Source organism: Dendrobates tinctorius, unplaced genomic scaffold, assembly GCF_039654945.1.
Source record: "Dendrobates tinctorius isolate UK_male_01 unplaced genomic scaffold, ASM3965494v1 ptg000258l, whole genome shotgun sequence".
Lineage (NCBI taxonomy): Eukaryota > Metazoa > Chordata > Amphibia > Anura > Dendrobatidae > Dendrobates > Dendrobates tinctorius.
Genome location: NW_027361925.1, coordinates 6,107,418 through 6,251,596, shown reverse-complemented (window position 1 = coordinate 6,251,596; position 144,179 = coordinate 6,107,418). Strand labels below are relative to the sequence as shown.

General features: G+C 44.0%; 1 protein-coding gene across 5 annotated transcripts; it reads left to right on the top strand.

Moving 5' to 3' along the window:
* Window positions 1–61,827: 61,827 nt before the first annotated feature.
* STX3 (syntaxin 3) lies at window positions 61,828–138,670 on the top strand. 5 transcript variants are annotated; one of them, XM_073558815.1, is made up of 12 exons: window positions 61,828–62,184; window positions 113,482–113,559; window positions 113,713–113,812; window positions 115,883–115,957; window positions 116,144–116,211; window positions 118,012–118,120; window positions 119,556–119,629; window positions 131,792–131,929; window positions 132,243–132,353; window positions 132,732–132,842; window positions 133,582–133,707; window positions 135,894–136,032. In XM_073558815.1, the coding sequence occupies exons 1-11, from the start codon at window positions 62,155–62,157 to the stop codon at window positions 133,666–133,668; spliced, it is 981 nt and encodes a 326-aa protein (XP_073414916.1). In that variant the 5' UTR covers window positions 61,828–62,154; the 3' UTR covers window positions 133,669–133,707; window positions 135,894–136,032. The 5 variants fall into 5 exon arrangements, with proteins under 5 accessions (XP_073414916.1, XP_073414914.1, XP_073414912.1 ...); XM_073558813.1 differs by lacking the exon at window positions 132,732–132,842 and having other exon boundaries at window positions 135,899–136,035; XM_073558812.1 differs by lacking the exon at window positions 132,732–132,842 and having other exon boundaries at window positions 61,829–62,184.
* Window positions 138,671–144,179: the final 5,509 nt, after the last annotated feature.

Sequence of the window (144,179 nt, the reverse complement as noted above, 5' to 3'; positions counted from 1 at the left end):
TGCGCCCTAGACAAAACTCTATCATATTGCATAGGTTCAGACATGTGTTCAACAGGTGGCAACACCTCTGGTGCGGTTTTGCGTTCACGCAAACGCCGATCAACCTGAATGGCTAATGACATAGAATCATCAAGACCAGAGGGAACAGGAAATCCCACCATAGTATCTTTTACGGTTTCTGACAAACCCTTCTGAAAGAGAGCTGCCAAGGTACCATCATTCCAGGTAGTAAGGACCGCCCACTTTCAGAATTTTTGACAGTACAACTCTGCAGAATCCCGACCCTGGCTCAATGCCAACAGGGCCTTTTCAGCCTGATCAATAGCATTAGGTTCATCATACAACAACCCCAAGGCCTGAAAAAATGCATTCACATCAGTCAGAATAGGATCATCAGGTTTCAAAGAAAACGCCCAATCCTGGGGATCGCCGCGCAGCAAAGAGATGACAATTTTAACCTGCTGTGCGGAGCTCCCCGATGAGTTAGGCTTCAAGGCAAAAAATAATTTACAATTATTCTTAAAATTCAAAAATTTAGACCGATCCCCAAAAAACACATCAGGAGTAGGGATCTTTGGTTCAGCAGCATGTGAATGAGCAAGATAGGCGGAAATTCCCCGCACTTCAGCAGTGAGCTGCTCCACATGATCAGACAATTGCTTAATCTCCATTGAGAAAAAATTCCTCCTACGGCCTCAGAGAAATAGAGGAAAAAATATGCACAAAAAAAATTCTGACACCTTTTTTTTTTTTTTTACAATTTTTTCCTGCTATTGAGTACCCTAGAATCTGCGGTATGGCTGGTGATTCTGTTATGAATGAGTCATCGAAGGAGGAAAAAACAAAAATACAAGCTAAGTCCAGAAAACCGGAGAGGTTGGTAGCTATCGGGCTGCAGACCCTTGATCCTATCCACAACAACTAACAGTAGCCGTGGGGGGTTCCTACGATGTCCTAGACACCTCGATCACAGCCGGAGAACTAAATAGGCCTAAAGAAAGAAAGGGGAAATCTAACTGCCCCAGAGCAGACCCCAAAGCAATAGGCAGCCCCCAACATATAATGACGGTGAAGCAAGATGAAAACACTAACACAGATAGAAAGATAGATTGAGCAAAAGATGGGGCCCAAGCTAACTATAAAGGACAGGATAGAAAAGCTGCTGTCTGCAATCCGTAAAAAACCCTACCAAAAAAAGTCCCAACCGTCTGATAGGAAAAACAGGCCCTGAAGTCGCTAGGACTTCAAAAAGACTATATCAGCACTCAGGTAAATTCTGAAGACAGAGCAAAGAGACAAACTGATCAGAGACAAAAATGGAAATCAGCACACCCCCAACCGGGGATGGCAGAACTCCAAAAAACAAGGTAAACAAAACAAAACTAATAAGTTCAAAAGCAGAGCAAAAACTTATCTTTGGGAAGCAGGAATCAGACTGGTCTCCAAGAATCCAGCAGAGAAATCACCAGCGACTCAGAAGGGCGTCGGCTGCCTTATATCCAGTCAGAATTTCCTGTTACCCAGTCATCATCTACCAGATCAGGTGTTTGGTAATCAGCCTCACTACCTTCCTTCACCAGAAGAGGGAGTTCATCAGACATCGACGGTGAAGGGGAAAATGAACTCACAACAGCTAAGTGTTCATTTGCTATTCTGTTTGCATATCTCAGTTTTGTGTGGGTCAGCCAGCTCTGGCTGGGGCTGTGCTGAATCACCATTCATATGTTACTGCTTGTGCCAGTTTGTTTTTGTCCCTTATTAGATTGGCCTCTTTATGCTCTGCTTTCAGAATATACTAGAGTGCTGATACAGTGGGCAAAGTCCGACTTCAGTGTTTCAGGCGTCTAGGATCATCGTAGGTACGCTCCATGGCTACTGCTAGTTGTGTGGATAGGATCAGGGGTCTGCAATCCACTTAGTTACCAACCTCTCTGGTTTTCTGTGGCTTAGCTTGGGCTTGCTCTCCTCCTCTGTGACCCATTCATAACACATCTGTCTGGGATGATTTAGTGAACCCTGCTTTGAACAGGGCGTTGGACCAGACGACCCAGGAGGTCCCTTGCAACTCTACCATTTTATGATTCTATGAAACACAGCTGGACTCCAATGAAGGAGTAGAACCATCTCAAGGAGGATCACAAGGAAATGGATAGCATGTGACTTAAATATGAGTGTCTGAGCAAAGAATCTGAATTCTTATGACCATGTGATATTTCAGTTTCTCTTTTTTAATAAATTTGCAAAAATTTCTACATTTCTGTTTTTCTCAGTCAAGATGTGGTGCAGAGTGTACATTAATGAGAAAAAATGAACTTTTTTGAATTCATCAAATGGCTGCAATGAAACAGAGTGAAAAATTTAAAGGGGTCTTAATACGTTCTGTACCCACTGTAATGTCACTGTTGATCACTGAATTACCTGTACACTGATACTGTATACAGAGCTCCTTTGTATAATGTCACCGGTAATCACTGTATTACCTGTACCAGGACACTGCATATCCTGCACTGCATCTCCTGTGTGTAATGGCACTTATGGTGATACTAGTATTGTGTCTTTTATTAATGATCAGTATTGTAGCATATAGTCACTATGTGGTGGTAATATGTTGTCCGCCATGGTGTGGCGGTATTTGTTCCTTGTATGTGCTGTTATTTGGTCACTATATGGTGGTAATATGTGGTCTGATCATGGTGTGGTGGTGTTTGTCCCTTGTATGTGATATTATTTGGTTACTGTAGTGAAACCTCCACCAGGGGGAGCTGGTGAGGGAAGAGAGGTTATACACTAAGAGCAGCAACCCTGAGCAACAGCACAGGTGCCACAGGTAACGAGAGAGAATAGTCAGACGAACCGAGTCAGAAACTAACAGGAGCAGACGTACCAGAAGGAGCAGCAATACACGTAGTCAAAATACCAAAGCCGAGAGTCAGAAAGCCAAAACACGAGCACGGGGTCCAAAACGTGAGACGAAATACGTGGTCGGGGTACAAGCCAGGGAGTCAGATGCCAGAGAGGGAACATAACAGCAGAGACGAATACCAAGAGACGGGGTCAGAAACCAGTCCGGGTCATAGACGTGAATATCAGTCAAAGGCAGGAGGATCACCAGGGTACCAGGGTCAGCGGCTCTAAACTGCAAGCTTGAGCTATCACTAACACTGGTCAGCAGGCTGTGAGGGATTGAAATAGCCCAAATAGCTCCAGAACGAGGCTGAGGAGATTAACCCCCGCATGACCAGTCCGGAGTGAAGACAGCAGAAGATAAACTCCGGACTGGACCATGACAGTACCCCCCTCTCAATGGGGGGCCACTGGACCCCCAGGCTTCCCTGGATGACGAGCGTGAAAGGCCCGGACCAACCGATCCGCATGGACCGAACGCGCCGGCACCCATGACCGATCCTCAGGACCGTATCCTTTCCAATGGACCAAGTACTGAAGTGAACGACGGAGCATACGAGAATCCACCACCTGTTCCACCTCGTACTCGGTCTGCCCATCTACCATAACAGGCGGCGGGTGCGAGGGAGACTCGTCAGAGGAAGGCACCGATGGCTTCAGAAGCGCTTTATGGAACACATTAGGAATCCGTAATGACGGAGGCAACCGCAGGCGAAAGACCACAGGATTAATCACCTCTAAAATCTCATACGGACCAATAAACTTGGGACCCAACTTAGCAGAGGGAATTCTCAGCCTTATGTTTTTGGTGGATAACCATACCTTATCCCCCACCTGATAAGTCGGCCCCACTGAGCGTCGTTTATCTGCAAAAAACTTATATTTGCCCTGAGCCTCCCCAATGTTTCTCTGAACTTCCCTCCAAACCTCTTCCAACCGCAAAAAGGCTGAATCAGCCCCTGGACATTCCGAATCTAGTCTGGAGAATTCACCAAAATGAGGGTGAAACCCATAGTTGCAGAAGAAAGGAGAAGTACCAGTAGACTGATTGACACGATTATTGAAGGCGAATTCCGCCATCGGTATCATAGAGCACCAATCATCCTGTCTGGATGTGACAAGACACCGCAGGATCTGCTCTAAAGACTGATTGGTCCTTTCAGTCTGACCATTGGTCTCGGGATGGTAGGCCGATGAAAAGGTCAGACTGATGCCCAGCCTTTTACAAAAAGCTCTCCAGAATTTTGACACGAATTGCACCCCTCTATCAGACACCACACTGACAGGCACACCATGCAACCGAATCACATGCTCAATGAATAGCTTAGATAGAGTCTCAGCATTAGGAAGGCCCGTTAAGGGTACAAAATGTGCTTGTTTACTGAACCTATCCACAACTACCCAATCCACAATGGCCTGTACCTTCCTAGGGTCCATACGAAACCCCTCAGCAGACAGGATGACCCCTAGAAAGGACACTTCTTGAGTAAAAAATGAACACTTCTCCAATTTGGCAAAGAGTGAGTTCTCCCTGAGCCTCTGGAGAACCGCATGAAGATGACCCATATGACTTTGTCTATCAGAAGAATATATAAGTATATTGTCAAGATAAACAACTACAAAACGTCCAATAAAATCAGAAAAAACATGGTTGATGAAATTCTGGAATACCGCTGGTGCGGTAGTCAAACCGAAGGGCATAACCAAATTTTCAAACAGACCCTCAGAGGTGAGAAACGCAGTTTTCCATTCATCCCCCTCCCGCATACGGATGAGATTGTATGCTCCCCTGAGGTCCAACTTAGAGAACCACCTGGCCCCCGACAATTGATTGTACAAATCAGGTATCAGTGGGAGAGGGTAGGCATTTCTTATGGTTATTTTATTCAGTTCTCGAAAATCGAGGCATGGGCGTAAACCACCATCCTTTTTTTTTTTTACAAAAAAGATCCCCGCTGCCACGGGAGAGACAGATGGCCGTATATGCCCTTTACGGAGGCTCTCAGAGATATACTCCTTCATAGCAGCCCGCTCAGGGCCAGAGAGATTGTACAGCCGGGCTTTGGGCAATTTGGCACCGGGAACAAGATCCACGGCACAATCGAATGGGCGGTGTGGTGGTAGAACCTCAGCCTCCTTTTCGGAGAACACATCCTTAAAACCCTTTAGGTACTTCGGAATACCCTCCAGGTTGACGGATGACATAGACACAGTAGCAAGACAATTTTCAGAACACCCAGGTCCCCATTTAACAATATCCCGGGACCCCCAGTCAATAACTGGGTTATGCCGTTGCAACCAGGGAAACCCTAACACCAGGCCAGCAGGGAGGTTATCCAAAACAAAGCATGACATGCGCTCCTGGTGTAGGGCCCCCACCCTGAGGGTAAATTTTTTAGAACTGAAATGGAGACCATCCTTAGTGAGAGGTGTAGAATCAATAGCCACAATTTTTAAGTGAGTCTCCAACCTAACTGTCCCTAATCTACAGCGAGCCACCAGCTTAGAGTCAATCAGGTTCAGAGATGACCCACAGTCTACAAAAGCCGAAGTATGGAAAAAGCCGTTGTCAACACCAAGTTCCACCTTTAGCAGTACTCTTGAAAAGGAAGAAAAAGGTACCTGAGAGTCTGGGTGACCTCCACGATTATCACCCAGACTCAGCCGCTTGTTAGTCGGAGGACAGGAGGGGCAGTCTTTTTTCCAATGTCCGGGATGTCCGCAGTAAAAACACAATTTTCCATCGCCTCGCCGTCTCCTCTCTTTCTCCTGGGGGTTGGTGGCTCCCACCTCCATAGGTTCAGATGGAAGCAAAACATCAGGGTTAGCAGGGAAAAACGGAACCCCTCGCTGAGTAACACCTCTCTCCCGCAGTCTCCGATCCATACGGATAGCCTGAGTCATAGCCTCCTCCAATGAACTGGGAGGTGGAAGGAGAGCCAGAGCGTCCTTCAAGCAATCCGACAGTCCCTTCCTGAACAGACATCTCAGTGCAGAGTCGTCCCAGGACACCTCAGTGGACCATCGACGGAATTCGGAGCTGTACCATTCGGCTGAGTGCTTCCCTTGCCCCAGACCCAAAATAGTGTCCTCTGCCACCCTAACACGGTCCAGTTCGTCATAGATAAGTCCTAGGGCCTCAAAGAACCTATCTACCGACATCCGTTCAGGGGCAGTAGGGGGCAATGAAAAAGCCCAGGATTGGGGACCCTCCCTAAGTAATGAGATAACAATCCCCACCCGCTGAGTCTCATCCCCAGACGATCAGGGTCTAAGAGAAAACCATAATTTACAACTCTCCTTGAATATGTGAAATTTATCTTTTTCGCCAGAAAATGTGTCAGGAAGTTTAACTGAGGGTTCAGGAGAGTGCAAAATAACATCTACAGAGTCACCTGGTGGACAAACAATATGAGAGGTGTTTCCCTGCATGGTCTTAATAGTCTCAGTCAGTTCTTTCTGTAAGTGGGTCTGAGACATGACAAGGGTCTGATGATTCACAGAAAAGTCCTGCGCCATCTGTGTCAAACTGGACACTTGATCTGCCAAGTTATGCAGCAGATCCATGGCCAGAGAAAAAAAAATGCAAAATCCCGTTTAAATGTGTGGTTAGTGATAATGTAGTGAAACCTCCACCAGGGGGAGCTGGTGAGGGAAGAGAGGTTATACACTAAGAGCAGCAACCCTGAGCAACAGCACAGGTGCCACAGGTAACGAGAGAGAATAGTCAGATGAACCGAGTCAGAAACTAACAGGAGCAGACGTACCAGAAGGAGCAGCAATACACGTAGTCAAAATACCAAAGCCGAGAGTCAGAAAGCCAGAACACGAGCACGGGGTCCAAAACGTGAGACGAAATACGTGGTCGGGGTACAAGCCAGGGAGTCAGATGCCAGAGAGGGAACGTAACAGCAGAGAAGAATACCAAGAGACGGGGTCAGAAACCAGTCCGGGTCATACACGTGAATATCAGTCAAAGGCAGGAGGATCACCAGGGTACCAGGGTCAGCGGCTCTAAACTGCAAGCTTGAGCTATCACTAACACTGGTCAGCAGGCTGTGAGGGATTGAAATAGCCCAGCTAGCTCCAGAATGAGGCTGAGGAGATTAACCCCCGCATGACCAGTCCGGAGTGAAGACAGCAGAAGATAAACTCCGGACTGGACCATGACAGTTACTATATGTTGGTAATATGTGGTCTGGTCATGATGTGATGGTATTTGTTCCTTGTATGTGGTATTATCCGGTCACTGTGGTGGTAATATGCGCTCTGGTCATGGTGAGGTGGTATTTGTCCCTTGTATGTGATATTATTAGTCATTTTAAAAATTGAAAAATATATATAAATATACCTAAATTTTATTGCGTGTTTTAGAGTAGAGTAGGGCCTGGTCAAAAGATTCTACCTTGCTGTGGTGACGGCTTAAAAACTTTTGGCCAAAACAAAAGCTGTTGGCTATGTATGTGATCTGGTCATTGGAACTGTTAATGTGTGATTGGTGAGGATATGGTACAGATGTGGAGTTTTTCTATGAGAGGGCGGTGGGACTGTGGAAGATTTGAGGGGTGGAAGCGGGGCTGGGGTGGAGTCTGGGCAGAGTCTCAAGGGGGCCCCACAAATTTTGCCAGTATAGGGCCCCAAAATTCCTAGTGGCAGCCCTGCATGTAACACAAAATGGTACCAATGAAAACTACTTTTTTTTGCAAAAAATAGGCCCTAATACAGCTTCACTGATGGAAAACAGCGAAACCTAAAAGGGTTGTCTCACGAACAAAGTACATTTTAAGTAATAGATCTTAGCATAATAATAAGTTCCAAAATTGGATGTGTTTAAAAAAATATTTCTGTGCTGAGATAAACTTATAAATGTATCCCTGATATGTACTGTGTAATGGCTGTGTCTGACCGTACAGGGACATGGTTTGATCATACCACATCTCCTGAGCAGGGGAGGAAGGAAGAGTGTACAGACATTACAGTTCGCGATCACAGCTGATTCTTTCTGTGAGGTAAAACATTTCCCTGCCTATTTTTAAGCCAATGTTTTACCTCAAAGAAAGAAACAGTTGCAATCCCATGCTGTCCTGTCTGTATACTCTCTTCTGTCCTCCTCTGCCCAGGAGCTGTGGTATGATCAGATCATGTTCCTGCATGGTCAGATACAGCAATTACACAGTACACAGCAGGGGCACATTTATAAGATTATCTCAGCGCAGGGACATTTTTTTGAAACACATCCAATTGTGGAACTTATTTATTATTCAAAGATTGATTGATTAAAATTAGCTTTGGTCATAGGAAAACCCCTTGAAGGGCTCACACTGATCAGTGTAATTAAAATCGGTCCGATCTGGAAAGTCGGACAAGTGTCATGTGAGTACATACAGTAATTCTCTATGTCATTTACTAATAAAACAATCTTAGATACTGATATACACATACAGATAAAGAGATAGATAGCTAGATAGATAGATACATAGATAGATGTAATTGGGATATACAGTATATTCAGAGCAGTGCAGCTGTAAGAAATAAATGGTGTGGTGTAGAAGTGGTGGAGCTGATGGTATGCACCCTAACACTCTAAGGGGATAAATGTGTTTTTTATTCATGCATGTTACCAAGGGTAACAAAAACTGGGGCTGCAGTTTAGCCTAGGCAGGGTTAACTGTAGTGACCTGCTCTGATTGTTGAGGGGGAACTGAGACTTAGTGCCAAGTTCATGAAGTGACAGTTTAGTACAGGATAGTAGTGTGAAGTGACAGCAGCAGTATCATGCATTGGGCTGCTAGGGACAACGTGGGACTAATATTCAGGGCAGTGGATTGCCAAAGATACCCTTCCATGTGATTCCATCTGCCAGCCTGAGGAACCTCGAGATGGACATCGGAGCCCTTGGGTGCATTCAGCCTGTGATGCTACAGGGAAAGATGGACTCAGACTCTATGAGGTGGGATGTGTTGCAATCCAGGTGCACTTCTAGTGGTGGGTGAAGATAGAAAGAGGGATACTCTACCCATATCGAGAACCAAGGCTGAAGTTTTGTCTGGTACTTGTGGGAAAGGTGACAACCTGTTGGCCCTTTTCCTATATGCCTGTTTGTGATGACTGACAACTGTCAAGTAAAAGTTTGATTGTTTTTACAAAACCTGTGTCCCCTGGATTGATTGCTGCCAAGGTTCCAGAAGAGGAAAACCTGGCGCCAATGTAGGCCTGCAGGCCAGAAGCAAGTGTGATGCATCCCACTCACACCAGCAAACCGGTATGGGAACACATGTTGTCTGTAGAGTGCCAGAGCAATTCAGCAATTCACCAATGACTACCTCACTTGGGCACTTTACAGTGGAGTCCCCCTAATTTTTATTAACTAGCCGAGGGAAATCCAATGGCTGGGGGCTGATGTTTATAGGCTGGGAAGGGGGAAGTAGACATGGAGCTTCCCAAGCTACTAATATCAGCTCACAGCTGTCTACTTAGCCTTTACTGGTTATTAACAAGGGGCGACCCCCCAAAAAAAAATTGTGAGGTCTCCCTATAATTAATAACCAGTCAAATGCTAGACAGACAGCTGCAAGCTGATATTACTAGCATAGGAAGGAGCCATGGATATTGGCTCCCTCCCAGACCTAGAATGTCAGCCCTGAGCCACCCCAGAAATGATGCATCCATTAGATGCGCAAATTCTGGCACTTAGCCTCCACTCTTCCCACTTGCCTTGGAGCTGTGGCAAGTGGGGTAATAGTATTGGTGTTGATGTCAGCTTTGTATTGTCAGCTGACATCAAGCCCAGGGATTAGTAATGGAGAGGCATCAAATCTGTAAGCGAACCCCATTACTAACCCCATAGCCAAAAATGTAATAAAGACACAGACCGAGTAAAGTCCTTTACTTGAAAGAAACACACAAAGTCCTTTATTTTAAATACTGTAAATACTCCCCGACCCTCTTTTTTTCCCATTTATTACTGTATAAATAAAAAATAATAAAACGCCATGTTCCTCATCTGTCCGCAGTTAATAGCTATATCCGGTGGTTTGTTGAGCTGTGGCATGATTCGACTGCTCAGCAAGCCAGCCAGAACACATTGAGACATGAGCGTGACTATGCTCCTGCAGTGTCTAGTGCTGATGTGAGAAAGGTTGTTGTTAGCCGATGAACCCCAGTCACCTTACTGACATCACCACTTGGATCATGAGAAAATTCTCATGAAAATGTCATAATAAAAAAGTGAAAAAAATAAAATGTTTTGTCATAAAGGCCAAATCTAGCTGTGGTGCTGAGTTTATGCGAGTTACATATTAGTAACACTTTGTCCTGTAGGTATTTTTGGGAGTTCTTCATAAGTAGTTCCACAACTACCAAAGAATTACACTATTTGCATTATGCTTGGTGCTTATTAGCGATGATCAGACCCATAGAAGTTCTGGTTCTGGTACCCGACCCAAACTTAAATCCAAAGTTCGGTTCACTTACCCAAACTTGAACCAGAACCCAAACTCCATTGAAAGCAATGGGGACTCGAACTTTTGGCTGCAAAATTCTCTGTCTCCCTATCTCTTTCCCTCTCTTTTTCTCCCTCTCTGCTACGGACTTCACCTGAAACTTCAAACATTGCAACGGACTTCCGGTAGTTCTTGTTCAGCGGTTACCACTGGACACTAACTGCCCAGTATGAACTTTTAAAATCAAATTCGCTCATCTCTAGTGCTTATAGTATATTGCGCTATATAAAGGCCACATTCACATGTTCAGTATTTGGTCAGATTTTTACCTCAGTATCTGTAAGCCAAAACCAGGAATGGGTGATAAATACAGAAGTGATGACGTGTTTCTATTATTCTTTTTCTCTGATTGTTCCACTCCTGGTTTTGGCTTCTACATACTGAGGTAAAATACTGACTAAATCCTGAACATGTGAACATAGCCTCAAAGTTTGTGCACATAGTCCCTATTGGAAATCACCGCAGCTGCCAAATTTTCCCAGGCAGTTGTTTGCCGAAGTGGTTTTCCTGACAGCCTTGCCATTGTTCTTGCACCATCTTACGTTCTGTACTCTCAGGATAGAGCATGGATGGCTTCCCAAAGAATGGGAAATCCCATTAGCGCTAGCAGGGGATGGACATGGGGGCACAAGTCCTTCCTTCCCTCATTTAATTTGTTGTTCTTGAAATAAATTTGGTTAAACATATATATCTAATTAGGGGATTTTGGGGTAAGTTTGATGGTAAGATGGTGTAGGGTTCAGCTTCCCATTGGTCATCCAATTTAGAGTCCTTTTCCTCTTTACGACTTGTTCTCCTGGTGACAAAGGGACTGCAGGTGCATGTTGATTGTAGTTCTTTTCTTGTTTTTGTCTCACCTGAGCTAGACTCTTTTCTACACACTCTTGTACTCTTCAGTATTGCAGCTGCCGCTCTGTATCCCAGTCAGCATCTGGTGACGTCACCTCAGGTGTAAGGACTCCCATATCCAAATCAATAGGCAACTTGCCAGGCCTCGCTCTCATTAGGTAGGCTGGAGTGCAGTTGGTGGGATTCACAGGAATGTGATTGTAGAGGTCTACCAGATCTGGCAACTTCTCTGGCCACAGATTCCTATCTTCCAAAGGCAAGGTCTTCAGTAGATCGATGACCACCTCATTCATCTTTTCACACATGCCATTGGTCTATGGATGGTATGGTGTTGTTCTGATCTTCTTGCAACCGTACAAGTTACAGAATTCCTGGAACACTTCTGCCTCAAAGACTGGACCTTGATCTGTGAGCACTCGCTCGGCATATCCGTGTGGTCGACAAAAGTGCTGTTGGAATGCTCTGGCTGCTGTCCTGGCTGTTTGATCCTTGACAGGCACTACTACCAGGAATCTCGAGTAGTGGTCAACGATGGTAAGAGCATAAATGTAGCCTGAACGGCTTGGAACCAGCTTCACATGGTCCAGGGCTACCAACTCAAGTGGCTGTTTGGTTATTATTGGCTGCTAAGGAGCTCGTTGACTGTTACGGTCCTTTCTGTGCAGGTTGCATTGTCCACACTCCCGGCACCAATTTTCAATGGCCTTCCTCATACCAGCCCAATAGAATCTCTCCCGGATCAAGGCCTCCAACTTCTTCCATTTGAAGTGTCCAGCTCCATTGTGGTATGCTTCCAAGACCATTGATGCCTCCATCTTTGGGACTACCACTTGACAGACCAACTCGTGAGTGCGGGCATTGATACTCCTCCGGCACAGCTTTCCCCCCATAGAGGAACAGCCTGCCTCTTTCCTATAACAACTGCTGGGTTTCTTCAGGAGCATCTGGACCTGGGCGTGAGTCAGCTTGTGACAGTAGCTCCTTGACCAGGCGGACTGTGGGGTCGCTATCCTGCGTTTCTGCCCAGTCATGATGGGGCAATGGATTTAGAGTGGCCTGTTGTGAGTTCATTTTCCCCTTCACCATCGATGTCTGATGAACTCCCTCTTCTGGTGAAGGAAGGTAGTGAGGCTGATTACCAAACACCTGATCTGGTAGATCATGACTGGGTAACAGGAAATTATGACTGGATATAAGGCAGCTGACGCCCTTCTGAGTCGCTGGTGATTTCTCTGCTGGATTCTTGGAGAGCAGTTTGATTCCTGCTTCCCAAAGTTAAGTTTTGCTCTGCTATTGAACTTATTAGTTTTGTTTTGTTTTCCTTGTTTTTTTGGAGTTCAGCCATCCCCAGTCGGGGGTGTGCTGAGTTCCATTTTTGTCTCTGATCAGTTTGTCTCTTTGCTCTGTCTTTCAGAATTTACCTGAGTGCTGATATAGTCTTTTTGAAGTCCTAGCGACTTCAGGGCCTGTTTTTCCTATCAGACGGTTGGGACTTTTTTTGGTAGGGTTTTTTATGGATTGCAGACAGCAGCTTTTCTATCCTGTCCTTTTTAGTTAGCTTGGGCCCCATCGTTTGCTCAACCTATCTTTCTATCTGTGTTAGTGTTTTCATCTTGCTTCACCATCATTATTTGTTGGGGGCTGCCTATTGCTTTGGGGTCTGCTCAGGGGCAGTTTAGATTTCCCCTTTCTTTCTTTAGGCCTATTTAGTTCTCCGGCTGTGATCGAGGGGTCTAGGACATTGTAGGAACCCCCCACGACTACTGTTAGTTGTTGTGGATAGGATAAGGGGTCTGCAATCCGATAGCTACCAACCTCTCCAGTTTTCTGGACTTAGCTTGTATTTTTGTTTTTTCCTCCTTCGGTGACTCATTCATAACAGTGGCCTCTTTTATGTTAAACCATCTGTTTCTCACTCCTTGGGCACGTTGGGCCGCAATTGGCCGGTGGAAGGCATGTAACTCTATTTCTTCGTAATTCAAAGACCTCAGCCAGGTGGCTGTTTGGTTATTATTGACTGCAAAGGAGCTCGTTGGCTGTTACGGTCCTTCCTGCGTAGGTTGTATTGTCCACACTCCCGGCACCAAGTTTCAATGGCCTTCCTCATACCAGCCCAATAGAATCTCTCCCAGAGCAAGGCCTCCAACTTCTTCCATCTGAAGTGCCTCCCTCTTTGGGACTACCACTTGCCAGACCAACTCGTGAGTGCGGGCATTGATACTCCTCCGGCACAGCTTTCCCCCCATAGAGGAACAGCCTGCCTCTTTCCTTTCACAACTGCTGTGTTTCTTCAGGAGCATCTGGACCTGGGCGTGAGTCAGCTTGTGACAGTAGCTCCTTGACCAGGCAGACTGTGGGGTTGCTATCCTGCGTTTCTGCCCAGTCATGATGAGGCAATGGATTTAGGGTGGCCTCTTTTACGATAAACCGTCTGTTTCTCACTCCTTGGGCACGTTGGGCTGCAATTGGCCAGTGGAAGGCAGGTAACTCTATTTCTTCGAGTGCCTCAGGGTCTTCTCCTGCATCTGGCAGATTAGGCATTCTGGACAGCGCATCAGCATTGGCATTCTTGTGCCTCGCTCGGTACTTGATGGTGAATTCATAGTTAGACAGCTGGGCCATCCATCGCTGCTCCAATGCACCTAGTTTGGCAGTTTCCAAGTGAGTCAACGGGTTGTTGTCCGTGAAGATGGTGAACTTGGCTGAAGCTACGTAATGCTTGAATCGTTCAGTCACAGCCCAGATTATGGCGATGAACTCCAGTTTGAAGGAACTGTAGTTGTCAGGGTTCCTTTCAGTGGGACGAAGCTTCCTGCTGGCATAGGAGATCACTCTTTCTCGGCCATTCTGTACCTGTGACAGTACTGCTCCCAGTCCCACGTTGCTGTCATCAGTATACAAAACAAATGGTTGGTCCTAATCTGGGTAGGCCATAACTTCATCTCCTGTGAGAGCCATCTTCAGTTGAGTGAAGGACCTCTCCAGTTCCTCATTCCATTCAAATGTAGGACTCTTCTTTCTGGCTTTCTTGGGCTGGCCCACCAGAAGATTTTGCATAGGTGTGGCTATCTCAGTGAAGCCTTTGATGAACCTTCGGTAGTAGCCTACTAACCCGAGGAATTGACATACCTCAGGGAGGTTGTTGGGCTTCTGCCAGTCCCGGATGACAGTGACTTTGTCAGGATCCGATGCCACACCTTCTGCACTCACTACATGACCAAGGTACTGTACCTTGGGCTTCAGGAGGTGGCATTTGGAAGGCTTCCCTTTCAGGTCAAAGTTGGACAAGGCTTCAAACACCTCAGCCAGGTGCTTCAGATGGTCTTCATAAGTCTTGGAGAAAACAATGACATCATCAAGATACAACAGGACTGTCTCGAAGTTCCTGTATCCAAGACATCATTCCATTAGCCGTTGAAATGTCCCTGGGGCGGTGCAGAGCCCGAACGGCATGTAGTTGAACTCGCAGAGACCCATTGGTGTAGTAAATGATGTTTTTTCCTTGTCTGCCTCTGCCACGGGAACTTGCCAATACCCACTAGTGAGATCTAAGGTGGAAAAATAGTTAGCAGTTTTAAGCGCGGCTAATGACTCCTCAATTCTGGGTAACGGGTAGGCATCCTTATGTGTAATGCTGTTAATTTTTCGGTAATCAACACACATTCTCATGGTACCATCTTTCTTTTTCACAAAGACTATTGGAGCCCAGGGGCTACAACAGTCTCTGATCACCCCAGCCTCCTTCATTTCCCACAACATACTTTTGGCTCATTGATATTGTGTTGGGGGTATAGGTCGATACCTTTCTTTAATGGGTGGATGATCTCCAGTGGGGATATGGTGTTGAACCCATTTTGCCTTCCCAAAGTCTAGGGGGTGTTTACTGAATACCCACTCATACTCCTGAGTCACTCGGTAAACCCCACTCTTTTGGTATGAAGGGGTGGAGTCAGTTCCCACCTGCGTTGCCGACACCACTCCTCCAGCTGCTTTACAGAGCCATTGTCCCCTGCCTGGTCAGACGAGACCAAGGACTCTGCTGCCTGTATTGCGTTGTTACTGACATTAAGCAGCTTAGCAACTGTGGCATACCGAGGTATTGTGGCCTCCTCTTACCCACAATTCAAGAGGCGTAGAGGTACTCTCCCTTTGCGGACATCAACTACCCCTCTGGCTGTCAGGACAGTGGGCCGGCTATCAGAGTACACTGGCTCTACCATTGCTTCCTAATCTTTTCCTCTGAGGCCTATGGCTGTCCGACACCAAATTAACATTTCACATCTGGGGGGTATCGCAATGGGGAAAGAATCACTCACTCTGACGCTGCCAATTTCTCCGCCAGACAGTTCTACCTGCTGTCTTTGCATCAGGGCCTTGATCTCCTTCTGCAGGACTCATTGTTCACTGGAACCAGCAGTCTCGGCAACCTGTTGCAACAAAACAATAACCTCGGCAAGACAATTTTCAATCACATTAGTACTTAAGGTCATCATTGGGTTACATTCTCGTCGATCAATTTCTACAACTATCAGACCTTGAGATTTTAACTCTACTCACCCCACTTTAATGGTAATCTCTTTACATCCTACTTGCGGCAAAGACTGACCATTGCTGGCAACTACTGTCAGTTCATCACTTGGGCCACAAGTAAGTTCCGAGTCAGCCCAACACCGCTTGTAAAGGATATATGGCATAGTTGTCACCTGAGAGCCAGTGTCCAGCAAAGTGTTCATGGGGATGCCATCAATCACCACTGGGATGACCGATTGCCCTCCAACATACTTGGCTCGCCAGTTCTTTGGGCCTTGTGGTCCTACTCCTGGGGGTTGGCCCTCTGCCCCAGGTTGGCAGAATCTTGCGATGTGGCCTGCCTTGCAGCAGCGACGACAGATGGGACGTCCCTTCTGGTCATAGTGATCGTTGTCTCTCCCTCGGAGTGGTGGGATCCTCTTCTTCCGTAGCCACGGGACATCCTCTGGACTGAAGGCCAGCTGGATCTTCTCCTTTGAGGGCACCTGCATGGACTGCACAGTTTTGGCAAGTGCAGCCATACTTTTGGCCAGCTCTTGGACCTGAAGGCGCAGTTCTGTAGATGGATCATGATCCAGAGTCTGTGCATCAGCCCCCACAGGACTGGGAGGGAAAGATGCTACTTCTTGGTGGTATGTGATCGCTGGGCGCCTAGGAGGCGCTGGACGGCTGACATTTGGTTCATGCAGCACCCAGATAGCCCTGTCTTTGAAGTCTGCAAAGTCTAGGACAGGGTTTTGTAGGGCTATGATGCGCAGCTGTGCTCTGTGGGTACTGGATAGGAGTTCCTCAATAAATTGCTCCTTTAACAGTCTGTCTCCATCTTTCACACTGTCTGGGTCAATCTGCTTTACGGCTCGCAGCGCCTCCTGCAGGTTAAGAGCATAGTCCCGTATACTGTCCTGCACTCTTTGCTTACACCCAAAGAATCTCATTTTTATTTCAGCTGCAGTGTGTGTGTCAAAGGTGCTTCTTAGCTTAGCCAGAATCTTTTTAACAGGCTCTTTATCAGTGTCCTGCCAGGCTTTTACTTCCCTTTGCGCTGCAGCAGTTAGCTGCCCAGTAAGGATGTTCACTTTCTGGCTTTCAGACAGAGGATACACCTCAAACAAACTGCACAGTCTCTCTTTAAATTCACTCAGGGTATGTGACTCCCCTGAGTACTGCAGTAACCAGGCTGCTCCCGGTATATAGGGCATGGACAGCGGCATTATGGGGACTGCTGTGATGGGCGCTTATTCCTGTGCGCTCTGGAAGTGGAGCTGGCCGCTGGATTCTGCGGTGCCATTGGGGCCGCAGCTGCCCTTGCCCCTGCATCTTTCGGTGCTGTGGGGGGTGCGGTGGCATTCACCGCTGCATTTTCTCTTGCCTCTGACATTCTCCTCCCCACTAGTTAACGTTGGCCAGACCCTGGGTTGCGCTGGCTTACCGGTTTCTGCTCCGCAGGCTGGATGATCGGGGGATGCCGGGACTACAGACCTCTGCTTCTCACTTCCCGCGTGCTGGTCTCTTCCCACGCAACACTTCACTTTTTGCGCTCTCCGGCTGACTCCACCCACGACGGCGCGCCCCTTTGGCTTCCCACGCGCGCCAAGTGGCGGGGTAATGGCGGCAATGGCGCAAAAGGCCTATGGCACACACAAAGTCTCTGGCACACAGGACCCGGGGACACCGGGCTTCTTAAATCCTGTTTGTGACGCCACAATGGATCGCCCGCCAGGGCAGTGGGGTACTCGGTACGGGCCGGTATCTCGGAGGGAAGTGTCACAGTAGCGGATACCCGGTCCATGGCCCTGGGCGTCCATGTAAAAGGGGTTGAGAGTGGCTGATTAAAGTTTATAAGTGGATGATAAGTGACGCCAGCTGTGGTGCTTGGCAATGAAGGGGTTAAGCCGACGCTGCAGGCAGATCCTCTGGGACAGATGGTATAAGGCAGCAAGATGTAATAGCTCCCCCCAGGTAGAGCTGTAGTCCCAGGGCAGTGAGAATAGGTGTTGAGGAAGAGGGTGCAGTGTTAGGCACAGAGATGTAGCAGTGCTGAAGGGGTTGCAGGAAGAAGGCAATGACACAACAGGGTGCAGTTTCCTTTACCTTTACTTTGCTTTGCAAGTGCAGTCCAGGATCCAGATTACAGATGGAACAGGAGTTGGCCAGCCTGGAATCTCTCTATACAGATGGGTTGAGTAGTCTCCTTTCTAGCACTTATCTGAGGTACATGCAGTACGGGGTTACACTGAAGTTCCTCTTGCTTGCTCTCTTTTAGAACCCCCTCGCATGGGAGACAGCTGTAGCCTCCTTCTTCTGGCTCACACGTTGCTGTTGTGCCTCCGAGTCTTATGTGGGCACAGAGCATTTACAGCTTCCTATCCCTCCGGTTTCTGCTGCAGGAACATCAGTGTCCATACAACCTCGGATACCGGAATCCAGAACCATGCTAGAAGTGAGCCTGAACTCTGCTCAATCCTCCGACTCTTCTCTTGTCCACACACTTCGCCCTCCTCACACAACTAAACGTCCCCTTCCTGGCCCCCAGAGATCAGCTCCTCCCCCAGTTTTGGTTCAGAGCTCCCTCTGCTGGCCTGGAGTGGGAACCATGCTGTGTGCTGTATTTACCTGACAGAGAGACCCTTTATTGCTTCCAAGCATGACATCACACTCCCTAGGAGGAAGGTAATGCCACTGTGGCGACCATACTCCTGGGGGCGCCACACAGGCACACTCTGCCTAGCTCTGACATCACACTTCCTAGGAGGAAGGTAATGCCACTGTGGCGACCATACTCCTGGGGGCGCCACACACGCGCACTCTGCCTAGCTCTGTCTTCGGTCTTGTCCTCTCTATGATACTGGAGGACTTGACCAGGAAATTCTTGTACTCGTGTGCTATATCAGGCTACCTCTTCCTATGGGAGGTGCCTGATTATTGTTGTGCTTCCTGGCTTGGACTTGTTAGTCCTTGCCTGGCTGTGCGCTGTATTCAGGTCCTCTGCCTTGTGCGCTGTTCCTATACTCTGCCTAGCCGTACTTCCCAGTACATGCTCCGTGCATACACTCTGCTCTGTGTTCTGTTTAACTCTGCACTTCGGCATGCTCTCCGCGCACACTCTTTCTGACTCTGTACTGTGGTGTGCACCTTTGCATGCACCCTGCGTTTCTCTCACCCGGGCATGCTTGCCTGTACACGCCAAAAGTGCTCACGTGTACTCGCCTTGCATTATTCCTTTGTACACTCCTAGTATTTTCCTGTACTCCCTGTGCTCCCGTACACTCATCGTGTTTACTCTGGTGTCCCTGTGCCCACGCTTTGCACACTCTGGCACTCTGCACACCCCCGGTTCCTAGACACACTCACTCGTGTCTCCTGTGAGCCAGCCACCTGTTGCCAGCAGTCGTGGTACCATACCCCCTGGGGCTTGCCCCTGACACTCCCTGTATAGGGGGTGGTCCTCACTAGGCCAGCTCACCCTGGGAAGGTTGGTGCCACAATCCAGAGGGTCCACTAAAGAAGTCGTCACAATTGGTGATTGGTCAGTTGAAAAAGGGCGGGAAAGTGAACTATATAAACAGCTGTTTCAGTCAGCTGCCTCATTCCAGCTGTGGAGAAACTGACAGCTGGACCTTACCATGGAGGATTTGCTTCTACAGCTGCTTAAGAAAGCTCAGGAGATCAGCAGGGAATGCTGGCTTAGACAGTGTTTGGCAGCTGAATCTGCTCAGCAGATTGAGGGGGATGGAGAAGTTATGCCTCTGGACTTGCGGTTACCGGCAGCCATTCGAGCTGGATGGAGCTGGATGATAAACCACCACTGCATGTCATTGTGAGTCGACGTCCATAAGAAATGGAAGCCATTGATCATCTGGAGCTAGAGCCCGGCCAGCAGGACAGGGCATAGCTACATCTTAACCATCATCTTTCAGTTCAATCAATTTGTAGTGGCACTCCCAGTGAAGGATTTGACAGCCCAGACTACACAGCGGAGGAGCAGGGAGAGGTAAACATTGCAAACGCTGGGGCCCTGGCCAAGCAAGGAGGGCATACTCGTGGGCGTCAGAGTCACTTGATTGCACTATGAGGGACCCTGTGCCAGTGCCCGCACCCAAGAGTTGGCCTACCCACCTGTCCAGGGACACAGCACTCGCACGGTTTCGTGCGCTAGGTGGTGACCCTGGCCATGGGGGGGAAGCCCAGTTAGGGCGGATTACAAAGTAGCATATGTTGATGTGGGACATTCAGTTGCTGCAAAAAGCGAAATAGGTCAAGTTTGCGGAATAGGAGGAGGACCAAAGCAAGCCATTTTTCTCTCAACCTATGTGTCATCAAGGGAAGGTGGGACAAAATCCTTGGAAACCCATGCATGGTTCATTTTAATGAAGGTTAGATCATCCACATTTTGGATTGACAGACGGGTCCTTTTTTCTGTCAGGATTGATCCAGCTGCATTGAAGACTCTTTCCGATAGCACACTTGCAGCTGGGCAAGCGAGCTCCTGTAAGGCATATTGTGCCAATTCAGGCCAGGTGTCCAGTTTAGCGGCCCAATACTCAAAGGAGAATGACCTGTGTGGGAGAACATCGATATGGGAGGAAAAGTAGTTTGTAACCATAGTTGACTACTGCTGTCTCCTGTCACTTTCCATCGATGCAGTATTACCAGTTGTGTGAGCGGTACTTGAAAAATCAGTCCACAACATTGTCATGAAACCCCTGTCTCCAACGCCACTTCTGCTGTGTGCACCACGAACACCTCTGCCAAGCTGCCCCCGGCCCGTACGGCTCGTGTGAGAACCATCACCGCTCCTGTGTGCTGGGAATGCCTCAACCAACCGGTTTACCAGAGTTGCTTGTTTATTAGCCAATATTAGGTCAAGGTTCTCCTGTGGCATGATGTTTTGTAATTTGCCTTTATAGCATGGATCCAGGATGCTGGCCAACAAGTAGTCGTCATCGTTCATCATTTTGGCAATGCGGGGGTCCCTTTTTAGGATTTGCAAGGCATAATCTGACATGTGGGCCAATGTTCCCAGTGTCAATGATGCACTGCGAGTGATGGTTGGAGGAGCACTTTCTTGCAAATCCACATCCCTCCAGTCACGCACAAACCCTGTACCAGACCTTGCCACGCCAACATTTTCACTTGCCCCACGAGATGCATCCTCCTCCCCTAAGTAATCATCCCCATCATCATCTTCCTCCTCCTCTTCTTCCTCCACCTCGTCCAGGAGAGGTCCCTGAGCAGACAATGGCTGAATGTCATCAAGGATTCCCTCCTCCTCTTCCTCCTCGTCAACATTGGCTGCAGACGCCTGCTCCTTAAGGTGCGTCAAAGTTTGCATGAGCAGACGCATAAGTGGGATGCTCATGCTTAGGATGGCGTCGTCTACGCTTACCAGCCGTGTGCATTCCTCAAAACACTGAAGGACTTTACAGAGGTCTTTCAGCTTCGACCACTGCACACCTGTCAACTCCATGTCTGCTCTCAAAGTGCCTGGCCGTGTATCCTCCCACAAATGCATTATGGCCTGCCTCTGTTCGCACAGCCGCTCAACCGTGTGCAGGGTGAAGTTCCACCTTGTTGCAATGTTGATAATGAGGCGGTGGTTGGGAAGATGGAGCAATCGCTGCAGCTTCTGCATACGAATGGAGTGTACAGGCGACCGGCAGATGTGCGCGCACAGTCTTCGCACCTTCTGGAGCAGGGTTGTTAACTCCGGGTAATTGTTGAGGAAGCACTGCACCACCAGGTTCAAGGTGTGAGCCAAGCAAGGTATGTGGCTGAGTTTTGAAAGGGCTATGGCTGCCACAAAATTACGGCCGTTATCACTAACTACCTTGCCTGCCTCAAGATGTATACTGCCCAGCCATGACTCAGTTTGTCGCTGAAAGTACTCGGCCAGCACCTCCGCGGTGTGTCTGTCGCCCAAACACATCATCTGCAACACAGCCTGCTGACGCTTTCCACTAGCTGCTCGATAGGGGGACACCTCGTGTGCAACAGTGGCAGCTGCAGATGGAGTGCTCGTACGACTGCGCTTTGTGGATGACCTTTAGCTTCTGGAGGAGGAGGAGGAGGAGGATCGAACGCCTACAGCCACCTGTTTCCTATGCCGTGGGCTAGGCAGCACTGTCCCACCACCGCTGTCCCCTGTGGACCCTGCATCCACCACATTAACCTAGTGCGCAGTGATGGACACGTAACGGCCCTGGCCATGCCGACTGGACCATGTAACTGTTGTGAGGTGCACCTTTCCACTCACTAAGGCTAGTTTCACACTTGCTTTTTTTTGCAGCGCGTTTTTCCCGCAAAAAAATGCATTGAAAAAACGCATACAAAAGCATACAACTGCTGCGTTTTTTTCAAGCATTTTTATGAGCATGCATGAAAAAACGCAGCGTTTTTATGCGTTTGTATGCGTTTTTAGTGCGTTTTTACCGCGTTTGCGTTTTTTTCCAACATTAGGTGGCCCCTCACACTAACCCAAACCATGACTTTACTAACCCTAACCCTGACCCTAACCCTAACCCTAACCCTGACCCTAACCCTAACCCTAACCCTGACCCTAACCCTTAACCAAATCATACTTAACCCTAACCCAAACCCTAAACCCTAACTAACCCTAACCCTAACCCTGACCCTAACCCTAACCCTGACCCTAACCCTAACCCTAACCCTAACCCTAACCCTGACCCTAACCCTTAACCAAACCATACTTAACCCTAATCCTGACCCTAACCCTGACCCTAACCCTTAACAAAACCATACTTAACCCTAACCCTGACCCTAACCCTGACCCTAACCCTAACCCTGACCCTAACCCTAACCCTAACCCTGACCCTAACCCTTAACCAAACCATACTTAACCCTAATCCTGACCCTAACCCTGACCCTAACCCTTAACAAAACCATACTTAACCCTAACCCTGACCCTAACCCTAACCCTGACCCTAACCCTAACCCTAACCCTGACCCTAACCCTTAACCAAACCATACTTAACCCTAATCCTGACCCTAACCCTGACCCTAACCCTTAACAAAACCATACTTAACCCTAACCCTGACCCTAACCCTAACCCTGACCCTAACCCTAACCCTAACCCTGAACCTAACCCTAACCCTAACCCTGACCCTAACCCTTAACCAAACCATACTTAACCCTAATCCTGACCCTAACCCTGACCCTAACCCTTAACCAAACCATACTTAACCCTAACCCTGACCCAAACCCCAACCCTAACCCTGACCCTGACCCTAACCCTAACCCTAAACCCCCTTAACTAACCCTAACTCTAACCCAAACCCCTAAATTCCATGGTTAAAAAAAAAAACGCATATGCAAAAAAACGCATACATGAGCATGCCAGTGCGCACATATGCGCATCCATAGGCTATAATGGCCATTTTTAGCGCAAAACGTGCGCATATGTGCGCATGCGCTTTTTTGCAGGGCCAAAAAATGCAACATGCTGCGTCTGGAAAATACAAACGCACACCCCAAAAAAACGCAGCGCATGAAAATCGCATACATGCGCTTACAAGTGCGCAGGTATGCGCACCCATGTTAAATATAGGGGAAAAAACGCATGCGCACATATGCGTTTTTTTCCAGCGCTAAAAAACGCAAATGTGAAACCAGCCTAACTGGTTGAGTGCATGGACAATGTGGTCTTTCACATGATGGTGGAGGGCTGGGATGGCTTTGCGAGAGAAGAAGTGGCGACTGGGTAGGTCATAGTGTGGTACTGCATAGGCCATGAGTTCGCGGAGAGCTGCGCTTTCCACCAACCGATAAGGCATCATCTCTAACGAGATTAGTTTGGCAATGTGGGCGTTCAAACCCAGTGTACGCGGATGAGAGACTTAGTACTTTCTTGACCTACTCATAGTCTCTGGGAGGGTGAGCTGGACTTGAGAGCTGCATATGGTGGAACTAGCGGTGGACAGGGCGGACTGAGAGAGGGTTGATGATGGTGATGGAGTTGGTGTTCTTTCTGAAGGCCTAGATTCAGTCTTTCGTTGATATAACAGTGGGATTCCCTGACTGCTTTGGCCTTGCAAAGACACCTCAACATTTGCTGCTGTGCTAACCGGTGGGCTTACAGTGGGGGAAACAATGTAGCATTGCTGACTACCTTCTTTGTGATCAGTTGCACATGTGGTACTAGAGGTTTGGTGTTGTGTCCACGCTTGCAAGTGCATGCTGGTTAAATGTCTAAGCATGCAACTGGTATTCAAATTTTTCAGATTTTTCCCTCGGCTAAAGGTCTTTGCGCACTTATTACAGATAACCTTGGCCTGATCATGAGGATTTTGTTCAAAAAAGTGCCACACTGCACTCTTCCTACTTTGGAAGACATTTTGCGGCCTAGCACGCTGTGCTATTTTGACCGTCTGGACAAGCTGTCCAGCAACTCTTTTGATTTTTGGAACCTGTCTTTGGAGTGCTCCGGGCCTGCCAGATAACAGCTGTTGCGATGTCGATGTCTGCTGTGGATGCTCCTCCTCCTCATCTGAGCTATTGGAAGCAGCACCCTCTTCCCCCAATGGATGCCAATCTGGGTCAACAACTGGATCATCCATCACCTCCTCTTCAATGTCATGTGCACCTTCCTCTGTGTCACCGTGTATGGTGGTATAGTATGCGGGAAGGGGCACCCGAGTCTCATCAGGGTCAGAATCTGGCTCATTACACTGCGAGGACAATGTAGTGCTCTGAGTGAATGTACCAGCAGAATCATCTATCAGTGGCTGTGCATCAGTGCACTCCATGTCAGATTCATCTTGGCCTGGGTAATTCACCATTTCACTTGATAACCCAGGCATGGTATGTGAAAACAGCTCCATGGAGTAATCAGTTGTATGGCCTGCGTCATCCTTCAATCCTGGTTGGGGTGAAGGACACAAGGAAAGGTGTGGTTCATGAACATAAGCCTCCAATGATGACTCAGTGCTTTTATTTTTTACAACTTCAGAAGAGGAGGCGATAGAGCTGGAGGCTGAGTCAGCAATGTAAGCCAAAACTTTTTCCTGAAGCTCTTGCTTTAAAAGCGGTTTGCCAACTCCTAGAAAACTAAGCCTTCGAGGCCTTGTGGAGCCAGACGATGACGCAGGCTCAACACCTCCTGCATTCGGTCCTATTTTGCTTTTGCCACTACCATCAGATCCACCACCAACACCATCATTACCAGCTGGCAACCCCCGCCGAATTCCACAGCCTCTTTCACCAGCCTTCCTCATTTTTGGTAAAAATGTACACAAAATCCCACAAACTATATAGTAATGTAAAACAAGGTACAAGTTGTATATAGGACAGGGGAGATGTAGAATTTCTGAACACACTTGTGGACACTGTTGGATTGTGTGAGGCCCAGTGAATATCACACTGCTATGTCACAGTCTCAATGTCGCAGGTGTGAAAAATGTCATTATAGGACAGGGGAGATGTAGAATTTCTGAACACACTTGTGGACACTGTTGGATTGTGTGTGGCCCAGTGAATATCACACCACTATGTCACAGGCAGAAATTGGCTAGTGTATGACAAACTACAAGGTGTATATAGAATTGGGCAGAATAGGAATCTCCCTAGAGAGTAGGTCTGTAAGAACGGAACAAGTCCTCGACTTATCCTTATAGAGTCACACACAGATAGCTTCACTGTGGCCGTGATAACAGCCGTTACACGGTACTGAGAGAGGAGTGTGCACGTATACCGCTGTCCGGTGTCAGTAAAATTGTCAAGCTCCGTGTTTTTTAAGTATACGGACTGACACACGCTGTCTCTCTATAGTTTTGAATGTGATCAAACAGCAAATATACTTAACTGTTTGAAAACCAGACAAAACTAGAAGGTGGAGGTCTGTAAGAACGGAACATGTCCTCGACTTATCCTTACAGAGTCACACACAGATAGCTTCACTGTGGCCGTGATAACAGCCATTACACAGTACTGTGTGAGGAGCGTACACCGCTGTATGGTGTGAAAAAATGCACTCTTAGTACCTCACCAGGACAAAAAAAAAAATTTGGATTGTTTTTAAAAAAAACAGTTTGCAGAGCAGTGGGAAAACAGCAATGCAGCTATCAGGAAGCCTTATAAGGCAGCCTAACAACCAGCACAGCTGATCCAGCAAAATATAGCCTCCACTTGCACTACACACACAGTGACTGGTGTGTTTTACAGGCAAAATCGCTAGAGCAGAACCAGTTTTTGGTGTCTTCTTCCCTGCCTAACACTCTCCCTACAGAATCGGCAGCAGCAGCTCTCCGTATTCTAAGATCAGCATGAGTAACATGGCGGTCGGCGTGCACGCCCTTTTATACCCCCTGTGACGCCCCCCAAAGCAAGCCAATCACTTGCATGCCCTTCTCAAAGATGGTGGTGACCCCTGCCTATGTCATCACGTTGCCCACAGTGTCCGTGGATCCTGATTGGCTGAAAAAGGGCGGAAAGCAAACTTTTGAAACGCGACTTTAGCGCTAAAGTCGCCGAGCTCGTGGCCGACCTCACCCTAGGGTCGGGTTTCGTTTCATGAAACCCGACTTTACCAAAAGTCGTTGACTTTTGAAATTTTTTGACCTCTTTCGCTCAACTCTAATCACGAGCATCACTCAAAATCTGAGGTGACATGAGCACAATCTGCTCAGGAAATAGAACTCTTGGGCATTTCCTTTGATAATTTCCTGACCTTAAGTGACATACATTTGGCCAAGTAGTGACAGGAGTCCAGGAAGCGGCTTCATAACAGGAAACTGGAAGCTGAATAGTGCTATATTATTATGTAGCTATTACTGGATTTTATAATATAATCACAGTAGAAGTAGAAAAGACTAAAGGGTAATTCCAGTCAAGGCTGCTTTTCGCTCATAATTTAATTGTATATATATTATTAATACTGATTCTATAATTATATTTTTTCTATATTTGGATTGTACAGGTATTTCGAGAATAAATTAGAATTTCTGCATTGGAAAATTTAAAAGTTGGTGAAAATTTACAGCCCATCCAACCACTGGCCTCTAAGACAAATACTCACTTCTATAATACAACCACCCACTCTCATATACTAGATTATAACTACGAGAAATGTTATACATTTATAAATATAACTGTTTTAATAATGTCATCTATTTATAAGAATAAAGCCAAAATAATACTGCCTTCTATGAACAAAAATATAACTATTTGCATACAACCAAGAAAAGTAAAAACTGAATGGGACTAACAGAAAAGTGTGAACAGGTGCCAGATGCTATGATTACATAATATACAAACGAAACAATACAGCCGTCTCTAAGCGCTAAGATGTGCAAACAATGGATATATCAAATTTGAAGAATGTAATTATATTAATACTGCATCATATGTACAAGAATATTCCTACACTCCTTGCCCTCTATGGACAAGAATATAACCACTATAACACAATCTCCAAAAGACAAGAATATAAATACTATAATACTGCTTTAATGGATAAGAGTATAACTGCAATCATACTCCGACCAACATATCAAGAATACTCCTTCCTAATTTCAACACATGAAAAAGAACTCTGTTTCTATACTTCATGGTATGTGATTATTATCTGTATAACATTTCAGGAACTAATCCCTAGATTGTGCCAAACTAAAACAAGGACCTGAAATAAACGGAACATGTACAGTATGTACTTGTGGTGTTGCAGAAGGTGGTCCTGCGCTCCAGAAGGGCACAACTTTCCAAGGGGCTGGCGCTGAAACCAATTCCATGTCCTGTAAAGGATATGTATGTTGTTCTAACAATATCCATTATCCAGTACAAACCACACAAGGCAACCAGGGTTCAATATAATACCGTTCCCTGTATTCGAGAATAAAGCTACTATAATTTGCTCTATTGTAGATAACCTGCCCAAGACAGTGACTGTAAAAGAAAATGCATTTACTTAAATAAGGGAGGCATATCTAAAGAAGAATATAATGCTGTCTGCAGAACCTGCAGGGCACAAATCAGATTATCTAAAGCTGACAATGAATTGAGGCTTGCAAGAGATGTCAAAAGCAATAATAAAGGATTTTGGGGATATGTCAAAAGTAAAAGAAAAGGCAAAGATGCTATAGGATTTTTACAGGATGAAAATGATGAAATGGTAGGACAGGATGTTGAGAAGGCCGAACTTTTAAATTCCTATTTTGCATCTGTTTTCTCTCAGAAAGGAAGTGTAACATCAACTGTTCTTCACTGTCCTATTACGGGAACAGAAAGATAGTGAGGAAACACTTAGCTAACCTAAATGAAGTCTCCAGGTCCAGATGAATTACACCCCAGAGTATTGAAGGAGATAGCAGAAGAAATTTTGAACCCCTCTCCATAATCTTTGAAAATTCTTGGAGAACAGGAGAAGTCCCAGAAGACTGGAGAAGAGCAAATGTTGTTCCTATCTTCAAAAAGGGGAAGAAGGTGGACCCAGGCAACTATAGGCCGGTGAGCCTGACTTCTATACCAGGAAAGATCTTTGAACAAATTATTAAACAACATGTATGTCAATACCTGGATAAGAATGAAGTGATTAAACAGAGTCAGCATGGGTTTGTAACTAATAAGTCATGTCAGACTAACTTAATTTCCTTCTATGATGGAATCACTGATTGGGTGGATCAAGAAAATGCTGTAGATATAGTATATCTTGACTTCAGCAAAGCATTTGAAAAAGTATCTCATACAATCCTTATTGAAAAAATGACTAAGTATGGAATGGACAAGGCAACTGTTAGGTGGATTCATAACTGGCTTAGTGATCGGACCCAAATAGTGGTTGTAAATGGCTGCACATCCAGTTGGAAGAATGTCTCAAGTGGGGTACCACAGTGCTCTGTCCTGGGCCCTGTATTGTTCAACATCTTTATCAATGATTTAGATGAAGGAATTGAGGGTAAACTGATTAAATTTGCTGTTGACACAAAAGCTAGGAGCAGGCTCGGACTGGCCCACCGAGGTACCGTTGGAGCCCCGCCCCCGAATGTCACTGTCACTCACTGGTCGCTCGTACCCAGGGGCAGGGCCGGCGTCAGCACCCGGGCAAGTCACTGGGATACCTGCCGGCCGCCGCCACGCCCCCCATGTACTGACCCCATCCTGCGCCCTCCGCGAGGGACCCACGCAGTGACGCAGCCCCTTACAGCCAGCAATGATCATCGCTTCCTTGGGCTGTAATCTTGTGTGCGGTGCCAGCACAGGACCTGTGATGAGGTTACAGGAGGGGAGGAGTCGGGTCACATGATCAGGGTGGCTGCAGGACTCTGCTCTGCTGGCCGCTTTTCGTTATGGTGCTGGTCTGGATGGATGAGGTAACGTTTATGTGTGGGACAGTGGGGTCAGGGAGGGGTTTAACAAGGTGGATGTAGCAGAGCCGTGTGTGTGCTTTGTGTGGGGTCAGGAGGGGTTTACAAGGTGGATGTAGCAGAGCCGTGTGTGTACTTGTGTGGGGTCAGGGAGGGGTTTAACAAGGTGGATGTAGCAGAGCCGTGTGTACTTGTGTGGGGTCAGGGAGGGGTTTTACAAGGTGGATGTAGCAGAGCCGTGTGTGTACTTGTGTGGGGTCAGGGAGGGGTTTAACAAGGTGGATGTAGCAGAGCCGTGTGTGTACTAGTGTGGGGTCAGGAGGGGTTTACAAGGTGGATGTAGCAGAGCCGTGTGTGTACTTGTGTGAGGTCAGGGAGGGGTTTTACAAGGTGGATGTAGCAGAGCCGTGTGTGTACTTGTGTGGGGTCAGGGAGGGGTTTAACAAGGTGGATGTAGCAGAGCCGTGTGTGTTCTTGGGTGGGGTCACGAGGGGTTTACAAGTTGTACGGAGCAGAGCCGTGTGTGTACGAGGTGTACGGAGCAGAGCCGTGTGTGTACGATGTGTACGGAGCGAAGCCGTGTGTGTACGAGATGTACAGAGCGAAGCCGTGTGTGTACGAGGTGTATGGAGCAGAGCCGTGTGTGTACGAGATGTACGGAACGGAGCCGTGTGTGTACGGAGCTGAGCCGTGTGTGTACGAGGTGTACGGAGCAGAGCCGTGAGTGTGTGGGGTGTACGGAGCGAAGCCGTGTGTGTACGATGTGTACGGAGTGAAGCCGTGTGTGTACGATGTGTACGGAGCAGAGCCGTGTGTGTACGATGTGTATGGAGCAGAGCCGTGTGTGTACGAGATGTACGGAACGGAGCCGTGTGTGTACGAGGTGTATGGAGCAGAGCCGTGTGTGTACGAGATGTACGGAACGGAGCCGTGTGTGTACGGAGCTGAGCCGTGTGTGTACGAGGTGTACGGAGCAGAGCCGTGTGTGTACGATGTGTACGGAGCGAAGCCGTGTGTGTACGATGTGTACGGAGCGAAGCCGTGTGTGTACGAGGTGTACGGAGCGAAGCCGTGTGTGTACGAGGTGTATGGAGCAGAGCCGTGTGTGTACGAGATGTACGGAACGGAGCCGTGTGTGTACGAGGTGTATGGAGCAGAGCCGTGTGTGTACGAGATGTACGGAACGGAGCCGTGTGTGTACGGAGCTGAGCCGTGTGTTTATGGAGCGGAGCAGAGCCGGGGGTGTACGGAGTGAAGCTGCGTGTGTACAAGGTGTACGGAGCGGAGCCGTGTGTGTACGAGGCATACAAAGCGGAGCCGTGCGTGTATGGTGGGGAGCATTTATACCTCCCGAGTCCCAACTGTCCCGGATCCAGCGAGACAGTCCCGATTTTGAGAGAGAGACTGCCCCAGCCGGGAGCATACTTTCCCCGCGGGACACAGGAGTACACAGCGGACCCCCAAGGAGCAATTTAAAACTTGCACGTAACGTTCTACCGGAAGTGACGTGCTGGAAGCTGACCAGAAATTAGGTCATTTCAGTAGGAGATTGTGACGGAACCATGGAGGCACTTCAGGGAATGCTTCAGATCCATCACCGTGTCCTCCTCTGACAGCGGACAGCGAGATTGCCTTGGAATCGGGATGTCGGCCATGTGAGCGGATCATGATAAGTCCTGCACCAGGAGGCTCAGGTAGGAACTACAATGGGAGCTGGGCTGCTATAGTATCTTTATAGAATTTTTCTTTCTCTGTTTCTTTCTCTCTCTGTTCTTTCTCTCTAATCTTTTTTTTCTCTCTCTCTGTTCTTTCGCTCTCTGTTCTCTTTCTTTCTTTCTGTCTCTGTTCTTTCTCTCTGTCTGTTCTCTCTTTCCTCTCTTTCTTTCTCTTTCTCTGTTCTTTCTTTCCCCTCTTCCTCTCTGTTCTTTCCCCTCTTTCTTTTTCTCTCTACCTCTCTATTCTTTCTTTACCCTCCTTCTTTTTCTCTCTCCCTGTTCTTTTTTTCTGTCAACTCTTTTTCTCTCTCCGTTCTTTCTTTCTTTCTTTGTTCTTTTTTTCTGTCCACTCTTTCTTTCTCTTTGTTCTTTTTCTTTCTCTCTGTTCTTTCTTTCCCCTCTTTCTTTCTCTATCTGTTCTTTCTTTCTTTACCTCCTTTCTTTCTCTTTCTCTCTGTTCTTTTCTTTCTCTGTGTTCTTCCTTTCTTTCTCTCTGTTCTTTATTTTCTTTCTTTCTTTCTTTCTCTGTTCGTTCTTTCTATGTTCTTTCTTTCTTTCTCTCTCTGTATCTTTCTCTGTTCTTCCTTTCATTCTTTCTCTTTCTTTCTCTGTTCTTTATTTCCCCTCTCTTCTTTCTTTCATGCGTACACTACTAATCAGTAGCCTCCATCACATGAACGTGTTTTGCCACAGAGCGAGTGTCCGTGTGGATCACATGCGTGTCCGTGTGATCCACATGGAGACAAGTCCGTTTTTGGCCGTCACCACGGATGTCACATGGCATGAGTCGTGGTATGTGTTAAGGGGGGCCAACTGAGACTTTTTTGCCCAGGGCCCTCAAAAACCTGGAGCCGTCCCTGCCCAGGGGTGGGATTCAGCGGGTTCTCCCTGGTATCTGGTACACAGGCCAACGCCGGGTCAGTGAGTTACTGTCTGTATGTGCTGCGTATTGGGGACCTGTGCTGCCTACTAGGGACCTGTGCCTGCCTTTTGGGGACCTGTGCTGCCTATTAGGGACCTGTGCTGCCTACTAGGGACCTGTGCCTGCCTATTGGGGACCTGTGCTGCCTACTAGGGACCTGTGCTGTCTATTGGGGACCTGTGCTGCCTATTGGGGACCAATGCTGCCTATAGGGAACAATGCTGCCTATTGGGGACCTGTGCTGCCTATTGGGGACCAATGCTGCCTATAGGGAACAATGCTGCCTATTGGGGACCTGTGCTGCCTATTGGGACCTGTGCTGCCTATTGGGGACCTGTGCTGCCTATTGGGTACAATGCTACCTATTGGGGACCTGTGCTGCCTATTGGGACCTGTGCTGCCTATTGGGGACCTGTGCTCCCTATTTGGGACCAATGCTGCCTATTGGGGACCAATGCTGCCTATTGGGAACAATGCTGCCTATTGGGGACCTGTGCTGCCTATTGGGGACCTGTGCTGCCTATTGGGGACGTGTGCTACCTATTGGGGACCTGTGCTGCCTTTTGGGGACCTGTGCTGCCTATTGGGGAGTTGTGCTGCCTATTGGGAACTTGTGCTGCCTATAGGGACCAATGCTGCCTATTGGGGACCTGTGCTGCCTATTGGGGCAGCTAATCGCACGGGTACCGGGAGACTTTCGCCGCTAAGACCGGCAGGCAGCAACGCTGCCTGGCTGGTCCAGGCGAATTTTAACCCCCCCTGCAGATACGAACGCTTCGATTGGCTGGGCTGTGTAGCATCTACCATGGAACTCTTGTTGGGACAAAGTGATCACTATACCCCCTACGTCAATCCTTGGGGGTGTAGATTCCAAAATGGGGTCACTTTTTAACTTCAAAGTAACACAGGTCAGATTTGCAAAAAACAGGTGAAAACAGGCCTGCGGCCCTAAAGGATTAAATGAATCGTAGTGCGGAAAGATCTGCAGCATATGAACAACGGTGCAGCTTTTAGTAGAATTAGGATGCTGAAATGATGCAGATTTGGCGTGGGATATACGGCAAAAGAACCCATGGTGTAATTCTGCGGTCTCAAAGCCTAAATGTTGAGTTGTACATTACTGTAGGTGGGCCCCTAAAATTAATTCCCTTTGTGGGCCCTAGACACCCCAGTCCGACCCTGGCTAGGAGGGAAAGCTAATACTAAAAAAGAGAGAGGATTCAAAAAGATATAAATAAACTGGAGCAGTGGGCAGCAACTAACAGAATGGTTTTTAACAGGGAAAAATGCAAAGTAGTACATCTGGGCAATAAAAATGAAAAAAGCATATACAGAATGGGAGTAATAGGGCTAAGTAACAGCACATGTGAAAAAGACTTGGGTATACTAATAGATCACAGATTGAATATGAGTCAACAGTGTGATGCAGCAGCAAAAAAGGCAAATGCAATTCTAGGATGTATTAACAGAAGCATACAGTCTAGATCACGTGAAGTCATTATTTCCCTCTACTCCTCTTTGGTCAGACCTTATCTGGAATACTGTGTTCAGTTTTGGGCACCACATTTTAAAAAAGACATCAACAAACTGGAGCAAGTTCAGAAAAGAGCGACCAGAATGGTGACCGGTCTGCAAACCCTGTCTTATGAGGAAAGGTTGCAGGATTTGGGAATGTTTAGTTTGCAAAAGAGAAGACTGAGAGGAGACTTAATAGCTGTCTACAAATATCTAAAGGGCTGTCACATTGAGAAGGATCATCTTTATTCTCATTTGCACAAGGAAAGACTAGAAGCAATGGGATGAAACTGAATGGGAGGAGACACAGATTAGATATTAGAAAAAACTTTTTGACAGTTAGAGTGATCAATGAGTGGAACAAGCTGCCACGAGAAGTGGTGAGTTCTCCTTCAATGGAAGTCTTCAAACAGAGGCTGGACAGCCATCTGACTGGGATGATTTAGCGAATCCTGCTTTGAGCAGGGGGTTGGACCAGATGGCCCAGGAGGTCCCTTCCAACTCTACCATTCTATGATTCTATGAAATAGGTTATCCAGGCTTGAAGTTAAAGTCTGCTGTCAATCTATATGACTGCAGACTTTTCAGTCCTCACAGCATGCGCACCACACACTGGGATTACCCTCCAGTGTCAGCGCTGGGAGCAGGCGCACAGGTGACCCCAAGTATATAATTTGTATAGTTCTGGTCACATTTTGACTAGACATGCCCTGCCTTACTCAATTCACTTGTATCGTGATAGGTCGCAGACGTCTAGTCAAAGTGTGACCGCATGTATGCAAATACTTACCGGCATCAGAGAATATTTACAGTGTGCAATGCACTTGCTGTGAGGATCCAAAAGTCTGCATTCACATAGAATGACTACCATAGCTGACTCTAACTTCAAGCCTGGAGACCCACAATATAGCTGTTGAATCAAACACACAGGTAAGTTTAGTGGGAGTCGCTCTCCACTACATTGCGGAATGCGGGCTGCAATGGACTGAGTTTGGAAGTTTGGATGAGACAGTTTCCTTCTCCCCTTCCGCTTGGTCCTGCCACACTTTGATTTGGCACTGACTGTGAGTGTAGCAGGAGCTGCTGTCTGGCTCATTTGTGAGTGAGTGACACAGCACTGCTCTCCCTCAACTCCCAAACATGGGCTGGTGAGTGCGGGCCACAGCGTCCTGAACGGTATAAATCTAAGTGCAAATTTCCCCTTTTATTGGCACACATATATAAAATGACTTAACATGTCATGTGATTATCCAACCACACGGTGGCATTATTTCTATTAAAAACTGACACTGGACATGCTAACGCATATACACACATGGTCAAAATAGTTGGTACCCCTCGTTTAATGACAGAAAGACTCAATGGTCACAGAAATAACTTGAATCTGACAAAAGTAATAATAAATAAAAACTCTATGAAAATGAACAAATGAAAGTCAGACATTGCGTTTCGACCATGCTTCCACAGAATTTAAAAAAGATAAAACTCATGAAATAGGCCTGGACAGAAATGATGGTACCCCTGAAAATAATGTGACAAAAGAGACATGTTAAATCAAGGTGTCTCCACTAATTAGCATCACAGGTGTCTACAATCTTGGAATCAGTGAGTGGGCCTGTATAGAGGGCTACAGATACTCACTGTGCTGTTTGGTGACATGGTGTGTATCACACTCAACATGGACCAGAGGAAGCGAAGGAAAGAGTTGTGTCAGGAGATTAGAAAGAAAATTATAGACAAGCATGTTAAAAGGTAAAAGTTATAAGACCATCTCCAAGCAGCTTGATGTTCCTGTGACTACAGTTGCACGATATTCAGAAATGTAAGCTCCATGGGACTGTAGCCAACCTCCCTGGACGTGGCCGCAGGAGGAAAATTGATGACAAATCAAAGAGACGGATAAAACGAATGGTAATAAAAGAGCCCAGAAAAACTTCTAAACAGATTAAAGGTGAACTTCAAGCTCAAGGAACATCAGTGTCATATCGCACCGTCCGTTGTTGTATGAGCCAAAGTGGACCTCATGGGAGATGACCAAAGAGGACACCATTGTTGAAAAAAAATCATAAAAAAAGCCAGGCTAGAATTTGCCAAACTAAATGTTGACAGGCCACAAAGCTTCTGGGAGAATGTCCTATGGACAGACGAGTCAAAAATGGAACTTTTTGGAAAGGCACATCAGCTCTATGCTCACAGTCGGAAAAATGAAGCATATTAAAAACAGAACACTGTTCCTACTGTGAAACATGGAAGAGGCTCTGTTATGTTCTGGGGCTGCTTTGCTGCATTTGGCACAGGGTGTCTAGATTCTGTGCAGGATGCAATGAAATCTCAAGACTATCAAGGGATTCTAGAGAGAAATGTGCTGTCCAGTGTCAGAAAGCTTGGTCTCAGTCACAGGTCATGGGTCTTGCAACAGGATAATGACCCAAAACACACAGCTAAAAACATCCAAGAATGGCTAAAAGGAAAACATTGGACTATTCTGAAGTGGCCTTCTATGAGCCCTCACCTAAATCCTATCAAGCATCCTTGGAAAGAGCTGAAACATGCAGTCTTCAAAAGGCAACCTTCAAACACGAGACAACTGGAGCAGTTTGCTCTTGAGGAGTGGGCCAAAATACCTGTCGAGAGGTGTAGAAGTCTCATTGACAGTTACAGGTGTCGCTTGATTGCAGTGATTGCCTCAAAAGGTTGTGCAACAAAATATTAAGTTAAGGGTACCATCGTTTATGTCCAGGCCTATTTCATGAGTTTTATTTTTTTTAAATTCTGTGGAAGCATGGTTGAAAAGCAATGTCTGACTTTCATTTGATCATTTTCATAGATTTTTGATTTATTATTACTTTTGTCAGGTTCAAGTTATTTCTGTGACCATTGTGGGTTTTTTTGTCATTAAACAAGGGATACCAACAATTTTGACCATGTAAGTATACTATATATATATATATATATATAAAATATATAAAGCTCAATGTGGGTGTGTATGTATGTATGTCCGGGATTGGCATCCGCACCGTCGCAGCTAAAGCCACAAAATTTGGCACAGTCACATGTCTGGACCCCGAGAGCATCATAGGCTATGTTGTGAGGCAAAATTTTAACTCTGCGCGTTCCAATTCACCAAACAATTTTGCTCATATCTAAATAATGGGGCAAAAGTGTATGTATGTATTGGCATCTGCATAGTTGCAGCTACAGCCACAAAATTTTGCACAGTCACACACCTGGACCCCGAGAGCGTCATAGGCTATGTTGTGAGGCGAAATTTTAACCCCGCGAGTTCCAATTCACCAAACAATTTTGCCCCTATCTACATAATGGGGAAAAAGTGAAAGGAAAAGTGTTGGAGGCAAATTGACAGCTGCCAGATGTGAACAAGGGGGACTTAAAGAATGAGAGCGATGGCGCCAAAGAATATATACCGTACAGTTGCTAAGGTGGGGCCTTGACATGGGATACTCACCACACACGGGGATATGAACACACACACAAAATGCGCCACACACTACCACGTGCTTCAACACATATACCACTCTCAGCACACATTTCACCACACATACACCAACTTCACCACATAAAAGTCGCCACTCAAAACTCGCCACGCAGTCCCAGCGCTGTTTAACAGATGAAAAATGAGCTGTGATTGGTTGCTATCAGCAGCAGTTTTCTTTGTAGACAGTTGTGGTAACTGAGGCCTATTATTCTTATCATTTCTATGGTGTTATCGTCCTTCTGTAAAGCTGGAAATAACACAATTTATTACTGTGCCAACACAGACCACCCTCTGACACAGACTGCAGGGGGAGCCCAGTATCACACAGGAGAGGATTAGATACACAGCTCAGCAGTCAGTATCACACAGGAGAGGATTAGACACATGGCTCAGCAGGCAGTATCAAACAGGATAGGATTAGATACACAGCTCAGCAGTCAGTATCACACAGGATAGGAATAGATACACGGCTCAGCAGACAGTATCACACAGAATAGGATTAGATACGCAGCTCAGCACACAGTATCACACAGAATAGTATTAGATACACGGCTCAGCAGACAGTATCACACAGAATAGGACTAGATACACGGCTCAGCAGTCAGTATCACACAGGATAGGATTAGATGCACGGTTTTTATGTGCAATATAGTCATTATAATTTGTTATAACTAACCACAGTTGGTTACTTGCCCAGGCAACGCTGGGCTCTTCAGCTAGTGTATATATATATATATATATAAATACATACAGTGTGGAAAATAAGTATTAGGCCTCCATTGAATTTTTTATGCTACGCCTTAGCCTAGTTATTGACACCAGTTTTCTGCAAAACAAAAAAATACAGGCCAGATATTTTAAAGTGGGGTATCTCCGTCACACGGATTACATATCAATGTGCTCAAAAGTGTGCCATTTCAGGACTCCATTGCATTTTTTGCTATGTCTTAGCCTAGTTATTGACACCACTTTGCTGCAAAAAGAAATACAGGCCAGATATTTTAAAGTGGGGTATCTCCGACACACGCACCACATATCAGTGTGCTCAAAATTGTGCCATTTCAGGCCTCCACTGAATTTTTTTTTGCTGTGTCTTAGCCTAGTTATTGACACCAGTTTGTTGCAAAACAAAAAAAAAACTACAGGCCAGATATTTTAAAGTGGGCTATCTCCATCACATGCATCACATATCAGTGTGCTCAAAACTTTGCCATTTCAGGCCTCCATTGAATTTTTTATGCTGTGTCTTAGCCTAGTTATTGACACTAGTATGCTACCAATAAAAAAGAAAGGACAGGCCAGATATTTTAAAGTGGGTTATCTCCGTCACATGGATCACATATCAGTGTGCTCAAAATTGTGCCTTTTACAGGCCTCCATTGCATTTTTTTTTTTGCTGTGTCTTAGCTTAATTATTGACACCAGTTTGCAGAAAAAAAAATTGTTACCTACAGTCCATATATTTTAAACTGTGGTTTTCCCGCACATATATATAAGTTCACTCCAAATTCAGTCATTTGTAGTGAACGTGGAAAATATTGTACTCCATTTAAAATGGGAAAGGCATGTGGAAAGGGACGGGGAAGTGAACATGATGGTGATGGTGCATGCAGAGGCTAAGGCCGAGGCTGTGGGCAAGCTGAAATCGTGCCACAACAGACACTCACATTTTTTCTTCCAACCTTCCTGTCCCAATTACTAGGGGACTGCAGTAGCACACCACTATTGAACACAGAGCAGTGTCAAAAAGTTGTTGATTGGATAGTGGATAATGCTTCCAGTCACTTTGCAACCACCACCCTATCTTCCACACGGTCAAGTCTGAGTAGCCGTGAGTCTGGAGCGCATATTCCTCACCCTGATCCTTCTTCCTCCCACCATGCCGAGTGCCCGGAGACAACTGATCCCACACTTGGACACTCCGAAGATCTGCTCACTTTTCCATTTATAGATTCGAGCCCCCCCCGGTCCACTTGAAGCGTAGCAAGAGAAGATCGCATGTAGCGATGCCCAAATATTTGATCAGCCATGGTCACACGAAAGCGACGGTGGGAATTGTCACAAGAAGTGGATGATGATGAGACACAATTGCCAGAAAGTCAGGAAGAGGACCAGGGTGTGGAAGTGGAGGATGAGATAATGGATGATATAGTAACTGACCCAAGCTGGCAGGAGGACATGCAGAGCGAGGATAGCAGCACACAGGGGGAGGGAGGCGTAGCACCTCAACAGGCAGGAAGAAGCAGTGTGGTGGCCGCAGACAGAAGGCTGGCAACCGTTCCCTGTAACACCAACACGATGGAAGTTGCCTGTAAAACTGTTAGGTCTTCCAGAGTCTGGTTGTTTTTAAAAGACTCTGCCAATAACCCCAAAAATGCAATTTGCACCACCTGCCATGCCAGCATCATCAGAGGTAGCAAAACTGCAGGTTGACCACCTGCAGCATGATCAGGCACATGGTAGCAAATCACCCTACTTTGTGGGCCGAACCCCAGGGTCCAAGAACAATATCTGTGGGTGACACCACTGCTTCTTCCACTGTTGTGCATGCAAGCCAATCTCCTGTCCATGGTGCATGCGAAGATGCCTCCTGCCCTGCACCTGTCGTTGCACACACTCAACTAGCACCATCATCAAGTACGTTCACATTCTTGTCCCAGCGCAGCGTTCAGTTGTCCATACCACAGTCCTTGGAACGCAAGCGCAAATACGCAGCCAACGCCCCACAGGCCACACTACTACATCCTCACATTTTGCGACTGCTTGCACTCGAAATGTTGCCTTTTAGGCACATGGAGACGGAAGCTTTCTGCAACCTGATGGCGGCATTGGAACTCTACACTGCAGATGTTGGAAAGGATTTGTGAGCAGAAGAGTTCAGTTGTTGACTAACCTGCATCAACAAGGCGGTCACTATTCAGTTCAAGCTCCACACATAAGACCTCAGGAGTGGTTGTCAGACATATGTACCATCCTCCAAAACTTTGAGGACTCCAACAAGATGGTGAGCAGCGATGACGCCATAATTAGCATAACCATCCCACTTCTCTGTGTTCTGAAATGCTCTCTGCTCACAATCAAAGAGAATATATTGTAGGCGGAGCACGATGAGCTAGCGCAAGGAACCGTACAGGGTGATTACACACAGCCCAGCCTCATCTCATCCAAACGTGGATTGGGTGATGATGAGGAAGAGGAGGAGGAGGAAGAACAGGAGCTAGTTTCTTGCGCTATAGACAGTCCTACCTGCACAACTGTCATACCGTCTGTTCAGCGTGAATGGCATGAGGACAGGGAGGAGGAGAGCATGGTCAGTTGTCCTCTTGGTGAGGACACGGAAGTCTTGCCTGTTAGCAGTCTGGCATGCATGGCTGAGTTTATGTTACGCTGCCTTTCCCGTGATCCTCACATTCTCCAAATTTTGAGTAACAGTCATTACTGGTTGGTGACACTTCTAGACCCACGATGCAAGGAGAATTTTCTATCTCTTATTCCAGAGGCAGACAGCTCAACTAAAATGGGGCATACCAGAGGGCCCTTGTTGTGGAATTATTAAAAAAAATTCTCATCTGAGGACGCTGGCAGCAGAGGTCACAGTTTGTTGGACAACCAAGGAGTACAAGGCGAGAGAGACGCAACTCCAATCCAGCAGAGGCAAGGAAACACTGGCAAACTTCTGGGAGCGTTTTCTAAGACCCTCCCATCGCACTGCCCCTGAGGAGCAGGGTACTCCCACAAGGAGTGCAAAGTTTTGGAAGATGCTGAGGGAGTACCTTGCTGACCGTACCAACGTCCTCTGTGATTTCTTTGTGCCTTATAATTATTGGATACCCAAGCTGGACACGTGGCATGAACCGGCTCTCTACATCTTGGAGGTCCTGGCCTGCCCTACCACTAGTGTTTTGTCAGAGCAGGTTTTTAGTGCCGCTGGTGGAATTATAACTGATAAGTGCATCCACCTGTCAACTGAAAATGCTGACAGGGTCGGACTTCTCTACACCATCGAATGATAGCAGCGTCACATAAACACTTAACCACTGTCTTTTTTTGGGAGGTCTATTCCTATGCACATCTTCACACCCACACATGGGTATACGCTTCCTGATTTGGCTATTTGCTGTTGTCCTCCTCCTTCTCCTCATCCTCATTATCCACCACCACTATATCACCAGGGTGACCGTGGTCCATGATGCAGCACCCACATAATTTTTTTAAAGGATATTTATGATGCCTATAACAAAAAATTTTATACAGTATGTTCATGTATTCCCCCAGGGGTAAATGTTTGTCAGCCCATACTCTTAGTGTATGCGCATTACAAGTATAGGAGACCCGCTCCTTTATAATGGGAACATTTTTTGTGAGGCCCTCCTCCACGTCTCATCAAAGGGGTATTGAGGTGCATCCAAATTTTTGGCAGCCATTGCATTCACTGCATAGGCAAACAGTATGGGAGACCCACTTCCTAATAATGAGAAAATTGTTTTATGAGGCCCTCCTCCACATCTCTTCCAAGGGGTGTGCCAAAATTTGTGACAGCTCTAGAATTCACTGCAAAAGCAAACAGTTTAGGTGCCCCACCCGCTTTTGGGCCTCCGCCCCTGTTGCGACCCCAATATGGAGTGGGCTGACTTTCCACGGAGCCTTCCATCCAGTGGTATCTGTTATGAATGAGTCACCGTAGGAGGCAAAAGCAGAAATACAAGCTAAGTCCAGAAAACCAGAGAAGTTGGCAACTATCAGATTGCAGACCCCTGAACCTATCAACACAACTAGCAGTAGCCGTGGGGGGTTCCTACGATGCCCTAGACCCCTCGATCGCAGCCGGAGAATTACATAGGCCTAAAGAAAGAAAGGGGAAATCTAAACTGCCCCAGAGCAGACCCCAAAGCAATAGGCAGCCCCCAACATATAATGACGGTGAAGCAAGATGAAAATACTAACACAGACAGAAAGATAGACTTGAGCAAAGACGGGGCCCAAAACTACCTAGATAGGAAAGGACAGGAAGGCTGCTGTCTGCAATCTGCCAAAACCCTATCAAAGACATAAGCCAACAAGCTGATATGAAAAAGGCCCTGAAGCAGCTAGGCTTCAAAAACTAAATCAGCACTCAGGTATTTTCAGAAGACAGAGCTAAATGAATTCAGCACACCCCAGCAGGAAATGGCAGAAATCCAGAAAAACAAAGCAAAACAAAGTCAAAGCACCAAAGCAAAAGGCCGAGCAGCAAACTTAGCTTTAGAGGAGCAGGAATTCAGACTGGTCTCCAAGGATCCCATAGAGAAATCACCCGCAGGGCAGAAGGGCGTCGGCACCCTATATCCAGTCAGCAACTCCACTCAGCCAGTCATCATCATCAGCCTCAGGTGTTTGATAATCAGGCTCACTACCTTTCTTTACCAGAAGAGGGAGTTCCTCGGGCCTCAGTAATGAAGGGGAAAATGAACTCACAACAGGTATCTCTCGACCAGTCCGACAAGTTCATCGGCATTCCAGGGATCACCCTGTGCAACCCAAGTCTGTACAGGCCTCCGCAGGGAGTGCTCAAACCGGTCCATCACCACCCATTCAACCATCTACGCAGGCGTACAGGACTCTGGCTACAGTCATTTGTCAACTAGGTACAACAGGTCAAACAGGTGGTTTGACCCAATGGTGAACCCGCTGTGCCCTGAGAGTCACTGTTATGCCCAAGCGTGGAAGAATCTCCGTTTTTAGCTTGCCATACTCTTTAGCGTCTTGTAAAGTTAAATGATATTATGCTTTCTGGGGTTCCCCCGTTAAGTTTGGTGCCAGTACCTCTGCCCACTGCTCTGGAAGGAGTTTCTCCATTTTGGCGACCCTTTCAAACACCGTCAGGAAAGTCTCAACATTGCAATTCTCCATTGTAGATTCTTTAGCCTCAACACTGCAATTCTCCACTGCATGTTCCTTAGGCTCAACACTGCAACTCTCAAGTGCAGGTTCTTCAGCCTCAAAACTGCAATTTGTCAATGCCGGATCTTCAGCCTCAACACTGCAATTCTCCATTGTAGATTCTTCAGCCTCAACACTGCAATTTGCCACTGCCGAGTCTTCAGCCTCAACACTGCAATTCACCAAAGCCAGGTCTTCAGCCTCAAAACTGCAATTCGCCACTGTCGGGTCTTCAGCCTCAACACTGCAATGAGCCAATGCTGGGTCTTCAGCCTCAAAACAGCAAATCGCCAATGCTGGGTCATCAGCCTCAAAACTGCAATTTGCCCCATATCACTGCTCGCTCTTTGTCTCTTTCGTCGCCGGCAACATACACCATGCGCCGTCAACACACAAATCGCCATATACACACACACTCAGTTTTTTTACACCTTATAGCTCCATGAAACACAATCTTTTTTTCTTTTTCTTTCTTGTGTCTGTCATGGAGCTATGAGGTGGCAAAACAACAAAGAGGACTGATAGTCCTCCCCCCCAAAAAAGGTAAGCAACACAATGGGTCAGGGGTCTGCAATACTCACCCGCCCAGGTGTCAGGACTATTGCACTCAGGATGCTGTGTTTTTTCCATTCTGAGTGCAGTAGTTCAGACACACGGGCAGGTGAGTAAAGATATGAGGTGGATTTCCTCCATCATCTCCAGTGTGCATTAATCTATTGTACTATAGATTAATGCAGAATGAAAAGACAATGGAGCGCATGAGAGCAAACCATACCACTGACACAATAGAACAGGTGAAGTGTAAAGCATGGGGGACATAAACAAAGAAAACAGGTGTTGTACTAATTTTTTTTATTTAACATAAAACATTTAAAATACAGGTTCAAATTCAAAGGCAATAACATTACATAACATTTAAACATTAAACCATTGCATCTTGCCATGCCACACGTCCAACCTCAGAAACAAAATAGTCCGTGAATGTATATCCCTCATTGGGCAACTTTCCTTGTTGTCCCCAGAGGGTGATGATGGTAATCTGGTAATGGGTTAGCAACAGGTTCATCAAGTTCGAAGGTTGGTCGCTCTTTAGCCATTATGTAGTTGTGGAGAACCACACATGCCTTGACCACCTCATCAATTGTTTTAATTTTCAGATTAATTGTTGTCCCTAAAATGCGCCATTTTGAGACAAGCATACCAAAGGCACACTCAACAGTTCTTCTCGCCCTGGTCAGTTGGTAATTAAAAATTCTTTTTGTGTGGTTCACGTGCCGACTGGAGTATGGCTTCAGTAGGTTTCCACACATGGAAAGGGGAAATTACAAGTATTGCTATACAACCGTTGGCCCATGTCCGAGTTTTTAAAGGTCTGGGAATCATTTCCACGGCCAAAAGAACCAATGTCCAAGGCAATAAAACTACAGTTTGCAGCTGCAATGGCCATCAGCACTATAGAAAAGTATTTTTTATAGTTAAAGTACTCAGATTCACTTCGAGCCAGTTTTGTTATCCTAATATGTTTCCCATCCACTGCTCCCAAACAGTTGGGGAAATTACACATGTCCCAGAATTTTTCAGCATTTTCCTACCATATTTCCATGTTGGGTAGGGGGATAAACGTCCCACAAAGCCCATGAATTGTCTGCAACAATCCCAGAAAGGGTGGAAAGGCCAATCCGGAACTGGAAATGGAGCGATGATAGGCTCTCTCCGGTAGCCAGGAATTTGCCAGAGAAAGAAAAAAATATTAGGAATAATAATATTCATGACAGGGGTTTTGCAAAAAAAAACAAAATAAGGAAATTGCAGAACAATAATAATTATGACAGGAGTGCGTTTATTTTTAAATATTAAGTACCTTAGTGTTACCAGCAGACGTTCCTCAGCTGGAATAACTCTACGGAGCTGGGTGTCCTGTCTGCTGATGGCTCCTTCTACAGGACTCAGCAAATCCCGGAAGCTCTCTTGAGACATCCTGGTATGCTCAAAATAGTTATCCGGATTTTCACGGAGCTCACTGAATAAGGAGTGGTAGGCTCCACGGCCCTCCCGGACTTCAAGAATGGGGTGTTGCCAAAAGCGCCAACACCCTCTTCTTCTCCGTCTTTCTCTTTCCCTTTCTTGCTCACAAGCAAAAGCAAAGGCAAGAAACAATTTGATATCCAAATCCAGTTTAAAATAGAAACTCTCCTTGCGAATAGCCATCTTGACGTAGGATACAAGATCAAAATCTGCGGATTTCAGCTCTACAAGGGTCTATACAACAAAATCCCATGAGACACGCCTATTGGGCAAGGTTTGTGTCACAGAACATCTCCTGGAAAAATTTTTCCCAATGGGAAGCATGCGCATAAAAAACGCAAACGCATGCAAACGCATAAAAACGCAGTGTTTTTTTGAAGCCTTGCGTAAGATGATGCATCTAAAAAACGCTGCATTTTATGCGTTTACCTACGTTTTTGCATGAGTTCACGGTTGCAGACAATACGCTGCGGACTCAACCGCAAATGTGAACTTAGCCTAACCAATGGCAGCGCACAGATGACAAGGAGCAAGACTTTATATATAAGTACTCAGCACATGACATGATGTGACCCGTGGAAGCGCCTTCTCCGCGCAAAACAATCGTCATTACTTCCTTTCAGCACCCGTTCTCCCGTTAACATGCTTTTACAATTAAGCCTTGACTACTTTACCCGGTGAGTGCCATTATTTCTACATTTTTGCAATCTGGATTTGCTTGTTTTTCATTAATGTGCACCTAAGGGTTAACAGTTAATTGCCAGCTGTGTCTCAACTAGCCGGCAAGCCAGACCCAAGCACAGACTCACTGAGGTTTTCCTAGGTGAAGAAGCTTCAGAAAAAAGCTGGCAGTCTTTTTCCTAAAGTGGCTTTGCATGCAGTTTTGCTGTGTTTTTTTTGCCAGTGTCTTTTTTCTGTTGTTTAAACTATAACTCGTACACAGCTTCGTACAAGAAACTCCCAGAGTGTGAACATGTCATTTCATTTAACCACTTCATCGCTTCTGTTCTGAAGTGGTAAAAACAGGTAACAAAAGACTGAACATGTTATTTTTACTTCACTGTCATTATGTTCATTTTCTGTAGCGCATTTTTAGCGTGCAATCCATCATAAAAAAGAGATGCCGTATGCACGTACTCAAACAGTTGCAATTTTGCATTCATCTGTGGTATGCAACAGATGTACAAGCTAGAGCCTCCCATTACACTTTTTTATCCACAGTTCCTTCTTAAAGAACAGAAGCCAGGTGCCTATTTTACACTATACTAGATAGAGATCCCAGTTAGGCCCCCTTCACACGGCCGTCATTTCTGCCCATATGCAGTCCATTTTTTAAAGACCACAAATACGGACATACGCACACCCATTGTATTCAATGATGGTGCGCACATGTCAAGTTGTTCATGTGTTAGTGTGAAAAGCTCACAGACATGTCAGGTTTTTTGCCCAGCAGTGTGCCGAGCATGAGCACACTGTTGACACACGCATAAGATCCATGTGTCATCAGAGTAACACGTACCAGCTCCTGGGAAGAAGCTGTACAGTTCACAATGTTCCCCAGCACCGGCTTCTGAAGACAGGCTGTCTGTTTAGCTTTTGCTGGTTTGAATTTATATTTCTCCTACGTCATTTTTTTTCTGGGGTCACCCGTAAATTTAACAGTAAAGGCTAAGAAAACAGCTGTGAGCTGTTATTAATAACTTGGGAACCTTGCGGGATATTGTCCTTTTTCCTAGATTATTAGCATCAGTCCTCAGTTGTGGGCTTTCCCTCTGCTGGTTATGAAAATTATGCGGGAGCCAACGCCATTTTTTAAATTGAAGTCTTAATTTTACACACAATGTACACAGTGGGTGCTGAATAGAACTCCCCTGGCCTGGTCACATTGACCTCAGGGGATGCCAGGCGACAATGATGAGAGATGCCTTCAGCAGCCATCAACTGGGAACAGCAGAAACTGTACCGCTTCTTCCCATGTGCCAGTCCGTGTCACACAGGGATGGCACATAGATACAACACACGTACAGCAAACGGATACACAGATGTCACATGGATATCATGTACGTACATATGATTGTCACACGGACATGGATTTCACCAATTCTGGTTTTTCTTGTACAGGAATCACCAGGATGTGTGAAGGAGGTCTAAAGTATTGCCACACCGAGGTTTCCCCTAAGGGTGTGTGCACACGCTGCGGATTCTGCCGCGGATCTGCAGCGGATTTGGCCATGCGGATTCGCAGCAGTTTCTGCTGCGTTGTACAGTACCATTCAGACTCATGGAGTCTATCACAGTGATCAAAATGAACCAATAGGAAAAATCTCTTATTGTTGCCGGGTGCCGGCCGGCAGATCTCGTGAGGCGCACTGCACATGCACCCACCATTTTCTACCAGAAAGATGAAGCTGAGGGCTGGGAGAAGGAACAGGAGAGGACGTGGATGGTGGAGGTATCGGGGGGTGCTCGGCGGACCACATTTCTCTCTCCATTGGCATGCTAGATCATATCAGAGGAGAGAGAAACGAATGGAAAATCTGATTTTTTTGTGATCGCCATTATTCAGTGAATAACGGTGATCACGTGATTGGGGACGGTAAAAACTGACCTGAATCATGTTCTTCAGAGTCTCAGCTACCCCAGGTTTCCAAGACCCCAGAGATTTTTCGATGCTGGGTGGCCCTATACACTTATTTCTCAGCTCCGTTAAAAAGCGAAGCTGAGGAATAAGGCCCTTCAACTGCCGCTGTTAAAAGGCGTATCGGCGGTCGTTAACTGGTTAAGCCAGTTGTTTGCTACCTACCTTTTTATTCTAAATTAAAGTGGCTCATAGCCACAGATGGCTGGTAATTTTGATAATCCAACTGAGGTTTTGCCATTATAGTAATGTAGTGATAATATTTGTGGCTATCGTGGCCATCTGATGTGAATCCAAGGAAAAAAAAGGCTCAGGAATTTGCTGGACCCGCTGAGTTCATTGAGGTATTTTGGACAAATTCATTCTAAGGCCAGGGTCACACTTGCAACTGCAATGCGAGAATCTAGCGCGAGTCTCTCGCCTCAATACCATCACTGCCGCCGACACTCTGGACCGCAGAGTGCGGCTGCATGTATTTCTATGCAGCAGAACGCTCCGGTCCGAGCGGACGTCTGCAGTGCCGGGTACTGAGGCGATTTTCTCGCATTGCAATTGCAAGTGTGACCCCGGCCTAAGGGCTCATTCATTGCGATTAAATCACACGAATGCAATCAGATAAAAAATCGGATTGAATTCAGACCAATGTTATTCTATGTTTCTTCATCTGCTTTTTTCTTTCCAGCTCGGATTGAATCACGGCCGGACTGGAAAAAAAGCACAACATGATCCGATTGTAATCGGAAATCGGATCGCATCCCGCAATACAAGTCAGTGGGTGCAAGAAAAAAAATCACACAGCACTTAGTCCATGCGAGTGCTGTCCAATTTTAACACACCGATCGCATCTGAAAAGCCAGCAATTCATATGCGGCTACAGTAGAATCACACTGACATGTTAGAATAGAATAGATATATACACAAAGAATACATATATATATACAGTTGTGGCCAAAAGTATTGACACCCCTGCAATTCTGTCAGATAATAATCAGTTTCTTCCTGAAAAAGATTGCAAACACAAATTCTTTGGTATTATTATCTTCTTTTAATTTGTCTTAAATGTAAAAACACAAAAGAGAATGAAGCAAAAAGCAAAACATTGATCATTTCACACAAAACTCCAAAAATGGGCCAGACAAAAGTATTGGTACCCTCAGCCTAATACTTGGTTGCACAACCTTTAGCCAAAATAACTGCGACCAACCGCTTCTGGTAACCATCAATGAGTTTCTTACAATGCTCTGCTGGAATTTTAGACCATTCTTCTTTGGCAAACTGCTCCAGGTCCCTGATATTTGAAGGGTGCCTTCTCCAAACTGCCATATTTAGATCTCTCCACAGGTGTTCTATGGGATTCAGGTCTGGACTCATTGCTGGCCACCTTAGAAGTCTCAAGTGCTTTCCTTCAAACCATTTTCTAGTGCTTTTTGAAGTGTGTTTTGGGTCATTGTCCTGCTGGAAGACCCATGACCTCTGAGGGAGACCCAGCTTTCTCACACTGGGCCCTACATTATGCAGAAAAATTTGTTGGTAGTCTTCTGACTTCATAATGCCATGCACATGGTCAAGCAGTTCAGTGCCAGAGGCAGCAAAGCAACCCCAAAACATCAGGGAACCTCCACCATGTTTGACTGTAGGGACCGTGTTCTTTTCTTTGAATGCCTCTTTTTTTCTCCTGTAAACTCTATGTTGATGCCTTTGCCCAAAAAGCTCTACTTTTGTCTCATCTGACCAGAGAACATTCTTCCAAAAAGTTTTAGGCTTTTTCAGGTAAGTTTTGGCAAACTCCAGCCTGGCTTTTTTATGTCTCGGGGTAAGAAGTGGGGTCTTCCTGGGTCTCCTACCATACAGTCCCTTTTCATTCAGACGCCGACGGATAGTACGGGTTGACACTGTTGTACCCTCGGACTGCAGGACAGCTTGAACTTGTTTGGATGTTAGTCGAGGTTCTTTATCCAACATCCGCACAATCTTGCGTTGAAATCTCTTGTCAATTTTTCTTTTCCGTCCACATCTAGGGAGGTTAGCCACAGTGCCATGGGCTTTAAACTTCTTGATGACACTGCGCACGGTAGACACAGGAACATTCAGGTCTTTGGAGATGGACTTGTAGCCTTGAGATTGCTCATGCTTCCTCACAATTTGGTTTCTCAAGTCCTCAGACAGTTCTTTGGTCTTCTTTCTTTTCTCCAAGCTCAATGTGGTACACACAAGGACACAGGACAGAGGTTGAGTCAACTTTAATCCATGTCAACTGGCTGCAAGTGTGATTTAGTTATTGCCAACACCTGTTAGGTGCCACAGGTAAGTTACAGGAGCTGTTAATTGCACCAATTAGAGAAGCATCACATGATTTTTCGAACAGTGCCAATACTTTTGTCCACCCTCTTTTTTATGTTTGGTGTGGAATTATATCCAATTTGGCTTTAGGGCAATTCTTTTTGTGTTTTTTCATTTAAGACAAATTAAATGAAGATAATAATACCAAAGAATTTGTGTTTGCAATCATTTTCAGGAAGAAACTGAGTATTATCTGACAGAATTGCAGGGGTGTCAATACTTTTGGCCACAACTGTATATATATATATATATATATATATATATAGATGTTAGTGACACACAGATATATATGTATTTATATTAAATGGATAGAAGAAAAGCCAGTAATTCAGCAGTGTAATATCAGCTCACTACTGTGTCTGTCCATGGCTCCTTCTTAGGCTATTAATATCAGTCGGCAGCTGTCTGCATAGTCTTTGCTGGTTATTAATTATAGGGGGACCATACGTCATTTTTTTAGGGTCCCCCATTTTCATAGCCAGTAAAGGCTAAGTATACAGTTGTGAGTTGATATTGATAGCCTGGGAATCTCCATGGGTATTACCCCCTTCCAAGGCTATAAACATCTGCCTCCAGCCATCGGCTTTTCCTCTGCTGGTTACGAAAATTGAGCGGGACCCCATGCCATTTTATTCCAAAAAATTATCTTTTATTATTTAAATACAGGTCCGATAATTTGCACACACACTGTACTAATTGTATTTGTCACTGACATATATATATCTACCTATTTCATTTTTATTTAGTGTATGCAATCCATCTCTTCTATACTGTCAGTCCAGCAGATGAATTACCGGCTTTTCTTGCATCTATCTCTCTATGAAATATTAATATATATATATTGTATATATGTGTGTCACTGATATATATTTATATATATATATATATACACTGCTCCAAAAAATAAAGGGAACACTTAAACAACAGAATATAACTCCAAGTAAATCAAACTTCTGTGAAATCAAACAGTCCACTTAGGAAGCAACACTGATTGACAATCAATTTCACATGCTGTTGTGCAAATGGAATAAACAACAGATGGAAATTATGAAATTATTGGCAATTATCAAGACACCCTCAGTAAAGGAGTGGTTCTGCAGGTGGGGACCACAAGCCATATCTCAGTACCAATGCTTTCTGGCAGATGTTTTGCTCACTTTGAATTTTGGTTGTGCTTTCACACTTGTGGTAGCATGAGATGGACTCCACAACCCACACAAGTTGCTCAGGTAGTGCAGCTCATCCAGGATGGCACATCAATGCGAGCTGTAGCAAGAAGATTTCATGTGTCTGTCAGCGTAGTGTCCAGAGGCTGGAGGTACTACCAGGAGACAGACCAGTACACCAGGAGACGTGGAGGGACCGTAGGAGGGCAAAAACCCAGCAGCAGGACCGCTACCTCGGCCTTTGAGCACTGCCAGAGCCCTGCAAAATGACCTCCAGCAGGCCACAAATGTGCACGTGTCTGCACAAACGGTTAGAAACCGACTCCATGAGGATGGTTTGTGGGATCGACGTCCACAGATGGGGGTTGTGCTCACAGCATAATACCATGCAGGCCACTTGGCATTTGCCACAGAACACCAGGATTGGCAAATTCGCCATTGGCGCCCTGTGCTCTTCACAGGTGAAAGCAGGTTCACACTTAGCATATGTGACAGACGTGACAGAGTCTGGAAACACCATGGAGAGTGAACTGCTGCCTGTAACATCCTTCAGCATTACCAGTTTGACAGTGGGTCAGTAATGGTGTGGGGTGGCATTTCTTTGGAGGGCCGCACAGCCCTCCATGTGCTCTCCAGAGGTAGCTTGACTGCCATTAGGTACCGAGATGAGATCCTCAGACCCCTTGTGATACCATATGCTGGAAATTGTATATAAGGCTTCCCCAGACTGGTGTCTACTGTTTGGGACCCAGTCCTTTTGTCTGCCCTTGTTCACACATTGAGGTCAACTTTGACACAAAGCAAGGTTTTTAATATTAGACAGTGTAGGACTATCCCGAACAGAGTTACCTTGTCGTGGTGGGATGGCTTTCATGCTACTTTTGATCAAAAACAGTATTACTAAAAACTCTGTATTATTTAGATGCACTTTTGCTTTTACTTATTTAGTTACTGCAGGGTTTTTGCTCACTTTGTCGTTTGTAGGTTTTTTGTTTTATGGCCAATGTCAACATGCATTTATGCGCTGCATGTGTATCATCTCAAACCAAGCTCAATTTTTGTGTTTTTTCTTTGTATTTTTTGCATTCTGTGCAAGCTGGGGTGTGGCCTCCCTCTCCTGAGCTGGAAATTGTATATAAGGCTTTCCCAGACTGGTGTCTACTGTTTGGGACCCAGTCCTTTTGTCTGCCCTTGTTCACACATTGAGGTCAACTTTGACACAAAGCAAGGTTTTTAATATTAGACAGTGTAGGACTATCCCGAACAGAGTTACCTTGTCGTGGTGGGATGGCTTTCATGCTACTTTTGATCAAAAACAGTATTACTAAAAACTCTGTATTATTTAGATGCACTTTTGCTTTTACTTATTTAGTTACAGCAGGGTTTTTGCTCACTTTGTCTTTTGTAGGTTTTATGTTTTATGGCCAATGTCAACATGCATTTATACGCTGCATGTGTATCATTTCAAACCAAGCTCAATTTTTGTGTTTTTTCATATGCTGGTGCGGTTGACCCTGAGTTCTTCCTAATGCAGGACAATGCCAGACCTCATGTGGCTGGAGTGTGTCAGGAGTTCCTGCAAGATGAAGGCATTGAAGCTATGGACTGGCCCATCCGTTCCCCAGACCTGAATCCAATTGAGCACATCTGGGACATTATGTCTCGCTCCAACATCACATTGCACCACAAACTGTCCAGGAGTTAGTGCGGCGCCCCCAGGAGTATGGTCGCCACAGTGGCATTACCTTCCTCCTAGGGAGTGTGTTGTCATGCTTGGAAGAAACGCAGGGTCTCTCTATCAGTTAAATACAACACACAGTAGAGTTCCCACTCCAGACCAGCAGAGGGACCTCTGAACCAAACTGGGGGAAGGGCTGCTCTCTGGGGCCGGGAAGGGGAAGTTAAGTCAGTTCTGTGAGGAGGGCAAAGTGTGTGGATGTGGAAATGAGGAGCTGGAGCACTGAGGGGAATTCAGGCCCTCTTCTGGCTTCAAGCACATGGTTTGGAGTCCGGTATCCGAAGTTGTATGGATGCTGATGGTCCTGCAGCAGAAACCGGAGGAACAGAAGGCTGTAAATGCTCTGTTCCCAACTAAGACTTGCAGGCACAGCAGTAACATGTGTGAGCCAGAAAGAGGAGGCTACGGCTGCCTGCCATACGAGGGGCGTTCTAAAGAGAGCAAGCAAGGGGAACTTGAGTTTAAATCAGAACTGCAAGTACATCAAATAAGCGCTAGGAAGGAGACTACACAACCCATCTGCATAGAGAGATTCCTAAGTTGCTTCCAGTCTGATTAATTCCTGTTCCACCTGTAATCTGGACCCTGGACTGCACTTACAAAGCAAAGTAAAGATAAAGGAAACTGCACCCTGTTGTGTCATTGCCTTCTTCCTGCAACCCCTTCAGCACTGCTACATCTCTGTGCCTAACACTGCACCCTCTTCCTCAACACCTATTCTCACTGCCCTGGGACTACAGCTCCACCTGTGGGGAGCTCCAACATCATTGCTGCACCACACCATCAGTCCTAGAGAAGCTACCCTGCAGCGATGGTCAATCTGACCAGAAACCACAGGTGGCATCACGAGTCATCTCAATAACTTTATCCCCATCACTCTACCCCTTTTACATTGACTGCCTGAGGCCACGGACCGGGTCACTGCCACTGTGACATCTCCCATTGAAATCAATGGGCCCGGCACCGAGTACCCTACTGCCTCCAGGGCGGGTCATTGGCAGATGCTTTAGTCCAGGCAGGGCCGGACTGAGACCAAAAAGCAGCCCTGGCACAAAAAAAAAATCACCAGCCCACATACAATGTATGTCCTCACCCAAATCGTAGAACACTGGCAGGTTGTGCCAACTTTTGCTTTAGCTGACACACACATGTATCGCACAGCTCACACAAGTAGCTCACACACACAGCGCAAGCTGCCACACACATATAGCTCACACGTATCACACACACAGTATCACAGCTCACACATATCACACACACGTATCACACAGCTCACACACACAAGTAGCTCACACACACAGCTCACGATCACACTCATCACACACGCATGTATCACACAGCTCACACACACACAGCTCACACACAAGTAGTTCACAGACACATATGACTCATTTCACACACATAAGTAGCTCACACATGGCTCACGCTCACACACACAAGTAGCTCACACACATTTTACACATGCATGTATCACAGCTCATGCTCACACACACACAAGTAGCTCACACACACACAGCTCACACACGTCTCTCAAACACACACGTATCACACAGCTCACACACAGCTCACACGTATCTCACACACAAGTAGCTCACACACACAGCTCACGCTCACACTTGCATGTATCACACAGCTCACACACACAGCTCACACACGCATATATCACACAGCTCACGCTCACACACGTATCACACAGCTCACACACAAGTAGCTCACACTCACACAGCTCACACTCACGCACACAGCTCACACACACGTATATCACATGTATCACACCGCTCACATACATGTATCACACAGCTCACACACACATGTAGCTCACACACATACGTATCACACAGTTCACACACAGCTCACGCACACACCTCACACACACACACACACACGTAGCTCACACACATGCATGTATCACACAGCTCACACACAAGTAGCTCACACATACAGCTCACGCTCACACACAGCTCCCACACAAGCACAGCTCACATGCACAAGCAGCTCACGCTTACACACGCATGTATCACACAGCTCACACATGCATGTATCACACAGCTCACACACGCACAACTCACACACACGTATCACAGCTCACACGTATCACACAGCTCATGCTCACACAGCCGTGTCACACATATGTGGTGCCCCTGAGGCTCAGTCACCACAGAGGTACTGCACCTCCTCCTGAGGTGTGGTATCCCACCATCCAGGTAAGGTGCAGACTCCTGACCACGCTCCAACACCTGCACCCCACACCACAAAGTAGTGTAGCAAAGCACCTTCGGCGGCTCCCTGCTTGGAGTGTAGCAAAGTACCCATTGGTGGCTCCCTGCTTGGAACATGAAACGTGCTGGGAGGTGGGTGGAGTTAGATTACATTTCAAGGAGCGGGAAGAGTTTAAGTGAGTGAGTCAGTAGTTGGTTGTAGAGAGAAGAAGATCCCTAGAGAGAGGGATAGATGGATGGAAGTGCTGCAGCAGATCCCAGTGATCTGGGTCTGCTGGCACGGGAAAGGGAGAAAGAGAGAGCGACAGACTGAAAGCTTGACTCTCCATAGAAAGAAAGGATTAGTACGTAACATGAGGAGCAAAAGAGAACAGAGGACGTGGGTGAGAAGAGAACTCTTCCTAGAAGTTCTAAGCGCAAGGCCGGGGCCCGGTCCCCGAGGTTGAATGGATACTAATGGTCCTGCAGCAGACACCGGAGGAATAGAAGTAGTGACCACTTTTTTCCCATACAAGACTTGGGGGCACAACAGCGACTGGATAGTTAGCCGGGACTTAGTAGCAAGGAGTCCCCAAAGCAGGCTACAGCTGTCTGCCGTACAAGTAGAGTTCATAGGAACAACAGACAGGAGGAACTCCAGTGTAACTCAGTACTAGGAGTACTTCATCTAAAGGCGCTATAAGAGGAGACGTTCAGAAAGGCACAAGTTGGCGGAGTGTTGGAAAGGAGTATTCCATCTGGCCTGGGGGTTGACTGAGTCCCAGACCCGGGGGAAACGGCACAGAAGCAGGCACCTGTTTGTACGACAGACTGTGAGTAAAGCTTTGGAACTACATGCCCTGGTGTCCTCCACTTATTCCTGCATCAACCTGCCTGGCACTGATACCTCCCCTGCACCTGACACTACACCATCTAAGTGTCACCATATCTTCTCTGCCCTGGGATTACAGCCCTGCCTGTGAAGGGCTATACCATCACTGCTGCACCACACCATCTGTTCCAGAGGATCTGTCTGCAGCGTCGGCCTAACATCTACATTGCCGAACACCACAGGTGGTGTCACGACTTATTCATTCACACTGAACATTTACAATGGGTGCCCAGGGCCATGGGCCGGGTCACAGCTACCGTGACAACTTCCATTGAGATCCACCGGGCCCGGTATCGAGTACCCCACAGCCCTGGGTGTGAGGGCGTCCCAACTTGGCGTCATGAACAGGATGACGAGACCCGATGCCATTGGGTTCTGTGTGCCTACGATTTATTGAACGTAAAAGTTTGTGGAAATGTGCCGAAGACCCTATTTGATAGACTGTAAAATGACCGCTAAAAATGGCCGCTGGCACCGTGAAGAAGGGCGTGAATACATGGGTGGTCCTAGGAAAAGACCGCGAACTGTTCTGGGCCTCCCCTGTCTGAACTTCTATGCAACTGCAACATGGCCCACCCGCCGAGGGGTTCATGTACTGGCTTGGTATGGAGGAGTAGGAAAAAGACGCCACCCTCAGAAGGAGGGGCGAAGGCCAGTGGCGGGAAAAGAGCTCAGGCAGGAAGAAGAATGCCAGAACGCCATCTTGGAAGGAGAAGGGAGGAGGCCTGTAGAGCGCCCGGAGGTTGAGTTGGATCTCCCCGGCGCCTTGGCTGACGGCTCCGACCCCGTCTCCGGGATGAACCGCCAACAGCTGGAAGGTGAAATAACCCAGCTGATGTGCCGTCTGCGACTGAGGCCTACACCACCGGCACCTCTGGACCCGGTACCTTCACCAGTGGTACCTGTCACCGCTGAACCGGACTGTCCTCAGGCAGCGCAAGTATACACCTCCACGCTGTCCCTATGGCTGGTCGCGGCCTGTCCAGAAGAATCACCGGAGACCCTGGGAGCTGAGGCCGTGCTCCCGCCCGGACCTGACGCGGCTGCGCAGAGCCCACCGGAGACCCCCGAAAACTGGGCCGCCATGATCGTCGCCGCTGCCATCGGGGACCCCGTCGTGCCTGTACCGGACCTGAGACAATGCCACCAGGAGGCACCAGGTATAGATCCAGGCCCTCCTAACGGGTTACCCCCTGAATTAACATTGTCGGAGGCTGGCCTGCTGGAGTTTTAAATGGGGATGTTGGATGTGCCATCCAGGGGCAGCCGGCTGTCGGAAATGGGGAGGTGGAAGTGGTCCCTACTGAGAAGGGTCCGGATGGAGCAGGCTTGCACGATCCAACACCTTCGGGGCTGGGAGGAATCCAGGCTGCTTGGGGATATCGAAATCCCTTGGCCACAAAGTCCCCGTGTGGCTGCCTATCAACACCAGCAGGCTGTGGCGTCCCAAGATGTCAGGTCCCTTCTCAGAGCAACAGTACCGCCCGCCCGGGAGGAGCCGTATCCATTAGTACCAGCTGCTCCTTCTACTGCACTCCTGGTGGTGCAGGCATCATTAACCACTGTTGATGTCATCACCCCTGCTGTACCTCAGGCAGCAACCATGCCAGATGAGAATCCGCTATTCCTCAACCCAGAAGATACCCGAAGCATCTCTTCTGGAAGCAGCCCAAATCAACAGCTTCCAGCACCCCAGGAGGGGACAACTAACCAGAACCTGCAAAATAACTAACTTTGTTGCCCAGGAAGGTATTTGCACCATTGTGCCATTTTCTAATTTTGTTCATCATGTTTTTCTGTTTGCACTTTTGTTGCCCAGTTTGATTGGCAGCGTTTCTTCATTTGGAACTGTGGAGATCATGGATGCTGAATGATCCAGAACTGTGTTTGTAAATAGTTGCACCTCTTTAGGTGCCCTCTCTTGGTTTTCACTTTGCGAAGATAAAGTCTACCTCATCTGGAGCATTACTCCAGTCAAAAGACACTGCAAGAGATCCCTGGGAGCGGTGTCCAGCACTTACAAGAATTATTGATGTTTTAATGTGAAGTATTTTATTAATGTGTCTTATAATAGCTTTTATATAGGATTTAAGAATGTTTTAATAAAGAGATGAGAGATTTGAATAAAGAATGAAGATTTGCAAAAATGTAGGTGATGAACCAGGTATCAGCGGTTATCACTTTAAGCTAATGACAGAAAAGTAGAAAATGTGAAAAAGGAAAGATGATGAAGAAATATGTTGATGATGAAATTTGCACTTTGAATTAAGACTTTAGATAGTTAATTAAGAATTGTTTGCAACGTTCAAGAATGAGTGCCTCTCACATTGAGAAGATTAGATGAGAACTGTTTACTAAGCATTGCAAAAAAATTTTGTATGTTCCCGTGTTTGTCAACTTTGTTTGCCTTGCAGCCTGCGAATGTGCTGTGTTTAATGGGGGGTATGTGGCACCCCTGAGGCTCAGTCGCCACAGAGGTGCTGCACCTCCTCCTGAGGTGTGGTATCCCACCATCCAGGTAAGGTGGAGACTCCTGACCATGCTCCAACACCTGCACCCCACACCACAAAGTAGTGTAGCAAAGCACCTTCGGCGGCTCCCTGCTTGGAGTGTAGCAAAGTACCCATTGGTGGCTCCCTGCTTGGAACATGAAACGTGCTGGGAGGTGGGTGGAGTTAGATTACATTTCAAGGAGCGGGAAGAGTTTAAGTGAGTGAGTCAGTAGTTGGTTGTAGAGAGAAGAAGATCCCTAGAGAGAGGGATAGATGGATGGAAGTGCTGCAGCAGATCCCAGTGATCTGGGTCTGCTGGCACGGGAAAGGGAGAAAGAGAGAGCGACAGACTGAAAGCTTGACTCTCCATAGAAAGAAAGGATTAGTACGGAACGTGAGGAGCAAAAGAGAACAGAGGACGTGGGTGAGAAGAGAACCTTTCCTAGAAGTTCTAAGCGCAAGGCCGGGGCCCGGTCCCCGAGGTTGTATGGATACTAATGGTCCTGCAGCAGACACCGGAGGAATAGAAGTAGTGACCACTTTATTCCCATACAAGACTTGGGGGCACAACAGCAACTGGATAGTGAGCCGGGACTTAGTAGCAAGGAGTCCCCAAAGCAGGCTACAGCTGTCTGCCGTACAAGTAGAGTTCACAGGAACAACAGACAGGAGGAACTCCAGTGTAACTCAGTACTTGGAGTACTTCACCTAAAGGAGCTATAAGAGGAGACGTTCAGAAAGGCACAAGTTGGTGGAGTGTTGGAAAGGAGTATTCCATCTGGCCAGGGGGTTGACTGAGTCCCAGATCGGAGGGAAACGGCACAGAAGCAGGCACCTGTTTGTATGACAGACTGTGAGTAAAGCTTTGGAACTACATGCCCTGGTGTCCTCCACTTATTCCTGCGTCAACCTGCCCGGCACTTATACCTCCCCTGCGCCTGACACTACACCATCTAAGTGTCACCATATCTACTCTGCCCTGGGAGTACAGCCCTGCCTGTGGAGGGCTATACCATCACTGCTGCACCATACCATCTGTTCCAGAGGATCTGTCTGCAGCGTCGGTCTAACATCTACATTGCCGAACACCACAGGTGGCGTCACGACTTATTCATTCACACTGAACATTTACAATGGGCGCCCAGGGTCACGGGCCGGGTCACAGCTATCGTGACAACTTCCATTGAGATCCACTGGGCCCGGTACCAAGTACCCCATAGCCCTGGGTGTGAGGGCATCCCACATACACACAGCTGTGTCACACATACACACAGCCTTGCCACACATATACACAGCCTCACACATATACACACTTACACAGCCTCACACACACTCTCCGGGAGCCTAAGGGGTGGCACAAGGCTCCCGGGCATAATAACAGTACTACATATGGGTAAGCACCAATAGGCACGTTTAGTGATAATATATTGTTTTCTTTTAGCTAACGCTGGGCTATTCACTGATTGGGGGTTAATTCCCATTGCATGAGATTTAATGCCTGCGGTATTTTAAAGACGTATATTTCTCTCATATACTATTAATAGGTGGAATGTTATGTCAATATTGTAACACATTTTCCATGGCTTATGTGCTTTGATAAAATATAACAATATTTTTTATATGCCCTGGACCCATGTAATTTAAGGAAGATTTTTTAGGGTTTTTTAGTACTTGTTTGTTACATATGTACAACATTTGGTATAATAAAAGCAATTTTTTACTATTCTTTGTATGAAACTCCATTTTTTGGTGTATTGTATTGTTATCTGGAGTATACAATTTTAGTCCTTTTTCTTTTATATTTTGGGGTTGGTATTTTTTGTCCATATATCATTGAATTTTACATTGATATTATATACCCAATTTTTATCTTGTTGGGAATTGTTTCAGCAAACAATACTGACATTACAGCAGGAGATCGCAGAGGATACATTTTGTGAGGTAAAATATTGTTTAAAAACAGTCAGTGAAATATTTTACCTCACAAAATGAATCCTCTGTGATCCCCTGCTGAAATGTCAGTATTGTCTTTTGCTTCCTCCCCTTCCCAGGAGATGTGGTATGCTCCGTACGGTCAGACACAGACAATTTTTAAAATGAACTTTCGTTAGTGGGAAAATCCCTTTAATGTGACTGGCTTCCTCTGCCTGTAGACATGTCGCACATCTGCCGCCGAGATCAGACGAATGATTCACTGCGCTTGTGCGGAATTTACGCAGGCGTAGTGCGACAATGCGACGGTGTTCCGCTGGTGGTACTGCGCAAGAGGTTGCGTGAGTGAGTGTGAGAGTGAACGTGAGAGTGTGAGAGTGTGAGAGTGTGAGAGTGTGTGAGTGTGAGAGTGTAAGTGAGTGAGAGTGTGAGTGTGTGAATGTGAGAGTGAGTGTGTGTGAGTGTGTGAGAGTGAGTGTGTGTATGTGTGTGTGAGTGTGAATGTGAGAGTGAGTGTGTGAGATTGTGAGTGTCAGTGTATGAGGGTGTGAGTGTATGAGTGTGTGAGTCTGAGTGTGTGGGTCTGAGTATGTGAGTGTGTGATAGTGTGTGTGTGAATGTGAGTGTGTGTGTGAGAGTGTGAGTGTATGAGTGTGAGTGAATGTGTGAATGTGATTGTGTGTGTGAGTGTGACTTTGAGTGTGAATGTGTGAGTGTATGAGTCTGAGTGTGTGTGAGTGAGTCTGAGTGTGTGAGTGTGAATGTGTGTGTGAGTCTGAGTGTGTGTGTGTGAGTGAGTGTGAATGTGTGTGTGTGAGCGTGTGAGTGTGTGAGTGTATGAGTGTGAGAGAGTGAGATTGTGAGTGTGTGAGTGTATGAGTGTGAGTGTGTGAGGTGCGTACGGTGTATAGTGTGTGTGATGTGTATGGTGTATAGAGTGTGTGTGTGTGTGTGTGTGTGTGTGTGTGTGTGGTGCGACGGTGTTCCACTGGTGGTACCGCACAATAGGTTGGCTCCAGCAGCAGTTTCCATATTGAGACACCCATCACTTGGGTGTCCAATATGGCGGTCGGTGAACTTCCTCCACTTGGAATTCTGTGATACGGTGACATCTGGACAGAACAGGAACTGAAAACATTACAAGGCAATTATATAAATAGATGTGAACTGTTCGAATTGTAAAGCACTGCAGAATATGTTGACACTGTATAAATAATGATTATTATTATTGTTTCTGGGTGAAATACTTCATTTTCTGGAACAATTTCTAGATGACGAGTATACACATTGTGGCATGAGACAGTGGTATTCTGATGATGCCTCTATTTTATCCAGAATGGATGATAAAGCTGTGCTTGCACTCCTAATGCTAGAAGTTTTGGTAATTATTTTACTATTTAATATTCTTCTTTTTAAAGAAATTTTAATTTTGCTTTCCTGGTGCTTAAATTTGCCATTATTTTTGTTTCATATCAAACCCTTAATTATGTTATTTGTCATGAAGAAAATTCTTGAATGTGAAAATGAGTCCTCATAGCGACTTGTAGTTATCAGTTGTGACCTTTCTGAAAAATGTGATCCAATTTCCCAGGAATGATATTATTAGCTCGGTGTCTTCCCTGTATAGCGAGCTGCGTGGCTGGATGTGGGCGGTCACACACCTACACACCTGCTCAGGTAAGAGGTGAGGTCATCTCTCTCAGTCTCTGTACACCAGCACCCTCCCGCCCTTCCTTCCCCCTAGATCTCTTCCTGGTAGGATTAGGGAGGAGTGAGTGTATGTGACAGACCGGATCAGTGTAACACAGAGACTGCAAGGGAATTAACTAAACTCAGGACAACCAGATCAGACAACAAGACTGAAAAGAGAAAGAAAGCAAGAGACGTAGAAACCTAGAGAGACACTGATTGATTGGATCTTGTCTGGTCCTTCAAGAGGTCAAGAAGAATGGGAGTCATAGAGGAGCAGAGAGTACAGATCATCTCATTCAAGTTCTGAGCCTGGACAGTCCCTGGATATAATAAATCAGAGAGACAACTAGTGACCAACTAGAGACCTCCAGCACCATGAAGGACCGGCTGGAGCAGCTAAAAGCGGTGAGTGACACATGGACTGGTCTCGGAATGGGAGTTGATGGTGATCAGTTGGGAACCAGTCGGACAAGTTCTGCTACTGTGACATCCCAGGGTCAGTCACAATATGTGACACTACTACACCTCCCTGTCCTGAGCAGCATACTCCACCCAAATATAAAATACCACAAATGTACCCACATATTTGCCAACTAAAAGTAGTATCGGATCTTCAGGTTGTAGATTCATGGCAAATATGGCAGTGAATGGGTAAAAACTCACTCCGTTCATTACTAGATTTCCCCTTTATATCTGTGCTACAGTCTTTTAAAGTCATAATTTTGCACAAGTCAAGGTCCACCATTTAATTATAGGGCTATGGAAATGTGATTAATTATTAATCGTGCATGCTGCGTCCACTAAATCTGTAGCTGACTCATTTTGGGTCATCGCTTCTCAAATTCTTGTATTGCCATAAGTCTTCATTTTGTACAAAGCTGAATGATTTCTACTGCAGGGTGACTATTAAAAAGTTAGCAACATCTAGTGATGTTACATTGACTTGAAATGGATCCATGGGTTCTTCTGGAAAGATATTGGAGTAGTAATGTGTGGCACACCATTACGTCACCATCTAGGGCTTTGTGTGCAGAATGTCACTATCGATACAAGAATCATTTCCACGTATTAGAAGAGGGATTTGGAATTTACTCTGGAACTGGTTGTTATTCATAGAAATTAGATTTATATCTCATAGTACACATGGCATGTGGTGGGGATGGAGTCTCTAACAAAGAGTGTATGTAGCAGTACGTTCAGCCACCTTTTTTTAGCATGAATGGAATACGAATGGGGATCAGACATTTGGGCTTCTCCCCTCTTGCTCCTTAATAACTAGTGATACAAACCGTTGATGGCTCAACTACAAATTTTGATTTCCTGTTAATGGAATGTTCAACTATTTAGCTGCCCAGATGGTAACTTTATCTCAAGGTGTCCTGTTTCTGAGACTTCCAACATTGCTGTAATCTGTAAGGAAATCTGTCAACCAGTGTTTAATTCCTCCTTAGAAAAGTGAGATCCTTTCTATTTAACGCTTAAGATGTCCAGATTATAATAATTTCAGCCCTTAAGAATATTAAATAAAGGGATAAGAGTTCTCCTTTGTCATCTCCATCAGTTTGTGCCTCCTCATCATCAGAGATAGCAGTTTTATTTATGTTACTTGCGCCATGCAAACATCATCATCATCACCACTGTCCCCGATGGGGACACTCCGCATTCCCTATCAGTATGTCTTTGGATTGTTGAAGGCAACCTACACAGGGACAACACACAAACTCTTTGTAGATGCCGTCTTTGGTGGTAGTTGAACCCAGGGCGACTTTGCTGCTACAATTTCTGGATCAATATAACCTGTGACGAGAGGTGTGAGATGACCAATGTGAAAAAAGGGGCTGTTTACGCTATGTGTGGTTACATGGTATCTTTCAGTGGATGTGATGTGAAAAGCAGCTCTTTGAGGATTTTATGTGGCGATAGCATTTATCACATCGAGTTAGCGAAAAGCAGTATATTATTTGTATTTAGTCCTATATCAAAATTACATAAAGGAATAAAAAATGAAACGTTGAAAGTCATGAAAGTCATATGCATATCTGGCTTGTTGGTGGTTAACTTTGTCAGGATTTGTAAGAATGAGCATCACGTATCGGAGCACAGCATTACACATGGCCAGCTGACCTACTAATCAATTTAATCTACAAAAGTGAACTGGATAAAGGGGATCTCAGACCACCTCCTGGATCAGAGTGGTCATGTGATGAGAAAAGCCTGATGACCCTGCTGTTCTAGATTAGTTGATTACACTGGTCAACAGCATTTTTGGTGCCAAAGATATTTCATCGAATTTAGGGTATTTTTGGGGTGCTGATTCTGAATATGTCATCAGTTTTGCCAGATTGGCTCAAGTTTTTGAGATTTTTGGTATCTTATTTATAGCACTTGTTGGTAAATGCGACGCATCATCTCATTAATTTCTTTGGATTAGTACTTGAACTGAGCAGTTCTCAATATAGTTTTGTGTTAATTAGTGTTCTAAAAGTTTGTTCATAGCTTGATTTTTGCACTAACTTTATGTTGTTGTCTGTTTTCCAGTGAAAAGCATGAACTCATCAAGAAGAAGTTGTCTTAACGATCCAGACTCATTCTGTTACATTTGTGGTGAATACACACTGCCAAAACATAGAAGAAACATAACAGACTTCGTAAAAAAAGTGTATTTTGCCTATTTTGGGGTTATGCTTGGGGACCAAGACAAGTTTTGGGCACCACACATAGTGTGCAAAGCATGTATCGAATTATTACGAAAATGGAGCAAAGGACAAAGAAAAAGCTTCAAATTTGGTGTTCCAATGGTGTGGAGAGAGCCAAAAAATCATCATGATGACTGTTATTTATGGTAAACACAGGTACAGGCACATCTTCACAATGAGGGACAGGCCTTCTTGCAGATTCCATGTTACTCCCATTTTCGTTTCTTATGCTTATTGAATCCTTGCACTTGCACTGCACAGAAATAACAGTCATCATGATGATTTTTTGGCTCTCTCCACACCATTGGAACACCAAATTTGAAGCTTTTTCTTTGTCCTTTGCTCCATTTTCGTAATAATTCGATACATGCTTTGCACACTATGTGTGGTGCCCAAAACTTGTCTTGGTCCCCAAGCATAACCCCAAAATAGGCAAAATACACTTTTTTTACGAAGTCTGTTATGTTTCTTCTATGTTTTGGCAGTGTATATTCACCACAAATGTAACAGAATGAGTCTGGATCGTTAAGACAACTTCTTCATGATGAGTTCATGCTTTTCACTGGAAAACAGACAACAACATAAAGTTAGTGCAAAAATCAAGCTATGAACAAACTTTTAGAACACTAATTAACACAAAACTATATTGAGAACTGCTCAGTTCAAGTACTAATCCAAAGAAATTAATGAGATGATGCGTCGCATTTACCAACAAGTGCTATAAATAAGATACCAAAAATCTCAAAAACTTGAGCCAATCTGGCAAAACTGATGACATATTCAGAATCAGCACCCCAAAAATACCCCAAATTCATTAAAATATTTTGGACACCAGAAAAAAAAATTTTTTTCGTTGACCTGTGTTATAAACTAGATTTTCATAGTGGGAGAAACTGTAAGTGGTGTAGGAGCTACAAAGTATGGAATAATGGTGCAAAGAGCAAAAGGAGGCTCTAGAAATTACAATCAGACCACCTCGCCTGCTGGTGTTGGTCTTGTCATTACAACTCTCCATCTTGGTAGAAGCCACCTCCTTCCAATCCTTTTGGTTAGAGAATGGCGACATCCCCTAACCATATTTCCAACATTGATTATACATAGAGGCTTATAGGGGACTTCAGAGGGAAGAGATGAGACTAGCCGGAACTCATATCTTCAGGCCCACAGGAGGGAAGACAAAGCTTCAATGAGATGCTTATTCAGCAACCTTCTACTTCTATCTTACCGACCAATTACAAACCTCAAATGCTTCATAATGTGCTTATTTCTAATGGCTTACTTTGTACATTTAGCTTACATGCTTTGTTTGTAGTCAAATTAATGGTCCTTTTATGACCCATTTGTGCACATTTAAAAAAAAATAAAAACAACCAATTTAGTTATCACTGATCTTCCTGCAGTCTGTGCCCAGCACAGGAAGCATGATGACATCTCTTCAACTCGCCACATGCATCGGCACACACTGCAGGATGTCTTCTGTCTTCCTGCTCCTGGTGCAAGCAGTTTCAAGAAATAACGTTATCATGCTGCTTCATGTCCAGAGTGTGCCCCGGGCAAGACACATTGCTAAGACAACTTGTGGCCTCCTGAATAGCAGGGCAAGGATCCATGGTCAACATAAATCAGAGTCCTCCCCTTGCATTGTAAACTAACAGTACCATGAAAAAGTATTCATACTCCCACAAATTTAAATGTCTTTTCTTGGGATTTTATGTGATATAATAAATAATAAGTATGAAGTATTTGTGAATTGTGAGGAAATGATATATGATTTTCTAATTATGTGATGTGCATTTTTTATTCAGCCCTCCTGAGTCAATACTTTGTAGGACCACGAGGTAGAGACTGGGGCTGAAATTCAGCCCTGGCATTTGAAATCACACAGGCCCATTGTGTCCCGTCCCAAAGCACCAGATGGGATAAATAACTAATATTACCCTGGAGGGAGGAAAGCAAGATTTACTACAAGACCAATATTTCTAATGACTCCCGTGGCCTGCTGGGGTAAGTGACAGAGTCAGCGACTTTGTGTTCTGTCACAACTCTTAATAGGATGGGTGTCTTGAGATCAACGATTCTGTTAACAACATAGTAGACAAGGCGGCCCACGACCATACAGGCCCTTCTGGCATTTGCCAGAATTGCCATATGGTCAGTATGGCCCTGAGGACCATCCTTCACTGTAATTACTGCTGCAAGTCTTCTGGGGTATGTCTCTACCAGCTTTGCAGAACTAGAGGCTGACATTTTTGCCCATTGCTCTTTGCACACTAGCACTAGTTCAGTGAGATTGGATGGAGGCATCAGTGAATAGCAGTTTATAAGTTTTGTAACAGATTCTCAATATGATTTAGGTCTGGACTGTAACTGGGCCAATCACACACATGAATATGAATATGCTTTGATCAAAACCATTCCATTGTGGCTCTGGCAGTTTGTTTAAGGTCATTATAGTGCTGGAAGGTGATCCTGTGCCTCAGGTATTTTGCAGCCTCTAACAGGTTTTCCTCCAGAATTGCATTGTGCTTAGCTCCATCCATCTTCACATCAATTCTGACCAGCTTCCCTTTTCCTGTTGAAGAAAAGCATCCCCACAGCATGATGCTGCCACCACTATGTTTCACGGTGGGGATGGTGTTTTCAGAGTGATGTGCAGTGTTAGTTTTACTCCACAGATAGCATTTTTAATTAGCCCAAAAAGTTTTACTTTGGTCTCATTTGACCAGAGCACCTTCTTCCACGTGCCAGCTGTGTCCATACATGGCATGTGGAAGAAGATGCCATGGTCAGATGAGACCAAAATAGAACTTTTGAGGCTAAATTAAAATACATTTAACCTTTTGGGTTTTATGTAAAAAAAAGTAAAAAGGTTCATTGGTTATGAAAACTTTTTCAAGGCACTGTGTATGATTTACTATCAATTGATTTTTGTGCGGGAAGAAGTCAATGAAAACGTACCTCTTGGACTAGTCATCTTATTTCCGGAAGCACTTTCAACTACCGTATGTTTTTCTTTAAAATGCTGGAACTTTTTCAGCATAGATGCCTGGACTGCAGAAACGGGGGATTCATGCTGCCAGTGGTTCGAGTAACAAAAATCAGCTGACAGGTTCTTTTAAGGTATTGTTTGGTTTACTTGATGTAGTTGACTACATGAAATATGTGATTCCACATGGAGGGTTTTCAGTTATAGCTGACTGAATATACAAAGCTGTCTGCATACATACAGACAAACATGGGTGTAACTAAAACATACAGTCTTCAATTGTAAATTTTAAAGGGACTGTTCGCTGTTTAACCTGGTTTGGGCTTGCTCCACTGCTGCAATGAGATTTATGTGCTTCTACTCATGATTAGGACTAATTGTAGCTTATGAAGATGTCAAAGCCATGCCATGAAGTTGGTCAGATATCTCCAAGAAATTAGCTAATCAAATTTGTGATTAATTTTATGAAATTTGCAAGTCCTGGCAAATTCAACCGGATTGCAATTTGATACCACTTCAATTTTACACATTGCAGAAGATTGCATTAGTCATATGTGCATGACATGACCAGAGGTGCGACCATGTAGACTCCATAATAATTCCTTGCAGCCATTACAACACATAGTATAGCACAGCCAATCAGGAGCGAATATCATAGCCTGTATAGAAGCCGAGGCAGGGAACGCAGCAGCTACTTTAAGGCTATTTAGGATTGTGAGAGGATGAAGAAGACCACAGCTCGACAATAGAGATAGGAAAAGAAAGCATTGGACAAATACTCCAGACAGTAAGATGTTGTACAACTGCAGCACTGAGGCCGGAGTCACACTAGCATTGAATACGGACAAGTGCTTTTCGATAAAATGTCGCATAGCACTCAGACCGCTGTTAATTTATGGGGCAGCTCCCATCACCATGTTTTTTCTCAGGCATATTCTACATGCGAATGAAATCACAGCATGCTGCAATTGGCACCGAGACTCGGCTGAGTGTCGGCTCACTCTCACCCACTCGCACTCATATAAGTCATTCGAGTGCAGTGCAATGTACGCTGACCCAGCAATGGAGGAGATGGAGAACTTAGTTTCTCTGCCTCCACAGCTGTGCTCCGATTCTCTCTGTGCAAGAGGCTTGGAGCACAGTAGCATGACACTCAGCTCCCACTCACAGAAGAGCAGGAGTCGAGGGTCATTAGCATATCGCATCCGATGCTCTTGCATCCGATGCTATACGCTAGTGTGACCCCGGCCTGAAGATGAGTGTAGTAGTCTGAGAATAATATAGAGATTCAGTTTATGGGGGATAGAGAGATCAAAGATCTGCTAGCACAGGGGTGGGCAATAAATTTTCCCGAGGGGCCCTACACAGCCTCCCTATATTCGGTATGAGCACCACACAGCCTCCGTATATACGGCATGAGCCTCGCACAGCCTACTACATATTCAGCATGAGCCTCATACAGCCTCCCCATGTACAGCGTGAGCCCCACACAGCCTCCCCATGTACTGCATGAGCCCCAGTTTCCCCATATACTGCATGAGGCCCCACACAGCCTCCCCATATACTGCATGAGCCCCACACAGCCTTCTTTTATACAGCATGAGCCCTACAGTCTCGCCACATACTGAATGAGGCCCCACACAGCCTCCCATATACTGCATGAGGCCCCCACAGCCTCCCCATATACTGATTGAGCCCTACACAGCCTCCCTATATATTGCATGAGTCCCACACAGCCTTCCCATATACTGCATGACCGTATACAGCCTTCCTATAGCCTCCCCATGTGCTGTCTGTCACCCCCATAGAATCCCAAAGTGCTGCATGTCACCCCCATAGAATTACCATGTGCTGTACATCGCCCCCCATAGAATCCCCATCTGCTGTACGTCACCCCCCATAGAATCCCCATGTCCACCCCCATATCCACCCCCATAGAATCCCCTTGTCCACCACCATAGAATCCCCATGTTCACACTCACAGAATCCCCATGTCTACCCCCATAGAATCCCCATGCTCACCCCCACAGAATCCCCATGTCCACCCCATAGAATCCCCATGTTCACCCCCATAGAATCCCCATGTCCACACCCACAGAATCCCCATGTTCACCCCCATAGAATCCCTATGTCCACCCCCACAGAATCCCCATGTTCACCCCCATAGAATCCCCATGTTCACTTCTATAGAATCCCCATGTTCACCCCCATAGAATCCCCATGTTCACTTCTATAGAATCCCCATGTTCACCCCCACAGAATCCCCATGTTCACCCCCACAGAATCCCCATGTTCACCCCCATAGAATCCCCATGTCCACCCCCACAGAATCCCCATGTTCACCCCCACAGAATCCCCATGTTCACCCCCATAGAATCCCCATGTTCACTTCTATAGAATCCCCATGTTCACCCCCATAGCATCCCCATGTTCACTTCTATAGAATCCCCATGTTCACCCCCATAGAATCCCTATGTTCACCCCATAGAATCCCTATGTTCACCACCACAGAATCCCCATGTTCACTTCTATAGAATCCCCATGTTCATACACATGGAAAAAAAAACACCACATACTCACCTCGGTCCTGTTCCCATGCGCCCTGCTTCTGCTTCTGCCTCCGGAAATGACTTCATCGCGTCAGCTGTTTCACACGCTGATCGGTGAAGGAAGTGGCCGGAGGCTCCTCATCCACCAATGCTGACTGCAGGAGACAACGAGCGGGCTACGGGGCACGGTGCATCCCGCGGACCTCAGGTTTCCAGCCCCACGGCTGTCTCGGTCTGTGGGCCGGACTGAGACAGCCAGAGGGCCAGATGTGGCCTGCGGGCCGCACTTTGCCCGGGTCTGTGCTAGCATCAGCTGTAACAGTGATTGATGAGTGATATGGTGAGGTTGGCATCTGTCCTGCTGCATTTGAATTAAAATTACACATTTATTTTGCGTTCTTAATGCAACTGGATGCAGAAGCAAGGCAGCTTAACGTTTTTTACAGAAAAAAAATCTGAAATCAGTGTCAGTTAGAGAATTTGTTCATACAACAGTACTGAATTTTTGCATATCTTATGCAACTCCTTTTTTGAATATGGGAATAATTGTTTTCTCCAAAATCAAGACATTTAACTGCAACTATCTACTTTACAAATTGTGTGCAAACAATTTTTTTGCACATGTGTTTTACTATTCAAATTTTACATCAATACATGCCACACTAATGCAGAGCCTTATTGCAGGCGCTGGCTTTTCTTTTTTGTCTTGTGCCTATAGAGAATGTCTTATTACATCATTCTTAAGAAGGGTGTTGTGAAGGAAATTTGGTTAGGATAAATCTATCCCTGTGTGTGCTGCCGCCGTTCCCGATTAGGCTGGGGTCACACATGCGAGAAACTCGGACGAGTCTCACATCTTGATACCCAGCACTGCCGCTGCCACTTGGGAGCTGAGTCTCGGGCTGCATGTATTTCTATGGAGCCGCTCGCTACGCTCCCGAGTGCCGGCAGAAGTGCCGGGTATTGAGATGCGAGACTCGTACGAGTTACTCGCAAGTGTGATCCCGGCCTTAGGATGAGTATTTGAGCACTCAAGAATGACACTGCACACCGAGTGACAGAATAACATTCCATCAATACTGATGCTTTATTGTTCATACATGTTTTTATAGTTGCATCTAGATAGGGGTGGTTAGTTAACTACCATATGGTCAAGCTTCTATGTTATTGGTTATCTGAATACATGGAAGTTTGTGGTTAAGGCATAGGAAAAACGCTGATTAAGCAACTAATGTGTAACTGTCGCTTTTCCTGCAATTAAGCTAAAAATCGAAACATCAGCTCAGGACATTTGGTGTTAAGTTCCTCTTTATGTTTGGAAAGTACCATGATGTTGTCTGGTTTGTGGCGGCCATTTTAAGCAATTGATTATAGTGTGTATATATTAGCTGTTAGTATATATGTAAGTGAGATCTATATGTTTTACATATACAGTATATTTCCATCACAGTGTTGAATTTTGTGTTAAACATACTGTAGAAAAAAAATAAAACAATACAAACATTTAACTGTGCATATCTGTTTTTACACGCCAATTTTAGTAGTCCAATTTGACTACCTTACAGACCACACCTATACTTTGGCATGTTGCCACATTTGTTGCCACATTTTTTATCTACATTTCTAGCATTTCTTATGTTCTTAGGTAAGGGTTGAAAAGATTGTCAAAGGTTAATTCTAATGTTCTACAAAATGTATAATAAAAAAAATGGCACTGAAAACAAACATATTCAAAACCTTAGCTCATGTCAATTACCCATAATAATACAAACAACAGACTTATCATGGTCAACATAAAAACAGTCTATTGTCTGTCTTGTAGGAACAGCTCGATTATTGGCCAACAGTCACTTCCGTGTTTCCAGTGGTTGAAAATGGTTTATTTAGTAGCTTTTATGTCATTGCATCCTGCTCTGCTAAGAGCCAATATAAGTATGTGGGAAAATGAATGTTTCAGGTCTCATCATATCTGAGCCAATTTTATTTGGTTATTTAGAAAGAGATGTTTGTGATTGAATAGCCGCATCGCGTCATGGGTTCTTCTTACATAAGACCTAGTGACACAATGGTAGGCACACTGTCCTCAGGAAGCAGCTTAGGGAAAGTTGTTATAGGAGGGAGTGCTTAGTTTAGAGAAGGACTATAGGCATTGTTTATTGCCTTACAGTCCTATAGGTCTACTATTGCTGAAACCTAAAAACAGTTGTCCTTTCCAGGGCAACATATTTTGTTTTCTCTAGTAAAACTGCTGTTACCTGCATTCAGTGCAGTGATAGCCATCAGATAGTTTTTGATTAGAGGGCCCTACAGGCAGGTTTTATTACCTTAGAGTCCTATAGCTATACTGTTGATGAATCCTAAAAACAACTGTCCTTTTCAGGGATACATATTTTCTTTTCTCTAGTAAAACCACTGCTCCCTGGCATATATTTTATACCTAATTTAAAATTCGTTATGCGTGCGGTAAGGGATGGGGAAGTGGATGTGCTGCTGATGGTGCACGCAAAGGCCAAGGGCGTGCTCATGATCCAGGTGAAATGGTGCCTGTATGTTGCAAACATGTTAGGTCTCTCATCCACAAGACCTAACTTTCTGTGCCACTTTGCAGGGGGACGAAGGACTCCACTCTTGAAGCCAGAACAGTGCAAACATGAGGTTGGTTGAATGGCAGGTACTGCTTCCAGTATGTTTTTCAGCACCACCATGTCTTCCACATGGTCCAGTATCACTAGCCAAGAGTTTGGATCACATAATCCTCACCCTGATCCTCGTTCCTCCCACCATGGCGAGTACCAGGAAACAAGTGATCCCACACTCAGACACTCTGAACAGTGATGCCCAAATATTTGAGTAGCTATGATCAGAAGATGACTACCGTGATATGAGGAACAGCAACTAGTGTCTCAAGAGGTAGATAATGAGACACAGTTGCCAACAAATGATGTTGTTAAGTCAACAAGTCAGGAGGATCAGAGTGTGGAAGTGGAAGACGAGGAGGTGGACGATGAAGTCACTGAACCAAGATCAGCAGAGTCCTCACACCTACCAGCCTGACCACCACCAGCATGCTAAGGCACATGTCATCTTTTCAGCCGACAAGGTGGGCCGAACACCTGGGTCCACAATCAGTTTCTACGAGTGACATCACTGCTTCTTCCCTTCTGATTCATGCTTGCCAATCCCCTGTCAAAGATGCAGGTGCAGATGTCTCTCTATCTGCCTCTGTTGCTGCACATCCGCAAGCACCATCAGTAACCACGTGCAACTCCTTTTCCCAGCGCAGCGTTCAGCTATCTCTACCCCAGGCCTTTGAACGAAAGCCAAAATACCCAGCCACCCACTCACAGGACCAAACACTAAACGGACACATTTCCAGACTGCTTGCCCTGGAAATGTTGCAGTTTAGTCTTGTGGACACTAAGGCTTTCTGTAACCTTGTGGTGATGGCCACTCCTCAGTACTCAGTCCCCAGCTGCCCCTATTTTCCCTGGTGGGCCATCTTTACTCCATCACGTGTCCAATAGTATCACCGATGCCCTCATTAATGCAGTTACTAACAAGGTCCACTTAATGATGACACATGCAGATGTGCTTGTGGCCAAGTCGGACCCTGGGACGGCACATGCCCTACCGATACTGAGGATTACAGGCCCTATTTAACCCCCATCAGGGTTTCCTCCACCTCCTACACTAGTTCCTGCACCTTCTCCTCCCTCTCTGAATTGTCATCTCAGAGCATGTCATCCTCAATATCAGGCGCAAGCTGGGAGCACTGCAGCATTACCTCAGTGAAGCAGCAACAGTCTCTGCTAAAATTAACTTGTTTAGTTGACAAACAGCACACTGTCGTAGAGTTGTTGAAAGGTATAACAGACCAGACAGATCTGTGGCTCTCGCCACATAACCTACAACCAGGCATGGTTATGTGTGATAATAGCCTAACTTGATGGTAGCTCTGAAACTTGGCAAACTCGCACTTGTACCATGCTTGGCCCATGACCTCAACCTAGTGGTTCAGAGGAGAGATGAGGAAGATACATAACAGGTCCAACACAGGCAGGGAAAATCTGTCAAAGATCTTGGACAGTTTCATTAATCCCTCCCAGTGCCCAGGCCCTGATGGCCGGCAGTAGTCTGACAAAGAGGGTAAAGTTTTTGAAAATGGTGAGGGTTACTTAGCCAACCGTACCAGCATCCTCTGTGATTCCTCTGTGCCGTACAACTATTGTGTATCCAAGCTGGACACATGGAATGAACTGTCTCTCTTCGCCTTGGAGGTGCTTGCCTGTCCTGCTGCTAGTGTTTTGTTCAGAGTGGGTTTTTAGTGCCGCCGGGGGCTTAATAATTGATAGGTACATCTGCCTGTCATCTGAAAATGCTGACTCTTATCAAAATAAATAAGGCCTGGGTTGGCCCAGGCTTTTCAACCACACCGGAAGATAGCAGTGGAACAAAGAGTCAATTCAAACACAGGATCATAAGGCACTCAAAATCTTTATAGGGTCTTCAAGCGGCTCTCACTCAAAATCTTTATAGAATCATCAGGTGGCCCTCACTCAAAATATTTAAAGGGTCATCAGGCAGCTCTCACTCACAAACCCTGGAAAAATTATAAAGATTTTATCATGCCCTCTTTCATACTTTTTACACGATGCGTATGAGGCCTAACTCTCCAAGTTTTTTACATATATACAGTTAGGTCCATATATATTTGGACAGAGGCAACATTTTTCTAATTTTGGTTCTAGACATTACCACAATGAATTTTAAACAAAACAATTCAGATGCAGTTGAAGTTCAGATTTTCAGCTTTCATTTGAGGGTATCCACATTAAAATTGGATGAAGGGTTTAGGAGTTTCAGCTCCTTAACATGTGCCACCCTGTTTTTAAAGGGACCAAAAGTAATTGGACAGATTAAATAATTGTAAATAAAATGTTCATTTCTAGTACTTGGTTGAAAACCCTTTGTTGGCAATGACTGCCTGAAGTCTTGAACTCATGGACATCACCAGATGCTGTGTTTCCTCCTGGAGTCCCTCTTCCTTCTAATTCTTGCCAGTTCTTGCATTGCCCGCTTAGGCTTTGTGAGTTTCAGATTCCCTCCTTCATAAATGAAATAGGATGTGTCTGACCATGTTATGCACACCACAAGCCCAGATAAGATAGTAAAATGTTAAAGTTACATTTACATGACTACTTGGGTGTATTTTTATTTACCCATCTATTATGTCATCTAATGTAGTCATGGGAAATACGGCGAGAGATGGCCCAGCTAATAAGTTGTGGAGAAGGCGTTTTTTTTTTCTCTTTTTAATTTTGCCTTATATACAAGTAATTACACAGGAAAGAATGATTCCCTGTAAAATCCATTTTATCTTTGGCTTTGTATGCTTTATTGTCAGTCCGTAAAAGTGGAGTTATACTCTGAAAACAATGTTCCCAGCAGCGACCTCGGATTCAGAGATGCGTCCAAGCGTCTTCCCCATGCTGTCTCCATTCCATTTGATCCCTATTTCCATCCATTTCAACAATATTCCTGCCCCTCACCCTTCTTGTTAGGGTCTTCAGGAAAAATGCTTGAGTTTCTTATTGACTTTCATTATACTCTTTACTACAGTCGAGCATGTCCGAGTGTCCGACCTACTCGATTCCAGTACTGAGCATTTTAGTGCTCAATAACTACTAGTAATAAATTCACCTGATTTACTGTAGATGGAAAGTGGACTTCTTTTTCATGTAAAAGTACATCTTTGGAAACTTAAGAACTTCCGAATTAGAAGCCAGGTTCACAAAATTCCATTTGAATGTCTTTCAAGACCTTCATTTACTCAAATGAAACTTAAGAACTTCCGAATTAGAAGCCAGGTTCACAAAATTCCATTTGAATGTCTTTCAAGACCTTCATTTACTCAAAACAGCAAAAAAGCAGAACAATAACATTTTATGAAAGATCTTTTTATGGGAGAGAATTGGAAGAGTTATAAGTTTAGTTAGAAGACCAACCCAGTCTATAAAACTTTTGACAGGGCAAACCAATATGACTATGAGTATCAAGACCATGACTCGACTTCTACCTAAGAAATGCTGAAACTCACCATAATAAAAGGTGAACCCCAGTGAAGCTGTATGGGAAAATACACCATTATAAGGGGCGACCCCAGGGATTCCTATATGGAAAAATACGCCATAATAAGGGGTGACCCCTGGGATTCTTGTATGGGAAAACACATCATAATAAGGGGTGACCCCCGGAATTTCTGTATGGGAAGCACACAATAATAAATGGGTGACCCCAGAGATTCCTTTATGGTAAATATATAATAAAGGGTTTTTTCGTGATCTCGGGCTTATTTTTTGCGCGCCAAGGTCACCGATGATTTCCGGTGCGCTTGCCGGAAGCGTGAGTTAAATGCCGCTGTCAGAGATTGACAGTGGCTTTTAACTAGCTAATAGTTGTGCGTGTTAGAGGTACATGTCAGCTGTTCAAAACAGCTGACATGTGCCACTAAAGATGTGGGCTCAGCGCCGGAGCCCACATCAAAGGGAGGGAGTCCGACATCGGCGTACTATTACGCCCGATGTCGGAAAGGTGTTAAAGAGGCAGACCCCAGAGATTCCTGTATGGGAAATTTACAATAATAAAGGTGGCAACCCCAGGAATTTCTGTATGGGAAAATACACCATAATAAAGGGGCGACCCCAGATAAACTGTATGCCCATACACCACAATAAGAGGTGACCCCAGAGATTCCTGCATGGGAAATACACCATGATAAAGGGGAAGACCCCAGAAATACCTGTATGGGAAATACACAATAATAAAGGTGGTGACCCTAGAGATTCCTGTATGGGAAAATATACCATAATAAAGAGGCAACCCAAGACATCCCTGTATGGGAAATATACAATATTAAAGGGGGAGACCCCAGAGATTCCTGTATGGGAAGTGCACAATAATTAAGATGGAGACCCCAGAGATACCTGTATGGGAAATACACAATTTAAAAGGGTGACCCCTGACATTCCTGTATGGGCAAATAAACCATAATAAAGGGGTGACCCAAGACATTCCTGCATAGGAAATACACAATATTAAAGGTGGCGACTCAAGAGATTGCTGTATGACCTGTATGGGAAGTACACAATAATAAAGATGGAAACCCCAGAGATACCTGTATGGGAGAATTCACCATAATAAAGGGGTGACCCCAGAGATTCCTGTATGGGAAACAAACAATAATAAAGGGGGAGACCCCAGATATACCTGTATGGAAATACTATACAACATAAATGTACCGAATCTCAGACTTTTAGGCTATGTACCCACGTATGCAGAAAAAAACGGACTCCTTCCCAGGAAAAACATGCTTTTTTGGTACGATTTTTGCTCGTTTTTTGTGCGTTTTTTTATGCGTTTTTTACAGGCGCATCCCCAGTCTCATAGAATATCGTTAGAAATGCGGATTTTTCTACAAAATTAATGAGCATGCTGCGTTTTTTACTGCGTTGCGTTTTTTCGCAGAAAAAAACGCATCAATGTGCACAAAAAGTGCAGAATTCATTAAAATGAATGAGATGCTTCTTGTAAGCGTTTTTTAAGCGTTTTTGCTAGTAAAAACACTTAAAAAATGCGAAAAAAAACGCTTATGTGGCTACACAGCCTAAATACTCAGTATTATTTACCTAGTCCACTGGAAAAGATTTGTTTCCACAGCCTTATATATTCTACACTTACTGCTATCTAGCAAGAAGAGAAGAATAGGTACAAAGAGAAGAAGCAATATAATTATAACATCAACATTAAAAGCCGCCATGAATTAGCATTTATCAAATCTGGACATTGCAATTAAACGGCAATAAACCTATTGCTCTCTCCCCGGAACTGGAGCATGACTACCCTCCAGAGCACAACATCAGACTCTGCCCATTAATCATTGTGCCAAATGCTGAGCAATTCCTCACCCATCTTATTATTTATGTTATGGGAATAGATATAGGATAAGGACACAGCACAGTAATGGCCGACATTCTTGTCCATGGCTTTGCCCCCCCTTAGTAATGACTGACACTGTTGCGCTCATGGCTCTGCCTATCGGGTGCAGCACAGACAATGCCCATTAGTCACCGTGCCATGTGCTGAGCCATTCCTCACCCATCTTTTAACGTATATTATGGGAATACATGTATGCTAAGGCTGCAGGTAATCAACTCTGCCCCATCACACTAACCACCATCATAGGCAATATACCGTAGATAAGCAAATGGTGGTTATACAGCATGACTGCAAACTTAATGGCGGAGACATCAAGCAGGGTGAGATATAAAAGACTAAAGGCTGCCATATATATAGGTGTACAGTAATCTAAACAGGTGCACAGCCAAATATACTGGGGTACCGCTATATATGCAGTGATAAAGATATATACTGTATATACCTGGGTATCCCTATAGTTCAGGGGTGCAACATATGCATAGGGGAAGTGCCATATACCGGGTACAGCCACATACCGCTATAATTCAGGGATAAAACCATATATATAGGGGAAGTGGCAGTGCCACATATAACAGGGTACTGCCATGTATACAGGGGTACAGCCACATATACTGGTGTATCGCTATAATTCAGGGGTGCATCCATATATATAGGGAAAGTACCATTTATAACAGGTTGCTGCCATATTAACAGGTGTACAGTCACATATACTGGGGTACCGCTATAATTCAGGGGTACAATCATATATGGGAAGTGCCATACCACTATAATTTATTAATTACAACAATATAAATAGGGGAGGTGCCATATATACTGTGATACTGCCATATATACTGGGGTACAGCCATATATACCGGGGTACCACTATAATTCAGGGTGACAAAAATATAAATGGGGAGGTGCCATATATATCAGGCTACTGCCATAAATAAAGGGGTACAGCCATATACAGTGGGGAAAAAAAGTATTTAGTCAGTCAGCAATAGTGCAAGTTCCACCACTTAAAAAGATGAGAGGCGTCTGTAATTTACATCATAGGTAGGCCTCAACTATGGGAGACAAACTGAGAAAAAAAAATCCAGAAAATCACATTGTCTGTTTTTTTTTCATTTTATTTGCATATTATGGTGGAAAATAAGTATTTGGTCAGAAACAAGCAATCAAGATTTCTGGCTCTCACAGACCTGTAACTTCTTCTTTAAGCGTCTCCTCTTTCCTCCACTCATTACCTGTAGTAATGGCACCTGTTTAAACTTGTTATCAGTATAAAAAGACACCTGTGCACACCCTCAAACAGTCTGACTCCAAACTCCACTATGGTGAAGACCAAAGAGCTGTCAAAGGACACCAGAAACAAAATTGTAGCCCTGCACCAGGCTGGGAAGACTGAATCTGCAATAGCCAACCAACTTGGAGTCAAGAAATCAACTGTGGGAGCAATAATTAGAAAATGGAAGACATACAAGACCACTGATAATCTCCCTCAATCTGGTGCTCCACGCAAAATCCCACCCCGTGGGGTCAGAATGATCACAAGAACGGTGAGCAAAATTCCCAGAACCACGCTGGGGGACCTAGTGAATGAACTGCAGAGAGCTGGGACCAATGTAACAAGGCCTACCATAAGTAACACACTACGCCACCATGGACTCAGATCCTGCAGTGCCAGACGTGTCCCACTGCTTAAGCCTGTACATGTCCGGGCCCGTCTGAAGTTTGCTAGAGCGCATTTGGATGATCCAGAGGAGTTTTGGGAGAATGTCCTATGGTCTGATGAAACCAAACTGGAACTGTTTGGTAGAAACACAACTTGTCGTGTTTGGAGGAAAAAGAATACTGAGTTGCATCCATCAAACACCATACCTACTGTAAAGCATGGTGGTGGAAACATCATGCTTTGGGGCTGTTTCTCTGCAAAGGGGCCAGGACGACTGATCCGGGTACATGAAAGAATGAATGGGGCCATGTATCGTGAGATTTTGAGTGCAAACCTCCTTCCATCAGCAAGGGCATTGAAGATGAAACGTGGCTGGGTCTTTCAACATGACAATGATCCAAAGCACACCGCCAGGGCAATGAAGGAGTGGCTTCGTAAGAAGCATTTCAAGGTCCTGGAGTGGCCTAGCCAGTCTCCAGATCTCAACCCTATAGAAAACCTTTGGAGGGAGTTGAAAGTCCGTGTTGCCAAGCGAAAAGCCAAAAACATCACTGCTCTAGAGGAGATCTGCATGGAGGAATGGGCCAACATACCAACAACAGTGTGTGGCAACCTTGTGAAGACTTACAGAAAACGTTTGACCTCTGTCATTGCCAACAAAGGATATATCACAAAGTATTGAGATGAAATTTTGTTTCTGACCAAATACTTATTTTCCACCATAATATGCAAATAAAATGAAAAAAAAACAGACAATGTGATTTTCTGGATTTTTTTTTCTCAGTTTGTCTCCCATAGTTGAGGTCTACCTATGATGTAAATTACTGACGCCTCACATCTTTTTAAGTGGTGGAACTTGCACTATTGCTGACTGACTAAATACTTTTTTTCCCCACTGTATACCAGGGTACTGCTATAGTTCAGGGGTACAAATATATATATATATATATATATATATATATATATAAGAAGTTTCATTATATACCGGAGTGCAGCCACATATACTAGGGTACCGCTATAATTCAGGGATACAACCATATATATAGGGGAAGGGCCATATAAACCGGGGTACTGCCATATATACCAGAGTACCGCTATAGATCTGGGGTACAACCATATATATAGGATAAGTGCCATATATAATGGGGTACAACCACATATACCGGGACACCTCTATAATTCAGGGTTACAACCATATATATATGGGAAGTGCCATGTAAACTGGGGTACTGCCATATATAAAGGGATACAGCCACATATACCAGGGTACTGCTATAATTCAGGGGTATAATAATATATATTGGAGAAGTGCCATATATACAGGGGTACAGTCACATATACCGGGGTACCATATACCACACTGAATGATCTACAAGATGTACAGTACGCCATGCATTAGGCAGAGATGTCTGTATATCATCCATGTATCACACAACAGTATATACACTGCTCAAAAAATAAAGGAAACACTTAAACAACACAATGTATCCCCAAGTCAACTACGCTTCTGTGAAATCAACCTGTCCAGTTATGAAACAACATTGATGGTGAATCAATTTCTTCTGCTGTGTATAAATAGAAGAGACAACAGATATAAATGATAGGCAATTAACAAGACAACCCTATAAAGGAATGTTTCTGCAGGGGGTGACCACAGACCATTTATCTGTTCTCATCCTCTTTGGTTGTTGTTTTAGTCACTTTTGCATCTTGTCATTGCTCTCACCCCTAGAGGTACAATACTGTAGCATGAGGTATTGTCTACAACCCAGAGAAGTTGCTCAGGTAGTACAGCTCATCCAGAATAGCACATCAATGCGAGCTGTGGCAAGGGTAGCTGTGGCTGTCAACACAGTGTCCAGAGCATGTAGCAGATACCAGGAGACAGGCCAGTACACCAGGAGATATGGAGGGGGCCGCAGGAGGGCAACAACCCAGCAGCAAGACCACTACCTCCTCCTTTATGCAAGGAGGAACAGGAGGAGCAGTGCCAGAGCCCTGCAAAATGACCTACAACAGGCCACTAAAATCCATATGCCTAATAAAACTGTCATGAACAGACTCAATGAGGGTGGTATGAGGGCCCGACGTGCACAAGTGAACATTGAGCTTACAGCCCAACACCATGCAGTGCGATTGGGCAGATTCAACACTGGCACTCTGTGCTCTTGTCTTGTTCCATTCACCAACGCCACGTTGCAGCATGGACTGCCAAGGAGTTGACTGATGCTTTAATCCAAGTCTGGGAGGAGATCCCACCTCATCAGGACCATGCCCAGGCATTGTAGGAAGGTCATACATGCATGTGGAGGCCACACACATTACTGAGCATCATTTCCTTGTCTTGCGGTATTTCCACTGAAGTTGGATCAGCCTGTAATTTGATTTTCAAAATTGATTTTGAGTGTCATTCCAAATCCAGACCTCCATGGGATATTAATTTTGATTTACATTGAACGTTTTTTATGTTTTATTGTTCTCAAGTCATTCCACTATGTAATGAATAAAGCTTTCCAACTGAAAGATTTCATTCCGTAATATCTAAGATGTGTTTTTTTTCCCTTATTTTTTTGAGCAGTGTATATATATTGCCCAAGTATTATGGTCGGCCCTGCATGATACAGCAATATGCATAAATTATCCTTGTATGAAACAGAACTATCTAGATATCAGCCAAGCACTATACAACAATATCTATATATCAGCCTTGAATCATACAGCAATATGCATATATTATTATTCATTATAAATAGTGTCTATGATATATTGGCTATGTATTATACAAAATATATACGGTATCTGCCCAACAGTATCTATGATACATCTGCTATGTATTATACAGCAGTATCTATCAATCAAACATAAATAATGCAATAGTATTCATTCTACTTGAGGGATGCATTATCTATATATCCACCTTGCACCATATAGCAGTATCTACATATCCGCTATGAATAATAGGGCAGCAATTCATGGCATATAAGCTATGTAGTACATGATATAACAGCACTATCTATATTGTTTTATATATATATATATATATATATATATATATACTGTATATACGCCATGTCTGCAGCCAAGTCAGTCACACAGGAGCAAGATTTGCCATGTGTGAGGTAAGATTTAAAAATACCCAAGGCCCGAGATATCCTCAAGAATATAATGATCCTATATATAATGCAGGATCAGATACTAAGCAGTACATGGTACATAAGGAAATTGTGGTCACATCACTCATAATGAGGTGTGAAATCCCCAATATTCCCTGAGGTCGCAGAAATGTTAAAACCAAGTAAGCCTAGTTTCACATTTGCGTCTTTGTGTGCTGCGCATCGTGTGCAAGTATAAATGCATGCAAAAACGCATGCAAACACAGCATTTTTTATACGCATCAGCGTACACATGACGACAAAAAAACAGAGCGTTTGCATGCTTTTTCATGAAATTTTGCATGTGTTTGCATTTTTTATGCACATGCGTTCTCTAGGTGTCACATTTCACAGGAGGAAAATCCTTGAAACAGACTCCACCAATGGGACACTAGTGGGTGTGTGTCATGGGAATTCTTTATATAGACCCTGTTACAGCTGAATTCTTCAGATTTTGCTGCTGTTTCCATTGTCACCATGGATCTGTGTTGAGAGAGTTTTCGCTTCAACTTGGATCTGGACATCACGTTGTCTCTAGCTTTTGCATTTGCTTGCCAGCAAGAAAGGCTGAGAGAGAGAAAGTGAAGATGGCAGCCGCAGAGTTTTTGGAGACATCCGAGTCTGGGAGAGCTGTGGAGCGTACCACACCCTCTACAGCGAGCTCCAGGCAAACCCGGCGAAATTTATTGACTATACCCGGATGTCCAAAGAAAGCTTCATGGATTTGCTTGGTCGTGTTCAAGGAGCCATCCAGAGACAGGACATACAGCTTCGTCGTGCGATTCCTCCTGAGGAACGGCTCCTGGTCACATTACGGTACGTAATATTTAAAAACCAATGCCTGCATAAATTTCTTTGTTCTGCCATGTACTAATCCAAAGCCTGCAGAATTATTGTTCTGCCATGTAGTAAACAAAAGTCTGCAGAATTATTGTTATGCCATGTACTAATATTTTTTCATTTCAGTGTTTTGCAAAACCCTAGACATAAATATTAATTTTTTTCTTTCTCTATTTGGCAGATTCCTGGCTACTGGAGAGACTCTATCATCACTCCACTTCCAGTACTGGCTTGGAATCTCCACTTTGTCGGGAATAGTTGCGGACACCTGCCGGGCTTTATGTTACGTTCTCTGTCCAGAATTTATGCCCCTGCCGACCGTGGAAAAGTGGATGGAAATAGCAGAACAATTCTTGACAGTCTGTAATTTCCCCAACTGTTTGGGAGCGGTGGATGGGAAACACATCAGGATAACCATACCCGCAAGAAGTGGATTGGAGCACTATAACTATAAAAAGTACTTTTCTACAGTACTCATGGCCATTGCGGATGCAGACTGTCTGTTTGTTGCGGTGGACATTGCGGCATTTGGCCGGGGCAATGACTCCCAGGCTTTTACAAACTTGGACATGGGCCGTAGGTTGTATGGCAACCATTTTAATTTCCCCCTGCCACGACCTCTTCCCCACACCGAAGGTCCGCCACTGCCATTTGTAATGGTTGGGGATGAGGCCTTTTAAATGTGCCAAAACCTGCTGAAATCCCTCCAGCCGGGACTTGGACCACACGGGAAAAATATTCAATTACAGACTCACAGGGGCACGAAGAACTGTAGAGTGTGCCTTTGGGATTCTTGTGTCCAGATGGCGCATTCTCGGCACAGCCATTAATCTTAAACTGGAAACAGTGGATGAGGTGGTGAAAGTGTGTGTGGTTCTTCACAGTTTTGTTATGGCTAAAGAGCGCCCTAACTTTGTACTAGATGAACCAGCTGCCAACCTATTGCCTGATTTCTCTCAGCACCTTCTCAGGTCATCAGTTGAAGCTGGCCAAATGAGGGACCAATTTGCGGCATACTATATCTCTGATGTAGGACGTGTGGCATGGCAACTCATAAAGTCCCACAGATTCCAGTACCACCTTTATGCTGATGACACTCAGATTTACCTCTCTGGCCCAGACATCACCTCTATGCTGTCCAGAATCCTAGAGTGTCTATCAGCCATATCCTCCTTCTTCTCCTCTCGCTTACTCAAGCTCAATGTGGACAAATCTGAATTTATCATCTTTCCTCCATCTCACAGATCTTCCTTACCCGACCTAGCTATAACAATTAATAACATCACGCTTTCCCCAGTACCGGAAGTCCGCTGCCTCGGAGTAACCTTTGACTCTGCCCTGTCCTTCAAACCGCACATCCAACCTCTTTCTACCTCCTGTCGCCTCCAGCTCAAAAATATTTCCAGAATCCGTCCCTTCCTCAACCCTCAATCTACTAAAATGCTTGTGCATGCCCTCATCATCTCCCGCATTAACTACTGCAACATCTTTTTCTGTGGTCTCCCTGCTAACACCCTCGCACCTCTCTAGTCCATCCTTAACTCTGCTGACCGACTAATTCATCTCTCTCCTCGCTACTCCTCCACTTCTCCCCTCTGCAAATCTCTTCACTAGCTCCCATTCCCTCAGCGTATCCAGTTGAAATGACTAATACTGACCTACAAGGCCATCTATAACCTGTCTCCCCCATATGTCTCTGAACTAATCTCCCGATACCTTCCCTCACGTAATCTCCGGTCCTCCCAAGACCTCCTTCTCTCCTCCACACTTATTCGCTCCCCATCCAACCGCCTCCAAGACCTCTCCCGAATTGCCCCTGTCCTCTGGAATTCTTTGCGCCAACAAGTCCGACTATCAACCACATTTGGATCCTTCAGACGAAACCTGAAAACCCACCTCTTCAAGAAAGCCTACAGCCTGCAATGACCCGCTACCTGCTTCTCTCTCACCACTACCAGAGATATCACCTCAACCAACACCAGAACTGCTGCAACCCACCAACCTACTGTCTCCTTCCCCACCACCCTGTAGCATGTAAGCCCGAAAGGGTAGGGTCCTCTCCCCTCTGTATCAGTCTGTAATTGTTAGTTTGTTTACTGTAAGTGATATCTGTAATTTGTATGTAACCCCTTCTCATGTACAGCACCGTGAAATCAATGGTGCTATATACATAAATAATAATAGTAAATAATAATAATAGGGGAAGGGGCGACGAAAGTAGTGGGGGAAAGGAGCTCAGGGATGGAACTGAAGGCATGGAGCGGGTCAGACACAGTGTGAGGTGAGGGGGGAGGGAGTGTAAGAGTCTCTTTTTGTGGGCACTTTTATGTCTTCTGTGGCCCGTCGCTGTTGTGTCCTGCCTGGAGTGCCTGGTGCTGGTGGAACTTCTGGAGCTGGGGGACCTCCTGGCAGGATCCTGTTGCTGCTGCAGCATGCTAGTAGTGGTGGTGGAGGTCCTGCCAGGGTCCATGGTGGCAAATAATGAATGTGGGTCCCCCAACTGCTGCTCAGTGGTGGAGGTGGTGGTGGTCTAGGCAGGAGTGGTGGCTGTGGTGGTCCACGCAGGAGTGGTGGCTGTGGTGGTCCACGCAGGAGTGGTGGCTGTGGTGGTCCAGGCACGAGTGATGGCAGTGGTGATCCAGGCAGGAGTGGTGGCAGTGGTGGTCCAGGCAGGAGTGGTGGCAGTGGTGGAGATCCAAGTAGGAGCAGAGCTTGGCATGGTGGTGGCAGGGGAGTGTCCAGCTGCACTCGGCCTTGGGGTGGTGCAGTGGTGTCCGGCATGGCTTTAAATGCAGGTGGCCATGCAGTGGTATGCAGCAGAAGTCGGTAGTGAGGTGGAGCGAGTCAGTGGTGGCACAGTTGGAAATGCCACCAATGGCTGCTGCACGTACTGACTCTGCTGCATAGCCTGCATGTAAGCAGTGTTGCAGGCCTGTATCACATTCAGCTAGAGATCAGTACTAAGGTGTTCCGCCATGCCCCGTTCAATTTGAGTAAAGAAATGGTGCGCTGGTCTGTTGAAGTCGGCTTCCAGACGGTCAAGGCGATGGTCGACAGCCTGGAAGTGTGTTTCCATTCAGGCAAAACCACTTTCCAGTCTGTCTGACAGCACCTTGAGGCCATTCTGAAAAACCGAGCTCAAGTGTAGGAACTTGGGCATGAAGGTCCTGTCCGAGGCCTTCTGCAGCTGGAAGTACCTGCAAAAGCAGTGGCAGAGACCTGGGACAGGGGAACACCTGACATACCAGCTTCCTGGTCTCCAGCTGTCTGTGGTGCTGACCCGCAAGCTGCTTCTTGGCTGTCGGATGGCTGGGACTGGTCCGAGGCAGCTCGATGAAGGACCGCTCCAGGACCAGGTTGCAGGGTGCTGCTCCAGGTGCTGTGAAAAGAAACGAAAAACATTAGTATCATGCATTTACAATAGTCAAAAAGTGCCAACTCCTGTGGAACAGAAAAACACAGAGTAAAACACAATACAATACTACAACAAAATACTTATGATCTGGTGGCAAGGACCGGTCAATGCCCGAAGATATCTGTATTTGGTTTGAGGTCTTTGCCGCAGCACCACTGGGAACCCGACTCTCCTGACGGACATCCCTGTTGAAGCGGTCCTTCATCAAGTGCCAAAGGTTTGTCACTTTGTTCACTGTGGAAAAAAAAAAATTAGACAATGCACGGTAGGCCGGGATAACACAAATATATGTGATGCTGGAAACTTGCAGGAAACTTGCAGACCCGTGGAGAGGCGTTGTCCCAGCCATCCATCAGCGCTGCAGCCACCTCATTCCAGAGCCGCCGGAGCACCACGTTGTCCGAGTGCAGTGAATCACGGCAGTCCCACAATGGGACTCGCTCCTGGACCAAATTGATGAGGGTCTCATTGTTCAGGGCGAGTTCTTCATCCTGTTGTGGAGCCTAGAAAAGAAAGAAAAACATTAATCTTGTAAAGATTTGGAAATGAAAAAGATAGAAAACAAGACAGAAAAAAAGCAAGATTGAAGAGGAAAAACAGGCCAGAAAAAAGTCAGGGAAAAAAAAAAAAAGAGTACGATCAGTCAGTCTATACTTACATGCCGTCTCCCCGCCTGCACTTGGACTGGCTGCTCCTGCTGTTCCTCTGCTGACGTGGACGATGAGGTCTGAAAAAGAAAGAAAAACTAATTTGCCACATGTGTATATGCGACAGCGACTACTTACCAATCAGTAGAGAAGGTGTCATGATCTGCTGAGTTCATGGGATCAGGTAGTTTAGAGGTTAATCTGGACAGCCTCACTCTGAGATTCTGGGAGGCTTTTTATAGCCTCATTGTGGGCTCACTCCTTGTCGCTTATACTCAGACCTTTGGCCAAGTGTGTGACCCTGGTGTGCTTTGTGACTGTGATACTTTATGCTTGCTTGGTTTTGATCCGGTTCTGTCCCTGTTACGAGTTCTGCCTGTTCCCTTTTTACTGCTCTGCTATTTCCATGTATGACTCTTTTGCCTTGGACCTGACTACTCTCTGACTGCCTCCCTTGTACTGCGTTGCTATCTCAGTGTATGATTCATTGCTTACGTTTTGACTATTCTCTGCTTGTCCCTCTGGTACCGCGCCGCCCTCTCTGTGTATGACCCCCGTTTGTCTGATCTGAGTTTCCCTAGCCTTTACTCCAGGATTCCTGTAATAGAACCCTATAGCCCTCTCCTGCAGCAGGATGCTAAGCCACGCCCCCTGTGGTCACATGATCGTAGGTCCTTGTACTGCTAACTACTTTCAGTGTCGCAGGTCCTGTTGTCTGAACTTTCCCTGCAGTATCGGACCCCGGGTCCTCCCGTAGTCTGGGTGAGTTACCGTGTTCAGCCGTGGCAGTCCGCCGGCGCTGACAGGATCCTGATAGAAGGAAAGTACTCACTTCACTCTCCGCTCGTGCCAGTTCACCAGGGGCCAGTTGAAATTACTCTCCAGAAGACATGCTGCAATAAAAAAAGAGACATTAGTACATAATAAATTGAGAAAAAAGAACAGGCAGACATTAGGTTTTATACTCACATTATTCCACTTGCTAGTCTCCAAGGTCTCCAAGGTCCTTCTCTCTTGCAGGCTGTAGAGTAGTGGACTGCCAGTGCCAACACCTTCTTTTTATATACACTACTCCCCAAACAATGTTTCTTTGTGTAGGGGGTGGTTTAAACCACTGTCTAGACAAGTTAATTAAAAAAAACGCATGCGTACGAAAACGCAGGCGTGCGCATGTCTATGCGCACGCGTGCGTTTCCATAGACTGTAATGTGTTGATTTGCGCAAGCGAACAAATGCGTTTTTTAACGACTTTGGGCGGACCCAAAAATGCAACAATTTGCGTCCAGCGCGTCTAGTTGCACACCTGGAAAAAACGCATGCGCAGGAAAACGCAGACTAATGCGTGCAAACGGAAAGACCATGCGCACGCCATGTTAAACATAGGTGCGCATGATGCATGCAATCGGATGCGCATGATGCGCTGCGCAAAAAAACGCTAATGTGAAACCAGCCTAACTTGTACTTAGGAAACTGTCTAACGCTACTATTGAGTACTAGCTGGGCTCAGACTGGCTTTCTAGTACTCACAATTCTAATTTTTGCTTCAAACATCCTATAATTTTCCTGAAAATAGTGATTTAGCTAGATGAAGTCTCATTATAGTGAAACACTAAACCACTTGTGTATTGATTACTATAACCTGATGATTGGTGTAATGAATGACCTACATCTTTTCATTGATTCCTACTGTTTGAACTTTGATGACTGATAAGAAAACCTGCTTATTAAATGCCTGAATGAGAAGCTTGTGAGCTCATATGGGACTGATTGTGCGAGCTTATTCGCTTGTTCTTCAACTCTGCATACCTGGAGACTTATTTACTGAACTTATCATTTATTTACTTAGGAGCAGAGCCGGAGCTGGAAAATATAGATGGGTCAGAGACTCAATACAAATGTTTACTTCTGATATAATCAGCCAAAAAGAACAAATGTCTTAAAAACATTCTATGGCAAATAAACATTCTCCGGTTTTAGGAGGTTGTCTAACATGAACGCCTACCTTAAAGAAGATGCATCAAAATAATGCAGCAAATGTCTCCCCTGGTGTTCTACAATCCATAAAAGGGCTACATTTGGACTTCAGCGAAGAAGAGTCCAGAAACCCAGAAACTTGTGTTCATATTCGAGCTCCTTGTCAACAATTGAGATACCTCAAATAGTTGTTTTGAGAAAGCAGCAATGAACCAAGGTATACCATGTGGAATCTAGTATTTAGAAATTTGTAAAATCGCCCCTTTCAAAAGAGCTCTACATATGCATTAATGTTCTTGCAAGGTTTCTAGTTGAATTTCGGTACATGTTTTATTTACATACAGTGGCATGTAAAAGTTTGGGCACCACTGGTCAAAGTAACTGTTACTCTGAAAACATAGTTAAACAAGTTGATGATAAAATGATCTCTAAAAAGCCTAAAGTTAAAGATGACACATTTCCTTTGTATTTTAGGCAAAAAATATCTATATTGTCACTTTTTACATTTTAAAAATTACAAAAAGGAAAATGGGCCAATGCAAAAATTTGGACACTCTTGGAGATTTGTGTGCTCAGATAACTCTAACCAAGGTTTTAGACTTTAATTAGCCTGTTAGGTTACGGCTTTCTCTTCTTTAGGAAAGGCCAGGTGATGCAAATTTGCCACCTTTATAAAGACCAAGCCTTCTCTAACCTTGTGCCAAAAAACAGCAGCCACATGTTCTTTTAAGCACCTGCCTAGCAGGAAAATTAAAATGGTGGAGGCTCACAAAGTAAAAGACTATAAGAATATAGTAAAGAGTCTTCAAGTTGCAACTGTCTCAGTTCAAAATGCAATTAAGAAATGACAGTTTACAGGAATAGTGTCAAGATAAGGTCTGGAAGATCAAGCAAAATTCCAGTGAGAGCTGCTTGTAGGATTCCTAGAGAGGCAAATCATAGCACCCGCTGTAAAAGACCTTCAGAAACATTTAGCAGACTCTGGAGTTGTGGTGCATTATTATAGTGTTCAGAGACACTTGTACAAATATGGCCTTCATGGAAGAGTTATCAGAATACATTCTCTTCTGCATCCTCACCATAAAATTCAACATCAGATGTATGCAAATGAACATCTAAACAAGTCTGATGCATTTTGGAAACAAGTCCTGTGGACCGATGAGGTTAAAATAGAAGTTTTTGGCCACAATGATCAAAGGTATAAAAAGGCCACAGAATTTTAGGAAAAGAACATTTTACCAACCGTTAAACATGGGGGTGGAACAATCATGCTTTGGGGTCGTGTTGCAGTCAATAGGACAGGGGGAAGAATGGATTCAATGAAATTTCAATAAATTTTTGATGCAAACATAACACCATCTGTAAAAAAGCTGAAATTGAATGGAGGATGGCTTCTACAGATGGGTAATGATCCTAAACACACATCAATATCCTCAATAAACTACCTCAAAAGGCACAATCTGATGGTTCTACAATGGCCCTCACAGTCTCCTTACCTGAATATCATTGAAAATCTGTGGCTAGCAGTGCATTCCTTGTCCAAGGAAAAATGGATGAAAATCCCTCAACCAAGAATTGAAAGACTCTTGCCTGGCTACAAAAAGCTGTGAGACTTTCAAAAGGGGGTGTCATCTTTAACTTTAGGTTTTTTAGAGATCATTTCATCTTCAACTCGCTTAACTATTCACAATAACAGTAATTTTGAGCAGGGATGCCCAAACTTTTACATGCCACTGTATACAGTATGTGTTGTATTTCTTTTTTTTAGGGGTTATTTCAGAACGTGGTACTTGTACAAGACTGGTACAAAACTGACCCTGTGTGTATTGTCACTTGCAAGTTGTACTTAACTAAAGTATCCATCCAACAAGCTACATCACAAGTAGAGTTCTGGGGGAAACAAAAGAATAAGACAAGCAAATTAATTTTTGTCTAATCTTTATTCGCCCATAACAGTATCCTTTTTTGGGAGAGACAGACACCTAAGCATAATGTTTGTCAGTAACTTTTGTCACAATTGTGAAGAACATCTGCTAATAGTTTAGAATCTGTTGCTTACTGTTACGCCCTACCATGGTGCATGTGGATTTGTGGACCCACTGTGCCACAGAGCGGGGTCTGCCCAGGAAGGGGTGTAGCTACGCGGCTACCTGGTGTTCACTGAAGCTTCTAATGGTGGAGGCAGACTGGGCTGCAGTAAGCCTGCAGGTACCACTCCTGGGCAGAGCCCCGTATTGCAGCTGCTGAACCCAGGTTTCAGGTATGCGGACGCTGATTAGGGCTAGGTCTCTGTTCCGACTGGCATCTCTACAGAATGGTTACTGACATGGATTTGGGCTTGGTTCAGACACGCTGGTCTAGGACACCAGATCAGGATTAGTCTGCACACAGACCGGGGGACAATGTTTAGGTGCTAGTCGCTCACAAACCAAAGGACGAGGTTCAGGCACTGGCCACTCCGGGACCAGGGGATGAGGCTGAGGCACTGGCTGCTCCAGGACCAAGGGAAGAGATTCAGGCTCTGGCTCTCTGGGACCAGTGGACAAGGTTGAGGCACTGACCTCTCCAGGACCAGGGGATGAGATTCAGGCGCTGGCCATTCCGGGACTAGGGGACTATGGATACAGGACTTGCCACACCGGAACCAGGGGAGTTTGGATAAAGGACTGGCCACACCGAGACCATGGATACAGGTTCAGGACACTGGCCGCAATGGGACATGACTGATTTCCATCATTTTGATCGCGTGAACACAGGAGAAAAATTCACATAAATGTAGCACTGGGTCTAAAATTACCCAAATTATTATACTATCTCATTATTTAACTCGCTTGGTGATTCCTTTACAAAATAAATGCCAGATTTATGGCTTTGCTTGTTCCGACTCCGTCTGTTAATAAAATACAATTGGAAAAATGTATGTATACCGAAATAATGCAAATAATGACAGTTCTGCCAAAAAACAATCCCCACTACATAGAGTATGTATGTGTTTCATGTAGTCCAATTGCCATAGTTGTATAAAATCAAGCACCCAGCCAGGCAACCATGAATTTTACAAATTAGAAGCATGCAATTGTTGGTAACAAACATTTGTGATTGAATGGCTCATTCTAAAGTGCTCACTGAACATGAGAGTGGTAAAGTAATATGATTTCTTCTCTGCTAAATACTCCACTATCAACAGTGAGGGGTATTACTGAACAGAGGAAGCAAGAGGGATTCACAACAACTCAACCAAAAAGTGATAGACCACGTAATGTTACAGAACGGGCAATCTACAAGCACAGGAGTGGACACATCAATTATATCTCAAAATGGAGTGCAACTAATGTGTAGAATAATAATAAAAATCTTTATTTATATAGCGTCAACATATTCCGCAGCACTTTACAGTTAAACAGTTTTAAACACAACAGTCATAAGTAACAACGTTAACAGTAATATAATGATTAAAGCAAAATAAGACGACCCTGCTCGTGAGAGCTTACAATCTACAATGAAGAGGGGGAGATACAGAGTACAGATGTGTAGTTACAACGGTGTATTTACAATGATGGTCCAGCCATCTTGAGGGAGTGAGGGATGGATGGAGATAGTTTATGGGCTACACACGCACACTTTCACATAAAATGACTTTGATTAGGGAACGTGATAGGCTGCTCTGAACAAATTTGTTTTAAGGGAGCGCCTAAAACTGTGCAAGTTGTGGCTGGTCCTAATTTCTTGGGGTAGACAATTCCAGAGGATTGGCGCAACGCGGGAGAAGTCTTGGAGACGGGTGTGCGAGGTACAGACTAGTGAAGAGGTTAGTCGAAAGTCATTTGCAAAGCGCAGCAATCGGCTAGGCCAATAGACAGAAATGAGGGAGGAGATGTAGGGGGGTGCTGCACTGTGGAGAGCTTTGTGGGTGAGAACAAGTACTTTGAATTGGATCCTATAATGAATGGGCAGCCATTGTAACGACTGGCGAAGAGCGGACGCGTCCGAGTACCGATTAGCCAGGTGGATGACCCTGGCTGCTGCATTAAGGATGAACTGGAGAGAGGAAAGTCAAGTGAGGGGTAGGCCAATTAATAGAGCATTACAGTAGTCCAGGCGGGAGTGGATCAGGGTGACAGTGAGTGTTTTTGCTGTTTCCATGGTGAGAAAAGGGCAGATTATAGAGATGTTCTTTAGGTGTAAGCGGCAAGAGGGGAATAGTGTTTAACCCCCCAAAAGAAGGCTACACTTTAAAAGGAAGGGAAATCTAGTGTGAACCCATCTTTACACCACCTAGCTGAAACCCTAGTCAGACAGCACAGCTGTCTACTCAACATTATAGGAGCCAATAAAGAGTGTTTTTGGCAATGAAATGAGATTCCATAAAAGCAATGCCAAATGAATCCAAGTTATCTGTGGAAAAACACAGGTCACTTTCCATTGCACAATAAATATGAAATTCAATCTATAGATTGAAACATAGAAAATAATACTAAACAATAGGCAGATGACGAAACAACCATAACACTTAAAATGAAAAGAGGTGATGAGAGCCGGTGTGACCCTACATGCAGAACAGTGAGGAAAGCCTGTGCATATCGTTGTCTGCCACAACTTTGTTGGTCAAGTTACGCAGAGAGGTGTTCGAGAGATGGTTAATAACTGCAGGGTTTCAAACCTTGTCTGGCATTAACATCAGCACAAGAAGATGTTCTCTGGGAGCTTCATTGTATGGATTTCCAAAGTCAAGTGTCTGCATGCAAGCCTTAGATCACCAAGCACAATGCAAAACATTGGATGGAGTGGTGTAATGCATGCCACCATTGTATTCTGGAGAAATGGAAAAGTGTTCTATGGAGTGACCAATCTTGGGAGACAAGATCTCGTTGCTGAGATCTCAATCTGTGCATGTGCCGCCTCCAACATCTATTTTCCCGAAGGCCACAGCATCGAGGCAATGCACGGGCTTCGAGCTTTCACAAAATGTCACCGGAGCCCCGGCACCACCGAACACCACCGAGTCTGCAGCACAAGCCTTGGGATGGGATTTCCCAGAGACCACCTCATCACAGTAATGGATGTGCGGGGGCTCTGTGCTTTCACAAAATGTCGGCGGAGTCCCCGCACCACCGAGCACCATTGAACCTGCCGGTAAGCTGAATTCAGGACTGTAAGATGGACCCCCATTTGACACATTCATTTTTTTAAACCATTTTCCTTCTAAAAATTTGGGGTGCGTCTTATGGTGTGGTGCATCTTATAGTCCGAAAAATACAGTACAAGAAATAAAATGTGCCGAAGCACAAGTTTGGGCACCCTGCATGGTTAGTATCTAGTAACACATTTGAAAGTATCACAGCTTTTAAAAGCTTTTTGTAGCCAGCCAAGAGTCTTCCTTGGAAAACTCTTCCAGTTCTGTGAGATTCTTGGGTCATCTTGCATGCATTGCTCTTTTGAGGTGTATGCACAGATTTTCAATGATGTTCACATCAGAGGACTGTGAGGGCCATGGTATAACCTCCAGGTTGCTCCTTTTAAGGTAGTCTATTGTGGATTTTGATGTGTTTAGGATCATTAGCTATTTGTAGAAGTTATTCTCTTTTAAACTTCAGCTTTTTTACAGATGGTGTTATGTTTTACATCAATAATTTGTTGAAATTTAATTGAATCCTTTCTTTCTTCTAGCCGTGAAATGTTCCCTGAGCAATTAATTGGCTGCAACACAACCCCAAAGCATAATTGATCCACCCCCATGCTTAATGGTTGACGTGATGTTCTTTCCTGAAATTCTGTGTTTTTTTTCTTCACACATACTTTTGATCATTGTGGCCAAATAATACTATTTTTACCTTATCGGTCCACAGGACTTGTTTACAAAATGCATCTGGCTTGTTTAGATGTTCTTTTGCATACTTCTGATGTTGAATTTTATGATGAGGATGCAGAAGAAGTTTTCTTCTGATGATTCTTCCATGAAGGCCATATTTATGCAGATGTCTGTAAACAGAAGAACAATGTACCACAACTTCAGAGTCAGGGGAGTGGGGGTTCTGATTTACCTCTCTAAGAATCCTACAAGCTGCTCTAACTGAAATTTTGCTTCGTCTTCCAGACCTTATCTTGATCTCCACTGTTCATGTTAAGTGCCATTTCTTAATTACATTTCAAATTGAGAAAGGGCAACTTAAAAATGCTTTACTATATTCTTATAGCCTTCTCCTGCTTTCTGGGCCTCCACAATTTCCATTTTTACAGTGCTGGCTGCTATTTTTGGCACAAGGTTAGAGGAGGCTGGATTTTTATAAAACTGGGAAATTTGCATTACCTGGCCTTTCCTAACAATGATAGTGAACAAGTGCCCAAAGTTTCGTATCGATCCATTTTCCTTTTTGTAATTTTTTAAAATTTTAAACAATACTAATATATATATATATATATATATATATATATATGTATAGTCATTTTTTACATTAAAAAAATATATATTTTGTTTATTTTTTTTTTGCCCAAAATGTAAAGGAAATGTTACCTTTAACTTTAGTCCTTTTAGTGTCATGCACAGTGTGTGAAGACTAAGTGCAACACGAAGGGATGAAAGGAAGGAAGCCCAACTGCTAAGGAATGGTGGAGTGTAGACCCCAGGCAGATCTAATAGCACCCTGCCTACCCTACTGTCCCTATATTGGTTCAACACCAATCTCCGAGCAGGAAACCTAAGCCCTGTATATCACTAGAGCTAGGCCCTGAATAATGAAAGGGGGATGAGCACTGGTCAGTCCCTATTGCACACTAAAAACAAGAAGGAAGACAAACAAAGGGGTAGAAACTTAGCTTGAGCATACTCCAGAGAGGTAACACCAAACATCCTCCAAGAGCATCAGAGAGGAAATAAGCCGACTGCTTATTAATTTGCGATCTCCTGCTAAAAGGTCTGTATAATACTTCCCCCCCTACCCAGGAGCTGTGGTATGATCAGACCATGTCCCTGCACGGTCAGACAAAGCCATTACACAGTACAGCTGAAGCATATTTATAAGATAATCTCAGCACAGGAACATTTTATCTAAAATCTAAACACATCCAATTGTGGAAATTATTATTATTATTCCAAGATCTATTGATTAAAATAAACTTTTGTTTGTTGGGAAAACCCCTATAATGATTGCTGGGCTGGGTGTCTAACCAATGGAACCCTAAGGCCGGGGTCACACTACGTTTAGGCAGTTCGCTAGACGGACTGCGTTACACTGCGGTATAACGCGGTGTAACGCAGTCGGTTAATGCTGCCATCCAGCCCCATTGTCAGGCGCATCGCGACGCATGCCGTAAAGCGACACGCATTCGCGATGTGCCGTCATTCACTGACGGAGCCTCGGACGCGGGCTGCAGCGTCTGAGGCTCCGTCACCGCTAGTGCAGATGAAATATCTGCTAGCACAGATGATTCATCTGCGCTAACGGGTATAGCATAACGTGATCGCGTTATGCTATACCGTTAGCGCAGTCTGTCAACGCTATGTGTTGCACGGACTGCTTAACGTAATGTGAACCTAGACTAAGATCAGGGCTTTATAATCTGGGAACAGGCTTATACGGGGCTCCATTTGAAATGCAAAGGTGCACATACATTGTCTATGGGACTGTCGGAGAAAACCAAGTACAAAGAGCAGCTGATGAGGCTGTGTGCACACGCTGCTGCGGATTTATCCGCGCGGATTTAGCAAAATCCACAGATAAATCCGCAGGTCAAAAGACCTGCGGATTGCTCTGCGGTTTTTCCCTGCGGTTTATCATCTCTACAATGGAGGAGATGGTAAACAGCTACGGAATCCGCAGAAAGAATTGACATGCCATTCTTTCTGCGGATTTGAAACCGCAGCAAAATCCGCTTGGAAAATTCTGCAGCATCTGCATTGCGGTTTTTGATTCCCATAGGGAATAATGGTACTGTACACCGCAGCAGAAACTGCTGCGGATCCGCAGCAGAATCCGCAGTGTGTGCACACAGCCTAACAATGCCAGAATTTCTGTTTTTTCTTTCTTTCTTTGTTTATTTGCTTTTTGAAAATGGTGATAAAAAAGCAATTAACACATTTTATGTACCAAAAAACAGTTCCACAGCTCCACCGCCCGCAGACGTATATTTTATTCTGTAGGGGCAGGCAGCTGCTGCTAGAAAGAAAGGGCACATTACTTCTTTTAACCGCTTCAGGGTTTCCAAGCCCAGAAGTGGTTAAATACCTGACTAAAGACAGAACATTTCCGCAGTAATGTCGTTTGACATTGCTATGCATCATGTATATTTTATAGGGCACTTTTGCAGCATTTTTTCAGGTGGATTCTGAGTATGGAAAACACGCCGCATGCACATAGCCTTACTCAGTTTACAAGGTTGGTGTCAGATTATTGGATTCAAAATAAAAACTAGAAAAATGGGCAAAACCAAGCGTTTTATATTTCAGTCACGTATTGGGGCAGTGTCAGTATAACTGCATAGAACAGAAAACCTGACCAGCACCTCCATAAAGTGTGAACAGATGCCTACTGCAGTGAACACATAACATGCAAAAAAGGAGAAACGCAGCAGAACTCTGTAGAGACCAATACACATGCGAACACAAAATCTATCGTAATTGCTGAGTAAACTGTAATAAAAAGCAAAGAAAAAAGTATGCGCCAAGAACCTTCACTTTTGTAAGTAGATAATTTTTTTTTTTTTTTTTTTTTTTTACTTTTTATTACAGTAAACTCAGCAATTATGATAGATTTTGTGTTAGCATATCTATTGGTCTCTACAGAGTGCTGCTGCACTTCGCCTTTTTTGCAAGTGTCAGTATAATGTGAGGCCACCTGACAACACAGTGCTGCACCCAGTGCCGACTTCGATAATATGCAAAACAGACATGGTGTAAGTTTTACATTTCGCATATGTTCTATTTGCAGAATTTAGTAAGTCAAAGTGAAAAATATTGGACAGGTCAATTAGGGAGTGGCATAATGAAAATTCAGAATCAGAACGCTTGGTTGGAAATAACTCTTCCTTTTATGAATTTCTAGCACATTAAAAATACATGTTCAATGGCAGCATTACAGGAAAACCCAGTATGGCAATATTGCAACTGGTGACAGTTGAGCTTAGCAATAGCCAGAACTTCTCAGAATAGAGCTATATATTTGTCTCTGGTAACTACCAGAAATGGTGGAAACCTATATACCTATCACTCTCTAATAACAAAGGTAGCTGGATTTCCAATACTTCCATTATCTGTAGATGCCATACATTCTGTCTGTAGTCGTGTCCTCGGTACACCAGGAGTCCTCAGGTTCTTCTGCCAGGGCTGGGCCTGCCTGGCCTGTCTTTCTTCTTCTTGTTCTGTCCAGTAAGATTTCTAAGAGAACAACACTTAATCCCAGCCACCATGAAGTTGCAGCAGAGTATGCACTGGTATATTTTTGCCGGCGCATGCGCCCTTTTTGTGCTGACGTGCGCTGAATGCACTTTAGTGCATTTTTGTGCACTCGCCGCAGTGCAAAAAGGGCGCATACCAGCTCACGGCCAGCGTACCCAACGCTAAATATAGAGTACGATGATCGCATGCAGCGTCGTGCACCCATAGGAGGAGCTGCCCAGATGAGGCATGGCCGGGGGCGGAGCTTAGCGGCGGCTTAGCGCTGTGCCTGGTAACGAAAGTAGCCTAACACCTTCTTCACATGCTATATTTAAACCATTCCCCCAAATAATGCTCTGGCTCCCAAGTACCTCTTTCTGCATGTTACAATGTCCATCTATGTCTATTTTCTTTGGATATGTAGAGTGGTAGTGTATATAAGCATGATCAAGGTCACTTCGTGAAGGTCTCATAATGTTACTGATGCCGTCAGTATAGTAGTGCCAGGAAAATGAGCTCCTTATGGAAATTCTGTGCATGCCTTGAGTTTTTTGGGTTCTTTGGTATGACCCGTGCATAGCATTTATATTAATTATTTGAAATCATTTGCAATAAATGAATAATGAACAGTGATCATCTATTGCCAAAATCTTATTTACTGGGAAACTGATGGGTAGGTATGTCATGGAGCATATTATTTGGATGGCACTGCCCTGATTCTCCTAATTTTCCTCTGCTGGATCCGGCAATGCAGAACTCCAAATAATGACAATGAAATAGAGTGGAAGTTGTACTTTGCAAAACATCAGCTTCAGGAATAGAAAAATAAAAATGTTGATGAAATCTAAAAATATTTGATGTTCTTAATTCAAGTTCTCTTTTTTTCTGGAACTTGTACATATGACATGGTCTATAGTACAGTTGGCCCAGAAAATATGGGAGTGGGTCATCACATCCTTGTTTGCGCTACATTCCATTGCTTATTGGATAGAAGTTAAATGTATCCCCGTGGTCGGCCTTTCTGCTACTTGCCTATTTATCTGTACTGGTTTTTGTGCATTTTGTGGCCCTGTACTAGTCTGTAGTCATACAATGCGTACTTAAAGTATTCAGATCCCTTTAAATTTTTCATTCTTTGTTTCATTCCAGCCATTTTGTACACTCTGCACCCCATCTTGACTGAAAAAAACTGAAATGTATACATTTTTACAAATTTCTTAAAAAAGAAAAACTGAAATATCACATGATCATAAGTATTCAAACCCTATGCTCATTATTGAGTAGAAGCACCCTTTTGAGCTAGTACAGCCATGAGTCTTCCTGGGAATGATGCAACAAGTTTTTCACACCTGGATTTGGGGATCCTCTGCTATTCTTCCTTGCAGATCTTCTCCAGTTCCGTCAGATTGGATGGTGAACATTGGTGAACAGCCATTTTCAAGTCTCTCCAGAGATGCTCAATTGGGTTTAGGTCAGGGCTATGGCTGGGCCAGTCAAGAATGGTCACAGAGTTGTTCTGAAGCCACTCCTTTGTTATTTTAGCTGTGTGTTTAGGGTTATTGTCTTGTTGGAAGGAGAACTTCAGCCAAGTCTGAGGTCCAGAGCACTCTGGAAGAGGTTTTCATCTAGGATAGCTTTGTACTTGGCCGCATTCATGTTTCCTTCAATTGCAACCAGTCGTCCTGTCCCTCCAGCTGAAAAGCACCCCAATAGCATGATGCTGCCACCACCATGTTTCACTGTTGGGATTATATTGGGCATGTGATGAGCAGTGCCTGGTTTTCTCCACACATATCGCTTAGAATTTTCACCAAAAAGTTCTATCTTTGTCTCATCAGACAAGAGAATCTTATTTCTCATAGTCTGGAAGTCCTTCATGTGTTTTTTAGCAAACTCTATGCGGGCTTTCATATGTCTTGCACTGAGGAAAGGCTTCCGTCGGGCCACTCTGCCATAAAGCCCCAACTGGTGGAGGGTTGCAGTGATAGTTGACTTTGTGGAACTTTCTCCCATCTCCCTACTGCATCTGTGAAGCTCAGCCACAGTGATCTTGGGGTTCTTCTGTACCTCTCTCACCAAGGCTCTTCTCCCACGATTGCTTAGTTTGAATGGACGGCCAGGTCTAGGAAGACTTCTGGTGGTCCCAAACTTCTTACATTTAAGGATTATGGAGGCCACTGTGCTCTTAGGAACCTTGAGTACTGCAGAAATTCTTCTGTAACCTTGGCCAGATCTGTGCCTTGCCACAATTCTGTCTCTGAGCTCCTTGGCCAGTTCTTTTGACCTCATGATTCTCATTTGGTCTGACATGCACTGTGAGCTGTGAGATCTTATATAGACAGGTGTGTGCCTTTACAAATCAAGTCCTATCAGTTTAATTAAACACAGCTGGACTCCAATGAAGGCGTAGAACCATCTCAAGGAGGATCACAAGGAAATGGACAACATGTCACTTAAATATGAGTGTCTGAGCAAAGGGTCTGAATACTTATGACCATATGATATTTCAGTTGTTTTTTTTAATAAATTTGAAGACATTTTTACATGTCTGTTTTTTTTCAGTCAAGATGGGGTGCAGAGTGTAGATTAATGAGAAAAAAATGAACTTTTTTGAATTTACCAAATGGCTGCAATGAAACAAAGAGTGAAAAATAAAAATTTAAAGGTGTCTGAATACTTTCCATACCCACTGTAGATTTGTAGCTTGAGTGATACCATGATTAGCTTTGTCTCTTTATATCATGTAGGTTCACTGCATTTGTTTAAATCTCCGAAGCTATCCCTTCCCCCCGCCAAACAGTAAAAACCTTAATAACATGTTATAGGTATTAGGGGGATTATCCACTGGCCATCTGGTCCAAGGCAGAGGCGTCTAATGAACTACAACCTGCAAGGCTGGGGAACAGTCAGGAACTGGCTACTAGTAAGAGTAACACCACACATCTGACACTGTCAGAAGCCGTCAGGATGACGAGGAGATTTACCCTGTTCACGAGACTCCTGCCATGAGTCATGGAACGACTGCCTGTGACTGGGCTGAAAAAATCACAGTACTGAGGTTACTCATATGTAACCAGAGGAACACAAGTTATCATCGTCGGTAATCAACAGAGGTGATACAATAAGTGACATAATCATGCCCCTTTCACCAAGATTTGCTGATGCGTCCTACACTGATCACATATCCCTAATGCTGGCTTTAATTCCAAAATCTAATTCACAGCTATCCATCTATCTATCTATCTATCTATCTATCTATCTATCTATCTATCTATTGTTATTATTATTATTTATTATTATAGGGCCATTTATTCCATGGAGCTTTACATGTGAGGAGGGGAATACATAATAAAAACAAGTACAATAATCTAAAACAATACAAGTCACGACGGGCACAGGAGGAGCGAGGACCCTGCTCGCGAGGACTCACAATCTACAAGGGATGGGTAAGGATACAGTAGGTGAGGGTAGAGCTGGTAGTGCAGTGGTTTGGTGGATTGGTAGTTACTGCATGTTGTAGGTTTGTCGGAAGAGGTAGGTCTTCAGGTTCTTTTTGAAGGTTTCCATGGTAGTCAAGAGTCTGCTATGTTGTGGCAGAGAGTTCCAGAGTAGGGGGGATGCTCGGGATAAATCTTGTATCCGATTGTGGGAAAGGGAGAAAGAGGGGTGTAGAGAAGGAGATCTTGTGAGGATCGGCGGTTGCTTGCAGGTAAGTACTGGGAGACAAGGTCACAGATGTTTGGAGGAGACAGATTGTGGATAGCTTTGTATGTTATGGTTAGGGTTTTGAACTGGAGTCTTTGGGTAATGGGCAGCCAGTGCAGGGATTGACAGAAGGGGGAGTCTGGGGAATAGCAGGGGGATAGGTGAATTAGTCGGGCAGCAGAGTTTAGCATAGATTGGAGGGGTGCGAGAGTGTTAGAGGGGAGGCCACAGAGCAGGAGGTTGCAGTAGTCAAGGTGGGAGATGATGAGGGCATGGACTAGGGTTTTTACTATCTATCTATCTATCTATCTATCTATCTCATATCAATCTCATATTTTCTATCTATCTATGAGATAGATATATATGAGATAGATAGATAGATTTTTCCAAATCTATATCTGTCTATCTCATATTTCTCTATTTACAGGTGCTTCTCACAAAATTAGAATCTCATCAAAACGTTCAAACACGTCATCGTTACTCCATTACTAAAGAAACCCGCTCTCGACCCATCCTGCACAAACAACTACTTACCAGTCTCCAATCTCCCCTACATCTCTAAACTTTTGGAGTGCCTAGTTTACTCCCGTCTTATCCGTTACCTCTCCACGCACTCCCTTCTAGACCCTTCACAGTTCAACTTCCGCCCCCTACATTCGACTGAAACTGCACTCATCAAAGTGACCAATGACCTTCTGACAGCAAAACGTAACGGTGACCACTCTCTGCTCATTCTTCTCGACCTATCTGCAGCTTTCGACTCTGTTGACCACCATCTCATACTCTTTAGGCTCCAGTCACAAGGCATTAAGGACACTGCTCTCTCCTGGCTCACTTCCTATCTTTCTGACCGCTGCTTCAGTGTTCTGTTCTCTGGCTCCACGTCATCTCCTCTTCCTCTCGCTGTCGGGGTACCTCAGGGCTCAGTCCTTGGCCCCCTTCTCTTCTCTCTCAACACAGCCCCAATTGGACAGACCATCAGCAGATTTGGCTTTCAGTATCATCTTTATGCTGATGACACACAACTATATACATCATTCCCCGACCTTAGCCCCGCGGTACTACAGAACGCCAGTGACTGTCTGTCCTCAGTCTCCAACATCATGTCCGCTCTCTATCTGAAACTCAACCTCTCCAAAACTGAACTTCTTTTGCTCCCGCCGTCTACTAACCTCCCTACATCTGACATTTCCCTATCCGTGGGTGGCACCACAATAACACCCCGGCAGCAGGTGTGCTGTCTGGGTGTTATGTTTGACACCAATCTCTCCTTCACATCCTATATACAATCTCTTGTCCACTCTTGCCACTTACACCTAAAGAACATCTCTAAAATCCGCCCTTTTCTCACCATGGAAACAACAAAAACCCTCACTGTAGCATTGATCCACTCCCGCCTGGATTACTGCAACGCTCTATTAATTGGTCTCCCCGTTATTCGACTATCCCCTCTCCAGTCCATACTTAATGCAGCAGCCAGGGTCATCTACCTGGCTAATCGGTACTCGGACACGTCCGCTCTTCGGCAGTCCTTAAATTGGCTGCCTATTCATCATAGGATCCAATTCAAAGTACTTGTTCTCACCCACAAAGCTCTCCACAGTGCAGCACCCCCCTACATCTCCTCCTTCATTTCTGTCTATCGGCCTAACCGTCCGCTGCGCTCTGCAAAAGACTTTCAACTAACCTCTGCACTAATCCGTACCTCCCACTCCCGACTCTAAAACTTCTCCCGCGCTGCGCCAAACCTCTGAAATGCTCTACCCCAAGAAATTAGGACTATCCACAATTTGCATAGTTTTAGGCGCTCCCTCAAAACACATTTGTTCAGAGCGGCCTATCACGTTCACTAATCAAAGTCAATCAATGTTTAAGTGTGCATGTGTAGCCCATTCACTATCTTCATCCATCCCTCACTCCCTCAAGATGGCTGGACCATCATTGTAAATACACCATTGTAAATATACACCTGTACTTTGTATCTCCCCCACCTCATTGCAGATTGTAAGTTCTCACGAGCAGGATCGTCTTATTTTGCTTTAATTATTGTATTATTAACGTTGTTACTTATGACTTGTGTTTTGAAACTGTTAAACTATAAAGCGCTGCGGAACATGTTGGCGCCATATAAATGAAGATTATTATTATTAGTAGTAATTTATTTCAGTTCTTCAATACAAAAAGTGAAACTCATATGTTATATAGAGTCATTACAGAGTGATCTATTTCAAGTGTTTATTTCTGTTAATGTTGATGATTATGGCTCATAGCAAATGAAAACCCAAAAGTCATTATCTCAGTAAATTAGAATACTTTGTACCAGAAAAAACACGTAAAATAGATCACTCTCTAATGACTCTATATAATATATGAGTTTCACTTTTTGTATTGAAGAACTGAAATAAATTAACTTTTTGATGATATTCTAAATTAGTGAGAAGTAGTGTTGAGCATTCCGATACCGCAAGTATCGGGTATCGGCCGATACTTGCTGTATCGGAATTCCGATACCGACTTCCGATATTTTTTCAATATCGGAATTCGGCATCGGAATCGGAAGTTCAGTTGATTGACGGCCTGACGTCATCATGATGCGCGGTGTGTGCGCATCATGATGCGCCGTCATTTCGGGCCTTCCGGGGGTCTCTGCCGGCCTGCCGGGGGGCTGTGCCGGCCTGCCGGGGGGCTGTGTGGACTGCCCGGGGTCTGTACCGGCCTGCCGGGGGGCTGTGCCGGCCTGCCGGTGGTCTGTGCACCCTGTGGGGGTCTGTACCGGCCTGCCGGGGGGCTGTGCCGGCCTGCCGGGGGGCTGTGCTGATGTCCGGGGGTCTGTGCAAGCATCGTCCGATGGGACTACAAGTCCCATCGGGCGATGCCTGCTACCATGACAGTGATTGACACATTAGCCAATGATGGGACAGTAGTAGTCCCATCATCCGGCTAATGTGTTAAATGTTAAAAAAAAAAAAAAAAAAAAAAAATACTACATACATACTACATGCATGCTACATACATACTACATGCTACATACATACTACATACATGCTACATACATACTACATACATGCTACATACATACTACATGCTACATACATACTACATGCATGCTACATACATACTACATACATACTACATACATGCTACATACATACTGCATGCTACATACATACTACATACATACTACATACATACTACATGCATGCTACATACATACTACATATATACTACATGCATGCTACATACATACTACATGCTACATACATACTACATATATACTACATACATACTACATGCATGCTACATACATACTACATGCTACATACATACTACATATATACTACATACATACTACATGCATGCTACATACATACTACATATATACTACATACATACTACATACATGCTACATACATACTGCATGCTACATACATACTACATACATACTACATACATACTACATGCATGCTACATACATACTACATATATACTACATGCATGCTACATACATACTACATGCTACATACATACTACATATATACTACATACATACTACATGCATGCTACATACATACTACATGCTACATACATACTACATATATACTACATACATACTACATGCATGCTACATACATACTACATATATACTACATACATACTACATACATGCTACATACATACTGCATGCTACATACATACTACATACATACTACATACATACTACATGCATGCTACATACATACTACATATATACTACATGCATGCTACATACATACTACATGCTACATACATACTACATATATACTACATACATACTACATGCATGCTACATACATACTACATGCTACATACATACTACATATATACTACATACATACTACATGCATGCTACATACATACTACATATATACTACATACATACTACATACATGCTACATACATACTGCATGCTACATACATACTACATACATACTACATACATACTACATGCATGCTACATACATACTACATATATACTACATGCATGCTACATACATACTACATGCTACATACATACTACATATATACTACATACATACTACATACATGCTACATACATACTGCATGCTACATACATACTACATACATACTACATACATACTACATGCATGCTACATACATACTACATGCATGCTACATACATACTACATGCTACATACATACTACATATATACTACATACATACTACATACATGCTACATATATACTACATGCATGCTACATACATACTACATATATACTACATGCATGCTACATACATACTACATGCTACATGCATGCTACATACATACTACATACATACTACATGCTACATACATACCACATATATACTACATACATACAATACATTCATACAATACATACATAGACATACAGTACATATAACATAGAGTAACATACTTACCAATACTTGTCACATTGTTCCCCGAAGCCATTGTCTTTTCCGGAATAAATATTAACATAACAAACCACAAAAATACTCACCCACGATCCGAAGCAGTCCACGAGTGTGTCCCACGACGATCTTGGGTAGAGAACTGCAGCATCAGATGATGCTGCCGTTCTCTACGGGCTGCAGGAATCCAATGACGGAAGGTAGGTATCCTTCCGCACTGTATTCCTCCGCCACTTAAAAAAAAAAAAGTCCCTAGTCTCACTTTATGCCATTGCTGCGTGGGAATTTCCCACACAGCAATGGCATAAAGTGAGACTAGGGACTTTTTTTTTTTTAAGTGGCGGAGGAATACAGTGCGGAAGGATACCTACCTTCCGTCATTGGATTCCTGCAGCCCGTAGAGAACGGCAGCAACAGCTGATGCTGCAGTTCTCTACCCAAGATCGTCGTGGGACACACTCGTGGACTGCTTCGGATCGTGGGTGAGTATTTTTGTGGTTTGTTATGTTAATATTTATTCCAGAAAAGACAATGGCTTCGGGGAACAATGTGACAAGTATTGGTAAGTATGTTACTCTATGTTATATGTACTGTATGTCTATGTATGTATTGTATGAATGTATTGTATGTATGTAGTATATATGTGGTATGTATGTAGCATGTAGTATGTATGTAGTATGTATGTAGCATGCATGTAGCATGCAGTATGTATGTAGCATGCATGTAGTATATATGTAGTATGTATGTGGTATGTATGTAGCATGTAGTATGTATGTAGCATGCATGTAGTATATATGTAGTATGTATGTAGCATGTAGTATGTAGCATGCATGTAGTATATATGTAGTATGTATGTAGCATGTAGTATGTATGTAGCATGCATGTAGTATATATGTAGTATGTATGTAGCATGTAGTATGTATGTAGCATGCATGTAGTATGTATGTAGCATGCATGTAGTATGTATATGGTATGTATGTAGCATGTAGTATGTATGTAGCATGCATGTAGTATATACAGTGGGGAAAAAAAGTATTTAGTCAGTCAGCAATAGTGCAAGTTCCACCACTTAAAAAGATGAGAGGCGTCTGTAATTTACATCATAGGTAGACCTCAACTATGGGAGACAAACTGAGAAAAAAAAATCCAGAAAATCACATTGTCTGTTTTTTTTCATTTTATTTGCATATTATGGTGGAAAATAAGTATTTGGTCAGAAACAAGCAATCAAGATTTCTGGCTTTCACAGACCTGTAACTTCTTCTTTAAGAGGCTCCTCTTTCCTCCACTCATTACCTGTAGTAATGGCACCTGTTTAAACTTGTTATCAGTATAAAAAGACACCTGTGCACACCCTCAAACAGTCTGACTCCAAACTCCACTATGGTGAAGACCAAAGAGCTGTCAAAGGACACCAGAAACAAAATTGTAGCCCTGCACCAGGCTGGGAAGACTGAATCTGCAATAGCCAACCAGCTTGGAGTGAAGAAATCAACTGTGGGAGCAATAATTAGAAAATGGAAGACATACAAGACCACTGATAATCTCCCTCGATCTGGTGCTCCACGCAAAATCCCACCCCGTGGGGTCAGAATGATCACAAGAATGGTGAGCAAATATCCCAGAACCACGCGGGGGGACCTAGTGAATGTACTGCAGAGAGCTGGGACCAATGTAACAAGGCCTACCATAAGTAACACACTATGCCACCATGGACTCAGATCCTGCAGTGCCAGACGTGTCCCACTGCTTAAGCCTGTACATGTCCGGGCCCGTCTGAAGTTTGCTAGAGAGCATTTGGATGATCCAGAGGAGTTTTGGGAGAATGTCCTATGGTCTGATGAAACCAAACTGGAACTGTTTGGTAGAAACACAACTTGTCATGTTTGGAGGAAAAAGAATACTGAGCTGCATCCATCAAACACCATACCTACTGTAAAGCATGGTGGTGGAAACATCATGCTTTGGGGCTGTTTCTCTGCAAAGGGGCCAGGACGACTGATCCGGGTACATGAAAGAATGAATGGGGCCATGTATCGTGAGATTTTGAGTGCAAACCTCCTTCCATCAGCAAGGGCATTGAAGATGAAACGTGGCTGGGTCTTTCAACATGACAATGATCCAAAGCACACCGCCAGGGCAACGAAGGAGTGGCTTCGTAAGAAGCATTTCAAGGTCCTGGAGTGGCCTAGCCAGTCTCCAGATCTCAACCCTATAGAAAACCTTTGGAGGGAGTTGAAAGTCCGTGTTGCCAAGCGAAAAGCCAAAACATCACTGCTCTAGAGGAGATCTGCATGGAGGAATGGGCCAACATACCAACAACAGTGTGTGGCAACCTTGTGAAGACTTACAGAAAACGTTTGACCTCTGTCATTGCCAACAAAGGATATATCACAAAGTATTGAGATGAAATTTTGTTTCTGACCAAATACTTATTTTCCACCATAATATGCAAATAAAATGAAAAAAAACCAGACAATGTGATTTTCTGGATTTTTTTTTCTCAGTTTGTCTCCCATAGTTGAGGTCTACCTATGATGTAAATTACAGACGCCTCTCATCTTTTTAAGTGGTGGAACTTGCACTATTGCTGACTGACTAAATACTTTTTTTCCCCACTGTATGTGTTATGTATGTAGCATGCATGTAGCATGCATGTAGTATGTATGTAGTATGTATGTAGTATATATGTAGTATGTATGTAGCATGTAGTATGTATGCAGTATGTATGTAGCATGCATGTAGCATGCAGTATGTATGTAGCATGCATGTAGTATATATGTAGTATGTATGTAGCATGTAGTATGTAGCATGCATGTAGTATATATGTAGTATGTAGCATGTAGTATGTATGTAGCATGCATGTAGTATATATGTGTTATGTATGTAGCATGTAGCATGCATGTAGCATGCATGTAGTATATATGTGGTATGTATGTAGCATGCAGTATGTATGTAGCATGCATGTAGTATATATGTAGTATGTATGTTGCATGTAGTATTTATGTAGTATGAATGTAGCATGTATGTAGTATGTAGTATGAATGTAGCATGTATGTAGTATGCATGTTGTATGTATGTAGCATGTAATTTTTTTTTTTTTTTTTTTTTACATTTAACACATTAGCCGGATGATGGGACTACTACTGTCCCATCATTGGCTAATGTGTCAATCACTGTCATGGTAGCAGGCATCGCCCGATGGGACTTGTAGTCCCATCGGACGATGCCTGCACAGACCCCCGGAGCCTGCACAGACCACCGGCAGGCCGGCACAGCCCCCCGGCAGGCCGGCACAGCCCCCCGGAGCCTGCACAGCCCCCCGGCAGGCCGGCACAGCCCCCCGGCAGGCCGGCACAGCCCCCCGGAGCCTGCACAGACCACCGGCAGGCCGGCACAGACCACCGGAGCCTGCACAGACCCCCTGGCAGGCCGGCACAGCCCCCCGAAAGGCCCGTACAGACCCCAGAGAGGCTGTACAAGGGCAGGAAAGGGTTTTTCTTATTCCGATACCGGAAGTCCCATAGACTTGAATGGGACTTCCGGTATCGGAATCGGCGATACCGATACTTTTTTTAAAGATCGGCCGATACCATCCGATACGATACTTTGAAGTATCGGACGGTATCGCTCAACTCTAGTGAGAAGCACTTCTATCTATCTACCTATCTATCTATCTATCTCATGTCTATCTATTTATTTATCTATCTATCTACCTATCTATCTATCTCATGTCTATCTATTTATTTATCTATCTATCTAGAAAAAATTGGAACCGCACACATGAAAAAGGTTATTTCGGGTTCCAGACCTCCCACGCTTGGAATCCCTTCTTTGCAATTTATATATATAAAACTGAATGTATGTATGTGTGTATCACCAACCAATCACGAAGCATTTTTCATTTCACCAGAGCTGTTCAAAAGAAGCAGAGCTGTGATTGGTTGCTATGAGCAACAGTTTTCCTTGCAACCAATCACTAAGCATCTCTCATTTCACCAGAGCTGGTTAAAAGAAACTGAGCTGTGATTGGTTGCTATGAGCAAGTTTTCCCACTTGACAACACCTGACATGGTGGGAGAAATCTAGCATCCCTGGGAACATAAGCTCCCAGCCATTGTCTGCCCCTCTGAAAGGAGCAGAGAGCACATGACAGAAATGAATCCCCCCCCCCCCCTCCCTGCCCATATACACATCCTCCATCCTATAGGCACATCTTCCCTCTTAAAGGGATTATTGGTATGGAAGTCAGAGCAAATCCATCCAGCGCTTTGGTTTTGACCCCAGGCCTCTCTTGAAGGGATCTCTGGTATGGAAGTTAGGGTAAATCCCTCAGCGCTCTGATTCTCACCCCAGGCTTCTATTAAAGGGATCATTGGTTTGGAAGTCAGTAGAGTTGAGCGACTTTGATCGGATCGGGTTTCATGAAACAAAATTTGTTTCAGATGAAACTGGTCCGACTAGGTTAAAAAAAGTCGGAGTTTCATCCGAAACCCGACCCCAATGAAAGTCAATGGGAAATAAAAGTCGGCATTGAGCGGATGACATTCATCCACTCAATGCCGACTTTTATTCTCCATTGACTTGCATTGTGGTCTGGTTTCGGACGAAACTCCGACTTTTTTTAACCTAGTCGGCCCAGTTTCATCTGAAACAAATTTTGTTTCATGAAACCCGATCCGAACAAAGTCGCTCAACTCTAGAAGTCAGGGCAAATCCACTCAACGCTCTGGTTCTGACCTCAGGCTGATGGGATGATGTGGGATATTAGGGAGAGTAGTCCGGTGGCTCTGGCTGACGGGATGATGTGGGATATTATGGGATATTAGGGGTAGTAGTCCGGTGGCTCTGGCTGATGGGATGATGTGGAATATTAGGGGTAGTAGCCCGGCGGCTGTGACCAAATGATGTGGGATATTAGGGGTAGTAGTCTGGCGGCTGTGACGGGATGATGTGGGATATTAGTGGTAGTTATCCGGTGACTCTGGCTGACGGGATGATGTGGGATATTATAGTGAATGTGGCAATACGGAGTGGGTGGGGCTATACACTCAGCTTTATATATATATATCTATAATAATAAATGCCCTAAGCAACTTCCGGTTGTAACAACTTCCGTCCAGTTGTAACCGGTGACGTCACCGCACACCTCTTTCCATGTTAACCCTCAACACACACAGTCCTCTCACCTTTCACCATCTCCACTCACTCTTTCACTCCACATACGACCCTTTCTCTCACTCCGTCTCTCATACTCACGCCGTCATCGCCGCTGATCCACGATCCCCGACATCTTCTTCCGCCGGCGCCATCCTGGATGCAGACGTCCTCCACGCCGGCGACATGTTCTTGCGGCGACGCCATTTTGGATCGGCGAAATCCCGCAATAGTCAAGATGGCGTCGCCGCAAGAACATGTCGCCGGTGTGGAGGACGTCGGGATCCAAAATGGCGTCGGCGAAATATCGCGAGATTTCGCCGACGCCATTTTGGATCCCGACGTCCTCCACACCGGCGACATGTTCTTGCGGCGACGCTATTTTGGATCCGCGAAATCCCGTGATACTCAAGATGGCGTCGCCGCAAGAACATGTCGCTGGCGAGGACGACGTTGTGATCCAAAATGGCGTTGGCGAAAACTCGCGAGATTTCGCCGACGCCATTTTGGATCCCGACGTCGTCCACGCCGGCGACATGTTCTTGCGGCGACGCCATCCTGATTATCGCGGGATTTCACGATACTCAAGATGGTGTCGCCGCAAGAACATGTCGCCGGCGTGGACAACGTCTGGATCAAGTATGAGTATGAGAGACGGAGTGAGAGAAGGGGTCGTATGTGGAGTGAGTGAGTGGAGATGGTGAAAGGTGAGAGGAGTGTGTGTGTTGAGGGTTAACATGGCAAGAGGTGTGATGATATCGCATCCTCCCGATGCGATAGCATCGGGCCATAATCTAGTATATATATATTCATTATAATTTGTTATAACTAACCGCAGTTAGTTACTATGCCCGGGCAGCGCTGGGCTCTTCAGCTAGTGTAATATAAAATGAAATAAGAGGCTATTAAAGTCCTTTTTTGTACTTTAACAAGTATTGGAGTGTTGCCTCTTTATTCCATTCTATCTATCTATCTATCTATCTATCTATCTATCACAAATCTGTCTAGCTCTCTGCCGATATGGCATGTATGTTTCCTATGGTACATATAGCTCTTGTCCTTTTACACTTGTCATTACCTGTACAATGTTGGGCATGTCTGTAACACTACAGTTTTTTGCATTGCAGACTCAAGACACAGACGACACAGATGAAGTTGACATCTCCATCGACAATGCGGCCTTTATGGACGACTTCTTTGCTCAGGTGACACATACCCACTGTGCATATGCATACACAGTACATCCTCGTATGTAATGGTTTATATAGGATTTTATAATCTACTGTCATTTTTCTGGTTACAATTTTTTCTATATTCCCCACTAAATCTCTCATGTTCTCTACATTCACCAATTTTAGATTGAGGAGACTCGGCAGAACATCGAGAAGATCTCTGAGAGTGTTAATGAGACCAAGAGACTGCACAGTGTGATCCTCTCAGCTCCGCTACCTGAACAGAGTGTGTAATACCATTATATATGGGACTGTAGAGTCAGCAGATTAGTGACTCTTACATGCTCCAAAACTTGACTTCTGACAGTTGGGGAAGGCTTATATATATATAGTATATTCTATAATAAACCTCTTCATGATCGGAGCTTTTTTCGGTTTTGCATTTTTGTTTTTCACTCCCCTTCTCTCCAGAGCCATAATTTTTTTATTTTTAATAGTAATCTTTATATAGCGCTAACATATTCCGCAGCGCTTTACAGTTTGCACACATTATCATCACTGATCATCCCAATGGGGCTCACAATCTAAATTCCCTATCAGTATGTCTTTTTGGAGTGTGGGAGGAAACCCACGCAAACACGGGGAGAACATACAAACTCCTTGCAGATGCTGTCCTTGGTGGGATTCGAACCCAGGACTCCAGCATTGCAAGGCTGCAGTGCTATCCACTGAACCATCATGCTGCCATTTTCCTATCAATATGGCCATGTGAGGGCTTATTTTTTGCAGGATGAGTTGTACTTTTGAACAACACCATTGATTTTAACATATTGTGTACTAGAAAATGGCAAAAAAATTCGAAGTGCGGTGAAATTGCAAAAAAAAGTGCAATCCCACACTTGTTTTTTGTTTGGCTATTTTGCTAGGTTCACTAAATGCTAAAACTGACCTGCCATTATGATTTTCCAGGTCATTATGAGCTCATAGACACCAGACATATTTAAGTTCTTTTTTTATCTAAGTGGTGAAAAAAATTCCAAACTTTGCTAAGAAAGAAAAAAAATTGCATCATTTTCCGATACCCGTAGCGTCTCCACCTTTCGTTATCTCTGGTTGGGAGAGGGCTTATTTTTTGCGCGTCGAGCTGGTGTTTTTAGTGATACCATTTTGGTGCAGATATGTTCTTTTGATTGCCCGTTCTTGCATTTTAATGCAATATTGCGGCAACCAAAAAACGTAATTCTGGCGTTTTGATTTTTTTCTTGCTACGCCGTTTAGCGATCAGGGTAATCCTTTTTTATTGATAGATGCGATGATACCAAATATGTGTATGTATGATTTTTTTATTGTTTTATTTTGAATGGGGCAAAAGGGGGGTGATTTGAACTTTTATATTTTTTTATTTTTTTCATATTTTTAAAAACATTTTTTTTACTATTGGCATGCTTCAATAGCCTCCATGGGAGTCTAGAAGCTGCCACAACTCGAATGCTTCTGCTACATAGAGGTGATGCTCAGATCGCCTCTATGTAGTAGATTTACTGCATTGCTATGAGCGCCGACCACAGCGTGGCGCTCACAGCAATCCGGCATCAAGAACCATAGAGGTCTCAGGGAGAGCTCTGGTTGTTATGGTGACACACCGGTGACCCGCGATCACATGACGTGGGTCACCGGTGTGTGCATTTCTGGCGTAATTGCCAGAAGTGCCATTTAAATGCTGCTGTCAGCGTTTGACAGCAATATTTACAGGTTTAATAGCCACGGGTGGATCACGATTCCGCCCGCTGCTATTGCGGGCACATGTCAGCTGTTCAAAACAGGTCACATGATGTGGCTTTTTCCGCCAAAGGGCACAGTACGACAGTTGCATTACAATGCATGGACTGGACATTGGCTCTCCTGATCCGAGCATGACGGCATGTATTTCTATGCAGCTGTCACACTTGGATCAGGAGAGCCGTCGCCGGTCTGAGCATTGCAATGCAACCGTCGTTGGTGTTATACGACCATCGTTCATGTTATACAACCGTCTGACTGTGCCAAAAGACTTAAACTGTGCAATGGACAAAAAAAATAAAAGTGATGTGACATTTATTGACAAATCTGAGGCAGAAATCTGAGTGTCCGCTTTGGATTTCTAGATCCAAAAAACATACTGATAGGGAATTTAGACTGTGAGCCCCATCAGGGACAGTGATGAAAATATGTGCAAACTGTAAAGCGCTGCGGAATATGTTAGCGCTATATAAAAATAAAGATTATTATAAAAATAAAGATTATTAGATGTCTTTTTTGATACTGTCCTAAAACTTCCAACTTGATATTAATAACTTGAAATTTTTTCCTCTTGAAGAAACAAAGGATGAATTGGAGAACTTGACAGTCGAGATCAAGAAAGCAGCAAACAGCGTCAGGTCACGTTTAAAGTGTGAGTGCTTTGTGTGTACAATGACCATTACCGCCAACGTCCTGTCGTCTACAATATATGGTAGTCACTAATCTGTCCTCTCAATGACATCTTGCTTAGACTGATTTGTGGAGGTAAAAGGATATAAAGTATTGTTCTCCTCTTTAGAACTGTAGCCTAATCTAAGGTCTTATCTCCACTTTTTAGCAATGGAACAGTCCATAGAACAGGACTCCATACAATCCTCTGCCGACCTTCGAATACGGAAATCACAGGTATGGTATGTAAACAATGATTCTGGGATGTGGTCTAAATTCAGCATACTTTACCTAAATGCAAACTTTTCTAATGTCAGGTTATTGTGGTATAAACCAAGACATGTTGATCAAACAAGGGAAGAGTTGTCTATGTCACACACATTACATCCCTAAATCTAGTACTGTCTCTAAAATGTTCCTTTCTAGGCTCCTTCGAAACACAATACGGCTACATACCAGGGGGGGACAAATGATCACCTACTGGGAATCACAGTGAGGACAAATTGCCATTCAGGAGCCTAAGCTAAATTTAATGGCTTTTCCTAACCTTATTTTTTATAGTTATAGTTCTCTTCCTACATCTCCTCGTATGCACAGCATTAGCTTTAGGCCGGGTTCACACTAACCGACGCAAAATACGGTCAGTATTTTACATGCGTAATACGGATGAATGGCCCCTAAACAGTGCTCCGTATGTCATCCGTAATCAAGGTGTGGTCGCGTATTTTGCGCATGTCAGCATCCGTATGTAATCCGTATGGCATCGGTATGGCATCCGCATGGCGAGATTTTCTCGCAGGCTTGCAAAATGGACATATAATGGAGCCCTATGACAGGGTTTCTAACAGAAACCAGAGAATAGATATAGACACATAGCATGTATATATATATATGTGTGTGTATTCTGTGTGTATATATCTATTCTTTCTTTCTTTATTAAACCTGTCAGTGTGAGTTTACTGTATAGCGCACTGAATTGCCGGCTTTGCTAAAAGACACCAGGTGCGTATTTCTCGCAAGTCACACGTGTGGTCCGTGTGTAATCCGTATTTTTTGCGCACCCATAGACTTGCATTGGCGTACTACGGGCGTAGTACGCTGACAATCGCAGCATGCTGCAATTGGCACGGAGCGTAGAATACGGATGAGAAATATGCGGCTGGTGCGAGGGACCCCATAGAGAATCATTGGTCCATGTCTAATGCGTGCTTTTAGCGCCTCTCACGCACCCGTATTCCTCGCCAGTGTGACCCCGGCCTTACAGTCAGAGCGTTCTTGGTCCTGGAACAGGAGAGAATGCCATATATTCTGCATTTTCCCTTACTCTGCCCAATCTACCCTAGCCTTACTCTTATTGAACCTTTGGTCATAACTTTAAGACAATCATGTGTCCAACCATGGGTCTATGACCAACAGGCCTGCATTGTGAAATAATACACTCTATTGATACTTGTAGCAGAAAAGCTCCACAATGGGACCAGATAAAGGCATACACAATGATGCCACCTTGCGCAAGTTCTTTGCTATAATTGTTAGATTTTTCAACAATTAGGTGGCCCAGAGGTAGATCTATGGGTTCATCATCAGACTGGTGTGGAAATCATTTCAAGGGACAATCCTCCATCTATACATTACATGCCCACAATTTTATTGTATTTTTGGTTGATGGGGTTGTGTTGAAAAATTTACAAATAATCTATTAGACATTATTGATTATATTTTCTGTAAGAATTTGAACTGTTTGACCCCAAATTGGGTAGCTTACTGCTGGATCTTTGCTACGTTGTTGCATTAGCCAGTGCCAGTTCACTGAGCGATTCTCTGCACTGGCATAGCTTGCAAAATCTCAATCAGGGCCCCAACTATCACAGGTGTTTAACAGAATTGGTCTACTTATATGGGCCAAGGGGACCTTTTGGGTCTCACTAGGCTCCAGGAACTGGGTATGACTGCAACCCCTGGAACCACTATAGTTACACCCTTTAGGCATCACACACCAGTTAGTTGCTTAACTTTGATTGCCTGTCTTCTCTACAGCATTCTGTTCTCGCCCGGAAATTTGTGGATGTCATGACAAAGTACAATGAAGCTCAAGTTGATTTCAGGGAGCGAAGCAAAGGACGGATCCAAAGACAGCTGGAAATCAGTGAGTAGCCCATATGTTTTGGCTACGTTTTCTGTAATAAACTCTTACAGATTTACTTGTATCTAATATACTGAATGTGGAGCTGATTGCATATGCAGGTGTAAAATGCTACAAAGTCAGAAAGATTTAAAAAACATAAATGTTAATAGTTTATTTTTATCAATAAAGAAAATGCAAAGGGAATGAACACAAGGGAAACATACGGTAAATCAAATCAACATTTAGTCTGACCACCCTTTGTCTTCAAATCAGCATCAATTCTTCTAGGTACACATGTACACAATTTTGGGAAGAACTCTGCAGGGAGGTTGTCCCAAAGAGAACTAACCACAGATCTTGTTTGCCGATGGGCTGGAAAGTGGTACAATAAAAAGTATCTGGAGGCTCCAGTGAAGCATGGTGGAGGTTCCTTGTAAGTTTGGAGATGCATTTTTGCAGATCTGGCCAGGATTTATTTAATGCGGAGCAATACAGGCAGATACTTATCCATCTTGGAATAACGTCAGGCTTCACTCTGATTGGCCCCAAATGTTTTCTGCAGCAATGCAATTACCCCAGACATACAACCAATGTCATTAAAAACAGGACCTTTCACCATTTTTTTTATTTTGAGCTGGACAATTGATGTAATAGTGGCTGTTGTGCAACATTTTTTTTTAAATTTCGCATCTCCATTGCAGAGATATTAGTAATCAAAGTATTTGGCACCTAGTGAGTTAATTTTCATTAAGTCTAAGAGAGCTTTTACTGGGACATATACTTCTTCATTGACCAATCATAAACAGACAGCATTGTGCAGAGGAAAGAAGGTCACTGCCCACAATAGCTCAGAACAGGTTACTCCCTTCTGAGATATAATGACAGATTGCTCTCACTGATTAGCAAATGACAAGTTTCATTGAGCACAACAGACAAAAGTGTGATTACTGACACTTGTGAGCTCTCAGCTCCAAGCACCACATGCAGATATACACACACTTACACACCTTTATATGCTATCAATGAGATTATTAAGGGATGTCTGAGGGATATTAGGCTATGCTGAATGCACTTGGGTATGGAAATAATCAAGATCCGCTGCTGGCAGCTTCCTTTGCAATTGTCGCTCTGACATCCCAGATGTGTTCGATGGAAGACAAGTTCAGAGATGCTGCAGGCCATGGTAGTACATCTGCCTATCATAAATACATGACATATATATAACCTCTTATAATTCTTCCATGGAATATAGTACCCAGTGAGATGCATCCTCTCCATAGTGACTTTGTATTGCATTATGACCATATGATCAAAATGTAGATGAGATGACCTAAAAGGTCATGTCTTTTCTGTTCCAACACTGTCAATGCAAATATGACATTTCTGGAAATAACTGAATGAATAGTGTATATGAATGTATAGTGGAATGTCATTACAATTATGTCTTGTTTTCCAGCTGGCAAAAATACAACAGATGATGAACTGGAAGAAATGCTTGAAAGTGGAAATCCAAATATTTTTACATCTGGGGTGAGGCTCTAGAATTAAAGAGCAGAGCTAAAATTATTTAAAAGGGAGGAACAATCTCAGGCTCACATTGACTGGTATCTATACCTGATTGTGTTTCAGTATCTCTTGGGCAGGTTTACCAGTTTTTCCCCATATACTGTAGAAAATGTGGCACACTTCAGAATATACTATACATTCATTTTTTTATTGCTGGGACTGATAATCACCTGGAGAAGTTTTACAGAAGTCACAGAAAAGTGATATGTAGTTGTTACCATGTATATTACTATTATTATTATTATTTACTTTATATAGCACCATTGATTCCTGTACATGAGAAGGGGTTACATACAAATTACAGATATCACTTACAGTAAACAAACTGAAAATGACAGACTGATACAGAGGGGAGAGGACCCTGCCCTTTCGGGCTAACATGCTACAGGATGGTGGGGAAGGAGACAGTAGATTGGCGGGTTGCAGCAGTTCCGGTGTTGGTTGAGGTGATATCTCCGGTAGTGGTGAAGAGGTAGCGGGGTCATTGCAGGCTGTAGGCTTTCTTGAAGAGGTGGGTTTTCAGGTTCCGTCTGAAGGATCCAAATGTGGTTGACAGTCGGACATGTTGGGGCAAAGAATTCCAGGGGATAGGGGCTATTTGGGAGAAGTCTTGGAGGCGGTTGGGTGAGGAGCGAATAAGTGTGGAGGAGAGAATGAGGTTTTGGGAGGACCGGAGATTACGTGAGGGAAGGTATCGGGAGATTAGTTCAGAGACATATGGGGAGACAGGTTATAGATGGCCTTGTAGGTCAGTATTAGTCATTTCAACTGGATACGCTGAGGGAATGGGAGCCAGTGAAGAGATTTGCAGAGGGGAGAAGCGGAGGAGTAGCGAGGAGAAAGATGAATTAGTTGGGCAGCAGAGTAAATGATGGACTGGAGAGGTGCAAGGGTGTTAGCAGGGAGACCACATACAAGGATGTTGCAGTAGTCGAGGCGGGAGATGATGAGGGCATGCACAAGCATTTTAGTAGAATGAGGGGTGAGGAAAGGACGGATTCTGGAAATATTTTTGAACTGGAGGCGACAGGAGGTAGAAAGAGCTTGGATGTGCGGTTTGAGGGACGGGCAGAGTCAACGGTTACTCCAAGGCAGCGGACTACTGGTACTGGGGAAATGATGTCATTAATTGTTATAGGTAGGTCAGGTAAGGAAGATATGTGAGATGGAGGAAAGATAATGAGTTCAGATTTGTCCACATTGAGCTTGAGGAAGCGAGAGGAGAAGAAGGAGGATATGGCTGATAGACACTCTGGGATTCTGGACAGCAGAGAGGTGATGTCTGGGCCAGAGAGGTAGTTCTGAGTGTCATCAGCATAAAGGTGGTACTGGAATCCGTGGGACTTTATGAGTTGTCCCAGGCCAAGTGTATAGCTTGAGAAGAGTAGGGGTCCTAAAACAGAGCCTTGGGGGACTCCAACAGAGAGAGGGTGGGTTGAGGAGGTAGTGTGGGAGTGGGAGACGCTGAATGTGCTGTTGGAAAGGTATGAGGATATAGGAAGAGACCTGTCAGTCAAAAGGATCGGGGCTGGGAAATACTGGCTACAGACCTGCCTCGGACTAGTTAACTGAGACACATAGTCACTGAACAGCTTTTCATTCTGTAATACTACAATGTCTAAGAGTAAAACATATCTGCTGGATGCAATAACGCAGTCATAATTCAAGTCAGCTGCTTGTGGATTGGGCAGGTTCACTTTAAGTTTATGGCCAGCATTAATTTGTTGGTGTATGAACTGTATTAAAGATGAATTAGAGGTCATTTTGTATGTGGGTCAATATTTTGTGGGGAGCATTTGAGGTAGCGGTTACATTCTCTCAGTGACCCTTTCTCTCACAACCTTAAATAGTGCAAATATCACCTCTTTAGACTTGAACTCCTATGACATCTATTGGAGTAGCAATCCTAAAAGTCAATATCAATTCTTCAATAAATCTGGCCACATAACTTAGGATAAGTAAAACCAGACACTTAATGTTCTTGACAGACAAAACCGGATCCGTCTCATCCGGTTCATCCGTTTTTCTATCCGTTTTTTGACGGATTACGCCGGATCCGGTTTTTAAAATTGACCCTTGTGGCCTTCCGAACGGGATTGGCTACTGGAAAACTATATATAGCATGTTCCTACAGCCCTTCTTTGACAGGTTGTAGAGGAGAAAGTGCAGGTTGGAGAGAAGAGCAAGTTACTGGCGAAGATGGATGTTGTCATTGGAAATATTTTGAAGAATTTGGCGGATTTTATAGCGGAGGCGAATCGTTTGAGGGTGATTGTTCTGGAGAAGGAGAGAGCGAGACAGCAGCGCATCAGGCATCGTAGACGACGTTTGTGGATCCACCCCATCACAGCCAAGAGAATGACGCGTGGGGTCTATTCTACACTCTGCATGGACCTTCGACGAAACCCGGATAAATTTTTTGGATATGTTCGGATGAAAATGGAGAATTTTGATTACTTGGTGGAGCGCATTGCACACCTCATAAGAAAAGCGGACACCTATTGCCGCTTCTCTGTTTCACCCGCAGAGCGTCTGATGGTGACTTTAAGGTAAGCCACATTTATTGGATGTGATCGCATCAGAGCACACTTTCACTGCAATCTTGTTGGTGGTAGTTTGCATCTCCAAGTGTTATAGCTGAGTTTTGGTATGTAATGCTGTGATTTAAAACTATTTATTGTTTTTTAATTCCCCACAGATTTCTTGCAACTGGAGAATCCCTTTCGTCACTGCATTTCCAGTACAGACTCGGGATTTCCACCATATCTGGAATTGTGAAGTACACATGCCGTGCACTGTGGGACTCCTTAGCTGAAGAGTTTTTACCAGAGCCCACAACAGAGAGGTGGATTGAAATTGCTGACAAGTTTCAACAGATATGTCAGTTTCCCAACTGCTTGGGCGCTGTGGACGGGAAACATATCCGCATTGTAAAGCCAGCCGGATCGGGATCGGAATATTTCAATTACAAGAAATATTTTTCAATTGTCCTCATGGCCATCGCTGACGCGGAATACAAATTTATTGCGGTTGATATTGGGGCCTATGGCCGCTCCAATGACTCTCAAGTTTTCAAACTGTCTGCCATGGGGCGTAAACTGTATGGAAACACCTTCCAGTTCCCACCACCTAGACCGCTGCCGCAAACATCTGGTCCACCTATGCCATTTGTCTGTGTAGGGGATGAAGCCTTCCAGCTGTCAGAACACCTTTTGAAACCATACTCTAGCAGAGGATTGACAAGACCAAAACGCATTTTTAATTACCGCCTCACAAGAGCAAGAAGAATGGTTGAATGTACCTTTGGTATTCTGACAGCCAAATGGCGGGTCCTATTGACTGCGATCAACCTCAAGACAGAAACTGTGGACGAGGTGATCAAAGCTTGCGTGGTACTCCACAATTTTGTTATCTGCAAGGAACCCATTTCCATTGAGGACACCTCTGAAGAAACCACCTTGCAAGATTACCATGACATTACCACTAGAAGTTCTGTGACGGTTTCAGTAATGAGGGACAATTTTGCACTATACTTTATGTCACCTCAAGGCAGAGTACACTGGCAGGATGACAGAGTGTGAAAGATTTGTGCCCTAACCAAACTTGTGTACCTTCTGTACCAACAGTATATACCTTTGCCAACCAAAGTTGGCTATCTTGTCATGGTCTCTATGAAGGCTGTTAAAGAAAAAGACAAAAATAACATAATTAGCCTCCACAAAAGAAATGAAATAAAAAGTGCAAAAAAACAAAGCAAAAATATTTATACTTACACGCTGGTGACCGCCGCGTTGCTGTCGCCAACGACCCTGGGAGGCACTGCGAGGACCTCTTGGCCGAGCACCAGATTGGGAAGACTAGAGAAGAAAACAAAAAATGTTATGTCTTTGGATGTAGGCATTTGTTTGCTGTGTGTGGTCTGCAGAACATTGTTTTCTATGTGTTGTGTGAAGTGTGATGTTGTGTTTCTGCGTTTGATGCAAAAAACTTACCAATTGTGAGCCCACTCCAAGTGTCTGTCCACCCCTTCCTTCTTCTTCTGGGAGCTCCTCTTCATCTTGTGATTCCTGCTTTGAAATAAAAGGCAATGAATAGACATATATTACAGAGATGATGGATTTTGGAAATAAAAACTTACCGTCAAACGCTGACGATGCGAGGGAGGGCTCCCAGAAGATGATGTGCTGTCTTCCTGGTGGCCAGACTCCATGGCTGTGGGTGGTGTTCCAGCTGCTGCCATTGCTGCTGCATCTATTGGGCGGCTGTTGAATAAAGAGAAACAAAGGGCCAATGAATATCTTGATATTCAATAGCCCTAGTTTGGAGGAATGGGGGATTTGATAATTACCGTCTCTCATCTGCTGCTGGACTCCCCTCCCGTTGTTCAGCATGCTGCTCCATTTGGGGTGGTGCTGATGGTGCTGCTGCAGATGTCTGCTGCCTTCTCCTGCTCCTTGGCTTGGGTGGCATGTTGGGTGTGGCTGAGGGTCCCACTGTCTTGCTTTTATATATGTCTTGTGGGCAGAGCTACTGAGCATGCTCAGACCAAAAAAACCGGATCCGGCCGTCGCCGGATCAGGCGCATTGCGGCGCTCATAGGCTTTCATTGTATGAAAAAGCCGGACACGCCGGATCCGGCGTGTCCGGCTTTTTCGCCGGAGACAAAAAACGTTACAGTAGCCGTTTTTTCCAGACGCCGGATCGCGTCACATTGCCGGATCCGGTGAAAATCGGATGAAACGCATGGCCATCCGGCTCGATCCGGCTCTAATGCAAGTCAATGGGGGGGAAACCGGATCCGGCATTGCATTTCGCCGGATCCGGTTTCTGTCAAAAGCGCCGGATCGCGCCTGACGGCGAAAACCTGATGTGTGAAAGAGGCCTTATAGGTCATGCAATGGTCCTCTGGGAAACTAAATATGCAAATATTATCTTCAGAGAAAAAAAAGACTAGAACTCTAGTGCCACCTAGTGGGGATACTAATCTTAAATAAAACAGTGTCTGTAAATGTAGTGTCTGGTTTGGCTTTTTTTCCTAATTTATGGGGCCCAGAACGTTAAAGGTTCAATATTGACTTTAAGGTTATCTTCCCATGATGAGTATTTGATGAACTTTTGACGCTATGTACAGTTGTGGCCAAAAGTATTGACACCTCTGCAATTCTGTCAGATAATACTCAGTTTCTTCCTGAAAATGATTGCAATCACAAATTCTTTGGTATTATTATCTTCATTTAATTTGTCTTAAATGAAAAAACACAAAAGAGAATGAAGCAAAAAGCAAAACATTGATCATTTCACGCAAAACTCCAAAAATGGGCAAGACAAAAGTATTGGCACCCTCAGCCTAATACTTGGTTGCACAACCTTTAGCCAAAATAACTGCGACCAACCGCTTCCGGGAACCATCAATGAGTTTCTTACAATGCTCTGCTGGAATTCTAGACCATTCTTCTTTGGCAAACTGCTCCAGGTCCCTGATATTTGAAGGGTGCCTTCTCCAAACTGCCATTTTTAGATCTCTCCACAGGTGTTCTATGGGATTCAGGTCTGGACTCATTGCTGGCCACCTTAGAAGTCTCCAGTGCTTTCTCTCAAACCATTTTCTAGTGTTTTTTGAAGTGTTTTGGGTCATTGTCCTGCTGGAAGACCCATGACCTCTGAGGGAGACCCAGCTTTCTCACACTGGGCCCTACATTATGCTGCAAAATTTGTTGGTAGTCTTCAGACTTCATAATGCCATGCACACGGTCAAGCAGTCCAGTGCCAGAGGCAGCAAAGCAACCCCAAAACATCAGGGAACCTCGGCCATGTTTGACTGTAGGGACCGTGTTTTTTTCTTTGAATGCCTCTTTTTTTCTCCTGTAAACTCAATGTTGATGCCATTGCCCAAAAAGCTCTACTTTTGTCTCATCTGACCAGAGAACATTCTTCCAAAACGTTTTAGGCTTTTTCAGGTAAGTTTTGGCAAACTCCAGCCTCGCTTTTTTTATGTCTCGGGGTAAGAAGTGGGGTCCTCAGACAGTTCTTTGGTCTTCTTTCTTTTCTCCATGCTCAATGTGGTACACACAAGGACACAGGACAGAGGTTGAGTCAACTTTAATCCATGTCAACTGGCTGCAAGTGTGATTTAGTTATTGCCAACACCTGTTAGGTGCCACAGGTAAGTTACAGGTGCTGTTAATTACACAAATTAGAGAAGCATCACATGATTTTTCGAACAGTGCCAATACTTTTGTCCACCCTCTTTGTTATGTTTGGTGTGGAATTATATCCAATTTGGCTTTAGGACAATTCTTTTTGTGTTTTTTCATTTAAGACAAATTAAATGAAGATAATAATACCAAAGAATTTGTGTTTGCAATCATTTTCAGGAAGAAACTGAGTATTATCTGACGGAATTGCAGGGGTGTCAATACTTTTGGCCACAACTGTATTTTCACTGCTTCTTACAGTTCCAGCAAAGTGGATGGGATTTATAGAAATCTCATGCCCACTGTGCTTATTTTTTTACTCCGCGTAAACTCACCTGGGCGCGATTGAAATCCGCAAAGTATCAATTTCTCTTGAGGATTATTGAGTTTTATGTGTAGATTTTCCCCATAGAATTGTGTTAGATCTAGAAAAACACTTGTAATCTGCACATGGCTGTATCAATGAAGCTTTGTCAAAGCCAAATACCAGGAATTGCAAAAATATAGCAGCTTTATTTGAAACATATAGGAAAAAAACTGAATGGCAGAGAGTGCAATAGGCTCGTATCCGCTGATACTGGACAATAAAATACAGGGAATTTCTCACCTGGTATAGATGTGTTTCACACAACAGGCTTAAATTTGTTAACTGCTGTAGTCCCATGGACTAAAAAAAATGTTGAAATGCCAGAAGAGAAACAATAGGTGGGTCGTCTGCACTGCTTATGGAGATTGGAAATAATGGTCCTGGATACTATCAGGATCCTGTCAGCGCCGGCGGACTGCCGCGGCTGAGCAGGGTCACTCATCCAGACTACGGGAGGGCCCGGGGTCCGAAACTGCAGGGAAATGTCTGAGAACAGGAGCTGCGACACTAAAGGTAGTAAAGAGTACAAGGACCTACGATCATGTGACCACAGGGGGCGTGGCTTAGCGTCCTGCTGCAGTAGATGACTGTAGGATTCTATTACAGGAATCCTGGAGTAAAGATTAGGGGAACTCAGGTCAGACAAATGGGGGTCATACACAGAGAGGGCAGCGTGGTACCAGAGGAGCAAGCAGAGAATAGTCAGAACGTAAGCAATGAGTCATACACAGAGATAGCAACGCAGTACAAAAGGAACAGGCAGAACTCGTAACAGGGACAGAACCGGGTCAAAACCAAACAAGCATAAAGTATCACAGTCATAAAGCACACCAGGGTCACAAACACTCGGCCAAGGATCTGAGTATAAGCGACGAGGAATGAGTCCACAATGAGTGAGGCCATCCAGATTAACCTCTGAACAACCTAATCCCATGAACTAAGCAGATCATGACAGATACAAAGTAGATTGATGCAGTTTTGCTCAACGCGTTTCAAAGTAATTATGAAACGCGTTGAAGATGAAGATTATGAAATGTGTTGATAATAAAGCTATATTATGCCTATTTTGTATCCTGGACCATTCTTTTGGATCTCCATCAGCAGCGCAGACAACCCACCTATTGTTTCTCTTCTGGTATTTATTTAAAACATGACATACTGAAAAGAGCCAAAATCCACAAAAACATTACAAAAATGCATGTAAGAAAAAAATGCACTCAAAAACGCAATGGAAAAAACACAAGTAACCTAATTTACTTAAAAGGTGCAGAAAATCTGAAACATCAAAACCTTAAGGCTGTGTGCCCACGTAGCGTTTTTTAAGCGTTTCCGCAGCGCTTTTAGACAAGCGTTTCTGCTGCGGAAACGCTTAAGAAAAGCATCCAATGAAATTATAATTGATTCCGCACATGTTCCAATGGTGCGTTTTTCACCGCTGCGGAATCTCTTAGCGGTAAAAAACGCAGCATGTTCATTAATTTTGCGGAATCGCAAATTGAATTGGCTAAAACGCTTTGGAAAACGCTTGTGAAAATGCTTGACAAACGCTTACAAAAGCGCGTCACAAACTGCATGCGTTTTCTCGGGAAGAGGTTGTGCGTTTCTGCTCAGGAATATTTTGCTTGAGAAACGCTATGTTGGCACATAGCCTTAATGCTTATCCTGGGAACTTAACCTTAGGGTTTCTACCCCCAATGCGGTTGTTATTTGGAACATCACTTTAAAGGCATATCTGAACTTGCTAAGCAATCACAATAGTGATCAGGGAGTGTCCCATAGCCATTCATTACTTTTAGGGCCACTCATCTATAGATGAGTTGTCTTGACTAGTGCAGTCCTCAGTGCATCTACAGTGGTGGTCTCTGCTTCTATATCAAGCTCATCTCCAGTCTCATTGAGGCTAGTTTCACACTAGTGTTCGTGGGCGCAGCGCAGGGCCGCCACTAAGCCCCGCCCCCGGCCGCGCCCCCTCCGGTCAGTTCCCCCTCTGATTGCATGAGGCTGCATGTGATCAGCGTATCCTATATTTAGCGTTGGATAGCCTGATTGTGCGCTGGCCTGATTTTGCTGGCGCTGCCCTGCGCACTGTTTTGCATTTTTGTGCTCTGGGCGCAGCGCCAGCAAAATCGGACCAGCGCACGATCAGCATATCCAACGCTAAATATAGGATACGCTGATCGCATGCAGCCTCATGCGATCAGAAGAGGAACTGACCGGAGGGGGCACGGCCGGAGGCGGGGCTTAGCGGCAGCCCTGCGCTGCGCCCACGAACGCTAGTGTGAAACTAGCCTAATTCATGGCATATGGGCACTGAGTTTTTTTTAAACTACAGCTAATCAAAAGGTTGCAAAAATGCTTTAGAAAACAAAACCTATTCAAGGTTTAGAAAATGTTTCAGGAGACAAAAAGCTCCTCCAAAAACTTCCTAAAAAAAGAGGGCTTTCCAAATCAGGATTTGCATTTTTTTTGTTTTTTTTGTTTACCATATTTTCTTTATCTTGTGTTCTTTGTTGAGTTTTCTTTATAGTGTTCTTTATTTTTGTTTTTTACCTTTTTTATGTTAGAACAAAAGGTGGTATGTTTCACTAAAGCATTGCAAAATTTGGGAAAAAAAGTTGGTTGTACAAAAAATTATTCCAGAGGGGAAATGGAGTACAAAAAATTATGATTTTCTAAAAAGTTGGAATTGATGATTCGCCTGCAAACTTCTGTAAAGGAAAAAAAACAAGGCCAAATTTTTGAACACACACAAAAAAAGAAAAACAAATACAATTTTATTAATTTTTTTTTTTAAAAAAGCGAAAATTTAGCACAAATAAAAAACTGATCACAACCACTAAAAGCTCCAAAAACTAGACAAAAAAGGAACAAAAGCAATAATGAATCAGGCAGCAGTGTGCATAGTCTTACTGCTCTAACTGGCCTAACTACCTACAACTAAACATGAGGTGTGGTCACTGGTTGTTTTGTAAACTTAAGTCCAAGCTTGTGTACTCTACCCCCCTCCCCCGCACATATGACCTCTGACCTCTGCTAGTCTACAGAATCATCTTTTGCAATGTACATTAAAAGCGCAGAGAATGCTTAATTAAGATCCTATGTCACTATGTAGTAGGTGTAATAGTAACATAAAGAAATACCTCCTATTAGAAATGTAGTATAGTTCTTCTGAATTGCTATGTCTCTTACCCCATGTGCAGGGCATTGCAGCAGCTTAGGTATCCATGGTTACGATCACTAGCAATTAAACTGTCACTATACAGTGGTCATAACCATGGATACCTAAGTTACTGCAATGCCCTGCACATAGGGTAAGTGACATAGGTTATCAGGAGTACTATGCCATATTTCTAATTGGAGGAATTTTCGAATATTTTTATTATTACACCTACTACATATTGGGATGGGAGCTTTGAGATTTAAATACCCCTTTAAGACATTGTAAGTTTACATACATTACTTGACAGGTTATACAGTATATACACTAAATACCACTGGATGGCTTGGCTGTCTTACTATACAGGTGAGGTGGTCAGTTTCATAGAAACACATCGATCACATACATTTCTGCAGCTTACAATGTCGAACAGATAACATGTTAAACAATAACCAGTATGACCAGTTATTTCACTAACTTTTCACAGTTTAAGAAAACATCTTTCTAATGTGGCGACAATCATGCATAGATCGTCCCCCTAACCCCTTCATGACATTCGTAGTACTGTCATGGCGAAATGTTCTCAGGCAAATTTGTTTTTTTTCACAGTTTGCTGCTTCTGTGTTTTTAGATCTTTTAGTCAGACGTTTCTGTGGTTAGTGAAGTACGATTATAAGATTGTGTTTCATAAGTGTCTACACTTGACAGATACATCACGTTTTATACAAAGAAACAATATTTCCAGTGTTCTCCGTAATTTTTCAAGACCTCTGCCCTTCGCCCTGGCAGCTGGATATCATCTTCTGGGCCTAATCCTACTGATGACAGCCCATTCTTGCCTAATCAGTGTTTAGCATTTATCACGATTTCTGTGGTTTTGTTTGTCTAACCACATTTTGAGGATCCCAAATTCTCAATGAGATTGAAGTCTGGGGTGTTTTCTGATACTGGACTCAAAATGTCAGTGTTTTGTTAACTGAGCGACTTAGTTATAATTCTTTTCTTGTGATATGGTCGCCATCATTCTGGGAAAAGTATTGTTCTTCACCAAATTACTCCTGGATCGTTGGGAGAAGTTGCCCTTGGAGGATGTTTAAATGTCATTCTTTATTCAGGTCAGTGCTCTTACGCAAAATTGTGAGTGAGCCCCCTCCATGGATGATTCGCCCCCACATATGAATGGACTCAGGATGCTTTACTGTTGGCATAACACAGGACTTATGGCAGCACTCACCTTTTCTTCCAGATGTTCTAAACACTCTGAAGGTGGCTTTATGAGAAAAAATAACTTTACCCCAGTCTTCTGCAGTCCAATCCCAGTATTTACTACAAAGTTATTTTCTCTCATGAAGCCACCTTCAGAATGACTGAAAAAAAGGCTAGCGCTGCCATGATTCCTGTGTCATGCCAACAGTAAAGCATCCTGAGACCATTCATTTGTGGAGGCCTTTCATCCAAAAAGAGTGGGCTCAGTCATTATTTTGCCTAAGAAGACTGCCAAGAATAAAAAATAGTGTTTAATCATCCTTCCCGAACAACTTCTCCCATTAATCCAGGGGAATTTGGTCAATGATTAATGTTTTTTCCAGCATGATAGAGACCATGTTACAAGGCAAAAGTGATAACAGAGTTCCTCAGTGAACAAAACATTGACATTTTGGGTTAATGGTTACGGAACTCCCAGAGCTCAATCCCATTGAGAACCTGTGGTCATCAATTCTCGAATGTGGGTGGAGAAACAAAAGCACAGAACTCTTGATACCCTGAATGCACTGATTAGACAAGAATGGGCTGTCATCCATCAGGATTTGGCCCAAAAGCTGATATCCAGCTGCCAGGGCGTCTTGAAAAATAAGGAAAAAACACTGTAAAAATTGAGTCATTGTATAAACTTGTATTTGTCAGTAAAATGATAAAAACTTTTGAAATACTGATAATTGTACTTCAATAACCATGAAAACATTTGACTAAAAGATCTAAAGACACTGAGACAGCAAACTGTGAAAACCAAAATTTGTGGCAGCCTCAAAACTTTTGGCCATGACAATATATACAGCTGTGTTATACAGCCAGCGTCTGCCTCTAGCAGCAGTGATCAGTTAGCTTAGATCGCTGCTGTTTAACCACTTAAATGCTGCTGTAAATCTCTAACAGCAGCATCAAAGTGGCACAATCCTAAGGCTTCATAAGAAATTTCTAATTTCACTATATGCTACAATACAGAAGGATTGTAAGAAATAGTTCAAGAGATCAAATAAATCCCTTAGGAGAACTTAAAAAAATCATTATATATTTTCCTAGGTATTAAAAATTGTAAAAAAATGTTTGAACTACCTTCTATTTGGAACACATAACTCTGTGATCATGGTTTCAGATATTAATATAAAGGTTATTTCTGTTATTTCCAGATAATTAATGACTCACAGATATCCCGTCAGGCGTTAAGTGAGATAGAATCCCGGCATAATGATATTGTACGGTTGGAGAGCAGCTTGAAAGAACTTCATGATATGTTCCTGGACATCGCCATGTTGGTTGAGAACCAGGTAACCATATGGGTTAATGTGTTAATGTACAAGGACAGAGACCATGAGAACGTAGATGACATATGGGGAGAAGTTATACAGTATGAACTTCTTGGTGGTCTATATGAGGAAATAGGCAGTTTCTAAAAGGCCCTTTAGAAAGTCACATGTATCGTTGGATGTCTCAGTTGTGTCCTGTTTTCTATCTTTAATGCTCTGCTTGGAGACTGAGGCTCGACAGCTCAGGTAACTACATTTTCTGTCGCTCGTTGCATTCCTTCTCCTGAGTGAAGATTATCCAGCTGCATTTATTAAAGCATTCTGTTTTTTACAGGGGGAAGTGACAGATAATATAGAGATCAACGTCATGAAGGCAGTGGATCATGTAGAGAAAGCGCGTGTTGAAACCACAAAAGCTGTAAAATACCAGAATAAAGCACGAAAGGTGAGAAGATGAGACACCAGATGACTGACAAAATAGTACCACAATATATTTACGACAACTAAGGGTTTTGAGACTCAGGGAAGGTTCATGTAGAAGACCGTTGACAGTACCTTGTGATATGGCTCTACAATATCTCACCATAGTTATGTATCTGTGCACTTCTAACTTTCTACATCCTGCTTCTGCACCTTACCCTTGTTATCTATAAATGCTCATCGCCTTGGATCTTCCACATCTTCATACTATTTCCTACCTGTCCTAACCAATGCTTGTCTACCACATGTATTGTACCTGCCATCCTTCTATCATACTCCTGTACACCTCTCTCCTCCTGCTTCTGTTCGCCTATTGCTTTTTTTCCTTCTTTCTTTCATGAAGGGTGCTCTTATAGACCGCATAGAAAATAACATGGATGAGTCGGTGGGTTTTGTGGAACGAGCAGTGGCTGACACAAAGAAAGCAGTAAAATACCAGAGTGAGGCCAGGCGGGTGAGAATTCCCCTGAAGCAACATCCACACCCTTAGTATCTAGTTTGACAACTTGTTTTGTCAGTAGGATATCACATTGCAATGTGGTTAACCTGATGTCCGGGTTCAGATCCTAGCTGTGTCTCTTAGATGGAAAAATACTTTGCAGTGCTTGTTCTTCCTTCCATCAGTCCTTCATTTTGTATGTTGTTTTCTTTTGTCTATTGTTTTCTTTTCTCTATCATATCTATGGCAAATACAGCACTTCTTGGACCATCACTTTTTTCTGCTATCCACTGCATGGTGGGACATACATGTTAGACCAGGTTTGTGAACGTAAGTGAGGAATACCCTGACCAGTGGACATGCGGGCAATATATTAATCAGGCCATGTCCTTGTATATAAGACTCTGACTGTAGGCACACCGATAATTTATCTAACATATGAGTGTCCACTAAGATTGACTTTCATGCTTCTAGTTGAAAACTTGAGTAGATATACCTTAGTACAATTTATTATTGTGGCTATACTCATAGGGTTGGACGGTATTTGCTTTATAAATATCAAAAAAGTTCCACAAAAATTATGATAAAAATTCTGATAATGAAAATGTTTTAACTATTTGTACTATGAGTAGCAGCCCGGTACACAACACTTTCCCACTGTATAATTGTCACCGTCACTGAAACAGGAGTATGGCTGTAAGTGATATTTTTGTAATCAATTACTTATCCCTCTCATGATATTGCCTCCCTCCAGAAAATGATCATAATTATTGTGGTGGTAGTTATTCTACTAGCAATTATTGCCTTGATTATCGGCTTATCTGTGGGACTGAAGAAGTAAGAGTATGACCGTGGTGTTGGGGGAAAGGCAAACCCAATTGTAAGTAGAGAACTTTTGGGGGATTTGGGGAAAACCGGAACATGACAATCCCGATATGACAATGCTTTAAAATAGTTGGTACTATAGTACAGAGCAATATTTCTCAAAATGTAAGCTAGTACCCTACAAACAAATTATCTCAAGGCAATACCCTCTATGAGGATGAGGGCAGTATGATGGTCCTCAAGAGAAGTGGCATGTACTCCCTGGTACATTCACCACAGATTGGCTGTTTACTGAAGATATTATTCCGTATCCTGGGGATAGGAGAACCCATATCTTGCATCCTTGAACCCACACTCAATCCCAAATCATTAAAACTGAAAAGCAGCCCAAACAAAAAACAAGACAACAACCTCGAAAATGGAGGAGACCTGCAATACATGTTTGATAAACTTTATTAAAATTAATGAGGAATTAACCCCCTCCCGACAACGGCAGTTTTCTTTTTTTTTTTGCACTTTCGTTTTTTCCTCCACTTCTTCTAAGAGCCAGAAACTTTCTATTTTTGCGTCCACATAGAAGTATGGGAACTTGTTTTTGTACAAGACAAGTTTTAGTTTTCAATGACATCATGAAAAACAGGTGTGGTGAAGCTGCACAAAAAATGCAATTCTGCAATTGTTTTTGGTTTTGTCTTTACGGCGTTCTTTGTGCAATAAAACTTACCTGGCTATATAATTTTCTGTGCTACAGCTGGCATCTACGTGGTTTGGTACGGGCTCAGCTGCTGAGCCCGCTCCCTACACATGGACTTGACATAACATGAACTATTACTTCTTATGTCGGGAAGGGGATTAAAACGATGATGTATGATAAAGTAAATAATGTCCAGTTGTGCAATATAAAACTGGAGATCCACTATTATGTAGGAGCCAGTGCATGTTAAGACCAAGTAGAGTGATCGAACAGATGAATAATATAACAATGATGTGGTCTATGACTAATGTAAATCAGGCTAGAGTCAAGGGGGTGGTCTTGGTTGTGCACCACATTCCTGATATTATGTGATCTTATTTTCTTTACACTTTGAGGTTACCTTCAGTCGCTGCCTTTGAAAGGGGTCCTGTCAAAAACTTTTACCCCTCAAACCGTTAATGCAATTGTGTAGCACTTTAAAAAATAGGTCAATCCCTTTCTGACTTCCAAGCGAGAAATCACATTTGGAGTTGTGTCTGGAAGTGAATGATGCTTCTCAGCCTCACACTGTATTCCCTAGCAGCACCCTACAATGGCTGATTGACAGGTTGCTTGAAAAATCCATAGCCATTTACCAGAGTAAATGACTTGTCAATCAGCCAGGAAAAGATGCCGCTAGGTAGTGAATACAGTGCGAGGCTGAGAAGCTAGAAGTGTATCCTCACACCCAAATGTGAGGGTAAATTTTTAAGACACGTACCAATTAAAACTTTGTCTACACTACTTGGATTTATTTGAATGCTTAGATCCTTGTTTTTAGCTTGATTTATATTATTTGTAGACCTCACCATTGTTATTGTATTGCTCTGGTGGATTCACTTATAATCCTATACTTGCGTTTTACATGCGCTAACAGCTTCATAATGGTGGATCTCCAGGTTTCATAGTGTACAATAGGACATTCGTTCCTGTTTCATACATTCTTCTTTTAATATTCCTCATTGATGTTAATGTGTACTATGGCTCGACACAATGTATTAAACAAATTATATTGCAGCAAAGTCGCCTTCATTTAGTAGTTTTTCTCCATAAAATTGTAACTGGAAAGGATGAAACAACATTCCCTAGTTATATGGGAACTCTAAAGCAATATTACACTGACCACTGAATGATTGGATCATATTGTGCCCTATGTGAAACATCATAAGGTTGGGCAAAAAGAGCTACAACGTGGCCTAAGACTGGACCTGATTGTCCCCTGATATGGGTGGTTTGACTCCACCTGGTTTATATCTTTCAAATTTAGCCAACACCAAAAAAAGGATGGATCTTTCTGAAATCGGGATGCTAATAACAGGTCATGTGTAATCCAATCTTTGTGTGTACGGATTTTTTGCAATTTATAACAGATCATTGATGTGTGGTAATGTTTATAGACTCGTGAAGGCAGACACCTAAGGTTATAGATCTTAGATGAGAACTTGAAACATGTCATAGAGTGTCTTGTAGTTTTCTGTAACATATCTTTTTTTTTCCTTTATCCCTAGTGTAGCACTCCATTCTTGAACCCAATCATTCCAATTCTACTGATCCTAACTTGCTCCTAAACTTCACCTGCCTCACCACCCAGGTTTACCCATTTTCCACCACCAGTAGAAGGATCCATGCTCCAACCTTTGGGAAAACTCACTCATATGTGGAACTTGTGGACCTATGCTTTCTCCTTGTGATTGTGGCATCATCATTCTCTATTGTCCAGAATTCTATACTCGGAGAAGGATAGGACAATAGAACATTAAACCTCACATTATTTCTGTATATTTTACAAAGACACACTGAACCACGAGGTGCTGAGTTAATAAGGCCATTTTGTGAAAACTATGCAGGCATGTGCCAAACAAGAAACTATTCTCATGTTGTACATTGACTCTTGGGATTTTAGAGATAGATGGTGTGAAGACTAAGTTGTAACTTTAACCAAAATGTTAAATTATTAATATGTTTGATCAAGTTCAATATTTGAGCCTAGTTACCTGGAAAGAGGTGACTTGTTTTTTTAACTACAGACTACTTATAATTTCTATAACTTTATGTCTTCTCAAGGCTCTTCTCTGCTTTAAGTTTAGTGATAAATCTGCCTTAAGCCAAAGACCAGAGTAATCTGAGACAGACTAGTTTCTATGGATGCACTAGAAGACAGCTGCAATGTAAAAACTGTGGCTGTTAGGTAATTTTCTCCTAGCAAACCACACTGTCAGACATAACAGTTTGGAGCTGGACTGGCAATGTACTGACTAATATGGGAAGAGGAAAATAGCTTAGTAGCTGTAGTACTATATTTTTTTTAGAGTCCCTGATTCATAGAGCAAGACTGTGGCCCCGATTCATCAAAGTCTTAGATCTTCCAAGTAGTGAGGGATCATCAAGATTAGGATATAATTATATTATTGGGTGTAATCAGAATCATGTGTTTCCGGGTCGGACAAATACATCCGTCATGACATACATAGGTTAAGAAGTCGAAAATTCTACCCTAAACACAAAACGCGTCTTTCTCATTACACTCAATAAAGGCAATGAAATATATTAATTTTGACAATCTTTAACTTTGACAATCCTTCGCAGTTTGGGGAATGTCTGTTATAAACGTCTTTTATTCCACTAATGACTTCAAATGTCAAGAGTGACCTCATTATGGTGTTTGCTGGCACCACTGGCAAAATAGATAAGAAAGTGGAAAATGATGGGTGTTATATAATGAGAGGTAATGGGTGGATTATGAAAGTGGACTACAAAAAAGATATTTGCTTTCCTATAAGCTATGCACATTACTTAGTTGCACTGTGTGAAATACAGAACTATCAATGCTCTCCAGTTCAAGCAACAATTAATTGGTTGCTGTTCAGCATTTAATGTTGCACTTCCAATATGGCCAGCCGCAACTTTACCTGGTAATAACATCTGATACAGTAATAGCAGTACGTCTTAAAAACCTATTACCATCTTTGCCTTTCATGGCTGAGACAGAAATAACTACTTTTAATTCTCGGCGAACAGAATTTATTCATTAATGACTCATGTATTATTTACAGATGCTAGGAAAGCTGCATAGAACTTTTTCCTACTTGTTCTTAGACATTAAAAGGGGTTTCACTCAGAATGTGATAAAAATGGCCACTGTAACATATTTCAAGCTGCAACCCATCCTTGTCATATATCAGAAGGGGTTAGTCTGAAGAATCACAGCTAAAGACATGTCTCAACTGTCACAGGAGCAGCATCCTGACCTGATCTGCTCTCTCAGCCAATGGAGCATTACTGTAGCAAGACAGAATGTGAACTTTTCCTGCAGAACAGGCTATTTTTCTCCAGCTAGATTTCCCTTGCTAGATTTCTGCTCCACAGCTGAGTGAGCAGATCAGCTCACAATGCTGCTCCTCTGACAGTTTAGACACGTCTCAAACTGTTTTTATTCAGGCAGCATCCTATCCTGATACGTGTCTAAGACGGGTTGCAGCTTGTAATTGGTAATAGTGGCCATTTTTATAACCCCTTGAACAAACGACCAGTTATGACACACTAGTGGAGCTCGTTTTTTTTGAAGAACAGATAAAGACGATAACACTTTGATACAACAGTAAATGTAGTTGTCTCCTTCCTATCCCACATGTTAAAAACCTGACAAGCAGACAAGACTACTGCAACAGGTTCACAATACTGTTCTCAGGCATTAGTAAGAGAAGAAGTCTAATTATACCCATTAATATAACAAACAGTGTAGAATACGTCAGATTTGTTTGTGACTTAAGTATTTTATTGGAAATATGAAGGAATTTTAAGTACATTTTTAGACTAGTATAACCTGTATTTTAGGTTTGGTGGGTTAGAGGGTAGCAGACAATAAAAGTAGTTATTGAGAACATTCCTAATCTGCCACATCACGCAGGGAAATGTGGTATGTGTTACATTCTGCTCTCATACATGGAGGGTTATTGACATAACCGGCATTATTGGTAAGTTGTTGAAGCCTGAATTCCTACTTGACCTTCCAATATGGTAACTGAACGGAAATAAGATACACATAAAGAGCAAAGCCGCAGTTGTGCACTGTAGGCCAGTGACTGGAATACTGTGGCCACTGGGGTGCTGCTTGAGGTGTATTTGTGTCCTACAATGAGAAATGACAGAGTTTCTATACCCTCACAGCCCTGCTGGTGATTAGGTAGGGAGGTGTTATGTGTAATAATAATCACAGACATACAGTAAGTTGTAGTTAAGCTGTGTCAATAGATAACAAAGTACACAATAAATTACATATAAACAAGGTCGGTTCTGTGTTTTCATATAATGAGACAATTACATAGAATGTAGAATGTCTCAACAGCAATAGACAGTGCCACCTTGTGGACATATTTAAATAAATACGACTTGAAAGGAGCACCTAGTATAAAACTACACTGTCCATGCCTGATGCAGGGTCTGAGGGGGCGCTCCATGACACAGGGCTTCTCCTATATCAAAGAAGTCTGTTACCAGGAAAGATCTTCCTAATGTCTGTTAGTCCTTACTCTATTAATCCATAAGAAGAATGTTTAAAGAAGGTCTGTCACTTGCTCAAAGAAACTTAGTTAAATACCTTGGAAAAATCCATGAGCTCCACAGATTCTGCATCTCTTTTCTATTTTGCAATACATCACTCCATTGCAGAGATATTCACATTTATTTAATCTGGAGGGCAGTATGTGAAATCTCTGGTTTGCAGTCCAACTTGGCATTTCTTCAGTCTTCTCTGGGGGGCGTCAGCTTTCACTATGCCCTCCCAGCCACATCTAATCACAGTTTAGTTGCTAAGCATCTGAGAGTGAGAGGTGAATGTGCACACCCCCAGAGAAGACTCTGAAGAAATGCAAAGTTGGACTGCAAACCAGAGATTTCACATACTGCCCTGCAGAATAAAAAAATGTGAATATCTTTGCTATGGAGTGATGCATTGCAAAATGGAAAAGAGCTCAGGGATTTTCACAAGGAATTTAACTCAATTTTGGGGGGCAAGTGACAAGTTCTCTTTAAATGTAACACCCATACATCTACATTAGACTACAGGGACACAGCTCTATGCCACTCTCAAACATTGCATCTTATGATCGTCAATAAGGTCCTGTTGTGCCTCCAAAACTACCTCTAAAATGTACCAGCAACATATCTGGGATTTGCCTGTTTTTTTTTTTTTGTATGAAACCAAATTGCACCTATAAAGAGTCTTTGGCTACATAGCATGTTGCTGTGTAGTCCTCACCTAACTCACCCAGACTTACAAAGTGTTCATATATCTGGTGATGGTTAGGGAAAAGCACTATGTTGGCTCAAGTGTCACCCTCTGGTGATTTGTAGTTTAGGGGCAATAAGATGTCTTGAAGGCAAGTAGAACTTTGAGTAGTCAGGAAAGTCTGGGCAATAGATTAGAGAGCCATGTAAGCACACATCGTCAAGTGCGACTGTTCATACTGGACACGCTTTAACCCATTTTTGAATATATCTATTAAGAGAAGCTTATTTATCTGTCGTCTATTTCTCCCTTCCCCCATCAGTATAGCCCATGCTCATCACGTTTTTGTACATTTGTATATATTGTAGAATATAAAAGCATATACTAAATGAAGGAACAACACCTCTCCCCTCCTCTTCCATCTTGTGTAACCTTGTTTTTGTAGATTAGGAATAGGCTCTGCTTATTTTCAGAAACAGCGCCACTCTTGCCTATAGGTCGTACTTGGTGTTACGGTCTGACAGTTAAAATACTATGCACACCTAATGTGCAAAAGTGGCATTATTCTGGAGGAAAAAAAAGATGGCTTTTTTTCTCAGCTCAGTATGTGGCGTTAAAATCTATGTTCTCTTTAAAGGGGATGTTTATCTTGTGTGTCTTTCACTAACATGGCAGTGATTAAGTTATCTGGGCCTGCCCACATACAATAAACTAGTATAGACAAACCCTCACCGGAGACTATCACATGATGTTAAAGGGTTGTGCCAAGTTTGGAAGTTATTCTCCGTATATAGAATAGGGGATGAATTCCTGATCTTTAACCGCCACCGATCCCGAGAACCAGGGCTCTGAAGAACTCTGTGTGAATTAAGCCATGGTCGATCATGTGCACCTCTGCTCATTCTAAGCCGATCGCAGCTTTTTCGGCTGCTCTTCTGCACTCCCATTAAGAATGAATAGAGCGAGGTGCGCACGATTGCCTGCCACTCCATGCACATGGAGCTCTTCTGAACCCTGGCTCTGTGTGTCCCCCAGTGGTCAAACCCCAGTGATTGAAACGTTATTACCAAAGTTGGTACAATCTCTTTCATTTTCGCCATGGAAATCAAAATGGACACCCCCTTTAACAAGTCATTCTTCATGTTTACGTCCACACAACCATTTTCAGGTTTCAGGGAGAAAATTAAGCATAGAATTGCATTATTTTTTAAAAAAGGCTAATGCCGATTTCTGATGACGGTGGTAATTTACGGGTCTAACATCCGCTAAGTGCAGATGTCACTGTGTCTCTGTGCAGATCCTCGCTGAACAATTTGCCAAAAATAAAACTATGGAAATTATTCACACGAACTAGCAAACTGATTCCCATAGGTCAGCGTGCTGTCCGCATGGGGGCCCCAAAACCTGAAACTGCCTGTGTGGATGAGTGCGTGTCATGTCACCATGGGGGTAGACAAAGCCGTCCCTTTATTCTGAGCTGTGCCTTTTCTGACGGTTTCCATGCTGCAGAAGAAGATCATGATTCTGATTTGCTGTGTGATCCTCATCATCATCACAGCTTCCACAATCGGAGGAATCTTTGGCTGAGGTGAGGGCATTGGGGTAGCACGTGTCGCTGTGTTAACTATTTATGTAGATGTGTATATATTAAGTTATTTCTGATTGTCACCTCTGGGACTATGTATTATGTGCTGATACTGTAAACCTGGAAAGGGTGGAAATCTGTTACATGGACTTTGGTTGGTTAACGTGTTCCTTTACAGGTTAAAGAAGACAGATCACCAGGATAAAAATGGGACGTTCTACCTGTTATTTTTCCAGCCGCTCCCCTTAGTTCTGCGTTTTTACTTATTTTTAAATCCATCATACGGTTCCAGAGATATGAGCTTTTTCATTGGTCTTTACCAAGGGGGTGTGGCAGACAAGATTATATTTAGGCTCTGAATAGCCACACCCCTTTGTAAAGAACAAAAATTAGCAAACTACTCAATGGAGCAGTGAGAATATGATGAGAAAACAACTGCCCACTTTTGACCTGGTCATGGGTCTTCTTTACACTTGTATATATTTATGTGTTTAAGGCAATCTATCACCAAATTTTTTGCTATAGAATCAGAGAGAGCAGCATGATTTAGGGGCAGAAACCCGAATTCCAGTTGTGTGTCACTTGCTGGTCTGCTCGATGCGGCTTTGTTCGAATCTGTTTACTCTGCTGCAGATGTAGCAAGCTGTGAGCAAGTTACACATCCCTGGCATCAGGGTCTCTGCCCCTACATTGCTGTCAGATTAAACCTGCTAACACATTAAATTTAAGTAAAATTACTTTGACAGCTTGAGTGGCATTGCAGCTTTTTCTCTGGTCACTTCTAAAGCTGCATTCTAACTTCTGCTAGTTGTTCTTTAAAGGGAACCTGACGGGTGATGCATGCTGCCCAGTCATGGCCACTGGCTGTATGATTGCAGCCGACTCTGAAAAGCTGCAGCGTTTCAGAGAAAAACATACCTTTAACAGCTATAGGTGCCTATACCCACCTGTATGAGTAGTGCATGTAGTAGCACTCTGAATGCAGCTTTGGTTGTGAATGGTGAAGTGAATGTACAAAACAAGCAGACACATTTACTGAATAATTATAGTTAGATTCAAAAGTGGATCTGAAAATGAGACCTCTTACCAAATATATTTTGCCAATTTTTCTTCCCCCTTGAATTAAGATGTGGAACAACATACACCTGGAGGGACATGTTATCAAGATTAAGATTTCGGCTATTGAATTTAAAGAGGCCGTGCTGGATATTGATTATTAAAGATTTTTTGAAACATCAGTGTGTTGTGTGTTCAGTCCAGGATATGTCTCACTTAGGGCAAGTTATTATATTAGGCAGCGTCAACACTATATCAAGCCATTTTTATACCGCTTCAGCCAACTTTTTGAACAGTGGGTGGGACTTAGTCTGAGGGGTGTGGCATAGCATGACCCACCAAATTCAATCTAAAATTTTTGCCAGAAGTTGGCATAAATTATAGCAAAAATACATTCTATTATATGACTGGAGTACATTTGTTTCACTGTCACACAGAAACTGAAAGATGTGCCAAATTCATTAACAGCCACTTAATTCCTTAATAAATTTTTCACATTTTACTGCAGCAGACTCTTCATCAATGTGTAACAGACATCTTAATCTGCCATGGCTTGTTTTACATCTACTGCTCCTAGAGCTGGATTCACACATTTGTTATTCGTGGTCAGAGTATGGACCAAAATGCGCGGACCGGCCATGGGCCTCCTAACCTGAACTCAATGGCCTCATAAAGTCATGGCTGATAGTGTTGGCACTCTTGAAATTGTTCCAGAAAGTAAGAATTTGTCCTAGAAAAGTTATATGTGCATTGGAACAACACAAAAAAAAGAGAAAAAAAGGCAAATAGGACAATTTCACATAAAAATCCCAAAGTGGCCCAGACAAAATGATTGGCACCTTTCCAAAATTGTGTGTAAGCAACTTTGTTTTAAGCATGTGATGCTCGTTCAAACTTACCTATGGCAAGTACCAGGTGTTGGTAATATGATAATCACAACTGAAACCAGATGAAAAGGGGAGAGGCTGACTCAATCTTTGCATTGTGTGTCACACTAAGCATAGAGAACTGAAAGAGAAGAAAACGGTCTGAAGATTTGAGAACCAAAATTGTTTAAAAATATCAACACTCTCAAGGTTACAAGTCCTTCTCGAGAGATCTTGATGTTCCTTTGCCTATGGTGTGCAGCATAATTAAGAAATTTACAACCCGTGGCACTGTAGCTAATCTCCCTGGACTTGGATGGGAGAGAAAAATTTATGAAAGGTTGAAATTCAGGATAGTCTGGCTGGTGGATAAGTAGCCCCAATCAAGTACCACAGAAATTCAAGCTATCCTGTAGGCTCAGGGTGCATCAGTGTCAGTGCGAACTATCCGTCGACATTTGAATGAAATGCTATGGCAGGAGACCCAGGAGGACCTGATTGCTGACACAGATGCATAAAAAAATATAGACTGCTGTTTGCCAAAAAGTACAAGAGTAAGTAAGCCAAAATCCTTCGGGAAAAGCATCTTGTGGACAGATGAGACCAAGATAGAATTTTTCAGTAAAGCACATCATTCTACTGTTTACTAAAAACAGAATGAGGCCTACAAAGAAAAGGACACAGTATTTACAGTCATATATGGTGAAGGTTCAAAGAGGTTTGTTTTTTTTGCTGCCTCTGGCACTGGGTGCCTTCACTGTGTTCAAGGATCATGAAATCTGAAGTTTACCAAAGGATTTTGGGTCACAATGTAGTGCCAGTGTCAGAAAGCTGGGTTTAGTCCTAGGTCATGGGTCTTCCAGCAGGAAAATGACCACAGACATACTTCAAGAAGAACCCCAAAATGGATGGAAACAAAATGCTGGAGAGTTCTGAAGTGGCCAGCAATGAGTCTGGATCTAAATCCCATTAATCACCTGTGGAGAGATATTAAAATTGGTGTTGGGAGAAGGGGCCTTCAGATATGAAAGACAGAAGATTGTTGATGGTTACAGGAAGT

Coding starts and splice junctions, on each gene's coding strand:
- STX3 (XM_073558811.1), top strand. CDS start 62,155: ATGAAGGACCGGCTGGAGCAGCTAAAAGCG. Junction 119,630..131,791: donor CAAATATTTTTACATCTGGG/GTGAGGCTCTAG, acceptor TGTTATTTCCAG/ATAATTAATGACTCACAGAT. Junction 132,354..135,898: donor ACCAGAATAAAGCACGAAAG/GTGAGAAGATGA, acceptor TCCCTAGTGTAG/CACTCCATTCTTGAACCCAA.